This window comes from Asterias amurensis, chromosome 19 (assembly GCF_032118995.1).
Source record: "Asterias amurensis chromosome 19, ASM3211899v1".
NCBI classification, from domain to species: domain Eukaryota; kingdom Metazoa; phylum Echinodermata; class Asteroidea; order Forcipulatida; family Asteriidae; genus Asterias; species Asterias amurensis.
Window position 1 is genome coordinate 12,638,685 of NC_092666.1, and position 121,896 is coordinate 12,760,580.

General features: G+C 39.9%; 4 protein-coding genes across 4 annotated transcripts; all 4 read left to right on the forward strand.

Annotated features, from left to right (window-relative positions):
- Positions 1-11,509: 11,509 nt before the first annotated feature.
- LOC139951280 (multiple epidermal growth factor-like domains protein 8) lies at positions 11,510-66,604 on the forward strand. Its single transcript, XM_071950084.1, is given in 46 exon segments — positions 11,510-11,669; positions 12,487-12,679; positions 13,431-13,594; positions 15,033-15,254; positions 15,712-15,892; positions 16,780-16,874; positions 17,762-17,984; positions 19,004-19,193; positions 21,049-21,191; positions 22,461-22,604; positions 22,750-22,957; positions 23,562-23,640; positions 24,698-24,878; positions 25,863-26,032; positions 27,028-27,246; positions 27,976-28,179; positions 29,575-29,826; positions 30,748-30,857; positions 31,896-32,027; positions 32,894-32,998; positions 33,534-33,785; positions 35,055-35,212; positions 36,425-36,638; positions 37,214-37,433; positions 38,247-38,379; positions 38,855-39,078; positions 39,593-39,849; positions 40,204-40,387; positions 40,672-40,846; positions 41,683-41,852; positions 42,655-42,793; positions 43,970-44,228; positions 48,441-48,567; positions 50,004-50,208; positions 51,219-51,439; positions 52,067-52,214; positions 52,217-52,324; positions 52,859-53,033; positions 54,442-54,634; positions 55,528-55,692; positions 56,069-56,196; positions 57,275-57,401; positions 57,599-57,707; positions 58,811-59,109; positions 60,437-60,997; positions 61,317-66,604. Coding segments are annotated over 45 exon segments (8,379 nt in total). The 5' UTR covers positions 11,510-11,669; positions 12,487-12,498; the 3' UTR covers positions 61,542-66,604.
- A 1,031-nt stretch (positions 66,605-67,635) lies between these two features.
- Positions 67,636-76,242, forward strand: LOC139951315 (uncharacterized). Its single transcript, XM_071950141.1, has 5 exons — positions 67,636-67,724; positions 68,968-69,138; positions 71,091-71,237; positions 71,435-71,635; positions 72,340-76,242. The coding sequence occupies exons 2-5, from the start codon at positions 69,021-69,023 to the stop codon at positions 74,445-74,447; spliced, it is 2,574 nt and encodes an 857-aa protein (XP_071806242.1). The 5' UTR covers positions 67,636-67,724; positions 68,968-69,020; the 3' UTR covers positions 74,448-76,242.
- Positions 76,243-77,127: 885 nt separating this feature from the next.
- Positions 77,128-97,012, forward strand: LOC139951314 (ubiquitin conjugation factor E4 A-like). The gene is made up of 18 exons (XM_071950140.1): positions 77,128-77,260; positions 78,074-78,348; positions 80,101-80,222; positions 81,146-81,313; positions 81,792-81,936; positions 82,732-82,934; positions 84,160-84,342; positions 85,183-85,300; positions 85,980-86,201; positions 87,200-87,463; positions 87,932-88,343; positions 89,515-89,707; positions 90,220-90,333; positions 90,859-91,033; positions 91,572-91,648; positions 92,709-92,960; positions 93,841-93,998; positions 94,501-97,012. The coding sequence occupies exons 2-18, from the start codon at positions 78,120-78,122 to the stop codon at positions 94,610-94,612; spliced, it is 3,147 nt and encodes a 1,048-aa protein (XP_071806241.1). The 5' UTR covers positions 77,128-77,260; positions 78,074-78,119; the 3' UTR covers positions 94,613-97,012.
- An 845-nt stretch (positions 97,013-97,857) lies between these two features.
- Positions 97,858-118,250, forward strand: LOC139951347 (ABC transporter G family member 20-like). The gene is made up of 20 exons (XM_071950197.1): positions 97,858-97,974; positions 99,424-99,590; positions 100,847-101,006; positions 102,113-102,267; positions 102,898-103,005; positions 103,710-103,803; positions 104,259-104,333; positions 105,268-105,342; positions 105,845-106,071; positions 107,698-107,863; positions 109,784-109,887; positions 110,580-110,653; positions 111,471-111,520; positions 112,799-112,852; positions 113,541-113,611; positions 114,603-114,691; positions 115,596-115,699; positions 117,128-117,287; positions 117,705-117,809; positions 118,117-118,250. Exons 2-20 carry the CDS (start codon positions 99,487-99,489, stop codon positions 118,221-118,223), a joined length of 2,082 nt encoding a protein of 693 aa, XP_071806298.1. The 5' UTR covers positions 97,858-97,974; positions 99,424-99,486; the 3' UTR covers positions 118,224-118,250.
- The last annotated feature ends 3,646 nt before the right edge of the window (positions 118,251-121,896 follow it).

A 121,896-nucleotide genomic window follows, 5' to 3' on the forward strand; every position in this document is an offset into this window, starting at 1 on the left:
CCATTGTCGTCATTCGTACCTGATAATAGTAACTCTTTGCAGCTTTTATAGGTACCTGGTGAGTTTGTTAGTCCATTTGCCGCTTCAGCCTCTGCTTCTCGTATTTTCATGTGGCATTTTTTAAAGGAGTAGCCAACCCCAAAACCAGATAACCACTGAATCCCCCAGTAGTAGGCCACATTTGGGTTTGAAGAATATCGGCCGTTGAGATGAGAATCCAAGCAGTTATTAAACCACCAGGCACCTTCCCATTTGCTTGCACAGTTTTTATTATAGTATGCGTCATTGTCACGGTCGCTAGTTGTGAACGAATACCCATTATGGTTTGCCATCAATGAGTCGCTTGCTGTACTAAGAGTATCATACAAGCTGACAGTGATTCTGTACTCGTCGCCAGATATAGCAAACCTCTTGTAAAGGGCCCACCGAGAGTAACCATTCCAATCAGTCAACTCAATACGTAGGTGCCACTCACCATTCCCAGTTATTTTACGCAGAATGTCATTGCCCAGCCAGAACTCACCATTGAGATCGCCAAACCCTGCTTGGTATTCAGCCCAGTTACGGTAAAAGTCAACAGAGCCATCTTGTCTTCTCTGGAACACGATCCAGCCTCCACCGTCGGTCTCCATGTCACAGTAGACCGGGACGCCCTCTAGCAGACCATCTGGGTAGATTGTGTATTGTCCATTGTCAGTACCTGATAATAGTAACTCTTTGCAGCTCTTGGAGGTAGCAGTTGACGTGACTTCTGCTGAAGTGTCAGTTACCATTGATGTCGTCTGTGCTTGAGTGTTAGTAGTAGCAGATGATGTGACTTGTTTTGTCATTTCTGCTGAAGAGTCAGATGCCATTGGTGTCGTCGGTGCTTGAGTGTTAGTAGCAGCAGAGGATGTGACATCGGTGTCAGGGGACATTGGTGTCGTCAGTACTTGAGTATCAGTAGCAGCAGATGATGTGACGTGTAATGTCGTTTCTGCCGAAGTGTCAGGGGACTTTGGTGTCGTCGTCGTTGTTGCGTGAGTATCATCAGCAGAAGAGGGTGTAACATTGGTGTCAGGGGACATTGATGTCGTCAGTGCTTGATTGTCAATAGCAGCAGATGATGGTACATCGGTGCCAAGGGAAATTGGTTTCGTCAGTACTTGTGTGCCAATAGCTGCATATGATGTGACTTGTAATGCCGATTCTGCCGAAGGTGTCGTCGGTGCTTGAGTGTCATCAGCAGCAGAGGATGTGACGTTGATGTCTTGTGACACTGGTGTCGTCGGTGCTTCAGTATCAATAGCGGCAGAGGAAGTGCCAGGGGACATTGTTGTCGACGGTGCTTGAGTGTAGCTATCTGCAATCATGGGTGTTGTAACCATTGCTGAAGCTGTTTCGTCGATTGATGTAGTTTCAGTTTTTATAAGAAACTTAGTGTCCACATTCTCGTCATAATAGACACTTCCCAGGAGATGGACCAAGTCAGGGTTGTTGGATCTGGTTGCATTATTCAACACACAAAGATGTGTACTGGGGTGGTAGTTGAATGACTGACATTGGGGGCTGATGGCGCAGTCTCGACCACACAGCACAGGAGAAGAAACAGTCTTCCAGTGGAAACCATGGCTCTTCAAGATCTGATTGTTTGCTGAGTAGTAGTGTGGGATTAGTTTTCGGTCATTACATCCAGTAAGACAACCGTGTACACAAACTGCTAAGAAGATAACTGCAAACGCGTCTCTCATGGTGAAATGGTTCATGTTGATCAAGCATAAAAAAGAATGATGATGTTCAGTGGCCTACAGAAACCAACTGTAAAAGACCGTTTAGTATTGATTGAAAACTTGTTGTAGTCGTGTAGTCGTGTGGTGTTTGCATCAACGTTAACGATAACTATACAAACACATATCCCTCTCATGTTGTGAAATAGTTCATGTTGACCAAAGCACAATATAATGGTGAGGTTCAGTCTAAATAAACTACCGTTCAGTATGGTGTTAGAATCAATCAGATAACCACTCTGTAATCATGTGTGGTGAATGCATCCAAGCTACACACAGAGTATTATTTTGGTTTTATATTTACACCAATATAGTGCGTCACACTCAAGTAGTTAAGATTCTCGTGCGCAGCTTCCACCCACAATGTGATTGATCAAACTTGTTGGAAAATTCATTGGCACTATTCCCTCCGTCTTCACGAAGCTTGGGCGAGTGTAGCACAACAGCATACAGATTTACACGCAGCTTTGTACATGTTGTGATGTAGCTGTCTGGATTTTTGTGTACAAAATAGCAAACGCAAGCCTTGGTAGTTTATACCTGAAGCGCCCAATATAGAGAGACTTCATCGAACCTTGCTGCTGATGAAGTAGCACTTGATATAACACATTCCATTGGCCAGTGAAATCATACAACAACACGTCATGAATATTCAACGATAGAGTCACAGCAAGGATATGCATCAATACTCCATTGGCCAGGGGAATCACAGGTCGACACGTCATGCAGATTATTCAACGAATTTTTTTAATAAGAAACACGGTTAAAGCGAGGAGGTGCATCAATACTTCTTCTCCCAATCCATACCAGGGAAATTATACGTCGATGAATATTTAGCGATCAATTCAGAAACACACTTAATTAAAGCCATTGGACACTTTCGGTACAGAATGTTTTTTTAAAGGTTCACAGATTTACAAATAACTTACAGGGTTTACAGAAGGTAATGCTGAAAGGAAACACTTCTCTTGAAATATTATTCCATGAAATGCTTTACTCAATTCTCGATAGCGAGAATTACGGATTTATTTTAAGCACATGTCATGACACGGCGAAACGTGCGGATACAAGGGTGGGGTTTTCCCGTTATTTTCTCCCGACTCCGATGACAGATTGAGCCTAAATTTTCACAGGTTTGTTATTTGATATATAAGTTGTGATACACGAAGTGTGGGCCTTGGACATTACTGTTTACCGAAAGTGTCCAATGGCTTTAATAAAAGGTGGTGCACCAATTATGCTACTTCTCCTATTGCCAGGGAAGTCATACGTCGTCACGTCATGAATATTAAGCGATCATTTACAAACGAATTTAGCAAATATGTTTTAAATAAAATGTTAATTAATTTCTGTTGTACATCCATAATGATTAAAACAATCAAGCGGTTCCAAAAACTAAAGGTATACTTTGCATTACAATTTTGACAAAAAACACCGGCACCCACTATATTATTCATACAGTTTTGTTTCTCAAGGATAACAATGGCGTCCAAAGTTCTGACTTGTATAAAGGTAACTACCTATTTTGAAAGCCATTGTCATGTTATTTTATATACGTAATACTTTAATGGTAAATCAATGCGAATTTAGAACAAAAAATACAATAAAAAAGCGTCGATATAGTAAACCATCGTTGGTTTCGGGTAATTAAATGCCTTCAACAGCGTAAGTGTCATCAAGATTGCTCTGATTTAACGCTAAGTGGCAACCTGGGCCCAATTTCATGAAGCTGATTAGCAGAAAATATGTATTTGCTAAGCGAAAAATGAGTGGGGTACCAGTCAAAAAACAATGTTATCTTATTGGATTGCGGGCTGGTAACCTAATTTTATAAGTAAATTTTCCTGTGCTTAGCAAGTTTCTGTGCTTCATGAAACTGGGTCCTGGGCCCAATGTCATAGCGCTGCTTAAAATCAAATTGATATTAACCACGCTATGCCCTTGATGTTTGACTCGATCAATAGTGTGTGTTGGGTTTTTTCTTTTCCTTTTTTGTGTCGTGTGCGGTATTAAAAAATGTTACAAACCAGTAAACGAATGGGATTACAAATTAAACGGCATTCAACATGAATAATAATACTTTTTGGACTGAGAATGCTGCTGCACGGATGTGGCTTTAAATTTAAGTGTTGGCCATTTGATTTTTAATCACAAGTTACTTTTAAATGTAGTTACAAATAAAACAAAATTAAAAATAATAATATGAGAACTACACAGACAATTTTGTGTTTTTGAAGAACAAAAGTCAAAAAAAAAAGGGGGGAACAAAAACGATGCGGTCTCAAGAAAGGTTGAGGGTGGGGACGATCAACTGGTATTTTTTATTTATTTTTTATTTTATTTTAATTTAAGTAAAGCTTAAAGTCAACTTTCAGCCATTGAATTGGGTTATCGACGAAGCCTATTGTGCCTATTCCATTACTTAAGTTGATGCGAGCGGTGCTCCCCTTTTCATCATGGAATATTTCCTTCCCCCATTCTTGTTTATCACTATGTAATCGACCACGCATTAGACACTGAATTAACGGCTCGATCCAAGCCTACACGCATGGATGTGGCTCAGTACCATTCATCTTTATTATCGCCCATTTTTGGCATTGAATTAACGGCTTGCAATTGATTTCTGAAGAGTCTGTAATGAGTTCACAACCATGGATGGAGGTATATATATGGCTCACGTAGGAAGAACAATGATCGATTAATCGACCAACGCTTTATAATATTCCAAGGGAATTAGGTACCTTTTGTAAAATACTCATTGAAATTCGGCACCCTATGACAATTAAAAACGTTACTATACAGCACAGCTTTCGGTAAAGCGTTGAATCATAATGGTAATCTTCACTTTGAAGTAATGGTTATGGGCAAATATTTTTATATAACAAAAATAAATAATGATAGCCTAATCAGTGTTTTATCACCCCAAATTTAAATCTGAAAATCGTTATCGACAGTAACGTCTCTCGGATTGTGTATTCCAATACCCCTGTTATTTTCGATCCATGCGAAATTTTCGATCCATGCGGTATCTGCCGCCACAAAACACAATGCCAATATTGAAGAAGGGGCAGAGGTGCTTTATTTTGAAGGGGTCATATCTCTGATATAATCAAAGGCAGTGCACACTATGTGTAATTACTCAATTAATTGTTAGCCTAAAATATTTGTTAACGATGAATGGAGAGCTGTTGATAGAGTTTAGAGTTTAAAACATTGTAAGAAACGGCTCCCTCTGAAATAACGATGAGTTTTTGAGAAAGAAGTTATTTTCTTCTCAGATTGTTATGTTTTGCACATACTATTGGAATTCACCAAGTGAGAATACCGGGCCCAATTCAATAGAGCTGCTAAGCCACAAAGTAATGTGCTTAGCATGATATTTCTTCCTTGATAAAAACAGGATTACCAACCGAAATTTCAGTTTTTTGCCTATTGCTTGTTGATGGTATTCAACCAATGTTTGCTTATCCTGAAAATCACGCAAAAATTTGTTTGGTAATCCTGTTTTTGACAAGAAAGAAATTTCATGCTTAGCAAATGTTTGTGCTTAGCAGCTCTATGAAATTGGGCTCTGATCTTTGACAATTATTACAGAAGGTGTCCAGTGCCTTTGAAGCTGGCATAGTTTTGTATTGATTCTCATTTACGTACAAGGCCTAACCACTCGCTTTATTGCAGATGGATAACGTGTGAACACTGGAGATGGATAATGTCACATACTCTGTTATTTTGTAATGCGCCATCATCTTTTAAAGACACTGGACACTGTTGGTAATTGTCAAAGACCAGTCTTCTCACTTGGTGTATCTCAACATATGCATAAAATAACAAACCTGTGAAAATGTGAGCTCATTCGGTCGTCGAAGTTGTGAGAAATGAATGAAAAAATAAAAAACCTTGTCGCACCATAGTCACAGGAAGTTGTATGCTTTCAGATGCTTGATTTCAAAACCTCAAAATAATTCTGAATTGAATCGAAATAAAATTTGTGGAAAATTACTTCTTTCTCGAAAAATTTATACGTCACTTCAGAGGGAGCTGTTTCTCACAATGTTTTATACTATCAACCTCTCCCCATTACTCGTAATCAAGAAAGGTATCATGATAATAATTATTTTAAACAATTACCAATAGTGTCCACTGCCTTAAGGGTTTTGATACCTTGTATTATGAAGGTTTTTATTGACCATGGCATGAATCCCTAATCCCTACTCGCTGTGAATGTTAGATGTAGAATATAATTTACCTCTTAAAATTATCAGCTTTATAAGTCAGTCAAGTGTTTGAGAAGAAAAAACGTGAAAATCACAGAGCAATGTTGTGAAATCGACTCCAGAATTATTATTATTGCAATTATATAGATAGTAGGGCAAATAACTGCAAAGCACAGTAACCATCAGACTGTGTTGAAAATTATTTTATTTGACATTCTCCATTTTTTTTTTCTTTTTTTTTTTTTTGCTTTAAAATCAAATTGATATTAACCACGCTATGCCCTTGATGTTTGGCTCTATCAATAGTGTGTGTGTGTGTGTGGTTTTTTTCCCCTTTTTTTGTGTCGTGTGATGCAGTATTAAAAAATGAAAAGAACAAAAACTTGTGGAAAATTACTTCTATCTCGAAAACTACGTCACTTCAGAGGGAGCCGTTTCTCACAATGTTTTATACTATCAACCTCTCCCCACTACTCGTAATCAAGAAAGGTTTCATGATAATAATTAGTCTGAATGATTTCCAATAGTGTCCATTGCCTTTAATGGGTTTTGATACCTTGTATTATGAAGTTTTTGGCCATGACATGAATCCCAACTCGCTGTGAATGTTAGATGTAGAATATAATTTACCTGAGAAGTTTCAGCTTTATAAGTCAGTCAAGTGTTTGAGAAGAAAAAAAAGTGAAAATCACAGAGCAATGTTGTGAAATCGACTTCAGAGTTATTATTAATTGCAATTATATAGATAGGAGGGCATTATTTTGTCTAAAAAATAATAGCAAAGCTAGTTTACAACTTTGCTCCCATTATAACACCCCACAGTTACCATCAGACCGTGTTGAAATTTTATTTGACACCCTCCATTTTCATTTGCTATAAAACCACGCTATGCCCTTGAAGTTTAGCTTGATCAATAGGTATAGTGTGTGTTGGTTTTTTTTCTTCTTTTCGTGTCGTGTGCGGTACTAAAAAATGTTACAAACCAGTAAACGAATGGGATTACAAATTAAAATGTCTTCAACAAGAATAACAATACTTTGTGGACTGAGAATGCTGGTGCACGGATGTGGCTTTAAATTTAAAGTCACCCGGAAATATAATTTTGTTTTCTTTCAAACATAAGAGTACATTATGCTTACGAACAATAAAACAATTTTTTTTTAAAGTAATTGTTTGTCACGATTTATATGTTTAAAAAAATATATATAGTTGTTTTGTGACGTCAATCGAGGCAGACTTTGCCTGCAACGCGTATAGCAAACACACGTGCAAAGTACGTGTACGTCCAAGTCGTGAGTTGGTACATTTCAAAAAGTGTTTTTTCTGCATTCAGCAGCAATACACCTGGTCGGCATTGTACTTTGAAATTGTGTTTACTCTACGCATTACAGGCAAAGTCTGCCTCGATTGAAGTCACGAACAACGCCCTCTCGGGTCGGGGTCTACTTTTAAATTTGTAAATAACATAACTGATTTTTTTAAACCTTAGTTAACTGTTTATTCGTATTCCACTCATCAAAACACTTTTTATATTAGTGACAAAAGCCACTTCCAGGTGACTTTAAGTGTTGGTCATTTGATTTTTAAGTTACTTTTAAATGTAGTTAAAAAAAATAACAATAATAATAATAATAATAATAATAATAATAATAATAATAATAATAATAATAATAATAATAATAATAATAATAATAATAATAATAATAATAATAATAATAATAATAATAATAATAATAATAATAATAATAATAATAATAATAATAATAATAATAATAATAATAATAATAATAATAATAATAATAATAATAATAATAATAATAATAATAATAATAATAATAATAATAATAATAATAATAATAATAATAATAATAATAATAATAATAATAATAATAATAATAATAATAATAATAATAATAATAATAATAATAATAATAATAATAATAATAATAATAATAATAATAATATCAGAACTACACAGACAATTTTGTGTTTTTGAAGAACAAAATTAAAAAACAAGAATACTGTGTTGACAACACAAATGGTTCGCTGAGATAGGAGTTGCTAAACCAAGTCCTTTTTAGTTATGGTTTTAGCCAAAATGAGCTTAATATTTGAGGGGTCCAAAAACAATAGGCGTCTAGGGGATTCCATTACCAATCCACAAACCAAGTTTGGAGTTGATACGCCAAGTCCTTCTTGAGATATCGCTCGGACAACATTTTTTTGTTTTAGCCAAAATGAGCTTAATATTTGAGGGGTCCAAAAACAATAGGCTTCTAGGGGATCCCATGACCAATCCACAAACCAAGTTTGGAGTCGATACGCCAAGTCCTTCTTGAGATATCGCTTGGACAAGGATGATGTCCACACACACACACACACATGTCAATGGGAAACTACACAACCATACGTAAGTCAATGGGGAAACTATACAACCATACACAAGTCAATGGGAAACTACACAACCACACACATGTCAATGGGAAACTACACAACCATACACCAGTCAATGGGAAACTACACAACCATACACAAGTCAATGGGACAATTCACAACCATACACAAGTCAATGGGAATTGACACAACCATACACCAGTCAATGGGAAACTATACAACCATACACAAGTCAATTGGAAACTACACAACCATACACGAGTCAATGGGAAACTACACAACCATACACAAGTCAATGGGAAACTACACAACCATACACCAGTCAATGGGAAACTACACAACCACACACCAGTCAATGGGAAACTACACAACCATACACAAGTCAATGGGAAACTACACAGCCATACACAAGTCAATGGGAAACTACACAACCATACACAAGTCAATGGGAAACTACACAACCATACACAAGTCACTGGGAAACTACCACAACCATACACAAGTGAATGGGAAACTACACAACCATACACAAGTGAATGGGAAACTACACAACCATACACGTGTCAATGGGAAACTACACAACCATACACAAGTCAATGGGAAACTACACAACCATACACAAGTCAATGGGAAACTACACAACCATACACACAAGTGAATGGGAAACTGCACAACCATACACAAGTGAATGGGAAACTGCACAACCACACACCAGTCAATGGGAAACTAGACAACCATACACAAGTCAATGGGAAACTACACAACCACACACCAGTCAATGGGAAACTACACAACCATACACAAGTCAATGGGAAACTACACAACAATACACAAGTCAATGGGAAACTGCACAACCATACACAAGTCAATGGGAAACTGCACAACCATACACAAGTCAATGGGAAACTACACAACCATACACAAGTCAATGGGAAACTACACAACCATACACAAGTCACTGGGAAACTACACAACCATACACAAGTCAATGGGAAACTACACAACCACACACAAGTCAATGGGAAACTACACAACCATACACACAAGTGAATGGGAAACTGCACAACCATACACAAGTGAATGGGAAACTGCACAACCACACACCAGTCAATGGGAAACTACACAACCATACACAAGTCAATGGGAATTGACACAACCATACACCAGTCAATAGGAATCTACACAACCATACACCAGTCAATGGGAAACTACACAACCATACACAAGTCAATTGAAAACTAACTACACAACCATACACAAGTCAATGGGAAACTACACAACCATACGTAAGTCAATGGGAAACTACACAACCATACACAAGTCAATGGGAAACAACACAACCATACACACGCACGCACACCCACACGGAAGGACAGGGCCAACACTAGCCCCTTCGTCTGGCTTCGCCGGCGGGGCATAAAAAAAGGGGGAACAAAAAAGATGCGGTCTCAATAAAGGATGAGGGTGGGGACGATCAACTGGTATTTTTATTTACTTTTTTATTTCATTTTATTTTAGTCAACTTGCAGCCATTGAACTGGGTTTACGACAAAGCCTATATGTCTGTTCCATTACTTAAATTGATGCGAGCGGTGCTCCCCCTTTCATATATATTGAATTTCAAATATTGAATTAACGGCTCGATCCAAGCCTACACGCATGAATTTGGCTCAGTCATCTTTATAACCGCCCATTTTTGGCATTGAATAAACGGCTTGCAATTGATTTCTAAAGAGTCTATAATGAGTTCACAACCATGGATGGAGGTATATGTATGGCTCACGGGAATACCAATGGTCGATTCGACCAACGCTTTATAATAATTCCAAGGGAATTTTGTATCTTTTGTAAATACTCCTTGAAATTTGACCCCCAATGAAAACCTTATTACACAGCCGCTTTCGGTAAAGCGTTGAATCATAATGGTATTTTCACTTTGAAGTAGCGGTTATGGGGGGGGGGAGGGGAAAAATTGATATAAATATCAGTGTTTTATTACCCGAAATTTAAATCTGGAAATCGATTCCGACAGTAACGTCTCTCGGATTGTGTATTCCAATACCCCTGTTATTTTCGATCCATGTGAAATTTTCGATCCATGCGGTATCTGCAGGCACAAAACACCATGCCAATATTGAAGAAGGGGCAGAGGTGCTTTATTTTGAAGGGGTCATATCTCTGATATAATCAAAGGCAGTGCACACTATGTGTAAATACTTAATTAATTGTTAGCCTAAAATATTTGTTATCGATGAATGGAGAGCTGTTGATGATAGAGTTTAAAATATTGTGAGAAACGGCACTGTGAGAAACGGCTCCCTCTGAAATAACGATAGTTTTCGAGAAAGAAGTTATTTTCAACGAATTTGACTTCGAAACCTCACAGATATTGACTTTGATTATTATCTCGAACTTCGACGACCAATTGATTTCAAATTTCTACAGTTTTTAAAAAATGTGTATGTTGAGATACACAAGTGATATGACTGGTCTTTGACAATTACCGATAGTGTCCAGTGTCTTTAAAGCAATCGCACAACATCGGTAAACAGTATTGTCCAAAGGCCAACACTTCGTGTATCACAAAGTGAACCAACACGAAGCTGTTGTTCAGTGTTGTTGTTTTGCTGAGATTATGTGCTTCATTGCTGATTAAGTAATCTATAACTGAATAAAGGTTTCGAAAAAGATGTGTAGCTCTTGATATGTTCACACTTCCGCTTGACCCGCAAGCAAAGGTCAACATGGCCTCACAGCTACAATACAACACAATACAAAACAATACAATGGGATTAACAGGTGTTTTTTTTTTAAATGTGTATGTTGAGATACACCACGTGATGGTCTTTGAAAGCAATCGCACAACATCGGTAAATAGTACTGTCCAAAGGCCAACACTTAAAAAAGTAAAGCATTTCACGGAATGATATTTCAAAGGTTTTCACCATTACCTTCTGTAATCCAAGTTATTTGCAAATCTGTGAACTTTTAATTTTTGTTCTCTTCAGAAAGTGTCTGCCCAAAAGCTATTCTGTTTTCCCAATAATAACAATGAGGGCGCCCTTGCATATTTTATGCAAATCTTTTAGGTCAACAAAAAAATCCCCATTTGCTGCTTCGCGATGAATAGGGGAACCTAAAGTAAAGGCTGGCGACGGACAAAAAGGGCAAGGGAATCGCAATTATCCCCTTATTTCTGGCTCATAATGGGAGAAATAATGGATTTTTGTGAAAGGAAAACAACTCTTTAACTAGAAGTAGTGAGTTTTGTGGAGTAATTGTTTATATTTTAGAGGTAAGTAGACGATATTTTGAGACGGTTTGTTGGGACGATTTCGATCTACAGTTACACAGCTGAGTCCGTGTGTTTGACTGTGATGTGTGAACGAACTTTGCAATTCAAAATGGCGACGTATACGGTATTATAAATATCAAATTAAAAACAAAATGAATTCCTTTTATTATCAAAATCGGTTAACGGTTCGATAATTAAAGTTAATCCTAAATGTATGGTTTACATAATTGATAAGTTTTTTCCCTCTGTGCGACCGTGAAAGTGTGATGATATTGACTAATTTCATTTTAATTTTAACAACGTACAATTACAAACATGATCAGCGATTTTGATCGATCGATGTCGGTCACTTCGTACCCAAGCCACTTCGTACCCAAGCCACTTCGTACCCAGGTCACTTCGTACCCAAATTGTTGTACCCAAGTCACTTCGTACCCAAGTCGTTTTGTACCCGAGTAACTTCGTATCTGATAGATAGAAGTGGCAGGCCTTCAATATTTTCTTTCATGACGACACTGATTATATTTCGCGGTAATTAAGAACGACTTGCAGGAAGATCAGAATAAATATTTCTCACTAACCTTTGATTTTGTAAAAAAAAACGTCCAGATGTTATTATTGCTGAATTAATGATCTTCACTTTGACGCGATTTTCTTGTGAAATAATTTTTCATTACAATTTAGTACAATAATTGAGTTTGATTTTGAGACCTTAGAATAACCAAAGTTTCAGTGTCTTTAAGGGCAAACCATGTAAAGGGACCGTACTTTTACTGACGTTCAAATCGCTCTTATTATTTATTTGTTTTGATTACAGTTTGTACATATAATGATGGGCAAAGTGAAACTCATGCCGGTGCTACTGCTGATCCTGTGTCATTTCTGGCATGAGGTGTCAGCAGCCGGATGCTCGGGTCTACGCAGGGTAATTCTGGACAGTCTTGAAGGAACAGTCACTGATGGAGAAGGATTTTACGAGGAAAATGCCCATTGTGAATGGCTTATACGAGGTGAGGAGAGCGTAGTTGAGATAATCAAAAGTTCCTTGATCCTCCTAATGGTTTGTTGACCGCAGGGTTATGAGACAGTGTTTGCTATAAGATGGGAAATTCCAGCGTATTTCACTATTTAGCTGGGAATTTTTGCTTACAAAAGTGCAAAATGCTTTCTCCACATTATTACTAGGCGTTATTCACTTACACAGCTACATGTAGCGCAGAGATTCTGTGCTTGCCCTACTAATCGTACGAGAAGCATAGAATTCGGCAGGAAGCAGAGCCATGAAGTTTGGCCCAGATCTGCCTAATTTGTATTACTTGTAAAAATCGAAAAACTAATTTTATGGAGACCTACATGTACATGCGTTTGATCTCCATTGTGTAGTGAATCAATTGAGAGCACTTTAAAAAACAGCATCTAAAATAATTTTCAAGAAAAAAAAACACAAAAAATCACCACCAGGGGGGACCAAGTTGTTCAAAGTCCTTGTACAGTTGTAGGAAATCGGTTTCTCTATGGTGTAGTTTGACTGGAAGCAAATGTTGCTTCGGCTGGTAACCCGGTTTCTGCTTGAGTTAAGGTTTCTTTTTCATGTCTTTGCTAAGCAGTTATTTCTGCTCACACGGTCTATTAAAAATAAGGTGAAATTTTTTTTGGAGGACTGTGTGAGTTTTCGGATTGAAACTGACAGATAAAATCGCAAATGATCTTTCAATAATTACTAATTCTGTACTTCGTGTTGATTCTTGATCTGACCTTTAGCCCCTGACCCCAACATGACAATCACTTTGACCTTCTCGGAGTTTGAGACGGAGTGTACATATGACTTCCTGACGATCTACGATGGAGATTCCTTTACCGGGACGGTGCTCGCAACTTTCAGCGGCAACTTACTACCGGCACCCATTGTAGCAAAAAGTGGAAACGTGAGTATTGATTCGTCCTAAACTTAAGTTCCCAGTCTGAGTTATATGTTCAAATTGTTTGTGGATTGCATTTTGTCGATGGTGTTTTAAGTAGTTGAGATTGATACGTACATTGTTCCTTAACCGGCACAGTGCTAGCAACATTCACAGCAACTTACTACCGGCACCCATTGTAGCAAAAAGTGGAAACATAAGTTTGGTTCGTCTTAAATTATGCAGTTCCCAGGCCTGTAGTCTGGTTTGAAAACGTGAGAACGGCCCTGGTCATTTGTGTAAATGTTGGACTCGCTTTTAACATACATGTAATTGAGGGGTCACACATATATGTTAAAGGCAGTGGACACTATTGGTAATTACTCAAAATAATTATTAGCATAAAACCTTTCTTGGTGACAAGTAATGGGGAGAGGTTGATGGTATAAAACATTGTGAGAAACAGCTCCCTCTGAAGTGCCATAGTTTTGGAGAGAGAAGTAATTTCCCACGAATTTGATTTCGAGACCTCAAGTTTAGAACTTGAGGTCTCGAAATCAACTATCTAAACGCACACAATGTAGTGTGAGAGGGGTGTTTTTTCTTTCATTATTATCTCGCAACTTTGATGACCGATTTAGCTCAAATTTTCACAGGTTTGTTATTTTATGCATGTTGAGATACATCAACTGTGAAGGCTAGTCTTTGACAATTACCAATAGTGTCCACTGCCTTTAAGCTTATGCTGCGTTTACAGATATATTTGTATCATGTAACCACCGTGAACCATTTCCCAGGAAAAAATTATTCATTCAATGTAAATGTTTCGAGTATAAAGAGATAGTTGATCTGAGCTGCAAAAAATAAATGCAAATTTTTAGATGTTTCCTCTAGAGACAATAACATTGAATTCAATTGAGGAAGTGGTTTTGGAAGGATAGCATCTATCATGACCCGTCAGCTTAGGTTCATGGTGGAATAACCCACTAATCAAGGATTGAAAACCAAAACAGGAAACATGTTTTTAAAAACAAACAAGTGAGGTTTTTTAACGTGGTTTTCGAACTGGGAAGTTGAAGTCACATTGGCTAAGGAACGATAAATTGAGTTCCATTACCATGATAAACACCTCTCTTAATGTTTATGCATGACGTCACAATTCTAACCCAAAACAAGGCCATAGGCGCAGCCACTGCAAGTGGTGGTGGACGTGCGTCTATGGCCTCATTTTGGTGAGAATTGTGACGCCATGCATGAATATTAAGAGAGGTGTGTAGGCGGCAAGTCCTAACAATGTACAAAGCTTGAGGTACATGTATGCTAGAACTGAAATAGACTATTGGAGAATTGTTTTCCTGATGAATAAATAATGAAAGCAATCGTTGTATGTGTATACATTTAAAATTAAAGAGAAAATAAGGTGAAAATTACTCTCATACATTCATCATTCTACTCTTTTTTCCAGATGTTAATACACTTGTACAGCGACACCAACTACCCTCTGAATGGTACAACAGCCACATATAAAATACAGAACTGTTCCAATGACTGCTCAGGGCATGGTGTGTGTCAGAACTACCGCTGTGTGTGTGATAATGCTTACGTAGGGGAGTCTTGCGAAAGGGAGTCGTGTCCTTTGGTGTGTGGCTACGCTCAGGATAGGGGTGACTGTGATTTCATGACGATGGTGAGTAAAGATTATCATCAACATCAACAAGAAATACTTGAAGATACTTTTGTTTGTGTTACCCTTCTACACTTAGCTCTACAAAAAAAGATACACCGACTTGAATTCAAGAAAATTGTTAAATCTTACTTGGTAACAGGCCATGGGAAGCTGTTGATAGTACATTGTGAGAAACGGCTACCTCTGACGTAATATAGTTTTTGAGAAAGAGGTAATTTCTCACTTAAATATTAAAATACTTCAGCTGAACCCTTTTTTAGGCATCTTGAAAGCACACAAGTTTGAGAAACAAGGGTGTTTTTTCGTTAATTATTCTTTTGCATTCTAAATCAAAATGTTCACAGATTTATTATTTTGTGCATATATGTTGGGATACACCAAGTGAGAATACTGGTCTTTGACAATTACCAAGCGTGTTCAGTGCCTTTAACAATTGAATGAATTTGTTTCATTCCAGGTGCAGAAATGCAGTTGTCGTAAAGGTTTCGTCGGGGAGGGGTGCAGCCTGTCCACTACTAACAACACAAACTGGGGCGATACGTTGCTCGTTTCTTCTGGGATTGGCACCGTCTTTGAGGGGAGGACGGGACACACCGCGGAGTATCACGACACCACCGACAGTCTCTGGGTCTTTGGAGGTTAGTAGATTGCTAGGAGGGGAATTTTCAGACTTTATCTGAGCTCAGAAATGTTTGTCATGTCTGCAAAAGTTGTTATTTTTTTTAAATATATAAAGGTTTACCTTTGTACATGTTTGCCGCACTTTCTTGGCATTTAAAAGTTGAATATGCTAATTTGGTAGGTGGTCTCGCTTGAGTGTGTTCTTTTTTTTGTGACAGGTTTTTTGAATTTTTTTTAGCTAATGTTTTATAGATGATATCACATGTTTACAAAAGAGCCTGGACTTCCTGCAGGCAGGATTTGTACACAGCCTAATGGAAGGAACCATAAAATCTTATATTTTATGGAGATTGCACTGTCTAATTCTTATCAACTTTTGATATAATGAAAGGGGGCACATCTCAAAACTTGTCCAGCTTTTACTTTCATAATTCTTTGATTTGTGTGGAAATTATGACACAAAATGTCAACTTTCCCATAGGACCTGTGTAGTATTGTGCCTGCCATAATACTGAAAGAATGTACAAGGTCACACTTATTGTAAACAAAGTTCACATGGTCTATATAATTTGCTATTATAGATTACTTGCTATTACATATATAGGCTGTCTATCGCTAAGCAGTAAGGCTTAAAGAGCAAACAAACAAAACAACTGGTGCAGGCTCAACTCGGTGGATCAAAAGAAGGTAGCTCATCAAACAGAATGATTTCCGGCACAGGCTCGCTCATGAGAGATGAGATCAATTCTGGCAGTGATTTGTACTTGTAAACACTTTGTTTTATTCTGTGGTTTATTCATTTACAAACATTTTGCTGTTGTTTTTTCTTTGGTTTTGTACACAAGTCTATACCGTACTTTTAACTGGTTAGTTCATAAATATTTGTTTGACCTCTGACCCTCAGGTTACGACCTCAACGGCGTACTGGGTGACCTTGTGAGGTTTAACTTCACCTCCAACCAATGGGAACAAGTGGCGCCTGCTTCTGCTATGCAGCCGGTAAGTCTTGAGGGGATTAAAGGATAAAACCATCTTAGTATTTCTTGATGATTTATATCATTTAAATTTGAATGTTGACTTAGTTATCACTATACTCAGTGTATTTTGCCTTGTGTTTGGTTTTGGACGTTGCACATAATATGCCTTTACGGAATCAGTGTATTATGTAACACCAATACTACTTTGTGATAGGTTTTGCAGAGTCTTTACCTAAGGGTAACAACAAGAAAGACTCTGCTCGGATCGAAAACACTCTGCTTGGATCGAAACATCAAGCCAGTAAAATGTTAGAGGTGTTAAATCTGCATCGGGGATACAGAATATTAATTTTGGTTTTTACCCATACACCGATGTGTGTTAGCACTGTATACTCAGTACTTTCCCAAGTCCTGTGAAAAAGCATACTTACTCGGGTGGGATTCAAACTCATGACCCTTGCAATTCTAGAGCAGTGTCTTACCAACTAGACTACCGAGGTTGCCCGGTAGCTAGAGGCAGTTTGAATCCTATGTTTTGGCAGCGGGTACCGCAACGATATAAGAGATGTTAAATTTGCATCGGGGATAAAGAATATTAATTTTGGTTTTTACCCATACACCGATGTGTGTTAGGACTGTATACTCAGTACTTTCCCAAGTCCTGTGAAAAAGCATACTTACTCGGGTGGGATTCAAACCCACGACCCTTGCAATTCTAGAGCAGTGTCTTACCAACTAGACTACCGAGGTTGCCCGGTAGCTAGAGGCAGTTAGAATGTCGATGTAAAATATGATGTAATAGGCAAATCAAAATAGACTAATCACTATGGCTGTCCTTGGATTTCGTGCATTGATGAAGTAATAATTCAAAATTGTTGTACCACAAATATTTTGACTATCCGACTCTAGACTGGTCGCTACGCCCACTCCATGGTTCTCTACGATGACGAGTTGGTTATCTTCGGGGGCATTCTAGCGAACGGCTCCCTCACCAACGAGCTCTGGTCATTCGACCTCCTCACCTTGATGTGGCACCTTCTGCCCGCAGGGAGTGATGCTCAGTCCACTCCGCCGGGGCTAGCGGATCACTCGGGGACCATCGTCAACTTCTCTCATCTGTTTGTTTTTGGTGGTAAGTTGTTGTAATTATATATTTTTTTTTACGATCTGAAGAGTAAGTTTGGTACCATTTAGAAGCAAGAATCTGCAAAAGTTTTGTTTTGTTGGTGAAGAGAATGATTGAATATTCTTAAAATGATTTTTGTTTTGAGAAAGGGGGGGGGAACATACGGAAATTGAAAATTAAGACGGCAGGATCAAAGAACTTACATAAAAACAGATGACAGTTTTAAAACATTGATAATGTTGAAATACTCCTGATTGAAGGTTACTCTGATGTGCAAATCAGTCTTGCAAAGCAAAGTGTGATGTCCCAATTTAAATCACACTCAACCATTAATTCTTTGTCCTTATGAAGAGACGAAAATAATGAATGATGAAGCTCCTTGAACTGTATTACCGAGTGACAGATATGAGTGTTATATAAGACGACACTAGAGAGGTTTCGCAAGCGTACGTACACAGATACAGATACTACATGTAATACGTTGACACTTTGTGTGTTCACGTGGCGCGTATCCGCGGCTATGGTATTTTGCATTCACGTTAGCAACGGATACGGGAGCTCATACACGTCGTGGAAAAACGGATACTATTTTGCAGACTTTTAGTTGTATTTGTCCCAGATCAAAAACATTTACCAAGGAATTGCTTTCACTGATATCATGCTTGATACAGATAGACATTGTTAGTCGTTTGCAAGCAAGACGATCAGAAAATGCAGTGTATAAAACACGGGGTCTCTATCGGTCACATTTGTCCAAAAAATACACTCATGATAAATATGCAAGCGCACGCAAGTGAAACATACTTTTAGTTTGCGAAACAAATTCCAACACGCGGCTGACGTGAACGGATATGGCTATCGTATCGGTGTCTGCTTCGCACGCTTGCGAAACCTCTCTACTATTAGTTACAAGATACAAGTTTAAAGTTTACCCCTGTTTGGCGGCCAATAATTTACCTTCGGGAACTATGAGTGCCATTTTCAACACATTTTCTTTAAAACTTATTATCTCTTGAATCTTGCAGGGCGGAGTCAGGGGTCCAACTTTGAAGATATCATCTACAAGTATGACCTTATCTTGAGGTCAGGTTGGGAGGTCATCAGCCCCCTTGGAGGTCGTGAAGCTGATGTTAGGGTCAGGGGTCACAGCACGGTGTTCCATCTGGATTCCAAATCGCTCATCGTATTTGGAGGTTTCCGACCAACTTCCTCAAGGTAGACAAATTTGTTGACGTCCGTAAAAAATTCTTATATCTGAATCTTTTAATTATCTGTTTATAGTAGTGTGTGTTTATTTCTCACTCCCATGCACAATGTTGATCGCAATACAAGCCTGTGTGTGGATTTGTTTTTTAAGTCCCTACCTGATGGCGTGGGGGTCCCCCCCCCCCCCCAACAACTTAAACTGAGCATTTCTTTTTTAAAGGATTGGGGTACTTTTTCAAAATGTCCATAGATTTTCATTAAACTTACAGGGTTTGAAGATAATGATAGTGGAAAGCTTCCTTTCAAATATTACTAACTGAGGTTGTGTAGTTTTTGAGAAATGAGTAAAACAAGTCACAAAATAATTTTCGTCTCAAAAAGACAAAAATTATTTTAGTATGTAAAATTCCATTAACCAGTTATGATATTATACCAAAACCATTGCATAACTGGTTAATTTGTTTTTACATGCTGAAACTGAGACGAAAATTATTTGTTATACTCATTTCTCAAAAAAACTACCTCAGTAAGTAAAATTTCAAGGGAAGCTTTCTACTATCATAATCTTCAAACTGTGTAAGTTTAATGTAAATCTGTGGACATTGTGTTTTTTGTTAGGAAAAATTACATAGACCCTTTAAATACATAGTAGATGGAAATTTGCATCAGGGATAAAAACATGTGTGTTATCACTGTATACTTTCCTGAGCTTGGTGAAAAAATCACAGGTATACTAATACAGTCGACTCCTGTTAATACGAGGTCCGCCGGACTAGCCCATTTTCCTTGTAATATCCGATCGCGGTAATATCAATGCACTATGCATGACAATGGCCGCACATGTACACAGATAAGGCTGCTGCAATGCAGTGGATAACTGTGTACATTGTGTGTGCATGTGCCACACAAACAATCACAAAATTGGGCAAATAAAACTGTTTTAATTGAGTTAGTTTAGTTTTAAAGTCAATTTGTAAAATCAATTTACATTTTACATGATTTAAAAAGTGTCTGAGATTTTAACTTGCTGTTCTTGTTTGGCGAAGTTTCGGAGCAAAACTTCGGTCGCAGCGCAGTCAACAGAGAGAATCTTGATTTTCATTGGTTACCACCGGTGTAATGCTAGATGTTTCCTTGCTAACGCGGAATACCAGGGAAACTTTGCTGTTGCATTAAATATTGATCGCGCAAATATTTTAGCTTTTAAGTTGCCGTGGGAGTTTTTCCTGCTGGAAATGCACATCAAGCACTTGTAAAACTCAATGGATCAGTATCTTTTCTGAAGATTTCTCATGAATTGTTGAATGCTGACTTGTTGGAATCTGCTTCGTTGTTTGAACCATGCAAGCCTCCTAATCCCACCATTGTCCGGAATTTGGAATTAACAACCTGCTCGCCTGACTCATAGTGCCACTTAGCACCTCTATTGATCGTCTTACAAGCCATAAATAAAGATTTTCAGGCTGTTTAAGGTATTTCCTTTGTTGTTGTTTTTATTATTCTCGTTACAAAAGGGTTGAAAACAATGTTTTGCTCGTAACGGGCCGACAAAATTACCTCGTTGTAACCGTGTTCTCGCTACTGCTGTGCTCGTATAAGCCGTATTTAAATGCATTGAAACACGCACGGGGCAGTTCGGGACCGGCAAAAAACCTCGTATTAACCGGAACCTCGTATTATGCGAGCTCGTAATAACGGGAGTCGACTGTACTCTGGTGGGTTTCGAACCCTTGACCGATGCAGTTCTAGAGCAGTGTCTTGCCAACTAAACATTTTTATCTTTTTTCTTATTAATCCTGTTATTTGCGCGAGTTGTGCTGTTAAACGTGTAATGAGTAAATAAATAAAATTCTTGTTTTTTTAGGTTCAGCGATCGCTCTGCAGACATTTATGCATTCCATGTTGAGAAGCGTTACTGGATGAAGTGGGCAGTGGAGGCGACTGGCGCCCCCATGGGACGCACCTTCCATAGCGCAAGCATCATCGGTAACTACATGGTGGTGTTCGGTAAGTCACTTTTGGGATTGCTCCTGTCTCTTTAAATTCAGGTTCAAGTTCAGGCTTCTATCTTTACCATTTGTACCTGTACAATGTAAGGGAAAAAACTAATTATAGAACTTAAACTCTAAACTTGAGGTCTTGGAAAATTACTTCTTTCTCGAAATTTACGGCACTTCAGAGGGAGCCGTTTCTCACAATGTTTTATACCATCAATCTCTCCCCATTACTTGTTACCAAGTGAGGTTTTATGCTGATTATTATTTTGAGTACCAATAGTGTCCAATCAATCAATCAATCAAACGTAATTTGTAAAGCGCCTAAATCAAAAGTTTGCTCAAAGGCGCTGAGGCACAGAAGAAATAAGTCATTGATGGTAGGCCTCCTGAAACAAGTGGGCTTTCAGAAGTGCCTTGAATGTGTTGAGTGATGTTGTGTCCCTGATGTGATTGGGAAGTTTATTCCAGAGTTTGGGTCCATACACCGAGAAGGCTCTATCGGCAAAAGTGATGTGACTTGTTCTTGGAACTACAAAGTATGGTGAACAGTAGCTGTTTGACCGAAGGAGTCTCCGTTCAGCACCAACTTGCAGAATGTCTATGATGTAATGAGGGGCTTGTTGATGTAAGGCCTTGAACATGAAAACGATGACCTTGAAGTCGATCCTTTGTTGGATTGGGAGCCAGTGAAGTGTGATCAGTTCCGGGGTGATAGAGTCGAACTTGCGTTTCTTTGTGATGAGTCTGGCAGCTGTTCGTTGCACGCTACATGTATTTAGCCTCCTTTTGAGTTTTTGGCTGATTCCAATCAGAAGACTGTTGCCTTTAAAGACACTGGACACTATTGGTAATTGTCAAAGACCAGTCTTCACACTTGCTGTATCTCAACACATGCATAAAATAACAAACCTGTGAAAATTTGCGAGATAATAATGAAAGAAAAAAACACCCTTGTCACATGAAGTTGTGTGCGTTCAGACATGTCAGACATGTCAGATGCTCGATTTCAAGACCTGAAGTTCTAAATCTGAGGTCTCGAAATCAAATTCGTGGAAAATTACTTCTTTCTTGAAAACTGCTCCACTTCAGAGGGAGCCATTTCTCACAATGTTTTATACTACCAACCTCTCCCCATTACTCGTTACCAAGTACGGTTTTATGCTAATAAATATTTTGAGTAATTACCAATAGTGTCCACTGCCTTTATGGTGTGTTGTTATTATTTACAAACATGTACCTCTATTGGTTAGTTGAGTTATGTGTCCTTTGCTTTCCACAGGTGGTAATGTTCATGAACATTATATCAGACCAGAAGAGCACTACCCATCCACGCATGAACGCTGTTACGACGACAAGATTGAACTTTTCCATCTCGGATGTCACAAATGGGTGAACTTTGACACAATAGCAAGCAGCTTCCAATGTAAGTTTCTTACCACCATAGCACTGACAGTATAACAAGCAATAATAAAAAATGTAATATTTATAATTTTGTGGCAACATTGACATGTCCTTTGAATTAAGAGTAAAGTTCAAGTCTCACTGATGTTTCTTATCTTACTTTGTAGCTTCTACAGACTCGCCACATGTACACACTACCAGTAGAGGGCGCTTTGGTCACGCCGCGGCAGTCCGGGACGGCAGCACGCTCTTGATTGTCGGAGGGTACAGTGGGGTAGTCTTGAGTGACCTCATAGCAGTCAAGATGCCCGGCACTGTGGCGGTTAACTCCAAAGTGGGCGGCTCGGTCCTTGACAACTGCTTGTTGCATTCTAGGTAAGTAGAAGGCGGGGAAGAGAGACGACAAGACACGGCTCAAGGCTGTGATTTGTTTTTTTCCTTCAGATTTGAGGTTTGCTTTTATCGATATCCTTTTGCGTTCAGATTTCCGTATAAAGTTTGTGTATACCTTTTGTGGATCAAGTGTTGGACATAACATGATCCCTACCTGCTGTGAATTAACATAGAAGTATATAGTTTACCTGTGGAATTTCTGCTTCTTTAAATGTCAAGGTTTTGAGAAAAAAGGTGAAAATCACAGAGCAATGTTCTCAGGAGGTCGCGTAAATCCGTTGTACATAATAATATAATTATCAAAGTCTTATATAGCGTAGGTATCTACCAAACAAGGTAATGAAGGCGCTGAGTATATACAAACTTTCTGAAAGATAGGTCATTGCAGTAATGGATTCTGAGACCCAAATAAGTAGTACTTCTATGGGTTTACAAGGTGCTAAACTAATTTTCATCTTACAAAAAGTACAGAACCTCAGCAAGTAATACTTGCACAAGTTTGTGAGCTTTTAGATGCCTTTATGGGACTTCTAGGTCTCCTCTTCAGTGACAAAACTGTTTATGTTCTGCCTTTCTGTTTGTGTAGTGAATCCACCTGCGTGAGTGATCCCAACTGTGGTTGGTGTGCAGATGACGATGCATGCCTGGGCTACTCAAGACAGAGCGTAAGTTTGCTTGGTTTTAAAGTTAAGAAACCCCTGACCCTACCACACCTTGCGTCGATTTGGGTCACAAAGAGTTAGGACTCGTCTTATCTCGAGTTAGAACGAGTAACTCGTCTTAACCAGTTAACTTAGGATTAATCTTAAGGTCGGCATGCGACAGTGCAGGGTTGGGACTCGTCCTAAGTCCTAAGATTAGTGTTAAGTTAGGAAGAGTTTTGTGAAATTGACGGCTTATACTTAGTGACATTATGAGTAATGCAGCCATGCATGCCATTCCACCATGCTAGGAGTGTTCACAGAGTTGCTCGTCATGGTAAAGAGATGGTCATGCTGGATAACTTCCCTTTAAATATTTTTGCTTGGAGTACATTAGTTTTTAAGAAATTAATTAGTAAAATAGTAAGTTGTGATCACTCGAGACCGGAACTTGATACTCATGTCCTTAATTAAGCAAGGCACACTGCTCTTTCCTTTGGATGGGAGGAAGCAGTTGGTCCAGTTTGCTGTGTACATGTGCATAGCACTTAAAAAAAACAGTTACACTTTGGATATATATTAACAATACATTTTCAAGTTGGTGGCATGCTTGGCTTGTGCATAAAGCACTCGCCTCTCACCAAGGTGACCCTGGTTGGGTACCCAGGCAGGGCCAAATGTGAGTTGAGTTGTGCTTGGTTCACTGCTGTGCCACGAGGGTTTTCCAGAACATCGGGTTTTCCTCCCTCGCAAAAAAAATCAAACACTTTCGATCTTGGCTGTGCTCCGTGGTCATAATAGGTTGATGTGGCTGGCAGCCAAAGGCGCCCTTGAATGCCAGCATGTGGAACATGTTGTAGCCGCGTACTTCGCAATCCAGCTCTCAGCTGCGAGTAAGGATGATTAGCCCCCCAAATTATTATAATTTAAGTTAAAACAAGTCAACAGATACAGCATCACTGAATGGGATAACACCCCCAACATTTATTATCTCCTACTACTATTAAATATAGATTCATAAATGTTATATTATTTTTCAAAAAATTAAAATATCTCTCTTTCTTTTGCTTCCCTGTAAAAGTCTTGCTCGAATGCCGATACTTTTGTCCTCGGAGACTGCCCAAGCATCTGCAGCAGCCTGGTTTCCTGCGAGTCCTGCATCATCTGGGGTCAAGGGGTCTCCGTCAATGACCCCTCGTGGTCAAGGGTCAATGAGCAGTGTGGCTGGTGCGTTCAGGAGAGACAGTGTTACCAACTTGGAGGTATGGAATAAATATAAAACTCAAACTTGATTTGAATTGACTGTTTGTAATTTGCATCGACAATAAAGAATCTTTTTTTTTTTTCCCATACACTGCTGTATGTTAATTAAGCCCCATCACAACGAGCTCATTCTTACTATGTTCTGAAAAAAAAAAATTGCCAAACGGACTTAAAGTGTGTAAAAACAGCTTTTTACAAACTTTATGGACCTGCTCGGATGGGTTTGATCCTGAATGGTGCTCCAGAACTTTGAGCCTGCTTAAAAACTTGCGCGGCCCTCCTGTCCTGCATTTAAACAGCAACATACTTTAAACGAGAAGAATAAACTTTGACTGGATTTTGACTGATTGCAAATTGCAAATGTTGCCAACTTTGCAGTCCAAGCATTATACTTAACTTCAAAGATATCTTCCCAGATTGTTTTTTCCACACTTCAACTTTTCACACTGTGCACTTACAGGTTAAGTACTGTGTTGTAACCAATACAAATGCATTAAGAAGAGGGTTACTTTAATCAGACAAAGTCTGAAAATTTGGCCGAATCAATCAGCCAAATTGCTGCTTGAAGGGAAGGTACACGTTTGGTAATTACTCAAAAAAAATATTAACTTAAAAAAATGACTTGTTAATGAGCATTGGAGAGCTGTTGATAGTGTAAAACAGTGTGAGAAACGACTCCCTCTGAAGTAGCATATATTTTGACAGAGAGGTAATTTCTCACTAAAATAATAAAAGACTTCTAGCCAGAAGTCTTTTATTTTTATCTGAAAGCACACAAATTCGTCCAACAAGGGTGTTTTTTCTCTCATCAGTTTCTAGCAACTTTGATGACCAATTTAGCTCAAATTTTATGCTTGTGTTAGGATATGACAAGAGAGAAGACTGGTCTTTGACAATTTCCAAACGTGTATCTTCCCTTTAAGTTAAACTAATTAGGTTTTTCAATTCCTGATTGTCCTTTATACTTCATCTTGATTTTCTAGAACCAGGTGGATTCTGTGGGGACCAGTCATCCTACACCGGTTACCCTGGATGGTGGGGAGTTAACGGTACATACCTGACGGAGTTCTCAGAGTGTAGAATACAGGATCATCCTCCAGGCGTCACATGGATTAAGTATAGACACCCTCAGAACATCTCACAGCCTGACGAGGTGAGACAGTGTTTTTATCATCTTAATTGTCCACCAGAAAGCTTAGAATCCTTTTTAGAATTGGGGCTAAATTTTATAGCTCTGCCTACCGCTAAATAGACCAATCCACTGAGCTCCGCCCCATTGCATAGTGACTAATCACAATGCAACGAAGGTCCGCAGATAAGGTCCGACATGCGTGTGCGCACACGGCAGAGTTGCGCAGAAAAGCATTTGGGAGCCCCACGTGTTCTTGCTCACAAGAGCATCGTGGGGGAGCCTACTGGATTGGTCTATTAAGCGCTTACGATCACCATTCTTCGCATGCTGTGTAGGGCAACATTCCGTGCCCACAGCGCCCTGTAAAGTGTTCAGAAGCGATCTAATAGCCATCTTGCACCAGTGTATCTGACATGGGTGGCTGCGAATCGCACCGCAATATTAGTCTTGTTTATGAAAGAGGGGTCTTGTACGGACTTAAGTTCATGCGGTAAAACTCAAATGGGGAAAGCCTCGCAATCCGGTAGGGATCGAAAGCATGTTCTATCTGGCAAGGTCTGTAGCAGGATTCGAACCGGGGTCCACAGGAGTGAACAGCAGAAGTGAACAGCAGGGAAGAAACCCTAGTGAACCTAAAACATTATATTGATAACATAAATGTCCTGCTGAAAGGCAGTGGACAGTAGTTGGTGGAGTTGTTGATAGTATAAAACATTGTGAGAACAGTAATGTAATTTTCTAGAAAGAAGTAATTTTCCATGAATTTGATTTCAATATTTGACCTTAATATCTAATTCTGAATTCTTAAATCAAACATCTGAAAGCACACAACTTTGAAGACGAGGGTATTTTTTCTTTTATTATTATCTCGCAACTTCGACGACCAATTTAGCTCAACTTTTCACAGATTTGTTATGTTGTGTTGATATACATCAAGTGAGAAGAATGGTCTTTGACAATTACCAATTGTGTACAGTGTCTTTAATGCGTTTGTATTTGGTAACTACTCACTCCAGGTGACTATCAAAGAAAAAGCCGACAACACTTTCACATTCTACTACGCTGCTACCAGAGAGGAGAAATCCAATGGTGGAGAGTTTATCGCAGAGTACAAGGGGTTCTTGCGTCCCAACGGTGTGGCGCCCCCAACGGGCGCCGATCTACAGGTGTGGATGGTCAGCTCTTATTCCATTTCAACGCTTTACCTCAACAAGGATGACAGCCAAGACAGTGCGGTGAGATTAATCTAAGATTAGAAGATGCTTATACTTAAAGGGAAGGTACACATTTGGTAATTACTCAAAACAAATATTAACTTAAAAACTGACTTGGTAACGAGCATTGGAGAGCTGATGATAAAACATTGTGGGAAACGACTCCCTCTGAAGACTGTCTTTTATTTCTATCTGAAAGCACACAAATTCGTTCAACAAGGGTGTTTTTTCTTTCATCATTTTCTCGCAACTTCGATGACCGATTGAGCCCAAATTTTCACAGGCTTGTTATTTTATGCTTATGATATGGTACACCAAGTGAGAAGACTGGTCTTTGACAATAACCAAACGTGTTCAGTGCCTTTAAGGCGGGGATACCCTTTGGTAATCACTTGCAATATTTGTGATAATTGATACTTACATGTATTTTGGTAACAAGCACTGACAATATGGACAATTTGTCTTGCGATGAATTTTTGTGCAATGCTGTGTGAAATTCAGCCCAGAACATTCAGCGCTCTTGTGTTTTCTTATTGAAAAGAACAAGACACTGCTCTGGAATTGCAAAGGTCGTTTGTTCGAAACCCACCCAAGTAATATGCCTGTCATATTTTCACTGAGCTGGGGGAAGTACTGAGTATAAAGTGCTAACGCACATCAGTGTATAGGGGTACCAAAATTAATATTAGTTATCCCAATGCAAATGTCTATCTAGTAAACAAACACACGTTATTTGTTTGAATCAACCAGGAGAAAGTTGCATATTATTCGTTGGCCAGTGAGAGGCAGACGGAAGCGGAACGAGATGACGGTTCTCCGATCATCCCGGATGCTTCTCCTACCGCCTCCTACTACTTCCTCCAAGAACAGAAGCAGGTCATCAGTAATAACTTGGTTCGCTCGGTCATGAACCTCAACTGGAATGGCAATCTCCAAGAAGGTATCAACTCACAGGTAAAGATGGTCAAGACATTTTTTTGTTATGCATTTAAGTCACCAGACACACAAGGCCTAAAGGCCTCTTCAAGGTGTGGGCTTTAGTTAATTTTGTTCAGAGGTCGTTGCCACCTACTCCTAGGGCTGAAACAGGGTTACCCCTTTACAGTCAATATGGATGTAGGCTTGGGTAGCACAAAGCACTACCTCCCCAACTTTACGTAGCAAGTATCACGACTGTGATTCAAACCCATACTCTGCTGATCATCACCAGAGCTTAAATCCGGGGCTCTTAACCACTCGGCCATGACACGCCACACGCTGTTAATTTGTTAATTTGTTAATTCTCAGCTTTCTAGCACTTAATCCACAGGTGTCTCAATATGCCTCAGGGCCATGTCAAGATGGATCCAGGATGGGTAGTCTGAAAGAAAAATCTTGAAATAATTTGCACTTGGATGGAGCAATGGAGAGCTGTTGATATTATAAAATATTGTTAGAAACAGCTCCCTCTGAAGTATCAAATTTTTTGAGAAAGAGTTAATTGCTCACTCAAATATTTAAAGACTTGAGGCCTGAAGCCATTTATTATGCATCTGAGTGCACACAAGTTTGTGCAACAAGGGTGTTTTTTCTGTCATCATTTTCTGCAACTTTGTTGACCAATAGAGTCCAAATTTTCAAAGATTTTTTATTTAATGCATATGTTGTACCCGACTTGTGCCTTTGAGGACAGAAGTTCCACAACCGGGACTCAATCACACACTTTGCAGATCATAATAATAAAATAATATTGAGTTTTGATATAGTGCTTTTTCACTCCCTACGGGTGTGAAAAGCGCTTCAAGATATTACCCCTGGTCACTGGGCCTTAATTCACTCCTTAAACCATCTCAGCTCCCTGCGGAGTATACAGCCGTGTGCAACAAATGCGCTACTCGGCTAAATCAATCACAAGAACCATCTCTGCCCTCACAGGTACCCATTTATCCCTGGGTGGAGATCATGGCGTGTCATGGTCGAGCGGTTAAGAGCACCGGATCCAAGCACTGGTGTTTTATCAGCAGAGTGTGGGTTCGAATCCTGGTCGTGAAACTTGCTACATAACATTGGAGAGGTAGTGCTTTCTGCTCTACCGGCTAGGCTTTGAATTGATGATACCCAAGTACATACCATATGGACTGTAAGGGGGTATTCCTGTTTCAGCCCTAGGAGTAGGTGGCAACGGCCTCTGGAAAAAACAATTGTAGCCCACACCTTGAAGTGGCCTTCAGGCCTTGTGTGTCTGGCATTAAAATATAAATAAATAAAAATCACCAGAGCTTGAGTCCGGTGCCCTAGTAATGTAGGGTTCAAAAGATGTAGTCATTGCATTGAAAATAAAATGGTATTTTTTTAAAAATTTTTTTCCAGCCATTCACCAAAGAGTTCCTGCAGCCCTTTTTCTCATCATCCTGCACCGAGTATTCAACGTGCTCAGGCTGCCTGACGGATAATTCCTGCGGCTGGTGCCCGACCAGTCAGACCTGTGAGCTTAGGGACGGACCGATGGTATCCGTGGATCGTTGCGGCACGGCGGTAGGGATTACCACACATCATCTAATCCTTCAGTGGGATCAGTGCTTGGATTGCGGGCTTTATGTGGACTGCCTGACCTGTATTGAGGTAAGTTGTGAGTCTTGGGGGGGGGGGGTGGGTCATTCAGACACGGTAATAAAGTCGGTTTAAAGGCAGTATAACTCATTCAGGTTTAACTTTGTGTGTCTGAATGCTCTTGAAACTTAACCGAATCGAGTTGAACTCGAATGAGTTAAAACGGTTGGCGAGGGTGGTTTAACGCTAAACCTTTTCGGGTTTATCTTCTAGCCCTGTGCGTGGACAGAATAAAAAGAAGACCCTATCTGGTTTAACTCTCAACAGAGGACCCATTGACCTCCGTAATCATTACATAAACACGTTGACCAATGAACAGGACAATAAACCGGATGTTAGAGTAACAGGGTCGCGTTTGTTTTGATCTCTTAAAACCAAAGATAAACCATATTGGGTTTAACTCAGTGCTGTCTGAAAGCAAGGGGAACAATTTTTTACGACCACCTCAAAAGTAAAACTGGTTCGGGTCTAACTTAGTACGCTGTTTAATAAGGGTTGGTCTGTTGGTAAAAACCCGAGCGACTATTTAATTTGAGTGTTTTTCCCCGTGTTGTTGTCGACTCACGTCGATGACTTAGACTCGAGTCATACTTGAGTCTCCAATTGTACTGACTTGCTACTTGACAAGACTTGGGGGGGAAAATTACTACATGTATGCAGCTTTTTATGCTATTGTTTTGTTTGTTTTCTTATTTAAGATGGCCTTGAGGTTTCATCGGGCTCTACCTACGACATTTTATATAGGCTACTGCTTCACTATTTAAAAAAAAATGTTTTTATACATAAATAATTTCCCCCCTAGAACCAATTATTTTGATGTGTGAATTTTGCAATTGTGTAATACTTTCTTCTTTTTAAATCTTGTATTCTCTGCATGTTTTCCTGTTATTCGACCTTTGGATAACTGTTGTGTTTATTGGAATTCTATTCCAGAATCCATTGTGCGAGTGGCTGTTATCAGGAGATGATGCAATCTGCACCAGACGAGGGCGCTTTGCGAATAGCGTCGTCAATGCAAGTCAGTGCACCCTAAAATGCCACGAGTGAGTAAAGCCTCCTACTTGGTTGGGCTTCTGTTACTGTTAAGAATAGATGCACTATGCTTTACTTTAAATATGATATCAGTATACAGTCAACCCTCCTACAGTTTGCCCATTCAATATCGTCCACGTAAATTTGAATAACAGATAAGCTTAGCCAGTCAGCATTATGAAATCATATTGTTAAAGGGAAGGTACACGGTTGGGAATTACTCAAAATAAATATTAGCGTACAACTGACTTGGTAACAAGCATTGGAGAGCTGTTGATAGTATAAAACATTGTGAGAAATGGCTCCCTCTAAAGTAATACAGATTTTGAAATAGAGGTAGTTTCTCACTTAAATAATAAAAGACTTCTAGCTAGAAGTCTTTAATTCCTATCTGAAAGCACACAAATTCGTCCAACAAGGGTGTTTTTTCTTTCATCATGTTCTCCCAACTCCGACGACCAATTGAGCTCCAATTTTTACAGGTTTGTTAAATGCATATGTTGAGATACACCAAGTGAAAACACAGGTCTTTGACATTTACCAATAGTGTACCTTCCCTTTAATGCATAGATCTACACAGTTCGTGTTCAACCCACCTACAGTTTAGCCATTCAATATCATCAAACCTTAAATATGATATCAGTATACAATCAACCCTCCTACAGTGTGACCATTCAATATCATCCACCGTAATTTTGGAGAATAGACTAACTTAGCCAGTCTGCATTATGATATCACATTGTTAATGCATACATGTAGATCTACACAGTACATATTCAACTCACCTACAGTTTAACCATTCAATATCATCCAACTTGATTTAAAATGTCAGATGAACTAAGCCAGCCAGCATTATGATATTGCATTTTTAATGAATTGTACAAAGTCTCAACCCTCCTACTGTCTGACCATTCAACATCATCCAACATTATTGTGAACAACAGTGAACTGAAGCCGGCCTGCAATATGGTATCATGTGGTGAATGCACCTATAATTTTTTTTAAAACACCCCTGTACTTATCAATGGTTTATTCCACTTTGTGCACAGGTACACTAATTGTGAGGACTGTTCCAAACGCACAAAGGAGTGTGCCTGGTGTGAGGTGACCAAGACTTGTTTCTCCTTTGGTACCTTCATCACATCGTTCACGTACGGCCAATGTCCGAACTGGTTTGACTTGTAAGTAAATATATCTTGCCTCACCCCTGATTATGGTCCAAATCTCCCTTTGTTTGACTTGGTGCACTATTAAAAAATGACCCACCCCGAGTCTCATTGTTGGCAGCTCTGATAAAATGCAATGGTTTTGCTTTGGGGTAGAGAATAATTTTGGTGGGGTTTTACCAAAGATTTTTTATATTTTTCTAAATTTTGGAAACCTGAAACACTACATTTGTATTCAGCCAGAATTCTCTAAAAGAGAGCATTCAAGTTTCTCACTGAAATAGTCATGCATGAAATGTTTGCATGTATCATCATCATTCGGCATAGACTTGCGTCCGTGGCCGCCTCTTCCTCAGGTTGTAATGGTGGCACACTCCTGGAGTTGCCGCCATCACCTGGTGTCTTTCAATCGCTGCTCGTCTCAGTTCTTCGACGCTTCTTTCACTCCACTGTGTGACGTTGTCTATCCAGCGCAGCTTAGGGCGGCCTCTGCCTCGAATTGTTCCTGTAGGCAGACCATCTATAGCTGCGCTGGGTAGGCCTCCCTGTCTCATCACATGAGCGCACCATTTCGCCTTCCGCTCTAAGACCTCGTCACTCGTGAGACACCACCGTCCACCAATCAGTTCAGCCAGCCTTTCATTTTTGCATGCATGGTGTCCAATTTCAAAACGGGAAGCCCTTTAAGCCCGATTCATTCTGAATGCGAATGCGAACACGTTAGATGTCACAAGTTCGCAAAAAATAATTCGCAAAAGACATCCAAACTCGCTTTGTATTTGCATTCGCAGGGAGTATGAGCCGGGCTTAATACTACAGTATCCATTTATATTGAGTGTTAATCATGCTGTTTATTCCATGTTTTGTCTGTCTTTTTTTAGAAATAAGGAGTGTCCATCGTGCTCTGCCTTCACAGACTGTCAGAGCTGCCTGGCTAACTTCAGATGTGGCTGGTGTGGTAACCGTGACAACCCCACCCTGGGAAAGTAAGTATCACAAACCATCCCCACCCTTAGGGGGATATTGTCACTGTTTATATTTCTTTTCCTGTAGGTTTCAGAAAAATAAAAGTGTAGATGTGTTGATAAAACTTTCCTGATTTTGTCAGTATGACCGTAGTGGACTGTGTTGAGACATCTAACTTTACTATTGGTGTTTGAGTTGGCGTCTTTCCTCACCTTCAACCTCTAGAACCCTGGTTTGATTCACGCCGGGGCACTAAGTGGACTATGGTTTTCAGTCCCTACCTGACTGCATGGGTTTTCCCTGGAATAATTCTCTGGGGTTTTCCCTCCCACATCTAAAACTGAAACTTCCGTCCTTGTCTTCTCTTCATTGGGGTTCTTGGCTAGTGCAGTGATTAAGTTCACTTTATAAGAGTCCTTGGCTGCGCAACCAAAATCTTGAAAAATAAATATTGGCGGTTATGATCATTGTTAGCTCTTTGTGAAATCAGGCCGGTCTCTTTTTGCCTGTGTTGTAGTTTTTTTTTGTAATTGCGTCATTTCTCTCATTCACCAGTTGTCAAGAGGGGAACTTTGGAGGTCCCATCTCGAACCAGTCGTGCAATGCCTTTGTGGCCGACCAGTACAGCAACATCACTGTTGCGGATCCAGCTGATTGGTCGTATGAGTTCTGCCCGGACGTTCAAGAATGCCTGCTGGGATTAGACAACTGTCACCCCAACGCAACGTGTAACAACACGCAGACCGGGTTTGAGTGCACGTGCAACCGGGGCTTCAAAGGCGATGGGCGAGACGAGTGTGTTAAAACGTGAGTAAATTCATGCGGAAAGGCCAGTCCCGAAGGAGTGGTTTAAAGGCAGTGGACATTATTGGTAATTACTCAAAATAATTATTGGCATAAAACCTTACTTGGTAACGAGTAATGGGAGCTGTTGATAGTATAAAACACTGTGGGAAACGACTCCCTTTTGAAGTGACGTGGTTTTTGAGAAAGATGTAATTTTCCACGAATTTCGAGACTTCAGGATTAGAACTTGAGGTCTCGAAATTAAGCATCTGAAAGCACACAACTTTGTGTTACAAGTGTGTTTTTTCTGTCATTATATCTCGCAACTTTGGTAACCAATTGAGCTCAAATTTTTACAGGTTTGTTATTTTGTGCATATGTTGAGATAAACCAAGTGAGAAGACTGGTCTTTGACAATTACCAATAGTGTCCAGTCTTTTAACCTGATTATAAAAGGAGCAAGAGGAAGGGATCACATCAGTTAACAAGTATGTGTTGGCTTAAGAAAGTGGACTTGGTGTTTATTCTCTCACTCCTCACATAAAAAAGAGCAGCAAAGAGAACCCTTGGTTGGAGTTGCATATCCCTATGCTGGGTGCCTTAACCAATTAGAAGGCGGTGACCATGGTACTTGGATCACAGCCAGCCAATCAGCTACTGGATGCCACATCGACAGTTGCCACATGTCCACTATTTCTGCAGAATGGGAACTTGTATTTTTTTGTTGGGTGGTATTTTCTTACTCTCTATGTAATCTCTGGGAGGGGCACTACAATACTAATTAAAAGGGTCTATGTACTTGTTGTAGGACAAAAAACACAATGTCCACAGATTTACATTAAACTTACACAGTTTGAAGATAATGATAATAGAAAGCTTCCCTGAAAATATTACTTGCTGAGGTGCGGTAGTTTTTGAGAAATGAGTAAAACAATGTCATGAAAATAATTTTTGTCTCAGTGATCATGAGACGAAAATTATTTTAGCATCTAAAAATATATTTTCATGACATTGTTTTACTCATTTCTCAAAAACTACAGCACCTCAGCAACTAATATTTTAAGGTACTCTTTCTACTATCATCATCTTCAAACGGTGTAAGTTTGATGCAAATTTGTGGACCTTGTGTTTTGTGTTACAAAAAGTACCGAAATCCTTTAAAAGAAATGCAACGCTTATTATGGTATAGAACATTTTGTAAATTACCATTACCCCTGGGAACGAGGTTGGCCCAGTGAAACCTTTTTAATCTAGCGCCCAACCTTCCTTTTCCCTTCCCATGCATATTAGCTGCTTCCATGAGTGCATCAATGGCCAGTGCAGTGAGGCGCCAGACTACATGTGTGTTTGTGACACTGGCTGGACTGGGGACAACTGTAGCATCAACTGTGGATGTAATAATCACAGTAATTGCTCTACGGGGATCGGGATCTGTGACTCCTGTGAACGTAAGTAATAACTGAAGAACCCAAATATGCTTAGCGCGGACAAATCTTGCTAAGCAGAAATAGATTATTGCTCAAAAACAAAGATATTTGCCAAACAGTTTTCAGAATTGGAAAGAGGACTCTTGAGGGTGCTGTTGTGACCTACTTTTGGGGGGTGTCATTTGTATAAAGAAAAAACTACAAAGAATTAATAGGATCAATTTATTACTTTAATAATTGGTGCATGAAAGATACAAGTATAAATAAATAATAATAATAAATAACAATATTGAAGTCTTATAGACGATGTGACCTATGTTTACATTCAAACCGCCCTCTGTTGAAAAAACACTGTTTACGTCATGTTTCGCCGGGCAAAAAGACATGTAGTCATAGTAAGATTGCATACACTTTCTAGCTGGCTGCCAAAACATGAAGGTTTTGCCCGGCGGTATACGCGCAAATCATGGTATGGTTTTCGTGTGACGTCAGAGGTCACGTTGTCTATACAGTGCACGCATCTACCAACAAGTAGTGCGAGGCAACTCAGTCAGATAAAGTTTGGATGCTAGGTATTTTAACATAATGTTCAATTAAGGAAATAATATCGAAGTCTTATATAGCGCACGTATCTACCAAACCTGGGGTGGATTTCACAAAGGTAGTCCTAACTTGGGACTAGTCCTAGGCAATGCTAAGAGATAGGACCAGTCCTAAGTTAGGACCAGTAACTCATCCTAACTTAGGACTGGTCCTATCTCTTAGCATTGCCTAGGACTAGTCCTAAGTTAGGACTACCTTTGTGAAATCCACCCCAGGTACTTAAGGCTGTACTTATATACAAACTTTCAGAAAGATTGGTTATTGCAGTGATGAATTCTGAGACCAAATTACAATGTATGTAGCACCTTATTAGGTGCTTGGGCGCATACAGCAGCCACAGCCAGGACCACCGGGGCGAACCCCTTCTCTTTTCGATAAGTGCACTGGGTTCTTTTAAATGCGTTACACAACACATGGGATTAATGGCTTTACGTCCCACCCGAAATAAATAAATAAATAGTAAACTTGCACGTGCAACCATGTATAATTTTTTTTTTTTTTTTGGGGGGGGGGGGAGTGTTGGCGCTGAAAAGAGTCGGTGTGGCCTACACCTGCCGAACATGAACGAGTGCATGAAAGGTTAATAACAAACTATCATGACTCATTTTAATGATTGATTGAACTTTGCAGACCCGACCATGGGGCAGTTCTGTGAGCTGTGTAAACCAGGGAGCTACGGTAACGCCACCGACCCCGACTTAGGCTGCCTCGAGTGCCAGTGTAACGGTCACGGTGACGTCACGCTCGGTAGCTGTGACAACGTGACCAGTGTTTGTTACTGCACGGAGAACACCAAGGGGGATCACTGTGAGGAATGTGTCGAGGGATTCTACCATGACCCAAGGTAAAATTGCCACAATCCATTAGGACACAAAACGCTATGTCCACAGATTTACATTTAACTTGCACTGTTTGAAGATGATGCAACCCTTAAAATATTACTTGCTGTAGTTTTTGAGAAATTAGCAAAACTATGAAACCAAAAAAAAAATGTTCTCAGTGAGGCGGAAATTATTGTATCATGTACAGTGCATTGTCGTGAGGACACTGGTCTTTGTTTTTGACAATACATCGATCCATTAGGCTCCGCCCACCGCGCACGTGTAAGCAAGAACACGTGAGCCTCTCTGCCGTGCGCGCCAAGCGTACGCGCACGCATGTCGACTTTAATTTGTTGGTAGTTTGGTTTTGCAATGGGTTGTGATGGTCAATATGCAGAGGTGAAGCTTAATGGATGTTTGGTCATTGTTGAAGACTTCTTACTTGGTATTTTGGGGCATGATCCAATTAAGTCCACTGTTAGGAAAAGGAATTACATGGATATAACAGGTGTGAGTTGCTTGATGAAAGGATGTTTTTGTTTGCCTCTTTCTTTAATGGAGCTTTATAGTGAATGACTGTTCTTTTTCTCCATATCAGATTCCCCCAGCACTGCTCCCGCGAGTGTGATGGCCGCATGCTGCTGACCAACGTCGATTCGGCTGCCCTGGGCTCCAGCCAGGGGGATGGTGTCATGCATCTGTCTCAGACCTACTGCCTGTGGGTGTTGACCGTCGGCGACAACTTGACCCACACGGCCGCGATGACCAACCCACCGAGTATCAGCTTCACTGTAGAGGGAATTGGGGGAGTCTGTGGGGTAAGTTAAAGCAATCACACAACATCAGTAAACAGTATTGTCCAAAGGCCCACACTTTGTGTATCACAATTTATTCATGAAATAACAAACCTGTGTAAATTTAGGCTCAATCGGTCATTGGAGCCGGGAGAAAATAACGGCAAACCCACCCTTGATTCTGCCTGTTTCTGCCTGTTTTGTCCTGTCATGACAGGTGTTTAAAATAAATCCGTTATTCTCGATATCGAGAATTGATAAATGTATTAATGTTTTCTCAAAAAGTAAAGCATTTTATGGAATAATATTTCAAGGGAAGTCTTTCACCATTACCTTCTGTAAACCCTGTCCAACGGCATTAAGGGTCAAACTTGGTGGGAAAATTCAAAAGGGTAACACAGCTTGTAGCTCCAAACTTTTACTGGACCAGAGTTTGCAAGACCAGCATCTAAATGAGAAAAAAAGGCTGCCGTGAAGGTACATGAATGCTACTTTCAGAAGCTAGGTCAAAAAACCACTTACACAGAACAAAATCCTTCACAACTGCTGGCCGAAACTTTGAAATAGTTTGCCATCTCGCATCAGAACACTGGACATGCTGGGCACTGTTTTTTCATTTAAAACAACTTAAAAACTCGCCTGTTTCCAGTTGCCCTGTAAATGTATTGGTTTTTTCATTGCCTGTTGTTGCTGAGCGCCATGATCTAGATGGAATCTAGTTATTATTAGTGCTTGAGACACCCTTGTGTGTGATGAAGTGTAAAAGAACTGTGTACTATTGTTGTTATTATTTACTTTATGTGCCTTGATGCACTTCTTGCGTTTTGATTTTTGTAGCGAGACCATGTGTACGTCTATGATGGCATCCCAGAGCATTTGTCGATGTCTAATCCGGCGAGTGTAGGGATTGAACTAGGAGCCTTCTGCGGAGAGGCATTACTGGATCGAGTCTCGGCAGTCGCTTACTCGGGTAAACCTTTCCTTTAAGAATTAACACTTTCCCAGGACCCATTTTCGTACAGCTGACAAAAAGAAGCTAAGCACAACAAAATTATGCTTACCAGAATATGGTTATCAGCGTTCGCGTACTCAGGTAAACTTTGTCTTCAAAGAAAATATTATTTATTGGGAACACTTTCAAGGACCAAATTTCGAACAGCTGCTTGAAAGCCCAAAAAGAAGCTAAGCACAATAAACTCATGCTTACCAGAACATGTTTACCAGCCACAATACCATGTCGCATGGACAGTCTGTCACTGGTATATTTGCTTAGCAGAAATATGTTGAGCAATATTTTCCGCTTAAGCAGCTCTATGAAGTTGGGCCCAACTGTCCATTATTATTATTATATGTTGCTGAACAGGTTTAGTTTTGGTAGACTTTGGGAGCCAGTTCCAGGCATACATGTAGCATAAAATTATGCTCTCATTTATTTGTGTCTACAGGTACGATGACAGTCATCTTTCAAACTTACTTTCCCGATATGAGCGATTCCCCCGGATTCGCAGCCAGCTATTACATCCACCGGTGCCCCGGTGACTGTGAGGGTAACAAGGAGTGCGTTGTTGGGAAGTGCCGCTGTAGTGCTGGGTACCGGGGAGAGCAGTGCGACATTGAGATGTGCCCGTCCAACTGCAGCGCGGATAAAGGACAAGGGACGTGTGATCAGGTACTAGACAGGAAAATACTTATTATCAGTTGGACTTGGTGGGAGTGTAATCGGGCCCATTTTCACGGCTCTGCTTACTGTAAGCAAAGAATCAGCACTTGTGGAAGCAGGGAATTCTGCGCTTACGTCAATCGTATTGCATGGGTTAGCAAGGAATTTTGGCTAGTGCGCTTGCTTACTCCACGTTACTAGGCATTCTACGCTTACACTTGCAGATCCTCTAGCAGATCCCCTCTGAAGTAAAACTGTTTTTTGAGAAAGATGTAATTTCTCAAATATTTGAATCTGAGAAAGACTTGAAGCGTTTCTCAGGCATCTGAAAGCACACACATTTATGTTAACACAAGAATGTTAAAATTTTCTTTCGTTGGTTTCTTGCAACTGCGATGACCAATTGGGTCCAAATTTTCACAGACTGTTATGCATATGTTGGGATACATTAAGTGAGAACCTTACCTAACGTCTGCAGTGCCTTATAATGAATCAAATTTATCATTTTCTTTGTCTCTTGCAGGATATGGGAGTCTGCGTTTGCTCTCCTCCCTACGGCGGCGACGCCTGCCAGTATTCCATCCTCCCCCTCTCATCCCTGGGCCAAGGGGTGTGGTCCCCTTTAGCCGACAAGGCACGGCTTGATCCCGATGCCAGCTCCACCATCGGGGCCGTACCGTGTGGCCGCATGGGTCACACCTTGATTCCGGGCGTCGACGACAGACTATGGCTGTTTGGGGGATACTCTCACAGCCAAGGGGACCTGAATGATGTCTGGAGGTAAGCCATTTAGGCCATTAGATCAAAGGCCAGGAACAAAGCCAAGCTGAATTAATATTATATATTCTTATTATTTTTTCAAAAGGGCAAGGCAATTTTCATTTTGCAAAGGGCACTTCCATTGAAAAATCTTAAAGTCCATGGGGAAACTTTTTGTAGGGCACCGAGGCCAAGACCAGGGGCAACGGAGGCCGTGGCCTGCATGTTATTCCAGCCCTGAACCTCTGTCCAAGCAGAATGCCCTGGGAAAGACTTCGGAAGCAAAATGGCAGTACACAACCGACCAAATTATCTTATGGAGCAAATCGGTCATGTCAAAGACTTTTTAACATATTTGTTTTGATTAATGTTTAGCTTCAACCTTGACACCAAACAATGGACGAGACATTTCTCCGGCAGCGTTGCGCATCCAGCACCGAGGCGCTTTCACGCAGCCACGTTCTACGCCACCTCCATGGCGATCTCTGGAGGGATGAACGACACCACGGTCATGCAGGATGTCTGGTTCTTCAATACCATCAGCGAAAATTGGTCTCAGGTAATTTCAAACTTTTTACAAGATTCCTACAGCTTTTCATGTAAGTTCAAAAAAGGCTGATTTGCGTCAAATTCTGATCGTCACATGTGTTGCTTGAAGTTTGCTTGAAGATAAATTGGTCATCACACGCGCGCCTGTGGAATATGAAATAATATACCGCATCTTTTTGCCATATCCAACGCGGCCTTCAGATGAGTTTGGAAGATTCGTGAATTGAAACCCGAGGTTCTCGTGTTGGAAAATTGTTCTCACTTTTTCCCATGCTTTTCTTGACACTTCTTCAGATTCCGTCCGACTTTCCGCCGTTGGCGAGCCACTCCCTGACTCTAGTGCCGGACCAGCAGCTCGTTGTGATTGGTGGTTACTCACCATCCAGCGGCCTGCAGAAGGACGTACTGGAGTTCAGCATTGGGGAGGGCAAATGGTTACCAATTACGGTAACTGGTACCCCGCCTACAGGTAAGACTCATCTGAGTACATCTCATCTATGTTAATTTGGTTTTGACCCTTATGTACATCGATGTCTGTTCGCACTGTATACTCAGTACTTTCTCGAGTTCCGTGAAACAAATAACAGGCATATTACTCGGTGGGATTCAAACCCACGACCCTTGCAATTCTAGAGCATTGTCTTACCTACTAGACCTCCGAGGTGCCAAGTAGCTGGACGCAGTTCGAAATCCTATGTTTAAGCAGCGGGTACCGTGGCGATTTCAACAGATGTTGAATTTGCATCAGGTTCATAAAGAATACGTGAATGTATGTGGTGTGATTCAACCCTTGCTTACAAGCTAGAGCTTGCGTTTCTATTTTAGTTTTACGGGTCACTGGTGTAGTGCCCACATGTGTTTATATTTAGTCAGTCAGTGAAAAGGCTCCAAAAAATTTTTTAAAAAATTTCCTTTGTGTTTACCTGGGCCCAATTTCATGGCTCTGCTTACCGGAATTCTGTGCTTACGGCAAGCCCTATTTCATGGGTAAGCGGCGTATATTGGCGTCTGCGCGCGCGTACTCCACGTTACTATGCATTCTAGGCTTACATGGCTAGCGCAGAAATTTCGGCGTTTGCAAGTAAGCGGGGAATCGTGATCGTAAGCGCAGATTTCGGCGGTAAGCAGAGCCATGAAACTGGGCCCAGGTCTGTTTGGTCACAGTACTGTCTGGCATCCTGCCTCCAGCGCCCTGTACGTGTATGGTTCTCTTTTTTGCTCGGCCCAGACACGCCATTAAAGTCACCCGTAGAAATCGCCACATGTGACAAGAAATAACAGATTTTTTTTCTTTGTATTTATAAGGTCTGTTTGGTCACAGTACCGTCTGGCATCAAGCATCCAGTGCCCTGTACGTGTATGGCGGATATCGGTTCCATCTGGACGGAATCTTCGTCTCCGATAAGCTCTACTCGCTGACTTACAAAGGGAGCGGCAACCACTGGAGTATCCTCCCAGCGGAGCCAAGCCAACAGGTACGAAGAGTACCAGCCAGGCTTCGGATTGATGATACCCAAGCCTACATCCATATGAGCTTTAAAGGGGGTAACCCTGTTTCAGCCCTAGGAGTAGGTGGCAACGGCCTCTGAGTGAAATAATTGTAGTGCACACCTTGAAGTGGCCTTCAGGCCTTGTGTGTCGGACGACTTGCATAAAAAAAAAATTTAAAAAAAAATAAAAAAAAATAAAAGCAAGACCAGAGTTGTTGGTAACCCCTGAAAGGGTATACACTGAATTTTTATAGCAAGCCTAGAGTTCTTGGTGAACCCTAGCAGTATCGGTGCTGGTCTGTGTAAACATTTTTTTTAACAGTGGGTTCACTTTATCAGAAGATTTGTCTTGTAACTTTAAGGCAGTGGACACTATTGGTAATTACTCAAAATAATTATTAGCATAAAAACTTATACTTGGTAACAAGCAATGGAGAGTTGTTGGTAGTATAAAGCATTGCGAGAAACGGCTCCCTCTGAAGTAACATAGTTTTTGAGGAAGAAGTAATCTTTCACGAATTTGATTTCAAGACCTCAGAATTTGATTTTTGAGGTCCCGAAATCAAGCATCTGAAAGCACACTACTTCGTGTGACAAGGGAGTTTTTTCTTCCACTATCTGACTAATATCTCGCAACTTCGACGATCAATTGAGTTCAAATTTTCACAGGCTTGTTTTTTTATGCATATTTTGAGATACTCAAAGTGAGAACACTGGTCTTTGACAATTACCAATAGTGTCCAGTGTCTTTAAAATCATTCATGGTTTCTTTTCCCTTTTTATTCAGCAACTGCCACACATGTTCCAAGCAGCTGCCTCTCTGAATGATTACATGGTAGTAATGGGAGGTGGGACACCCTCACATAATGCCTCGGACACCTTGCTAGCGTACCAGTATAACTGCAACCAGTGGGTTGACCTTAGAGGTAAGTTTAGTTTAGTTTAGTTTTATTAGACTTTCCACTGGCATAAAAATATAAATATACAAGACGATACATGAAGAAACAATGAATCAAAACAGGTTTAAACAGGTTTAAACAGGTTTAAACAGGTTTTATTATTTTATCATTTCACAACAAACCGTATCAATGCACTTTACATCGGTCCCCTGGTCATTGGGCCATTAACATCCCTTTAATTTTTCTCAGCTCCCTGTAGGGAGTATACAGCCTTGTGCTGCCGTGGCGCTCCGAATGCTTTTTCATTCTTAATATCAACCTCTACCCTCGCAGGTACCCATTTATACCCCTGGGTGAAGAGAAGCAATTATAGTAAAGTATCTTGCTCAAGGACACAAGTGTCGCAACCGGGATTCAAACCCTCCTACTCTTTGACCAATTAATATCATTTACTGTGGTTGACATTTGAAGCTTTGCATGGTGTGAATAATATGAATTACAATTCTTACCCACTGAGGTATTGGATGACCAATAAACTATTCCAGCCTGCAATATGATACCATGTGATGATTGCATTTGTACAGTACACAGTCGACCCTCTTACTGTTTGACCAATCATTATCATCCTATGTAGTGTTGAATGATAAACTAATGCTAGGCTGCAATATGATATTATGTGTTTGCATTTGCACAGTCCACAGTCAACCCTCCTACTGCCTGAGCAACCAATATCTTCAACTAAGGTGTTGAATTATAATTGAACCATTCCAGCCTCCAATAGAACTGCATGTGGTTACTGCATTCCGCACAGTACACTGTCAACCCTCTTGCTTTCTGACCAACAAATATCATCCTTTGTTAACCTGTAAAGTATAATTTCAGAGATATGTTTTTGCTCTGTGAGAGGGACGTACCAGGCCTGATACTTAACGAAGGCATAGAAGAGTTTGCGGTAACACCATGTAATAACAATCTCTAAATGAGTTGGGGTGGTTCTGAAAAGAAGGCCGAAGGCAATTGCCTCCATGCCCCCTGGTCTTGACCTTTGTGCCCTTGAAATGCTACAGTAGAAATTTACTACAGGAGAAAATGACTTGGTGCTCTTTCCCTTTTAAAAATAAAGCATACAGTCCTGTCGTACATGTATGATTTTTAATTGTCAGGTTTCGATAGGTTTAATTATTTTTTTTAATTTGTTTGTAGGTTTTGTTGTCGGTACACCCCCACCTCCTGCGTCTTCTCTGGCCGCTGTCGTCTCGGAGGAGACGATTTACGTCTTTGGTGGTTACGACGGGACGACCCTTGGTTCCCTCCACAAGCTGTCTCTGCCTTCTGACCTCTGCGCTTTGCAGACCACGGTGGATGGGTGCCAGGCAATGTACGGGTGCGCATCCTGCGCAGTGACAAACAGCACTCAGGAGTTGCTCTTCTGTATATCTAATCTGGTCGTTGACGAATCGAGGTAAAGTGCAAGACTGGTTACGATTTGTGACTGGTATCCTGCTCCCTTTTGCTTATCAGAAAATTGTTAAGAAATACTAATAATATTCTTTACCACCTGATAAATATACATGTACACAGACAAGGATTTGTTGTTGCGAAGAGTTAATTTATTCCGTACTCTGAATTCCGTGGTAAAACGCCAATTCATAATAATATAAGGGATTTCCCTTTATTTAATTCCATCCAGTGATATCCACTCATAAAGAAGTATACCAGTTCCCATTATAAATATACTTTGCGGCCAATTCGCAAAGGGTCACAATTCCTCACTTTGCGAACGGTAAATTTCCAATCCGCAAAGGTTCCCACTTCTCGGCGATTTGCCAAAGAAGGTACCAGACCATTTACAATTATTATAATTATAAATGCACTCATTGACTGGAGAAAACTCTGGGTTAATGAGGTTCCCACTTCCAGCGAGTTGCCAAGAAGGTACCAAATTAATCTACTTCTTTATACACAATCACATCATTTTATTACCACCATATTTATCCATATCAATTCACATAAATTAATTTACCACTTCCTCACAGGCTACAATGCCTATTAGCTTCTTGTTTATAGGAACAACCTAAACTTACCACCAAAGCAAATTTTGATATAAAATTTGCCCAAACACCCCCCCCCCTTTTTTTTTCTTTTTATTTTTTTACAAAACTTTCTCCGAGTGTGTAGTGGAGAACCTCAACCCGTCTGATAAATTTTGATGGAACCAAATGAATCATGTCTTGCCAGTATGCACCTTCCGGGAAGGGTTAATGAGATGGGGGTGTTTTAAAACATGTGCGTTTTGCATCTCCCGAAGTATCTTCTTTGCATACATATTTAAATCCCAAGTGCAGCATTTGTCTGCCCTCCTTTAACTTTACCTTGATATTTCGCCCTTAACAAAATGTCTGACCAAATTAACCGTGTGTTGGGTAGGATATTCCTAATTACCTTTAGGCTCTCTTTACCCTATGTCTACTCTGTCCCGAATTTTCCTTCAAGATATCTTTGGTCCCTAGATATAACACTATTGTCGTCGGACCTCGCCTTTTGCCAGGTATCTCCTGAGCCTAGTCCCAGGCGTGCCCCAGACATGCCTTTCCATGTCACTGTACCACCACTGTGCCGCTGCTGTGGCGAATGATACTGTCCCGGTACTCACGTTCTTGCTTCGGATTGATGAACATCTTTAGGCTCCCTGTTAGCCTATGTCTTATCTGTCCCGAATTTTCCTTCAAGATATCTTTGGTCCCTAGATATAACACTATTGTCGTCGGGACCTCGTCTTTTGCCAGGTATCTCCTGAGCCTAGTACCAGCCGTCCAGGCGTGCCCCGGACACGCCTTTCCATGTCACTGTACCACCACTGTGCCGCTGCTGTGGCGAATGATACTGTCCTGGTACTCACGTTTTTGCTTGGGATTGATGAACATCTTTAGGCTCCCTGTTAGCCTATGTCTTATCTGTCCCGAATTTTCCTTCAAGATATCTTTGGTCCCTAGATATAACACTATTGTCGTCGGGACCTCGCCTTTTGCCAGGAATCTCCTGAGCCTAGTCCTAGCCGTCCAGGCGTGCCCCAGACACGCCTTTCCATGTCACTGTACCACCACTGTGCCGCTGCTGTGGCGAATGATACTGTCCCCGATAAACATCTGTATAACAACAAATTCAAAGAAAAACAGCCTGGGTAATCTGTTCTGACCAATATTTTATCTCGCAAAGTCTTGTATGTAGTTGAAAATGTTGTACACAATTTGTTAACAACCAACTCAACATTCACCAATCTTGTAAATGATTATTTATCTTAAACAGCAATATGCTAATTAAAGAAGCGGTTGCTCTACACTGCTTATTTATGACCTTACTACTAGCTAACCCCTTTTAGACAATTGAAAACATTAAGTCTGGCCTAATGTAGAATTCAAGTGCTCCAGACTTCCATCTCCCCATACTTTTGATTTGTTCCTCCCGAACCCCAAACATATCCTGCAACTATGAACTGAAAAAGGATGTGGGTTTACCTGATGGCCTTAATCCCTGCTTTAAGATGTGATTAACTTGTCTGGCTGACATAGGGTCCCCCCTCAATGTACAAACAGTGAAGTATTGGCATTCCTGTCAATAGAAATGATTGAACTTTACCCACTTGATCCGTTTTTAAATATCTTAGAACTTCTTGCAAATTCCCTTCCTGATTAAAGGAAATATCACCAATACGCAACGCCCGGGAATTTGCGAGCGTGAGTTGTAAACTCACTCACCCTCAGAATAACCGAAAAAAGCTGCCAGAAAAATTATGATTGTCCGCCCTTTCTTGTCCTTGTGTACCTGTACTCATGCTTTGAGAATGTTGGCCCGTTATACCCCGAGTTACGTGTAAAGGCCGTGAAATATCCTGACTATTAATCTGTGGGATGTTCGCAATTATTGGCCCTATACACACTAGATGTTTGAAACCTTTCCGTATTCACGGTACTCGTGTTACCTTCTAGCGTTACTGTTGGGGCTGTACTTGCCCCAACATTAGGTCTGAAAATGTAGCGACTCACCCGATTGGCCCGGCTAGTAAGCCATCGGCTTCACCACTCTCTGTAGCTGCCCATCTTCGCCCTCCTCATCAGGTTTCACTTGGATTTCTTCAATGCGGTTCCCACTTCCAGCGAGTTGCCAAGAAGGTACCGAATTTTGCGAAACTGTACAATCTATCTTAACTCCTCGGTGGCAGAATATTCAATGACGGTTCCCAGAAAGACAAGCACCCTTTCCCCGAAATGCATTGCTTTGGTTGGTTGAAAAGAACAATGGAACCACGTCTGAATGCGCCCTGACAATCCCAATCGCTTATAGCCCCGACTGTGCAACCTGACTATAATTATGCATATTTCCCGGTGTTAAATCGGTTTACTGCGTTACGCATTAAACCCTATTATCCCCGGTGCAAATTTAACTTCTATTGAACTTTTCAACCCCCCTCTTTTTTCGGTAAGGCACCTTGTCAAAACTTTCCCGGACAACTTGTGGAAGGGTTTTCCCGAAACCATTTGGGAACAACTGCTGACTCCCAGTAGATAGCAAAATCTAAGTGTGCGCGGTTTTACCAATATTAAACAAATGGCCCATAGAACTTTCCTAAAAACTGTTCATGGAGTTTTTACAGAATGCACAATTATTTGTTGAGGGATAACAAACTAGCTCCGGGAAAACTTTTCCGCAAGTTATCCGGGAAACGTTTAGATAAAGTGCCTAAGTGCACTGGGTTCTTTTACATGCGTTTGCATACCAGCGGCTTTACGTCCCATCCAAAGGACGAAGCAATTGTTAAGAGTCTTGCTTAAGGACACAAGTGTCACGGCTGGGGATTCAAACCGACACTCTGCTGATCTGAAACACCAGAGTTTGAATTCAGTGCTCTTAACCGCTCGACCACGACACTTCTTGCTTAAGCAGCTCTATGAAATAGGACCCAGAGCTTGAGTTTGGTGCTCTTATCTGCTCGGCCACGACACTTCTTGCTTAAGCAGCTCTATGAAATAGGACCCTGAGCTTGAGTTTGGTGCTCTTAATTGCTCGGCACCGACATGGTCGCAAACATGATGTAATGGATTTGAGGCCAATACTTGGAGCTTCAGATAGTTTGTTACCACTAGACAGTCTGGCGGGTTGCCCAGGGGCATGGGACATAGTTGGCTTCATGGCATAGAGTTATATATAAGAACTAGAGGGCGCACTGGCCTATATACGCGCCCCGGCATGCGCGCAGATGGCCATTTTCTAAGTTGACAAAACAGCCATCTCACAGCGTGTATTTGTGCGGCCATTTTGTAAGTTGAACAAACAGCATCGCAAGCAGCATCACCAGTGCGCCCTCTAGTTCTTATATATAACTCTATGCTTCATGGTCAGATGGTACAATTTAATGCCCGTTGGTACAATTTAACTGCCCATTGGTCTTTGCAGACGGCTTGTTTTTCCAGGCAGTCCCTTTCTGATGGATACGATGCTCCACATGGCAAAATACACTTTTGTTTGTGCAGTCTTCCCGTTAACTTGTTTTCTTGTTCTGAGGAAAATCAGTTTCTTTAAAATTTCCGCCACCTTCCCCAGCATACCACCTTGTCTATACTTGTAATAACTGTCATGAAGTTGTCTTGAGTTTAAACTTTATTCTCTCCCACCACAGTTGTGCCGGTGTCTTCACACAAGGCACAGTCTGCAACGTTGAGAAAGTAGAGAGTAGGGAATGCAGAGAAGCGAGTTCTTGCGGGGAGTGTGTGTTGATTCATCCAGCCCATTCAAGTGCAATACAGGTACGTAGAGATCTCAATCAACAAGGCCTCAATTGTGCAAAGCTTGTAAGCAGGGCCCAATTTCATAAAGTTTGTAAGCACAAAAATCTTCCTTATCACAAAAAAACTTTTACTTCGCAAAAACAGGTTACCAGCCAGAATACTATATAATTACCATTGCTGCAACAGGCCCTGTTTAAGCAGGCCCAATTTCATAAAGTTTGTAAGCACATAAAACTTGCTTAGCACAAACAACTTTTACTTAGCAAAAACAGGTTACCAGCCAGAATACTATACAATTACCATTGCTGCAACAGGCCCTTTTTAAGCAGGGCCCAATTTCATAAATCCTGTAAGCAAGAAAAACTTGCTTAGCACAAAAAAACTTTTTTTTTACTGAACATAGGTTACCAGTCAGAATACCGTACAGTTACCATTGCTGCAACTGGTACCCCCGTTCATTTCTCGCTTTTTAGCCAAGAAAATTGCTAAGCAAATTTGTCTGCTTAACAGCTTTAAGAAATTGGCTCCAGGACTCGATCCCACACTCTGCTGATCAGAAACAACCAGAGCTTGTGTGCAGTGTGTCTATCCGCTCGGTTATAATAATAATAATACAAAGTTCTTATAAAGCGCACATACCCTAGACACTAGATCAAGGCGCTGAACAAAAAGAGAATTAGTAGGATTTAAAACTTTGCATGGTGGAAATACGATATAGAAAGGTTTGTGGTAACACCATGTAATGACTATCTCTAATGAGTTGGGGTGGTTCTGAAAAGAACTGTTGGTTTCAACTCGACGTTTCAATCAGTATGCTCTGATCGTCTTCTTAAAAAAAAGATATTGACAAAATTGGGAGACCACCAACATAGGGCTAGATAGCTCAGTTGGTAGAGCGCCGGCACGTTAAACCGGAGGTCGTTGGTTCAAATACCGGTCTAGTCAAATTTTCTTTGTTCAATCCTAAATCATTTAAAAATGTACCCAGTCAGTTTCCCTTGTGGTTTATTATTTGATATATATATATATCCTAATGGCCTTGTCACAGATGTTTACAGTAAACCCACCGACACCCACCAGTACCTTCTCTCCAATAGCTGTCACCCTAGTCACTGTAAGAAGGCAATTGCTTACAGTCAGGCCTTACGTATCAGGCGTATCTGTTCCACAGATACCCTGTACAAGAGGCGCTCATCAGAGCTAAGGAAACGGTATATCACCAAATATATATATATATATAAAAAATAACAAAACAAAATTAATGAGCTCTGAACAGTTCGGTCTTCAACAGTTTTTTAAATGTCATGATTGAGTCAGACTGGCGGATTTCTAGAAGGAGTTTGTTCCATAGATTGGGGCCGCAATAACCAAAGGCACCCTGACCCAACCACTTTCTTAAAGATGGTGGGAGTTATGTACCTGAATTTATTGTCACTTTTCTCTCGGTGTGACAGACCTGCAAGTGGTGTTCCCAGTGCCCAGTAGGTGCCTGTATCCCAATGGATCTGAGCTGTGTGTTGGAGAATGACTGCAAGGCTGGTACCCAGAGGGACATTACCGACTCCTCTACGTGTCTTGAGCTTGACTGTGAAGCTAGCGACTGTAATAAATGCGTCGGCACGGGACTCTGTATATGGTCAAGGCAGTTCCAACGAGCAGGTAGGTGTTCAGACTTTCTTTTTTTGAGATAGGGTTTTAGATTGGTTTTTGCAACCACAATTTTAGGCAAATTTTACAAAGAATTATCGGGAAAAGTCATCTGTGAAAATTTTAGTAGGATGCAGTGTCTACATTAGAAAAAGCAAGTAATGAACAATGAAAAAGGAGACAATTTGTTTGAGGGAAGAGGCTAGTTTGACCACAAGGAGGGTGGACAAATCAACATGATAAAAGACAAATTACAAATTTGGAAGAGGGAGAAATGGTAATCAATTATTCATAAATAGCTCAGACAGTTTCGCTATTCCTATTGGTGGAGAGCACGTCACGTGGGTGTGTATAAACCTTTGTTAATGACCGGTAAAAAGTGTTAATTCATGGCGTGACACGCAACCTTGTACCTGTTCTTATGAGACTTCATTCCTATTGGTCCAGAGCACCGGCTGAAATAGTTGTGCCACATCACGCGATACGTGCGACGCGCACAACATTCCCTTATAAGGAGTTGTTTACCCGAGGGCGGCGGAGGGCTTTACCATTTCATAGCTGGAGGGGTGTTGTGTTGAAAGAAATCATTTAATAATTATAATTTTTGCACTTTTTTTACTTTTTGACCAAAAAGTGATGAAGTTTTTGACCGAAAAGGTATTTATGAATGAGAATCAAAGTGTGTTGAATCGGTTTTCAACTAGTGGTTTAAACCCGCCGAGGCCTGGTTCTTTACAATTTACCTCGACTTCGCCTCGGTAAAATTTTCAAGAACGCCTCGTTGGGATTAAACCACTAGTTGAAAACCGATTCAACACACTTTGATTCCCTAAGTAAAAACGGGAACCTCTGTGGAACAAAGGGAAGTCAAAGACAAAAAGTTATTAGTCATTTCCTTCTTGGATGTTTAAACCATGGTGTTGAATAGTCTGAAGGCGCCTTATCCACAGGTTCTCTCAATGCCATGTAAAAGCGTGTCAGATGATTGATAGCAACAATTTATTTTTTCTCTCAACTCTCAGGTGAAATAAGGTATCTCGTGAACGAGTTTCCCATATACACCTGGAACTGTTTCAGCTCCCAGCTGCCAGATTTAGCTCCGTCTACTATCGTCATCCAAGCGTCTCCGCCCAACGCCTGCCCGGTGCCCTGTCACAACCACACTACCTGTGAGTCATGCCTGACTTCGGACGGGGCTGCAGGAGGATCCAAAGAGTGTAGGTGGAGCGACCGACTCGGCCAGGTAAAATGACGCAAATGTTTTTTCCTAAAGTCTAAAGGGTTTGGGTACTTTTGGGGGACGAAAATTGATACATTTTTCCATAACCAGGTTAAGTAAGTAAAATGATTTTATGCAATCAAAAGCTGTTGTATTTCTACCCAAGTAATTTTTATTGCCTTTAATGAGTTTAAAGCCATTATACACTTTCGGCACAGAAAAAAAAAAAAAAGTTCACAGATTTACAAATAACTTATAGGGTTTACAGAAGGTAATGGTGAAAGACTTCTCTTGAAATATTATTCCATGAAATGCTTTACTTTTCGAGGAAACATTAAAACAATTATCAATTCTCGTTTCGCCGTGTCATGACATGTGTTTAAAATAAATCCCTAATTCTCGATATCGAGAATTGATAGTGTTTTAATGTTTTCTCAAAAAGTAAAGCATTTCATGGAATAATATTTCAAGAGAAGTCTTTCACCATTACCTTCTGTAAACCCTGAAAGTATTTGTAAATCTGTTCACTTTTAATTTGTTTTCTGTTCCGAAAGTGTCCAATGGCTTTAATTAGAAATCAGAGATCTGTCCTGGATTAATTTTTTTTAAGACTGCTAACTTTAATTACTTCCTCTTTCCCATTTCCTGCAGTGTATCTCCCCAACCTATCAGCCTTTAGCCTGCGCCACTGGGTCATGCGGTCCCCTCTCCCACACCAGTAGTAACAGCTGCCCCACCCCATGCTACCTCAATACCCAGTGTACCCATTGCCTTGAGAAGCCGGGCTGTGGGTGGTGCGCTTTGGAGAGGGTAATGGAACGGGCGTGTGCATGGAAGGAGGGCTATATGAGCCAACGGGGGGTGTGTGTACCGCCCAGAACATCAGCGTGCACAACGTCCCTCTGGAAGGTAATTATAATGTTTTAGGCGGATTAAAATGTTTTGGGTTTAATTTGGGCGGGGGAGGGTGGGGATATTTTGAATTTGTTTATTCCAATTTTCTACTCTTTTTGTTCTCTCCTGTTGTTTGGACTAAGTCTTAAATTCAGGCGTGATACATAATTTTTCCTATTTTAGTCTGATTTCTGATTTTTTTTGCCCTTGGGAAAAATTAAGAAAAACTGTGATTAAATATTCTGAAGAAAAAAACCCCACACTATATGAACAAGTAGGTCAGCTCTAAAAAAGAAATTGCCTTCTTTTTTCAAAAGATCAAATATCGTGTCTGCAAATAGGGAAACCGCCAACATCAGGACTAGATAGCTGAGCTGGTAGAGTGCGGCACATCAATCTGGAAGTTGCATGTGGTCTTTCATTGCTCAACCACCGAAGTTCATGTTGTGTTTGGAGCGCTATGTCTGGGCGTTTCGAGATGATGAAATGAATGGTTTCGAAAGGTTTTAAATGTTTCAAATCCTGTTGTCATTTTCCCCCTGTCCACAGAGTCCGTTACGGCAGCCATTATGGCATCAAGGAAGCCACCAGTGTGGTCGTTCATTGCTTGCCCACCAGAGAATGAATGCTTGAATGGTCACCATGACTGCCGCGAGAATGAGGATTGCAACGACACACTGACATCATTCGAGTGCAACTGTAAACCCGGCTACTTTCAAGAAGAGTAAGCAAGAGATAATCATTGGTTAAAGGCGGAGTCACACTGCAGCGATACAGAAACGCTAACGATCACGACGCAAAGAGAACACATTCTATTGGTTGAATTGCTCCACGATAAATACGCACACGCTGATTCAACAATAGAATGCGTTCTCTTTGCCTCGTGATCGTTATTGTTTTCGTTATCGCTGCAGTGTGACTCGGCCTTAACTCAACCTTAACATTAAATCTGGTGCTTAAAGGAGCTTGCACCGTCTGATTTTTTTCGACTTTTGATATGAAGAAAAGGGGCACATTTTAAAACTTGCCTACTATCTTTTTATTGTATTAACTGACAAATTGTATATTTAAGTACGCCATTCAGTTTTTTTTTACTACCAGTATCTTTTTTTTTAAAGCCATTGGACCCTTTCGGTTCAGAAAAAAAAAATAACTTACAGGGTTTATAGAAGGCAACGGTGAAAGACTTCTCTTGAAATATTATTCCATGAAATGCTTTACTTTTTGAGAAACAGCAAAACAATATAAATTCTCGTTAACGAGAATTACGGATTTATTTTAAACACATGTCATGACACGGCGAAACGCGCGAAAACAAGGGTGGGTTTTTCCGTTGTTTTCTCCCGACTCCGATGACCGATTGAGCCTAAATTTTCACAGGTTTCCTATTTGATGTAGAAGTTGTGGTACACAAAGTGTGGGCCTTGGACAACACTGTTTACCGAAAGGGTCCAATGGCTTTAAATATAGTTGAATAGATAAACCATTAATAGCATCCTTACAGACTGTGAAGTGGGTTACCCTGTTTCAGGCAACCCCAGGATCAACGTGTCCCTACGTTCGATAGTCCAAATCAGTTATGTGTAGCCCTCACCTTGAAGTGGCTGTCTGGCCCTGTGAGTTACGCCTGGTTCATACTTCCTGCAAACGTGAAGCGAATTTTGACATCACGTTGCTGTTTTCGCAGCGAATGTTTGGCAGAAGTTTAGCACAAATCACCTGTTGCAAATTGTTCGTTGGGAATTAGTAATATCGTAACATTAAAATTCGCTTTGCATTCGGCGGAGTGGCGAACCCCTCCTCTTTTCGAAAAGTGCACTGGGTTCTTTAACATGAGGACCAACATGGGACCAACGCGTTAACGTCCCATCCGAAGGACAAAGCATTGGTTAAGTGTCTTGCTTAAGGACACAAGTGTCACGGCTTGGGATTCGAACCCACACTCTGCTGATCCTCTGCTGATCAGAAACACGACAGATTGAATTCGGTGCTCGTAACCGCTCATCCACAAAACTTCCACAATAAAGTTGTGGAAGTTACATGGTTTATAAAAAAAAATTAGGATCTAATGATCTACCTAAAACACCACTACTCTCTTTGATCCTTACCCCCTCCCCCCCCCCCCATCACAGTGAGGAGGCCAAGTGTCTGCCAGTCTGCATCCCTCCTTGCGTCAGGGGATCCTGTATCAAACCAGATCTATGTCAGTGTGACTTCGGCTATGTCGACAAGGACTGTAGTGTGGAGTGTGAATGCAATGGCCATAGCACGTGCGCCGGAGTGGACAGCAAGTCAGACTGCCTCAAGTGCATGAATAATACACAGGTAAGAAAGATGACAAAGAGTTTAGATTAACTGCACATCAAGCATACTTGCTTATTAAAGATACTGGACACTACTGGTAAGTGTCAAAGACTGGCCTTCACAGTTGGTGTATCTCAACATATATGCATAAAATAACAAACCTGTGAACATTTGAGCTTAATCGTTCATCGAAGTTGCGAGATAATAATGAAAGAAAAAAACACCCTTGTCAGCACGAAGTTGTGTGCTTTCAGATGCTTGATTTCAAATCAAATTCGTGGAAAATTTATTCTTTCTCGAAAACTATATTACTTCAGAGGGAGTCTTATTTCACAATGTTTTATACTACTAACCTCTACCCATTATTCTGAACCAAAAAAGGTTATTATTTTGAGTAATTACCAATAGTGTCCACTGCCTCGTAAGTATGATATACATGTATCACAATACAAACCACGATGGTAAATACTGACAAATTGTCTTGGGATGAACTTTATTGCTTTGTGAAATCGGCCCCAGGCTTTGAGCGGATTCTCATTTCTGACTAGCCCTAGAGTAAGGTTTTAACCAGAAATTGGTCAACGAGCGCCTAAATTTGCTGAAAATTCGGAAACTGGGTGTCCAAATTGTTGACCTACAATAGGGTGTCCAAAAGACAGGGAGACAGGGGAGTACCCTCTGCCCTGGATCGGGCATGGATTATTTCACAGCGAGCTGACTTCAGTCTGGTGCCCAAAACTACTCGGGCAAGACACAATGTGTAGGGTGTCATGACCGAGTGTTTATAGCATTGAATTCAAGTTCTGGTGGTTTGGTCATCGGAGTGTGGGTTCAGGTCCAAGTCTTGACACTTGCAAATTTAACATCTATCAAATGCGTTTTCTAAAAACTATTTCCTCTTCTTTATTGCCTAGGGTCCAAACTGCGAGAAGTGTCTCCCGTTCTTCATTGGGGATCCCGCCGACGGCGGAACGTGCATGCCGTGTTCAACATATTGCCATGGCAACAGTGAAATTTGCATCACAGAGGAGAATTACAACCTGTCCAGGGATGCCGGTCTGTCGCTAGACCTGGACAATGTGAGTACCAGACTAAAATTGTGTTTGAGTACCAGACTAAAACTATGTCTGTACACATCAAAAATACTTCTAACTTCATGTTGTGTGGATCTTCTGCAGAAAAATTAATTCAGTTCTTCACATGTGATTTTGATTAAAATTACATTTACACACTCAAAAAAAGTTGAACACTTGAAATTACTTCTTAAAAACTCTATGTTGTGCTATTCTTATGCAGACAAAATATTTCAGTTTACATGAGTTTTTGTTTGGAGTTACCTTCGCATACTAAAAAATAGCTTAGCAATTGAAAATTCCCTTTTAAAAACTCCTTGTTGTGGTCGCTCTTACGCAGACAAATTTTTTACGTTTAGTTTTGTTTGTTCTTATATCTTAGCTGGAAAGCTTCTTCCCTATTGGTGCAGTCCAAGACGCCATTTGTGTAAACTGCCGGAACTTCAGCGCGGGTAACATGTGCGAGACGTGCATTGACGGTTACTTCAAAAATGAAGACGTCTGTCAACCGTAAGTTCAGTTTTTCATGTAGAGAGGATAGACGATGACTACACGGCCATTCACTAAACATTTTTAATATTGTCACAGGTGCGATGCGAACCCCCCCATTATTTTTGTATTACGTAGTCATTTGCTTTAATTTGCATGGCTAGAGCTCACTGCAGGCTGCTTCCCGTTCAAGATCATTCTGGTTTGGGCCAAAGACCGATACTGACGTCTTTTGTGTGTCTTCACCCAACAGATTCACCGTTTACACAGATTGTAATAAAACTAAGGGCTACTAAAGCTGAGTCAAATTGAATGCCGTTTCTGCCCATACTCATTCAGTGCGTCACAATGACAACATTATTCTAACATAGAGATACTTTTAAAGCCAGTGGACACGATTGGTAATTGTCAAAGACCAGTCTTCTCACTTGGTGTATCTCAACATATGCATAAAATAACAAACCTGTGAAAATTTGAGCTCAATTGGTCATCGAAGTTGCGAGATATGAATGAAATAAAAAACACCCTTGTCACACGACGTTTTGTGTTTTCAGATGCTTGATTTCGAGACCTCAAATTCTAAACTTGAGGTCTCGAAATCAAATTCTTGGAAAATTACTTCTTTCTCGAAAACTACGTCACTTCAGAGGGAGCCGTTTCTCACAATGTTTTATACTATCAACCTCTCCCCATTACTCGTGACCAAGTGAGGTTTTATGCTGATAATTATGTTGAGTAATTACCAATAATGTCCACTGCCTTTGATAATTGTGATAAATGTTGATAATTGTGAACGCCACCCCTTATAAAACTTTGCATGGTGTGAGTATAATTAGGTGAGGTTTTGCAGTTACACCATGTGTAAATCTTAAAAAGAACCAGATGGTTAGCAACTCGATGTTTTGGGGTAAAAACTTTGAATTCAACTCACAGGTTCACTGTGACTCTAATGACCCTAGTGAAACACTCTTTGGTCTCTGAAATATAAAAATACATAAAGTTGGCCTCAGTGAAGTTTGAGTTTTGAGAGAGGCTCCTTGTCCTTTAATATTTTGGCACTGTGACCCCATTTAAACATGTCGCTGGCCTCGCTTTGCAGGTGTCAATGTAACGGTCATTGGGACAGATGTGACAAAGTGACCGGTGAGGACTGCCAGTGCAAGAACAACACGGACACACCCTCGTGCCCAACGGAGCAATACCCTAAACCTTGCTGGCAGCACCAGGTATGTAGGCAAAAAATAAACCTGGATTTGAAACTTTGCATGGTAGAAGTATTACATGGTGAGGTTTGCTGAAACACCATGTGAAAATCTATTTTTTGGAGAAGTGATGGTTCTCAAAGGAGCCGGTGGTTGGTGAAGTCAACGTCTCACCCAATATGAAACTTTTGATGATTTTTTTTTTTTCCATCATTCAACAGTGTTCCGCCTGCGAAGAGCTCTTCATCGGTACTCCGACAGACGGTCACCAGTGCTATCGTCAGATGCATGTTGATCAGGATACGTGCTTTGACCCGGAGACTCAAACCAGTAAGTTTAGCCTGAAGATTTGGTTGCTAAGGCTTCGGCTACGGCTAGATCGCTGTGCCATTGTGTGTTGATGTATCAGACATCCTTAGCAACACTCCTAGCAACAGTCATAGCCGTAGCCGGAGGTTAGAGACTCGGACCAATAAGTTTAGCCTGAAGATTTGGTTGCTAAGGCTTCGGCTATGGCTAGATCGCTGTGCCATTGTGTGTTGATGTATCAGACATCCTTAGCAACACTCTTAGCAACAGTCATAGCCGTAGCCGGACGTTAGAGACTCAGACCAGTAAGTTTAGCCTGAAGATTTGGTGGCTACGGCTTGGGCTACGGCTAGATCGCTGTGCCATTGTGTGTTGATGTATAAGGCATCCTTAGCAACACTCTTAGCAACAGTCATAGCCATAGCAGTAGGTTAGAGACTCAGACCAACAAGTTTAGCCTGAAGATTTGGCGGCTAAGGCTTCGCTACGGCTAGATCGCTGTGCCATTGTGTGTTGATGTATAAGGCTTCCTTAGCAACACTCTTAGCAACAGTCATAGCCTTAGCCGTAGGTTATTTCGAGTGCAAACCGCTCTTAGTGGGAAAGCTCCATTAAACAAAGAGGCAAACAAAAACATCCTTTCATCATGTGCGATGTGCTAACACACATCGGTGTAAGGGTAAAAACAAAAATTAATATTCTCTATCCCCGATGCAAATTTAACCTCTTACATGTATATCGTTGTGGTACCCGCTGCCAAAACATAGGATTCAAACTGCCTCTAGCTGCCGGGCAACCTCGGTTGTCTAGTTGGTAAGCGCTGCTCTAGATTTGTAAAGGTCGTAGGTTCGAATCCCACCCGAGTAGCATGCCTGTGATATTTTTTTCACAGAACTCGGGGAAAGTACTGAGTATACAGTGCTAACACATTGGTGTGGGGGTAAAAACCAAAATTAATATTCTCTACCTCGATGCAAATTTACAAACATCTCCCCTATCCTTTTAACAAGCAACTCACACATGTTATATCCATGTATATCTTTTTCCTTTGTACACTTTCATTTGTTTATTTTGATTGCAGAAATCAGAATCAGTTTCATAAATTTTACTTATTTTTTTTTTAGATTGTCCATTAGACTCCAGCCCCCTCTACAACGGCAGAGCGTCCTTCTTCGTCGTTCAGCCCAAGTTCACCAACCTAGACATCCGGCTGACCATCGACATCACGTCTGGCGCCCTCGACGTCTACATCACGTACAGCTCAGAGTTCTTCAAGATTATGACGAACCAGACGTCAGGTCGTCACATGGTGGAGCTGGATGGGGCGGACCTGTTTGAGGAGGCGTACCGGTCCAAGAGGGGCTCAGACGGCACCCTGCGGAGACATCAGCGGCATACTGAACTCACTCCATCAAGCGGACAGGTATGTTTAGGGTGGTGTAGTTGTATCTTGCCTTAGTACATGTAATAGTAGAGAGGTTTCGCAAGCATACGGATACAGATACGAATACTGATACGTTGACACTGTGTGTTCATGTGACGCGTATCCGCAACTAACGTATTTTGCCAGCAAAACGATGAGAAAATGCAGTGTAAAACATGGGGTCTCTACGGGTCATGTTTGTCACAGAAACACTCATGATGAATGCGAGCGCATTCAAGTGAAACATACCTTTAGTTTGCGAAACAAAATCCAACACCCGGAGGACGTGAATGGATACTGTTATCATATCCGTACCTGTATCTGTATCCGCACGCTTGCGTAACCTCTGTAATAATAATAATAAAGACTTAAGACTTGCAATGCGCACATATCCGCCCTGTTGGGTGTTCAAGACACAATAAAACCAAAAAACAAAATGAAAGAAAACAGACACAACAAAATTAAACCTTGAAAACTTGTGACATAAGATAAGTTTTGAGAAGAGATTTGAATGTTGTGGTACAAAGACATGATCTAAGATTAAGTGGAGAGTTTCAGATGTGTGGCGCAGCTGAAGACAAAAACCTGTCACCTCAGGAGTGTTGAGACTTGGGTTCATTGAGGATGAGCATGGAACTGGATATTATAAGTTATCACACAAGCGCGAGTGGAATACGAAAAAATATAGCGCGTCTGCGTCCCATATGCAACGAGGCCGAAGCGCGCGTGTGATAACAAATCTATCTTCCAGTCTCACTTGCAACGCGCAAAATTCAAAATTTCAGAGCGTTATTTCACACGCACAAAGTTTAGAATGTAATTTTTGCACTGTCCGTATACAGAGCGTGACAAAATGACATTTCACAGTACGCACTGTGTAATAAAAACAGAGGAAGTAGGATATAAAACAGAGGTCGTAGCAGATATGTTTTTATCCCCCTAGTAGTTTGAGCTTCTGATTGGTGGATTAGCGCGTATTGGAAGATAAAGTACATTGCTACATGTATTGCATGGAGCGGTCACGCGGCAGTCTCGTAAAATTAAGATTTATGATATGTCGTGCTCCAAACCAATCAAAAGGCTGAATCTTTTTAAGGCGTGTTTTTAAGAGGAATATAAGTTAGTGGCAGGGAAACGTTTGTCCCTTGACCCAACAACTTCTATGTTTCAAAAGATATTATATGATGAATAATGTTATGAATAGGATAACTTTCGATCCAAGCCGGACCTTCTTCAGACATGTCAGAGGAAGAATAATCATTGATGAATAATATTCATATGTTATAATCCTAAACCTCCTCTCTCCCAATCCGACCCCCATCTCTAGACTGCCTCCGTCGAGCCGCCCATCTACAACCAGCTCTTGGAGTACACCGCTGGCACACCCATCAACACCTTTGTCAAGATCTCCGAGACTTACTTTGTGACAATCATCCGCAACCTCCAGAACCGCCTCGTGGTCACCCTCCCTGAAGAGACGCACAGCCTCAAGTCGCGCAAGTTCTACATCGTGCTGTTGAGCCGAGAGAGCGATGGTGGTGCCAAGGCGAACGCCACAAACGGAATCATGTACTTCCGCCAGGACCAGCCGCACATCGACCTCTTTGTCTTCTTCTCCGTCTTCCTGTCTTGCTTCTTTCTCTTCCTGGCGATTCTCGTCGTCGGCTGGAAGGTTAAGGTCGGCCTCGAGGCTAGGAACGATCGGCAACGGCGAGCCCTGGAGCTGGAGCACCGGGCGAGCCGACCGATCGGACAGGTGCTGCTGTTCATCGACAGGGCGCCTCTAGCTCCGTATGCGCCCCCTCCGTCGTCCCGGAGACATAGCCGACTGAAGAAAGGCTGGGTCGACCCACATCAAGCTTCTCGTCCTACGTCAGCTGGTAACAAAGTAAGTTTTTTTCTTTGACCAGATTTGCTCAGGCACAGTATTCTTCCTACTTTAGTCTGATTTCACAAATTCTGGTTTTCTACCCTTCAGTGAAAAATCAGTGGAAAGTTTTAATTGATTAGTTTGTTCAGGGTTTTGGCATTTTGAACTTGTCTGAGCTTGGAATACCAGAATGTACTTTTATCAGTGAGAATTCAGGTTCAAACTAATAAATCTATTCTTGCAATGTTGTACCCTATAACGTAATTATTCCTTTGCGCTTAGAATGTGCCTGACATTTGAGACGTTCCTTTAACCTATTCTCTCCTTTTATCTGCAGGAGCGCTTCCGTACCGGTTCAATCGCCACGGAGCCCACAGAGGACGACATGGCAGCTGTCTGCACGACAATCATCTCCCTCCCCGGTGGCGCAGTCGCCCCTGTCCAGGCCTGCCTGGGCTCTGCCCTCGTCCTCCTGAAGGCGTCCAATCGCCTCGTGGACCATCCACCCCAGCAACGCACCATACGCTTCTCAAACGGTAGTAAAGCAGGTATGTGCCGGTAACTGAGGGGGGCTACCGGAATTCTCCGTCTTAGTTGAACTTTTTTGACATAAATGTCTATATTATTATATATATAACAGAGATATTTTTTATAAGGTTAATTTTTGAGTTTGTGTATACAAGAGTTGTGTGTACATTTTCGTTATTGGTTGTTGTTCTTCCTTTGGAGTACATGGAGCGGAGAAAGTTAAAAGCATGATGGGCATTGTATTCCAGTTTGTATTCTAAAGAAACTTGTATGGATTCGGTTCTTCTCTTAAAGGAACATTACAGAATTGGTAAGAAAAAACTTCTCAAAGATCACAGATTTACTGAAAACTTACACAGTCTAACGATTATGATAGTAGAAAACATCCCTTGGAATTTTTCTGTCTGAAATGTCATATTTGTTGAGAAATAAATAAAACTAAATTTCCTGTTTGGAGCCTATCGTTCGGTGAGTGTAATAAAAAAACAGGAAAATTAAACGATGTCATGACTGTGTACGGTAATCGGTTTTTCACTATTTTCTCATGACCCAGATGGCCGTTCGATCTCAAACTTCAGGTTTGTCAGTTTATGCAAATGGTGGAATCATTAAAGGCAGTGGACGCTATTGGTAATTACTCAAAATAACTATTATCATAAAACCATACTTGATTACGAGTAATGGGGAGTGGTTGGTAGTATAAAACATTCTGAGAAACGGCTCCCTCTGGAGTATAAGCTTACGAGAAAGAAGTAATTTTCCACGAATTTGATTTCGAGACCTCAGATTTAGAATTTGAGGTCTCGATATCAAGCATCTTAAAGCACACAACTTTGTGTGACAAGGGTGTTTTTTTCTTTCATTATTATCTCGCAATTTCAACGACCGATTGAGCTCAAATTTTCACAGGTTTGTTATTTGATGCATATGTTGAGATACACCAACTGTGAAGCCTAGTCTTTGACAATTACCAATGGTGTCCAGTGTCTTTAAAGTGCTTACACTGCCAGCAACTGTTTTGTTAGCAAAACCAATTCTGTACTGTTCCTTTAGATGGGTCAATGATTTGTCATCTTCGAGTTTAAAAAACTTGATGTTCACAAAGTGAAATGTGAGAGGTTTTTGGTTAATTTTTTTTTATAGGTAAGGTCATATTAAGTGTTATTTTTTTCTTATTCCAAATTTGTTCGCAATGTACAAAAAAAATCATGTTTAATTTTGAATCTTGTTTACATCTCATGACTTCTTTTTTCTAGCCTTTGAAAAAGACTCTGCTAGGGTTAAAACCATCAGACTATTAATTTTGTTTACAACTTTTTTTCCCAAGGTATTTCAAATGTCAATACTTGAATCTTTTTGCTTGAGTTTTGAAATGTACGGAAGGGTTTGTAGGAGAGGTGTCCAGATTGAGGTCATACTGTGGGGGGGGGGGGGCCAAGAGATTGAAAGGGTTCTTAAAGGCAGTGGACACCATTGGCAATTACTCAAAATAATTGTTAGCATAAAAACTTACTTGGTAACAAGCAACGGAGAGCTGTCGATAGTATTAAACATTGTGAGTAACGGTTCCCTCTGAAAGGCAGTGAACACTATTGGTAATTACTCAAAATAATTATTAGCATAAAAAACCTTACTTGGTAACGAGTAATGGGGAGAGGTTGACAGTATAAAACATTGTGAAACGACTCCCACCGAAGTGACATAGTTTTCGAGAAAGAAGTAATTTTCCTCGAATTTGATTTTGAGTTTAGAATTTGACGTCTCGAAATCAAGCATCTGAAAGCACACAACTTCGTGTGATGACAAGGGTGTTTTTTCTTTCATTATTATCTCGCAACTTTGATAACCAAGCGAGCTCAAATTTTTACAGGTTTGTTATTTTATGCATATGGTGAGATACACCAAGTGAGAAGACTGGTCTTAGACAATTACCAATTGTGTTCCAATGTCTTGAAGTAACATAGTTTTTGACAAAGAAGTCATTTCTCACTCTAATTTTAAAAAACTTCAGGCCTAAAGCCTTTGTCCAGTGCCATTACACTTGCATGCCAAAAGAATCTGACCCCGTAAGAAGTGACTATTGAAACGATAATGTTTTTGTTTTATCCTTATAGAACGTTAATAGATTCAATGTTCAATTTGTTTCATACACCAAACAAAATTTCCCAAAGTGAATTTTTTTCTGAACAGAGCCTCCTTTTTCCTAATGTTTAGTTGGACTTTTTTTAGGTAAAAAGTACAGATGCACTTTTTTTATGTACCATAGTCTAATTGTTCATATCTAAATAATGCCATTCCTAAACTTCTAATTATGTATATTAGTAACAAAGTTTTAAAAAATGAAGGGAAAAAAAAAAAAATTACAATTAAGAGTCAGCTGCAAACTTGACTTGTTTTTTTTCTTATGACATGGCTGCCTGCTAAGAATAGCAGTTGTTGTTTACCTCCTAAAAAAGAAGAAGAAAATCAAAGGGCATTATTTTGTTGACAAGGCTGAGCTGAGTAATCTACACTATTTACCATCAGTTTATGTTTTTTGTGTATTATGCTAATTAGTTTAATTATACTCAACCGTGTAGTAATTGATACGTCCAGTGTTTTTTCTTTTCATGTAAGCTCCAGCTTGGTCCAAGTTTTAAGTTGAAGGCAAAACACATCTAACAAGTAATTTCTGTTTAAGTCTTTCATTTTTTGTTGAGGTAAAAATTCTACTTTGTGTTGGAGTTGATCCTAACTAGACTACATGGTTCAGGATGATCGTTCAATTGTTTGTTTTAGTGTTTTGTGTTGTAGTTGATTAGGCATAATTATGTCATTAAACTGGGTAGTTATAACCTGTTTGGTTTTAGCAATTAAACTGGGTAAATAACCAGACAAACAGTTCTATAATAGAAAATTAAGCTTCTTTTTTAACGGCAGTGGGCGCTATTGGTAATTACTCAAAACATTTCTTAATATTAAACCTTACTTGGTAAAGCGTAACGGAGAGCTGTCGATAGTATAAAACATTGTGAGAATCGGCTCCCTCTGAAGTGAAGTAGCTTTCCACGAATTTGATTCCAAGACCTCAGATTTAGAATTTGAGGTCTCCAAATCAAGCATCTGAACGTACACAACTACGTGTGACAAGGGTGTTTTTTCATTTATTATTATCCCGCAACTTCGACGTCCGATTGAGCTCAAATTTTCACAGGTTTGTTATTTTGTGCATATGTTGAGATACATCAAGTGAGAAGACTGGTCTTTGACAATTACCAAAAGTGTCAAATGTCTTTAAAGTGGAGTGGTAAAACCATGTTTCCCTCAACTACAGTGTACATTACCAATGCTCCAATATTTCTGAAACAAGACATAATTTCCACACTAATTTTGGTTTTACCCTTACACTGACGTGTGTTAGCAGTGTATAATCGGTATACTCAAAGCTCTATGAATAAAATCACAGACATAACTCGGGTGGGATTCAACCGATCTTTGCAAGGTTTTGGGTCAAACCCAAATGAAGATTCTTATCCCTAATGCAGTTTCCATCTATGAAACATAAATTCTTTACTTGTTCCTCACATTATATTGTTTATTTTTTAGTATCTTTACAGCTATCAGTATTATCTAACTAAACTATCCTAGTACTGCCTGATTGTGCCGGGAAAGGTCTAGCTTAGCAGCTATTAGTAATTGTTTTATTAAATTTTTAGTATTTTATTTATGTAGCTAGATTAAATTATTCTGCTCGCTCTCTTTTTAAAAAATCTGTTTTCTTTATATTCCTTTTTGGGGTCAAATGGGTATCTTTATTAAACATGATTTGAGCCAAAGTGTTTGCACCATTTACATATTTCATGGGAAAAGGTCTATTACCTGTTCTATTGCCTTATTGGAGGGGGGGGGGGGGTGAAAGGGTTCCTAAACTTGTGTTAGTCCTCCGTGTGCTTTCTTACTATCTGCTGAATATTGCACTGAAAGTTTCTCACAGGGTGTCACCCCTATGTTTATTACAGGAAAAGAAAACGTTCATTATAATTAGAGTTTGTAATGAAAGTGAAAGTTCTTCTTTTTTTTCTAACTTTTAATAGGATAATTGTTTTTGTCAGACTACATTTGTTTGGTAATAAAATCTCACTGTAGCATTTTTTTTTTTAAGTGAATCTTTTTTGGAATTATGTTATACCATGGAGGTACAAAGTGTACCTTGTAGTTGGTATTTGAACGGTGTCAATAGTTTATGTAGTTGTGTAAACATTGTGTGTGTTTGTTTGTTTGTTTGTCGGGGTGTTTGTTTGGGTTTTGGGGTGTTTGTTTTTGTATTGTCTGTTTTGGTTTCGTTTTGTTTGTGTCTGTTTGTATTTTGTTGCGTACCTATTACCACATTTGCTCTGATATTCAATACCAGAGATTTATATGTGAGATACTTTACCTACAGTTGTAATTGGAGAATTACTTTCCAAGGATTTTGGTTTAAAATATAAAACCAATATTATGGCTATAAAAGTTGTGCTGCAATTAGTGGCACACCTTTTGCTTACATGTGTAGTGCGGTTTGCCCAAATCTGGGCAATTACTACAACTTCTGTTGGGTTTATTTTATGGGGATTTAGCTACAGTACGGGTGAACCCAAATTGGGCAACTTCTGCAGCAAGAATGCAATTAACTAGTTACACTCCTTTCGACACATGCCTATGTTTCGCAACCCTTGTTCAGACAACCGTAGTGTATGTTCTTAACCCTTACTTAACCTTTACCCTAGCAACCACAGGACTTTTTACAAAACATAGGTGAAAACTGTTATGTTAGATCTGCTGAATTTTGTAGTTTTACCTTCTATGTATAGTGTTATGTATGCTTAAGTTACTTAGCATTTCGAAGTGTCGCTAAACAGAATTCAGTTTACTATCCATACTGCTGTTGTAATTAATATTAGTTGTTTATACTCAAATGTATTATTTTATCTAAGCAAAGAATCTTGTGGAATCTATTCTAGTTAGTTTTGTTTTTATAATAAAGTCCCTCTTGTAATGATTTCAGTTCCTTATTTTAATTTGATTGTATAATATAATGTACATTTTTCCATCAACTGTGTGAATATTTTCACTGTGCATGTCGACTATAGATTTGCAATAAAATAACAATAACAAAGAATTGCTGAATGTTGTGTCTTCACTTTTTGCTGTCTTTTTTACCATAGACACTATCCTGGGACCAAGTTCATAGAGCTGCTTCAACCACATAAATTAATGCTTAAACCATTGCTGCTAAGCAACAAAACGCAGAATACCAGTCACACAACGTATATGTTATGTGGCCCTTTGGCTGGTAATCTTAGTCTAGTAAAGCATCTGTTGTAGTTTAGCTAATTTTTATGCTTATCAGGTCTATGAAATAAGCCCAGTTCGGCAAGTGTGGTGCGATTCCACTGAATTCATGGAAATTCATGCCCAGTACTGATTGTTTTTCTCAAAAACTTCTTTGATGATTGATAGAAGAAATACTTCTACTTGTTTTTTTTTGTGTGTTTGTGTGTATTACTCCATGATATTTTTGTTGTTGCTGTACCTAGTTTGATAATTGTGGAATTACTTTTTCAATTACTTTTTCAATGACTAATATTAGAAAATGAAATGATCATCAAATTGATCGCTATGTAGAAACTGATTTATCAATTCAGAGGCGTACCCTAATTTGATACAAATTCTGAACTGTGTTTTTGTTTCACTGCAACTATGCGAATGCGATACGAAAGTTGACGTCACACATTCGCAACGAATAATTCGCAGCAGTTCAACTTTGCTCAACTCACTTGCGAATATCGGTGCGAAAGGAGGGTTGTGACGTCAAATTCACGTCAAATTTGCTTCGCATGAAGTATGAACCGGGCTTAAGTCGACGAGGTAAAAAGAAAACCACGCAATTTCGAGGCATATTTGTGTGGATCATTGTTTTCTACTTTTACGCTTTTCAAAGACAAACTCGACCGATCCAAGGCAACGTGTTCCTTTAAAAGCGGAGCCATAAGCAAATCCCCCACCCCCCCGCCCACGCCTCCGCCCCCGCCCCCTGCAAGCTGCTGATTTCTTGCGGACTATCTAAAATTAGGCAATAGAGGGCGCTATTCACAGCCCAAAAGCCAGCCAGACAGTCAACAAAATGCTTCCCGTCTGTTTGTCTAGACAAAAAGAAGACACAAGAATCTCCAATAATTCACCAAATGGAGCGACCAAGGTAGGTTTACAAACAATGCAGGGGAAATGCAGGAATGGCTTTTGTGTGCTCAGCTTATAAGGGAAATATGTAGTCGTTTCCTTGGTTGAATATGGGCGAAATTACGACAGAATCTTCGGTCCGTCCGTTTGTCTTTTTTTCACTATGCTGTGTATGTGGGACTGAGTGTGTGACCGACTCCGTGTGACCGACTAGGTCGCCCTGCCGTCCATCAGTCTGTTGATGAGTGAGCATTACTAAAAGTAAAACATACATTGTAGGGCCTAGTACCGTACGTAGACTACTAGTAGTATTAACAACTTTAATGTATGAACATGTGGAAAGATTTCCATATCGTGCCACCACTTTTTCATTCATTTCACCCCAAAAGAATGTCTCATTATTTATGGATGACGCAATATCATCATCTTCCTACCATGTTCCTACACTGTGCAGAAACCTCCTCTGGAGTATACTCGCACATTCAGACATTGGTTGCAAACTAGCAGGTGCAGACAAAAACTCAAGACATATGACAAAGTGGTGGCTGAATTATCATAATCATTATGATACGGAAATTTTATCAGGGGGGGGGGTGTCCAAAGACAAGGTGTGAAAGCAATGTCAACTCTCAGTCACCTGTGTTCGAGTAGAACTTGTATTCAATTGGGCCATTTGCAGCAACTGAGAACTGTCAAAGAACTGAGACAAGCAGCGATTGAAAGACACTAGGTGATGGCGGCAACTCCAGGAGCCCGGGAGTGCGCCACCATTACAACCTGAGGACGAGGCGGCCACGGACGCAAGTCTATGCCGAATGATGATGATTTGCAGCAGTGGTGCAGTGTTAGTGTAAAAATCGACCAATGTTATGTACTAGTTGTAGCTGCAATAACCCTCCTGCTCCCGTCGGCAGGAGGGTTATGTTATCGCAACTAGTTATGTACCCGCGCTCAGAAAACTAGACACTATACCAACAAGTACCACTCACTATTTTTGCAGCTCAATTTATGTAGAGATTAGAAATTTTAATAATTGGAAAATGATTACTGTTTCTGTGGTATGTTATTTATTATAGTTTTATATTCCATGACTTATTTGCAGTTTCCAATTTTTCTGGGGAAAAAACCTGGCACAGCTATCATTAAAAATGTTATCATTTTAATGGGGCCTTTCTTATCAAAACAAAGGCGAGTAATAACAATTAAAAAAAAAAAATTTTTTAATTGTCTTTAAATGCATTTTTCATCTTGTTTTTTGGCAGGTAACGGAAATAATGGGAAGTTATAATCCACAAAAATAGTTCTGCTAGTCACCATGGCAACCGACAACAACTCTGAGAGCTTCACAGCTGAACAGTTGTCTGTAATCGCTGATTACGAGAAGACTGGGCCTGAGAATGTTCAAGAGCATTACGACATGCTGTTAGATCCAGGTTTGTTTCTTGCATTCTTTATTCAATTTAAAGGAACACGTTGCCTTGGATCGGTCGAGTTGGTCTTTGAAAAGCGTTTGTAACCAATTGTTATAAAATGCATATGATTACAAAGATATTTTAAAAGTAGAATATAATGATCCACACAAGTATCACTCGAACGTGCGGGGTTTTCCTCTTACCTCATCGACAAACACAATCGACCATTTATGAGACTCCCATAAATGGCCGACCGTGTTAGTTCACAAAGTTAAGGGAAAACACCGCAATTTCGAGGCAAATATGTGTGGATCATTGTATTCTACTTTTAAAACATCTTTCTAACCATATGCATTTTATGACAAATGATTACAAAACGCTTTTTATAGACCAACTCATCCGATCCAAGGCAACGTGTTCCTTTATTTCAATTCACTTTATTTCCAAATCCAAACAAATAAACAAAACAATTGGGAGTGAATAAGAAGTACGTTTTACAAGCAAATGGAATAATGATAATACATGAAGTAATACTATAATACAACATTTACAAGCATTAAACAAAATATAAAATACGGAAAACAAAATGGCTAGTAATTATTTTACTCTTCTTTTTTTTATATTGTTTTTACTTAGTTGTCCCATAACATATACCCCTACATGTTTACGCTTCATTTATTTATTTATTATTGTTAGTTTTTGATGTGATTATGTCTGTTAACTTTTTAATAATATTGTGTTAATTAACAATGTACATGTATGCCTAAACCAGTTATTTTTACTGCAGATTTGGTTCACCCTGGGTAAATTATTGAAATAAATAAATAGCTTTAGAAAGAAAGCGCACTGGACTCAAGTTTTGGCGTTTCTGACACTTGTGACCTTCAAAGCAAGGTGGTTTTTGGAACCATCTGAATGTTCTCATCAGATATAGGCCTAAATGTAGTTAAAAAAACTAATTGTAAAAAATTCATTTCAAGAGATTTTTAAATTTTTTTTTATGCAAGTCGCCTGACACACAAGGCCTGAAGGCCACTCTAAGGTGCGGGCTACAATTATTTTTTCCAGAGGCCATTGCCACCTACTCCTAAGGCTGAAACAGGTTTACCCCCCTTTACAGTCCATACGAATGTAGGCTTGGGTATCATCAGTTCGAAGCCTGGCCGGTAGAGCAGAAAGCACTGCCTCCCCAATTTTATGTAGCAAGTGTCACGACTGGGATCCGAACCCACACACTGCTGATCAAACACCAGTGCTTGAATGCGGTGCTCTTAACCGCTCGGCCATGACACTGCCAATTGAGGTGATCTCCAATTGAGATATGACAAAAAATCCGCAGCAATTATGTCCATGACGGAAGAATAATCTCTGAAACACAATCTAAGAAATGTAGCTGACGGCAACATTTGCCAGATTCACATTCTGGGGTGTGACGGATTCTTCATAGCCACATTACTTTGGAGTGAAATGTTTCTCAAAATGCTTTATACTGTTGAAAGCTGCTGTTTCTAACCAATAAGTTTGTATTGCCATTAATTTTAAAGCCATTGGACACGCTCTGAACAGAAGAAAAATTAAGAGTTCACAGATGTACAAATAACTTACAGGGTTTACAGCAGGTAACAGTGAAATTCCTTTGAAATACTATTCCATGAAATGCTTCACTTTTTGAATAATGGATTTATTTTAAACACATGTCATGAGACGGCAAAACGTGCGGAAACAAGGTTGGGTTTTCCCTTTATGCTCTCCCGACTCCGATGACCAATTGAGCCTAAATTTTCACAGGTTTGTTCTTTTATATGTTGTTATACATGAAGTGTGGGCCTTTCGACAATACTGTTTACCGGTGTTGTGCGATTGCTATAAGAGTGATAAATCAAACGTCTACCTTCCCGTTTAACTTATTAGAAAATGTTCAGTGTCTTACTCATGTGATAAAAAAGTTTTGTTTTGAAATCGTTTTCTTATAGATATTGCCATCCCTCAGTTGCTGTCTTCAACGGTGTCTGGGATCGCACTCCAGAAGCACCGACGTAAGAGCAGTCGTCCTGTCCAGTACCGACCAGGAGAAAGTCTGAGCACTGCAAAAGCCCCTCAGAGAACAGAACTCAACAATGGTAAAAAATATGACTTTTAGAACTTTTCGGAATCGTAATTCCATCAATTAACCTGTTAAAAACCACAGAGTTCTCTTAGACCCCTGGGGGTCGGAACAAAACTCATTTTCCAGGCATCTTTCCATTTACACTGTTCGTCCTATGTTTAGGGAGAATGCTGATCGGCCTTTTTTTATTATATGCTTTTTCTTCAACAGACTCGTCATTGTTTGAATCTGTCCTCCCTGATAATTCAAGTGCACCAAACCTCAATGGCATGTCAGCTGAGTATCAGATAGAGGAGGGTCAGCCATCAGATGGGGTCATGGAATCCATCCAAGCAGCCTTAGACCTCCGTGGGATTGAAGACATCAATCAACGGATCACTAGTCAGCTGCAGAAGGCAACCGAAGTCGCAGGTTTGTTCTGAAATTCTTTTATCGCCGGCCCGGGCAGGTGAATAATAAAAATTAATAAGCTGAAAGGTGTTTGAAGCTTTGCATGGTGTGGAGAACAAGAGTTATAAATATAAATATGAATAGTAACTTGCGGGTACAACCATGAATAAATCTCTTTTGAACAGTATACTCTGCTTGTCTTCAGGAAAATGGAGACGAGCAGGAGACGAGCAGAGTAAACTTTTCGAGACCAAACCGGCTCTTTTCAGAGCCACCACTCCTTCAAAAGAGATTTTACTTGTGGTTGTACCGCAAGTTTACTGTTCAGATTTATATTTATAGTTACGCTTAGTAATAAGCTGGCATTTATAGAGCACCTTTTTCCAGTGAGATGTGTTGGTTCTGTGATCAAAGAATCAAAAAAAAAGATGGCCCAAAACAAAAATCATTGTCGCCGAAACAAGTGGGTCTTCAGCAGTTTTTTTAAATAGTAATAATAATAAACAGCATTTATAAGGCGCATTATGAAACAAAGAGGTTGCAAAGCACTAGGATGTGTCCAACACAGATCAATTAATATATAAGATGGCCCAAAATAAACGACGAAACAAATGGGTCTTCAGCAGAGTTGTTTTTTTGCAGCTGTTAGGAAAAACTTAGACCATTTAAGAGCGTAAAGTGAAACGGTGAACATAATATCTTGATGTTTTTTGTTTACTTCACAGACGGTGACCACCAACCGTGCCCTTTCTGCTCCTACGTCTTCAGCAGTGTTGTTTTCCTTGTCAGGCATCTGAAGTACCGACATGGAATCAATCTTGAGATGCAGGTCAGCGTGCCTCAGGATCCTTCCAGCGTGCCCCTAGATCCTTCCTTAGATCAGACCAACTCAGCTCAGTCTCTCGGATCATCAGACTCTCCGGACGCTGGAGTGGTGGGTTCAAAATCACCCATAGCCAAAGAACAGAATGTTCATGATGCCAAACAGACAGTTGACCCAGACCAAGTAGACGAACTTCCAGAAGAATATTCAGATAAAATATCGCTTGTTGATAAGGAAGAGCTCAAAAAAGGCCAGAAACCCTCAACCGAAATGACGAATCAGGATCAGTTTGCAGGGCCTGGAGGTTTGTTAAATCAAGTAACAGAGCAGCCTGTGAAACCGATTCTCGTCTGCAACCAGTGCACAAGGGCCTTCTTAACAGAAGATGACCTAGAGAAGCATCAACAGATTCACAACATCGAGAAAAGCTTCCAATGCCAACACTGCGAAAAGCTCTTCCAAAATTCAAGCAGCTTGAAGAAACACACCAAGCTACACACAGACGGGAAAGTCTACACCTGCGAGGTTTGTGACAAGTCCTTCGCAGCTACTGCTTACTTAAAAACCCACATGAGGCTCCACACCAAACAGAAGCCATTCGTCTGCAAACACTGCGGGAAAGCATTCGCCGCAAGCGGGACACTGATAAGCCATGAGAGAATCCACATCAATGATAAACCGTACGGCTGCGAGTTTTGCGGGAAGCGCTTTCGCCAGGGTAGCCATCTCAACAGACATAAGATCATCCACACAAACATGAAGCCACATATATGCAGGAAGTGCGATCGGGCATTCGCAGATGTCGCCAATCTCCGTCGGCATGAGCGTATCCACAACCAGGACAACCCGAATGTTTGCGGAGAATGTGGGAAAACCTTCATTAACCTGAGTAGCTTGAAGAAACACGAGCGACTCCACACCAACGAGAAGCCCTACATCTGCAGACATTGCAGTAAACCCTTCGCCTCTAGCGGGAATCTCATCAGCCATGAACGTACTCACACCAACGAGCGACCTTACATCTGCAAGGAGTGCGGGAAGGCCTTCACTCAGAGCAGCCACCTGAAAGCTCATCTAGGAACCCACTCGACAGACACTCTCTACGTCTGCAAGCACTGCGGTAGAGGCTTCACCCAGCGAAGCACCCTCTGCGTTCATGAAAGAATCCACCTGAACAAGAAGCCTTACATCTGTAAGTTCTGCACCCGTGCCTTCACTCAGAGCAGCACCTTGAAGGCACACATCAGGACACACACCAAAGAGAGAGCTCACGTTTGTAAAGTCTGTGGCAAGGCCTTCTCAGCCAGAGGAAACCTTAAGAGTCATGAACTTATCCACACGAATGAGAAGCCATTCAAGTGCAAGGCTTGCCCGAAAGCTTTCAAGCAGGGGAGCACCTTAAGAGCCCATGAACGGACCCACACAAAGGAAAGACCATACGTCTGTCGAGAGTGCGGGAAGGCTTTTGCAGACGGTAGCAACCTGAAGGCTCATTTGATACGAATTCACAACAGAGACGCTTCCCTAAGTCTTTCAATGCTATACGGTGCTGAGAACCTGGATTCTTTGATAGCGGAGTCTGGAAATGAAACTCTACCTCCCGATGAAGAAGGGTCACCTGTCACTGAGAATCTTGTTACCCAGGAGCAATGCTTAGAGTCACCTGTTGGAATCACGATAAAGAAAACAAAGAAGGGGTTAGCATCAGCTTTAAGAACTAACGTACAAATTCCTCAAAGGAATCATGAGAGCCATGAAACGACTAAACAAAATCTCTCCTTGCCAATCGATAAAACGCAAACTATTCTTAGTCTTGAGAAAGCATTAATAGGAAACTCAGATAATAGTATGAAAGCATTAGCAGAGAGAGAACACCACCACTTATCGTTTAACCAAAGAAACCATGATCAGGAGCAACTTCATTCCGTTAGTAGTATTTCAGATCTTTCAGAGCAACAAGACAAACCAAAGGAGTTTGCTAAGCAGAATTTGAGCTCATCAGCTTTATGAAATTGTACCCAGGTTTAAAGGCACTGGACACTATTGGTAATCACTGAAAATAACTGTTAGCATATAAACTTACTTATAACGAGCAATGGAGAGCTGTTGCCAAAACATCATGAGAAACGGCTCCCTCTGAAGTAATGTAGTTTTTGAGACAGAAGTTGTTTCTAACTAAAATATTTGAATTGAGTTTGAGACCTTAGCTGAGGTCTCGAATTCAAGCATCTGAAAGCACACAACTTGTGCGACCAGGGTGTTTTTTCTTCCATTATTCTCTCGCAAGGTGTCAAGTGGCTTTAAAGGGGTAATTTATTTTGGTATTTGCTCCATGATCAATTATAAAGTGAGGGTAAACCTTTGATAGCTACTTCAAAGACCAATTACCATATAACATTTTAACAAATCCGTTTTAAGGGGATGTGGTTTTAGAGGGGGGGAATTTCACAAACGATTTAATCTGAGAACATTTTCTGTATGAAGAGTTTCTCAGATTGGGTACTCCAAATTTGGATTACTTTTCCTACGTGGTCGTAACCGTTCCAGATTTTCGTCAACATCGCCAAAACGCTACTACCACTGATATAAATAACCAACTCTTTATCCGTCCATTTTCTTGTTTGCAATTTTGAGAATGATTTGTGTGAGAAACGCTTCAAAAAGTGTAAACAAAATTTGAAATTTCTTGAACACAGGCACTTCTACTAAGTAACTTGATTATCCGTCCATTTTTATGTTTGTTTGCTAATTAGAATTCCAAAAGGCTCAATTGTTTTTGAAGGGAAACGGAAGAAAACTGGATACTTTAACCCCCAATGTAGACCTTGAGTTTTGTTAGTTGTTTTGATGTTGTCAGGTTGTTGTTGTTGTTTTTTTTGGTGTTCTTGCAGTTGTTTTATTTATTTTGTCTGTATGTGTTTTTTAACAATAATTATCTACCGAGCTAGCATCGTAAGATTAAACCCACCTACATGTATCTTACCATAATTTCTTTTAAAGATTATATCCCTATTTTTGACAGATTTGACCAGAAAATTTAGATAAACATATTTTTAAAATGTACTTATACTTCAGACAAAATTATTTTGCACGGTTGTCACGTTCAAATCTGGAATCTTTTTAGTGCTCATGCTGTATTTTTATCAAAGTTTCTCCCTCGCAAATTAATTTTAAAACACATAAATTTCAGCCGCAATTTAAGATCGGTTGAGTTACCCCAATCATAAGTTTTTTATTTTGTTGGCCTTTTGTGTTTGATCTATTTTGATGGTTTGGTTTGTTTTCGCAGCAGAGGCATGCAACTTTTCAGCAAGGCCAATGAATTACTAGTTTTAGTTTCTCTTTTCATTGAAAAAAGAGGTTCAAAGTCTTGGTGGGCCTTGAACTTTCCTCTTTTTCTTTGATTAAATACAGTTACATGCCTGCAGTTTGGTACGTTTTGAAATAATGTCAGAAAATTAGGCCCTGTGATTGTGGCAAGTGAATTTCTGATAATGGTTACTACAAACAAGAGATGTGACAAAGACTTTTTAAATTTGAATATATTGATGATGCTAATTTTTGCAAAGACGATCAAAATGTTCACCTTGTCCCGCTGCATATTAGTTTTATGAACATGGAAAAAATAAATTAGAATTGGCTATTATTTATTATTATTTGAAACTCCAAATAATTTATTATTAATTTTAATTTATGATGTGGAGAAAGTGCTAAGATTAATTCCCTAAGATTGTACTTATATGAAATAAGTGTTACATATTTTCTTAGAAATGAATAAGTATCGGAAAGCAGTGAATAAAATAATCATGGATGTTGAATACCTTGGTTAACAAGATAACGAAGAAAGAAGTTGCGTTTACTGGTCAGTTACTCCAGGGCTTGTTAAAGGCAGTGGACACGATTGGTAATTACTCAAAATAATTATTAGCATAAAACCTTTCTTGGTGAAGAGTAATGGGGAGAAGTTGATGGTATAAAACATTTTGAGAAACGGCTCCCTCTGAAGTGCCATAGTTTTCGAGAAAGAAGTAATTTTCCACGAATTTGATTTCGAGGCCTCGGATGTAGAACTTGAGGTCTCGAAATCAACCATCTAAACGCACACAACTTCGTGTGACATGGGTGTTTTTTTCTTTCATTATTATCTCGCAAGTTCAATGACCGATTGAGCTCAAATTTTCACAGGTTTGTTATTTTGTTGAGATACACCAACTGTGAAGGCTGGTCTTTGACAATTACCAATAGTGTCCACTGCCTATTCATTTGATTTATTTCAATTTTTATGTTATTAAACCAATCAATCAGTTATAAATAAATAGTTTATAAAGCGCGTAAATCAAAGGTTTGCTCTATGAGGCACAGAAGAAACAATAAGTCATTGGTGGTAGATCTTCTGGAGATTGCGTAAGGGGGTGGGGCGCAAAGGGGGGCGCTAAGGGTGTTAGCTTAACAAAGAGCTAGTTACTTAATCTCCAGAAAGCTTTTGCGTCATATGTGGTGAAGTTCTTCTAAACATACCCCCTACTTTGACATTTTGATCATCCAGCGTTCGCAAAAACAAGACAAGCCTAGACGACCACGCCCATCACTGTTATCTTTTTGGCACGGCCCGTATTTTTTTTTTTGTACAGAGAGTGACCAAACTGTTGAGGGCGCCCTTAATCATACGTGTGTTTTATTTTGTGCATGAATGACCATCCCATTCTGTAGTTTTTCGATAGTATGTCACACTGTGATTAAGAACTGTTTCGGAGTTCTAAGGAGTATGATGAATTCCGCTACAAGTGGACAAATTAAATAATCATCTTATTCTAACAAGAAAGGTTCGTACATTATGATTGTTATAGTTGTATTCAATAAGTTATTTAATTAGGTTTGGCTTGATTGAGCAGAGAGACAAATAATAATTATTAAAAAGGGAAGGTACACGTTTACGTTTGGAAATTACTCAAAACCAAATATCAACTTAAAAACTGACTTGGTAACGAGCATTGGAGAGCTGTTGATAGTATAAAACATTGTGCCACAATTTGTGGGAAACGACTCCCTCTGTAGTAACGTAGTTTTTGAGAAAGAGGTAATTTCTCCCTAAAATAATAAAAGACTTCTAAGTTCTAGCTAGAAAAAAGAAGTCTTGTATTCCTATCTGAAAGCACACAAATTCGTTCCAACAAGGATGTTTTTTCTTTCATCATTTTCTCGCAACTTCGATGACCAATTGAGCCCAAATTTTCACAGGTTTGTTATTTTATGCTTATGATGAGATACACCAAGTGAGAACACTGGTCTTTGACAATTACCAAACAGTAACTCAGGGGCATCAGTCAGATGGATGATTGATGGTGAGCATGTGTGTGAGTGAGAAACTAAAAACTTGGTTGGTTCGTCAGTCAGTAACTTATCAGTGTTTATCATAAAAATCTCCTTGCAGTATATTCTTCTTGCTCCTGATCCCAAGTCCTAAGTAATTCTAACCTGGGTCTTATTCCTAAAATATAGCCAAGGCCCAAGCTGGCGGATGATGTCGTACTTGATTTGCACGATTGGGATCAATCCATCAATCATCAGGGAAACTTGTTTCTTTCTTAACTTTCTCAATCATTGATTTCTGCTTCTTTGCACCTTTGCACCCGCAGGAGTCAAACATCACATTGCTGCTAAATTAACTTCATCTTATCAAGAATGGACTCCGCTTTCAACCCCTTTGCACTCCTGCAGTCAACGCCAACAGAAGAGCCAGAGGTCATCACAGGTCAAAGTGCAGAGGTTTTGCCAGATATAAGTGACCAATGTCTGAAGGTCAAAGGTGATGGGGCAGGGGCTAGTGATGAGGTCGCAACCTCTGAGGTTCAACAGGTTCAAGATATTGATCGTATGATTCAGACAGTCTTCTTGGTGACGGTAGATCATGGTAAGCTCAGTCCGAGATCCAATGGTAAAAGCTATAATGGCTGAGCGGTCTAGGCTCTCTATGGTTCTCTGCATTTTAAACACTATATCTATATATATATCTATATATTGTATTGTTTACTTCCTAGATGGTTTAAAGGCAGTGGACACTATTGGTAATTACTCAAAATAATTATTGGCATAACCTTTCTTGAATACGAGTAATGGGGAGAGGTTGATGGTATAAAACATTGTGAGAAACCGCTCCCTCTGAAGAGCCATAGTTTTCGAGAAAGAAGTAATTTTCCACGAATTTGATTTCAAGACCTCAGATTTAGAACTTGAGGTCTCTAAATCAACCATCTAAACGCACACAACTTCGTGTGACAAGGGTGATTTCTTCTTTCATTATTATCTCGCAACTTTGATGACCGATTGAGCTCAAATTTTCACAGATTTGGTATTTTATGCATATGATGAGATACACCAACTGTGAAGGCTAGTCTTTGACAATTACCAATAGTGTCCACTGCCTTTAATGGTTTAATACTTTTATCGTTCATTTTCATGCGCCTTTGAACAAGTTTGCCTGGAATTGGCGCAGTAGGCTGGTAGGCCTATAAATACATTTTTATTATTCATATTAGGCCAAGTTCACGCAAGGACTATCGTTGACCACAGTTTGACTAACATTGTCCGAAGTCTGTCTAGTCGACGTAGAGTTGAACTACGCTAGTGGACTATTTGGAACCAACCTAAAGGGCATGGTCGCATCGCTAGTTACCAACAGCCGTTTTTATAGCACAGCGCAGAGTGGACCAATAACAAAATGATAACGTGCATCTTGAGTCCAAAGCCGTGTTGATGACTTCGACTACATTCGTTCGCACTACACTTTCTGTACACATGCCCTACGTACATTACATCACTAAACAACCCCTCGTTAACCATAGATCCTTGCCCGAACTAGTTTATCCTACCCAAGCTCTGGTGTTGTGCCCTCTTGAGCAAGACACTTGACCTTAATTGCTTTGTACAAAGTTGGGAAGTTAGTGTAATCTGCTTTACCATCCAGGTTGCTAGTGGATGATTCCTGCCTTCATCGTATGACTGCGTAACTCTGTTTCAGTCCTAGGAGTTGATGGCAATGTGCCTCTAGTGACAGTTGATTTGGGTCAACAGTCAAACCAGTTAAGTGTAGCACTCGCCTTTAAGTGGCAATCTCTCTATTAAAAAAAATCTTCCAAGTGTCGTGGCTGAGCGGTTAAGAGCACCGAATTCAAACTCTGGTGTTTCTGATCAGCAGAGTGTGGGTTCGAATCCCCAGCCGTGACACTGTGTCCTTGAGCAAGACACTTAACCATTGCTTCGTCCTTCGGATGGGGCGTAAAGTTGTTGGTCCCATGTGTTGTGTAACGCATGTAAAAGAACCCAGTGCACTTATCGAAAAGAGAAGGGGTTCGCCCCGGTGTTCCTGGTTGTGGCTGCTTAATGCGCCGTAGCACCTTGTAAACCCTTATAAGGTGCTAAATAATTGGGTCTCAGAATTCATCACTGCAACAACCTATCTTTCTGAAAGTTTGTATATACTCAGCGCCTTGAGTACCTTGTTTGGTAGATACGTGCGCTATATATGACTTCAATATTATTATTATTATTATTTCAAGAGTTTGCTTGATAGATGGATTTGGTAATTAAAATCCCAAACCATCCGAATGTATTTTAAAGTATAAGGGTCAGTGAAATTTGTTTCATATATTTTTCTTTCTGTCAGAGGGAGAAACGAACGAACGTGGGATGCCCCCACGCTGTGTTTATCTTATTGAAACGGCAGATAAGCTTAAAGAAGACAGTGGAGGTACTTGGAGCTGGCTAGGATGGGACGTCATTGATCAGGTATAGTTGTGGAATTCAATAAATTTCTAAATAACTGATTTCATCTTATCTTAAAGGGTGTGCATAACATTAGTTGCACACACAACTTACATGGTATAAAGACTGGGAAATCATTAATTGGAGCAGACATGTTGAGCTTGAATTTTAAGGGTCAGTTGAGACGCATTAATGGACAGTTTCTAACCCTTTAGAGTCCATTAATTTCTATATTTGTTGAGTTTTTGGACACATTGGTTTTCTGTAAAACTGTCTAACAAATGACAAACAAAGTATGACCATAATTTGGTTTTGTTTCAAAATACACTATGGAAAACATTTGAAAATGTCAATTCAAGACACTCATCTCTCCTTTGATCTTTTTGTTTGAGTGGAAACAGATCAGGGGTTGATTTCACAAAGAGTAGGAGATTTTAAAAACTTTAGGCTAAAGTCCTAACTCGTCCCATCTCAAGTGAAGACTAGTCTTAATTTTTGGTGAAACCAACCGCAGATCTTGCCATTATGGTATTTCAAGCGTTAAAGCCATTATACACTTTTGGAACAGAAGAAAAAATAAAAGTTCACAGATTTACAAATAACTTACAGGGTTTACAGAAGGTAATGGTGAAAGACTTCTTTTGAAATATTATTCCATGAAATGCTTTACTTTTTGAGAAAACTTTAAAACAATTATCAATTCTCGATAGCAAGAATTACGGATTTATTTTAAACACATGTCATGACACGGCGAAACGTGCGGAAACAAGGGTGGGTTTTCCCGTTATTTTCTCCCGACTGCGATGACCGATTGAGCCTAATTTTTCACAGGGTTGTTATTTTATATATAAGTTGTGATACACGAAGTGTGGGCCTTTGGACAATACCGTTTACCGAAAGTGTCCAATGGCTTTAATCATGATTCCTCATTGATCTTTTCTTTGTAGGCAATATTTGAGAGGCTTCTTCTTGAAGACCCAGCGTTCCACGTCATCACCATGAACTCGTCGTCTGTGACTTGCTCTCAGGAGCAGAAGGAGGCGGGGGAGAAGGACGTGATGCGGTACCTACAGAGATGCCATTGGAGTAGCGTCCAACAATCCAAGACAAAGAAGGTATCTTCAGAGATGAGAAACTGCAGACGTTTATCTGATTATCTGAATTCAGACATATTGTGTGTGCCTGGTGAACCAAAAATCCACCTTTATTTACTTTCCTAACATAAAGAAATCCTGCTCTTTGATCTAATTCTCTATTGCTGAGGACACAGTTCCTAAAAGCTCTGTGAAATCTATACCCCAGAGGTAATCAAGAGGTGGAAATGCTATCATTTCAACCTCCCAAGAAATTTGGATCTTAGTTTTAGATTGTTTGTCACTCCTGGTAGAGAGAGCTTGTTAAGTCTTTCAGTGCCCGTTTTCTTCTTTTTTGAGCCTAAAATGCCTTTTTTAGAATTTTCAAATTTCTGTATTAGAAAAAGTTAATAAGTCTTCCTCCCCAAACAAAATGTATCTTGGTGATTTGTGTTGCCCACAACACAATGGTCTCACAATGTGTACCTTCGATTGTTTAACCTTTAACCTTTGACCTCAGGGTAATCTACATGAATATGCAGAGAGGTGTAGACTGGTAGCTGTCTCCAATGCAGTGACTTGCCTCTTGACCCCGGAGCTTTTCCCTGGGCAAGACGTACATGCCCAAACATTAGACCTCCTCCTGCAGAACTTCTCCAAAGGCGGTAAGTTACCATATAATTTCTATAGTTACACGAATTTCCCTTTTTAAAACAAAAATGTCTAAAGTCTACTCACCGGTTTCACTGTGACTCATTTCAGCCATCATCATTAAAGTAATTGTTCACCCAGTAAGTAAACATTCACCCTCTTGCTGGTGTCAATTAATGGAATTGCTAAAGAGCAGAGAGAAAGTCCTACTGTTTCTTATTCAATTTAATTCAATTCAATATACGTTTATTTCCACAAAACATTTCCACAATATTATAGTAATACATACAGGTATATATAAATGATAGAAGAAAAGAAAATAAGCTGGCGGAAAACGCGTGGAGGCAAGACCCAAAATAAGCCAGGTAGCTTGTAGCGGCTTGCCTTTACGTAACAAAATAGATAAACTACAGGTAAATGCTTAGGACAAAACACAGACGATATCGATATCTTATTCGATATATTTGGCAGATTTTTAAGATTCAAAGTTGATTTCATGTTTCCAAATACTTCACACTATAAACAAGAACCTGTGAAAGTTTGTCAATATTTGTGTCAGTAAACTGACAGGCAGTGACAAACCTAAACCACAAGTTAAAGCTTCATGAACTTTTTATCAGATCAGTAGATCTTGTTGAAAGCTTCTCAATTCCTAAACCAGTGAGTACTGACCCAAGTTTGTAATAGGCAAACTCGTGTATTGCTTGTAATGGGTGATTCACTTAATGTCAAAACCAAAACCTTCCATCAGACCTAGCATCATCTTTTGCAATGTCATTTCATATTCTTGTTTCTATACTTATTTCTAGAGATGGACAAGGTTGTGGCCTTCCTCCTGGAGATTGCCGATGCTATACTACTCGATGAAGACTTTCAAATCTCTGACGCCTTCTGTCCCCTTCTTGAGCTCCTCTACAAAGAGATGAAAAATTCGCCCTCATTGTCGAACTCTAGAAATGCTGCATACTGTGCTGTGATAGAGATGTTCACCAGACGGCCGTGTTTAGCACAGGTATGCTGAGGGAGACAGAATATCGTACAGGGAGACATTTTATACTAAGTAGTCGTAGGAGAGACAGTGTTGTAGCTAGACCAATTTTACAGTGGCGGGCTCTATTTCAATTTAGTCCACCAAGGGTGAGCGGCTCATTAAAATTATCCATGTTTAGATATGGGGCCATCATTGCTGAAGTGCAGTCTGGGGGAAATCTGTGCTGGGCAGCACAGTACATTTTGCTCAGAGTGTTGAGCGTTGAAATTTGCTAGTTCTGGGGAGGCCTGCCGTCACCGCCCACTGTGGCTACAACTCTGGAGCAGCCCTTTTCATATTACTCTATTCCCCTGGGGGCACTCCAGGGGAAAAACAGACGTCCCTTTTACACTTAGCTTTTCCCCTGATCAACCCCGGCAAATAGGCATACCCCTGTGAAGCGTTTAGGCTGGAGCTGGGATTGAAATCTAAACAACTAACCGAGCCTACACGCTACACTGAGCTAAGCCCAGCTTATCATCATCCTGTTCCTGCCAGGGATATAACAGACGTCCCTTTCACACTTAGCTTTTCCCCTGATCAACCCAGGCAAATAGGCATACCCCTGTGAAGTGTGTAGGTTGGAGCTGGGATTGAAATCTAAACAACTAACCGAGCCTACATGCTACACTGAGCTAAGCCCAGCTTATCATCATCCTGTTCCTGCCTTTGTGAACCATCAAGCCAAGCCCAACTACGAGTTAATCTCCATTGCAATACATAAGCAGTATCTAGCAACAGAGTCCAGCATTCTCCAGCAGTTATGGGCCCAATTTCATTAAGCTGTTTACCCATAAGCAAATTATTGTGCTTACTGTGGCAGAAAAATGTATGTTTGAAGTGTAAACGTATTTCACCATGATTTCTCAAGTAAGCAGAAAATTTCTAGGCGCGATTGCACGTTCACCATGGATTTGCATTGTTACGTCACTTGTGTGCCAGCATTTACCCTTGCTTACGGTAAACAGCTTTTGAAAAATGAAATTCTGCTAAGGGACGCTCCGTAAGAACAAAACAGCTGCTTACATGCTTTATGAAATTTGGCCCAGAGCATACAGATCGAAATGTTGATTTGTCAACCACCGGTTTTTTTCAGAACCAACACTCCTGAAAAGAGATTTACCCATGGTGCTACAGCAAACTTTACCGATTATACTCCCACCATGCAAAGATTCAAATCCTGTTTGATATTTTATTTGAATTTTAGATTCTAGTGGAGCATCTGATGCCAAAGGACCCGAAAAAAGCCAAGAGTTACGAGGACTCCGTCATAGGGATACTGCTGTCACTCTCATGCGTTCCAAAACATCAACAGCCGTCGGAGTTCTTTGTCAACCCCTCTCGGTCATCCCAGAGAGACCACAACGCTACCCAGCAATTCCTATGGCAGGTAAGAATGTGGAAGGTCATTGGTTGGAATCCCACTTGAGGTATTTTTTTATTTGTTTTTCTCCAGATGGTTTTATTGTTATTACAATTGTTTCTTGTTTTGAAATCAAGTATGCCTCATAAAGTGAAATTAAAGGAACACGTTGCATTTGATCGGACGAGTTGGTCTATAAAACGCGTCTGGAACCGTTTGTTATGAAATGCATATGGTTAGAAAGATGTTTTAAAAGTAGAATATAATGATCCACACAAGTATCACTCAAAATTGCATGGTTTTCCTTTTACATCGCCAACTATCACGATCGGCGTGTTAGTGGATGAGGTTAAAGTAAACCATGCACTTTCGAGGCATGTTTGTGTGGATCATTGTATTCTACTTTTACAACATCTTTCTTACCATACGCATTTTATAACAAACGGTTTCAGAACACTTTTCAAAGACCAACTCGACCGATCCAAGGCAGCGTGTTCCTTTACACTGTAACTTGCAAGCCTGACGAAACCAATTAACAAGAGTGTTTACTATGTGAACCACGACACCAGGAAAGACATACATACATACATACAACTAAATATTTGTAAAGCGCTTTTACATCAAGATCAAAGTGCTAAAAAAAAGCAAAACCAATGTGTATAATGATAATAATAAGGAGACTAGTACTGCGCACATATCCACCGTGCTGGGTGTTCAAGGCGCAGTAAAAAAAACCCCCAAAAAAACCCAGACATAACAAAATTACTCCTTGAAAACCTGTGACATAAGATAAGTTTTGAGAAGAGATTTGAATTTTTTGGTCAAGGACACAAATAATTCAGGCTTGCATTTTTCTTGTTTCCTCAGCCAATAGCCATATTGAATGAGAGTGTCTACAATATCTTCAAAGGGATCTTCAAGTCATCGACGGAAAATAAAAACAAACTTCTTGCGTGGCTTGGGAACTGTCTACATTGTAATTCAGGTAAGGATTTACCTTTGTGACTATTTGTCAGGTGTGGAATTTCATCTTTGAGAAGGCAAGGCCATCTTCAGTTGCAAAGGGCGTGAATTCCAGATTCTACTGAAATATTTTAAAGGAACATGTTGCCTTGGATCGGTCGAGTTGGTCTTTGAAAAGTGTTTGTAACCATTTGTTATAAAATGCATGGTTGGAAAGATGTTTTAAAGTAAAATACAACGGTCAACACAAATTTGCCTCGAATTTGAATGGTTTTCCTTTTACTGTGCGAACAACACGGTCGGCCATTTATGGGAGTCAAACATTTTACTCCCATAAATGGCTGACCGTGTTTGTCGACGAGGTAAAAGAAACACCGAGCAATTTTGAGTGATACTTGTGTGGATCATTGTATTGTACTTTTAAAATATCTTTCTAATCGTACACATTTTATAACAAACGGCTACAAATGCTTTTCAAAGACCAACTCGTCAGATCCAAGGCAACGTGCTCCTTTAAGATCTATAAAGTAACTTCCTAGCGTCCTCCTGAAGATGATGAGAGCATAGTGAGTTGTCAACCAACGTTTTTTTTAGAACCACCACTACATTTTTTACTGCAAACCTCACCTAAGAAAGCATCTTCTTGAAATTGGCTCTGCCGGGTCTCTAAGATTCATATTTTTATAAACTATTCATCACAGGTCGAGGTAAACTCTGGTCTCGTGAGATGCCCAACTTCGGCCAGACCTACGCCGGTGACGCATTCTTCATGAACCTGAGTGCGGTCATGGTGCGATTCTGCGCACCGTTCACCTCGCCTGAGTCCAGCAAAATACTGGATGTAGATCTGAGCTACAGTCGTCTTGAGCTGAGCGAGGGCGCTGATGACGAGGAAATGAAGACGAAAGGAGTTCATCTACGAGGTGGGATTTTAAAAGTAGATTATAATGATTCACATAAGTAGCTCTCGAAATAGACCGATCCATTAAGCTCCGCCCCATTGCGTATTGACCAATCACAACCTATTGCGCAACCAAAAGTCTGACAAATAAAGTGCAACATGTATGAGCGTATGCTTGGCGCTGCAAAGTTGTGTAGAATGGCATTGGAGAGGCTCACCTGTTCTTGCTCAAATGTGCGCCGTGGCAGGGCCTAATTGATCGGTCTATTGTCTGGATTTTCTGTAATTTCAGAACACGGTCAGCTATTATGTAGAACAAAATTGTTGATTCCACAAAATGGCGAACTGTTTGTTCAACTGGTTGTACTTCAAAAGGCAAGTTTTAGTTTTGTAATCACTACTCACCAAATGCAAAACACTGGGTTTTTTTAACTCTGGAAAAGGACAACCAACCCTACACGCTACACGCATCAATGTACTAGAAGTAAGTCACAGTATTGAAAGGCAAACATTCACCATCAAACAAGATTAAAGGCAGTGGACACTATTGTAATTGTCAAAGACTAGCCTTCACAGTTGGTGTATCTCAACATATGCATAAAATAACAAACCTGTGAAAACTTGAGCTCAATCGGTCATCGGACTTGCGAGATAATAATGAAAGAAAATACACCCTTGTAACACGGAGTTGTGTGCGTTTAGATGGTTGATTTCGAGACCTCAAGTTCTAAATCTGAGGTCTTGAAATCAAATTCGTGGAAAATTACTTCAGAGGGAGCCGTTTCTCACAATGTTTTATACTATCAACCTCTCCCCAGTACTTGTTACCAATTAAGGTTTTATTCTAATAACTATTTTGAGTAATTACCGATAGTGTCCACTGCCTTTAAGGCAAAAAATAACTCAATTCTTATAGTAATAATATTATCGATTTAAAACTTTCATAAATAATGGAAATAAGTGTCACTTTTGATTTTTGAATTTGAAGGTAACTGGCAAAATACTATTTTTTATATGCAGGTCTTCCTGCGGAAACCTGCCTAATCCAGCTCGAGGATGACGCCCCAGGCCTCCCAACCAACCCGCCATACAAATTCACCACTGAGGTCTTCTTCATCACTCAGCGCTGTCTCAACATGGGCTTCCATAGCGTCTTAGAGAAGTTTAACCGTCTCAATAAGGAGCTCCATCGTGTCCAGGAAGCGTATCAGGAGATGACTAGACTTGGGACGGCCGGAGCACGGAACCCGGCCATCGAAAGGATGAGGGAGCAAATGGATATTGGTGAGGGTTTTTTTTTTATTTGGATATATATTCTCAACTCTTCTATTAGTGCCAAACGAGAAGAGAGAAGACTTTGAAGTAATTTTATTTTATGATGTGGGAAGAAAACACTTGAGTTGGATAATTTTTTATTTAGACTTGACTGTTGGAAACATGGTCACAGTGTCACCGTGGTCCACTGATTAGACTACAGTCATGGCAGTACTTGCAAAAACAAGGTTGTGGGTTCAAATCCTATCAAGCTAACCACTTGTGACTATAACAAGTAGTGTTGTTTAGTTACAATTTCTTGATTTGTGCAATTCATCATCATAGACATTTTGCCAATATTTGTATGAGAGTGCCCTGAAATATTTGTCCAATCAATTTAGAACGTTTCTACCGTTTCAACTTTTCAACATATTCTCCTGATTATTAGGTACCTTAGCAAGAGTAGGAGGGTTAACATTAAACATTTTTCTCCCCCAGCCATGTCGCTCTTCCTCTCCCTACGAGCGTCTCTCCTCGAACCAAAACTCATCCAACACAGCTGGGATCTTCACATCGCCACAGCCCGCCTTCTCATCCAGCTGGCAACCACCGATGACCGAACTACTCTCCGCACCCCAACCTACCCCCTCCCTGACTCCACCCCTCCAGCCCTCGCCCACATCCCAGAATTCCTGGCGGAGAACCTGATCAACTTTATGCAGTTCCTGCGGAGGTTCTCCGAGAAGAAGTTCCAGGAAGGGGCGGAGTCTCTAGGTCACCTCATGACCTTTATCGTGACCTTTATGGGGAGCAAAGGTCGGATGAATAACCCTCATCTACGAGCCAAACTGGCCGAGGTGTTGGAAGGGTTGATGCCGCCGAAGGAGCAGAGAAACACTGCTGTGACAATGTAAGCTTCTTTTTCACTTATTTAAATGCATAGTATTTAAAGACACTGGACACTATTGGTAATTGTCAAAGACTAGTCTTCTCACTTGGTGTATCTCAACATATGCATAAAGTAACAAACCTGTGAAAATTTGAGCTCAATTGGTCGTCGAAGTTGCGAGATAATAATGAAATAAAAAAAAAAAAACCTTGTCACACGAAGTTGTATGCTTGCTTTTTTATGCTTGATTTCGAGACCTCAAATTCTAAATCTGAGGTATTGAAATCAAATTTGTGGAAAATTACTTCTTTCTCAAAAACTACATTACTTCAGAGGGAGCCATTTCTCACAATGTTTTATACTGTCAAACTTTCCCCGTTACTCGTTACCAGGAAAGGTTTTATGCCAATAGTTATTTTGAGTAATTACCAATAGTGTCCACTGCCTTTAAAGACAATCTTCTTTTTTTACCATTGATTGTTTTAATCTTCTAAAAATGTAGATGTATACAATTTCATTTGAAGAGATGTGGTTGAAAATCTGGACAAATATGTCCACGCAGGAAGAATAATTCCTAATAGGAATCGTATTCTGAGAATCATTTCTCAGATTAAAATTTTGGGGCATAAAACATAACATTTAATTTGAGGTAAAATGTTTCTCTTTAACACTATCAAAAGTTACGGTAGGCTTCTAACATTTTTGTTTATTGCCATCACAAAATTCAATTTGACATTGGAGCCCCTATTCATCATCTCTTAATGGCACTGGACACTATTAGCAATTGTCAAAGACCAGTCTTCTCACTTGGTGTATCTCAAACAAACAAAAAACTAAGAAAATTTGAGCTCGATATTGGTCGTCGAAGTTGCGAGATAATAATGAAAGAAAAGACACCCTTGTCACACGAAGTTGTGTGCTTTCTGATGCTTGATTTTGAGAGCTCCAAATCTAATTCTGAGGTCTCAAAATCGAATTTGTGTAAAGTTACTTCTTTTTTGAAAACTACATTACTTCAGAGGAAGGCGTTTCTCACAATGTTTTATACTATCAACAGCTCCCATTGCTTGTTACGAAGTTAGGTTTTATGCTAATATTTTTTTTGAGTAATTACCAATAGTGTCCACTGCCTTTAACCTTCTCATGAATCTAAACGTAATTTTCATCAGCCATCTTGTTTTCCTCCTCCAAGGTTCAACAGGGAGAAGATCTTCCTGGAGCATCCTCTTCTTCCCCTCGTCTCTAGGTCTGTCCTCAGCATCTACATCGATATTGAGTTCTCCGGAGATGCTCACGCCTTCGATCAAAAGTTCAACTACAGACGTCCCATGTACCACATTCTGAAGTATCTGTGGAGTTTAGAACCACACAAGCAGAGCATGAAGGTTAGAACTTGGAAATGGTTAAAAGGGATTTAGTTAATTACTTATTTTGTGAAATTTGGTTGTGAGGCCAAAATTTCTCAGAAAAAGTGAACTTAATCACTGTACTAGCCAAAGCTCCGTAATTTATTTGGCCGGTGAAAATAAATTTTATTGAAAACACATTTCTGGCCGGGGGCCAGAATTTTTTGTACTTTAGGTTTTATAAAAAAATTGCTGTTATTTTTTTTAAATTGATTTTTGGTCTGAGCGGGGGGAAGGGGCGGTGACCCCCTTTTCTTCGCAGCAATTTTTTTTTTCAGGCTCTGAAGGAAAAGAGTCACTGGCATCCCTGAGTGTGGAAGTGCGCCGCAGTAACCTTTAGGCCAAAAAACTCCTTGGGCCTCCCCAGGGCTGTATTAGATCAGTGATTAGAGTGAAAAAAGTTCGTAAATTTTTGATTTGTTTATGTCCTGGATTAAGTTTGTTAAGGCCCTTGACTAACTTTTTGATTTTTTGTCTCCTTTCTATACCAGGCCATAGCTGAAGAATCTTTGCAGTCGATGGAAGCGGCCAATGCTCCTCTCTTTCTTCGTTTCATCAATCTCCTAATAAATGACGCCATCTTCATGCTGGACGAAGCCATGGATGTAAGTTTCTCAATTATTCTCCAACCTTTATTTTTAAAAATCAGAGTTTGGGGGTGCCAGTCAAAAGCCATGCAACTGTTAACTGTCATGTCATGTAACATTCTTGGGGTTGAATTTGTTTATTTTTACTTATGAAACTGTGAAGACAAATTTACCTGATATATCTATAAAAAAATTATCTCTAAAAAGTTGGTTGTACTCCACTCGTGTGAACATTATTTCAGACATTTGCAATGTTCTTGCAAGCAGAAATTTCTTTGCTAAGCAAAAATTGAGTGTAAACTTAATGTAATTTGGGCTGGTAACCTGTTTCTGTGAAGCAACACTTTTCTGTGCTGAACAAGTTGTTGGTGCTTACAGGCTTTATGAAATTAGACCTATATCTTTCCCACAATCTTAGAAGTGGCTGAGACCGGAGTTGTGTTCCACTTGTGTGAACATTATTACAGACATTTGCAATGTTCGTGCAAGTGAAGCAAAACACCTTGACAACATAACATTTATTTATCTTTCCCACAATTCCAGAACCTGAAGCAAATCAAAGAGATGCAGCACAAGAAGGACAGCGGCGAGTGGCGCAGCCTCAGACCGCAAGACCTGCAGCAGCAAGAGAGTTCGCTACGTACGCACGGCGCCATCGCAAGGTTCTTCAACGTCATGTCCAAAGAGTCCATGAATATACTCAGTTTTATCACCAGTGGTGAGTTTGAGATCCATGTTCTAATTATCAAACTCTACGCAAAAATGACAAGTGGAATTGCGTTCAACCCTATCACTGTTTCTTACAGTTACTTATAGGCACTGGGGTGGATTTCACAAAGGTAGTCCTAATTTAGGACTAGTCCTAGGCAATGCTAAGAGATAGGACCAGTCCTAAGTTAGGACCAGTAACTCATCCTATCTTAGGACTGGTCCTATCTCTTAGCATTGCCTAGGACTAGTCCTAAGTTAGAACTACCTTTGTGAAATCCACCCCAGACACCTTTGGTAATTGTCAACGATCAGTATTCTCACTTGGTGTATCTCAACATAAGCATAAAATAAAAATCTGTGAATTTTTTTTTCTCAATTGGCCATCGAAGTTGCAAGACAATAATAAAAGAAAAGAAACGTGTTGAATAAATTTGTGTGCTTTCAGCTGCCTAAAAAAGGCTTCAGGCCTGAAGTCTTTTTATATTTTTGTAAAAAAATTACCTCCTTCTGAATAATAAATAATATTTTTACTTTTCGTTCTCCAGAGATAAAGACGATCTTTGTTCATCCAGTGATGATAGATAGGATAGCTGCAATGTTCAACGACTTCCTACTGAAGCTGGTATGTTCAAGCTTTTTCATTTGTTCCCCTCTTTGTGATTGAAAAAAAATATATTGTTTTATTTTCTCAACCCCAACCCTCAAAAACAAAAGAAAAAAGAAACAAACAAACAAATAGGTAAAACTAATAATGATTGCAATATTAATAGAATGAACCTTATGCATTGATTGACATCATCATGTTGCCAGCTTGAGAGGTAAAACTAAGATCAAACTCTGGTGTTTCTGATCAGCCGAGTGTGGGTTTAATCCCCAGTCGTGACAGTTGTGTCCTTAAGCAAGACACTTGACCATTGCTTCGTCCTTTGGAAGGGACGTAAAGCTGTTGGTCCCATGGTTGTGTAACGCATTTAAAAGAACCCAGTGCACTTATCGAAAAAGAGAAGGGGTTCACCCCAGTGTTCCTAGCTGTGGCTGCTGTATGCGCCGTACCACCTTGTAAACCCTTACAAGGTGCTAAATAGTTGGGTGTCAGAATTCATCACTGCAATAACTTATCTCTCTAAAAGTTTGTATACATTCAGCGCCTTGAGTACCTTGTTTGGTAGATACGTGCGCTAAATAAGACTGATATTATTATTATTATTATTACCTCTAACCGAGGGCGCTCTACTCTAATGATGGGGGGACAGTCAATTAGTACCAACATTCACAAAATAGAGACATATGGAGACATCCTGCTGAGGCCTTCATCCTACAGTGGATTGACAATGGCTGAAAAGTCAAAGTCACAATCAATTATAGTTACAGAAAACATTGGTTTGGGACTTTTAGGCAAGAGAAGCTGAATATCCTAAGCTGATCCTACCCTTAGTCCTCCTGAAATGAGCCTCTCCCATGTTTGGGTTCCCCCTAAAGAGGATCAGAGTATACTCATCCAAGCTTTGAGTTGTCAACCACTGGTTCTTTTCAGAACCAACACTACTCAAAAGCAACTAACACTACTCAAAAGAGGTTTACACATGGTGCTACCACAAACCTCACCTAACTATACTCCCACCATCCAAAGGTTCAATCTTTTTAATTTGAAGTTACCTATACTCGTCTCTTGTCATTTCTAGGTCGGCCCGAAGATGGGCGCCCTTAAAGTCAAAGATTTTGACGAGTTTGACTTCAAGCCGGGAAGCCTCGTCCAGCATATCTGTCAGATCTACATCAACCTCGGCGACATCGACGATTTCTGTTCTGCGGTGTCACGCGACGGAAGGTCGTACTCCCCTGCGCTTTTTACTCGTGCTGACCGCGTCCTTAAGAAACTCTTCGCTCCGCCAGAGATGATTTCTGAGATGACGTTTTTTGCTGATAAAGTCAGAGTAAGTCTTTTTTTATAATTTATTGAACATTAAGGGAACATTACATAATTGGTATTTACTAACAAAACAGTTGCTGGCAGTGTAAGCACTTCATGTAATTCAGCATATACATAAACTGACAAACCTGTGAAAGTTTTATATCGATCGGCCATCTGGGTCACAAGAGAATAGTGAAAAAAACGATTATAAATTTGGCATTGCATCAATGCCAAAATAAAAATGAATAAAACGCTCACTGAGCGATAAACTCCAAACGCGAAGTTAGATTATTTATTTTCTCATCAAATATGACATTGCAGACAGAAATATTTATAGGGATGTTTTCAACCATCATCATCATTAGACATGTTAGACCGTGTAAGTTTTATGTAAATCTGTGATCTTCACGATTTTTGTTTCATACCAATTATGTAACGTTCCTGTAAAATCTACAAATTTATTTGTTACCTTAAAAAAGCAGCTCCCATTTAGAAAAATCCACAATTGGACAGCGCACTCTATTTGGGATTTTTGGAAGTTATGATATGACGTTGGATTTGAAACTTTGCATGGTGCGAGTATGTTTAGGCGAGGTTTGAGGTAGCAACATGTGTGGATCTCTTGTGAGTAGTGTACATGTAGGTTTTGAAAAGAACCGGTGGTTTAAAACCAACACCACTCTAAAGAGTTTTACAACTGGTGCTTCCAAATACCTCACCTAATTTTATAATGACCTTTGACTGCTTGTGACTGACAAGAAGTTTGATTTTTTTTGTATGGCCTACAGATAAAGGTATATTTTACTCAATTTGTTTCAAGATAGGCACATTTCATTTGTTCTGTTCTTTGGACCGGTATATATTTGTCTTGTTAACATAATTTTAACTTTCTGGTTGCCTAGGCGATGGCGGAGAAGCACGAAGAGGAGGAAGAAATCTTTGCCGATGCTCCAGATGAGTTCATTGACCCCTTGACCTATACCCTAATGAGTGACCCTGTGACCTTACCGTCATCGGGTCAGATCATGGATCGTTCTGTCATAGCGAGGCATCTACTAAGGTAAGAGTGTACAAACAATGTAGTTCAGTGTTGTAGTTAGACGTATTTGAGTGGTGGGCTCTAAATCTAATTTAGTCCACCAAAAGCAAGGGGTTCAATAAAACTATTCATGTTTAGATATGGGGCCATCATTGCTGAAGTGCAGTCTGGGGGAAATCTGTGCTGGGCAGCCACTGTATTTTGCTCACAGTGCTGGGTGAAATTTTGTTGTTCTGTGCAGGCCTACCTGGCACTGCCCACCGTGGCTACAACACGTGAAGCCCTGAAATGGGCCCGGGGGGGGGGGGGGGGATCCTACTACATTGATATGAATCTGTCTTTACGAATTCCCCCGAATTTTGGAAATCTACTCCGCGGCAGTAGACACCAGCAAGTTCTCAAAACAGCACAATCTACCCAGCAAGTAGATATGAAAATGGTGTTACTGCAAACCAAATTTTGATACATGCTCATTATGCAATGCCTGAATCCCAGATAATTTATTATTATTTTTTTTTTTCAGCGATCACACTGATCCTTTCAATCGAGCACCCCTGACTATGGATGAAGTCAAATCCAACGATGAACTACGAGAAAAGATAATAGCCTGGAAGAGGGAGAACTCCAAGAAATAGAGATCCGTTTCCAAATACAGTCGACTCTCAATATAAACAGCCGTCGATTTCACCAAACTCTTCGTAACTTATGATTAATCTTAGGACTTAGGACGGGTTCAGTTCCGTATCAAAATACGCAGGACGTATTGAACTCATCCTAAGTTAGGACGGGTTACTCGTCCTAACTCGAGATAGGATTAATCCTAGCGTTTTGTGAAACCGGCTGCAGGTCACTTGGACTGGTAAAATAACCTCTTTAAAACAGGAATGTTGTTATAAGAGGACAGCAAAACAAAGAAACACCAAATCAGGAATGAGATTCAGGACTTCAGAATGTACTCTTTATAAGTGGAACCTCTTCTTAACAGTGCTCTTTATAGCAAGAGCCGACTGTGTGCGGAGGGAAAAAAAAGGATTACAGAACAACTCAAGATACTGAGTTATATTGACTCAGTTTTTATCATGAAGTGTAAAATCAGCGTTATTTATTTATAAACAAGTTTTTTAGCTCCTGTCTTGTTTTTCTCAGATTTAGGATTTTCTTTTAACCCAATGGTCTTAATGTTAGTTTGGCTAGTTTAAACTTCATGAAATTTGTGTTGAACAAACATAGCATTATTCTGAAGTGTCCATGTAGCTTTAAAGACACTGGACACTAATGGTAATTGTCAAAGACCAGTCTTCTCACTTGGTGTATCTCAACACATGCATAAAATAACGAACCTGTAAAATTTTGAGCTTGATTGGTCGTCGGAGTTGCGAGATAATGTTGAAAGAAAAAACACCCTTGTCACACTAAAGTTGTGTGCTTTCAGATGCTTGATTTCGAGACCTCAAATTCTAAATCTGAGGTCTCGAAATCTAATTCGTGGAAAATTACTTCTTTCTCGAAAACTACTTCACTTCAGAGGGAGCCGTTTCTCACACGGTTTTATACTATCAACAGCTCTTACATTACCAAATAAGGTTTTATGCTAATAATTAATTTGAGTAATTACCAATAGTGTCCACTGCCTTTAGTAATGTGCCGGCGCTTTACCAAAATAGAGCTAGCTAGCTCTTGCTCTTTGGTTTCGCTTTTGCATTTGGTTTAAAGTATGAACCAGGCTTTTTTTATAGTTATACTTACGTGTACATACACATAAAAAGCACTGTATATTCAGTCAGCAAAAATCCACATGCTGCAATGATTGCAATGAACCCCGCACTTGCGAGTAGTTTTAACCAGTCTTACTCCTTTTTTCTGACACCTCTGTTTTCCAACCTTCATAATATTTGCATAATCCTTACCCTTACCTAAACCTAAGGCCTAGAGTGCAGATCATGCGGTATTAGGGTGCATTGGGTTGTTTGAACATAGGGGTGCCAGAACATAGAGCTACAAACAGGTGAGTTTTTTTTTCAGTTCATTTCAGTTTACTTTATGTTCCACAAAATCATGACAATACATAGATATAAAATAACAGATGAGATGGTGTCATTTTAAAAGCAACAGTTTTACACCATAGCAGATAATACTAAACCATCGTGGACGTGGAAGGGGGTCTCTAGAAAGCAAAGCTTGTCAAGAAGAGGCCCCCCCTACATGCCCTCTGACATTTATAGCAAAGATAAGAAACTGAAACTTTTACATACAAAACTCACAAACATAAAACGAGAAATGCCTGAGTCATAAGAACAGAGAAATCCATTACATAATGTAATAATGAATTGATGTATAATTGCATAATTCAATTCAATTCAAAATTAATGCTAGAAATATTGATGTTAAAATGATTTTGGTATGAATTTACTATTCATGCACAAACAAAATTGTGATGAACGTATTACTTAGTTTTTAGTTTTGTCTTTTTTTAATTCATGCACAGGCCTTATTTTCTACTGTGCCACACCAATTTGTCAGTTCCCTGTGTGCAATAATACTAATTAAAACCAATTCTCATTCATACAAAATAAAGGCTCCTGACTATTTTGGCGTGGGGTTGTATTGACCTGGGCCCAATTTCATAGCGCTGCTTAACGGTAACCAAATTTGCGTGCTTACTGTAGCAGAAAAATTTGCTTAAGCCTTAGCGTATTTCACAGGTTAGCATTAAAATTGGGCGGCCATATTGCGTGTTTACAGTGGATTTGCATTGTGACGTCATTTATTTTCGTGCGGTAAGCACCGGAAGGTTAGCATGCCTTTTCATGTGCTTACGGTTAGCAGCGCTATGAAATACTGCACAGTAAGCACAAAAATCGGCCGCTAAGCAGCGCTATGAAATTGGGGACCTGTGCTGCAAGAAAGGTGTTTGGGTGAAAATATTATAGTTTTGTGCTTTAATTATTATAAATCATTATCAATTAACAAAAGTAAATGTATTTTATATGTAAATTTTCTCATACCCAAAGCTGTAAATGATTATGACAATAAAAAATGGGTAAAAAAACATTAGTTACCGGTACACTTTGTGTTTATACATTTGTTTTTGCGTGATGTGTGGGGTTTGGGTGTGTGGGGGGGGGGGGGGGGCGGCGTTAATAGGGTCAACTAAAGTCTTTTTATTATAGCCCCAAAAAGGATCTAGACTCAACAGGGCCCACCCAATGTCATAATGGCTTTTAGCAGAGAATTGTGCCTAGCAAGTTTTGCTGTTAAATAGCCAAAATCAGCTTGGAATCAGAGAAAACAACAATTCATACATTGTATTTTGGCTGGTAGCCTGTTTTTGCCGAGCAACATTTTTCTGTTCTTAAAGCGATTTTGTTGTTGTGCCAAACAGCTTTATGAAATTGGGCCCTTTCAAGTTAGTTTGTTCCTTTTCCTTTGATCGAGTTTAAAGGATATTTTAATAAGTCCTATGCTCTACATTTTGGCCTGTAATTTTCATAAATATTAATTTGGGAAACACCTCCCCCAAAACAATCCAAAATGTTGAACCAAATAATAGTACAGTTGCTACAGGCCTAATGCTTTAGCACAAAAAAGAAGATGAAGTCTGTTGTTCCCCGGCAGAAATGGGCCACCATGCACGTTGCTTGTGACTCGATGCCTTGGTTTAAAACAAAAATGAAAGCCTAATTTTTATTAGGAAAATTATTTCCCATAAAATATTGTCTACAGTGAAGAGCGCCCTCTTGGGGTTTCAAAAACTTCAGACTTGGGTTAGGCTGGTACCGCAAACAACGCGCATTCGTGTGCGGCTTTAGGCATTGAAAAGCTCACATTGTATGTATTTGTTATTGGTCTGAAACCCTGTTCAGAACATCAAAGGGGAGTGTATCGGTGGTATCAGCTGACTGATAAAACAGGTTCATTTGTTTTTGTCGATCATCTTGTCAAACTTTAACTCTAAACAGTCCATCTCTTATTATGAAGGTATGAAGTCCTTGTTGAGGTAAGATACGGCTTTCTAAATGTTATATTAAAGCATTTTTTTTGCATCTGATCATCGTGAGGAGGCTGCTCTAAGCCTCTAGTTTAATAAAGGAGAGAAGGATGCATTTTGTTTGGTTTGGCATGTTTTTATTTATTTTATTTATGTTATTGTTTTATTTATTTATTACGTTATCATCATGATCATGCTGTAATTTATCCAAGTCACTTCGTACCGAAGCCACTTCGGGCACAACTATAGAATGCAGGTACACTTCGAAGCTTCGACTGTGCCTCCGCGGAGACGAAGTTACTTAAAACGTACGTGACCGCGACTCCGCCTCCGCGGAGGCACAGATAGAGCTCCGAGTGTACCTGGGAAAAGTTTCCGTATGGCGCCACCACTTTTTCATTCGAAATAAAATAATATAGTATCTAATTTACCTGATTGATATATCCCTTTTTGTAAAAATGAGTAAAAAGGTGGTGGCGCCATACGGAAAGTTATCCTGTACCTGTATTCTATAGTTACTCCCCACTTCGTACCTAAGTCACTTCGTACCCAAGTCGCGTATGAATTGGGTATGTCACATGATGATCATGACATAGGCCCTATTAAAACTGAAAAACAAACGATTGTCAACTCAAGGCCAACGAGGAAGTCAAGAAATTAAAACAATTCTTGATTCGTGGAAAGTTCTACATAGTCTCATAGCTTTACTAGTCTTTTGTGGACTGCAGCCACTAGTGTAGTAATGCACTAGCTGTCACTGAGTGTCACTGATGTCCAGTGTCAAGTGTCAGTGCATAATTTATAATTGCAAATTGTGTAACAGTATAAATATTATTATATTTTTGCACAAGTTTGCAGTCTGCATTGCAGTCTGCATTGTATTTTGCTGACTGAACCAATGGAGATGGAGATGGAGATGTAGCCTATTTGTGATTGCGATTATCGTAACCCTTGATCCTCCCGCTGGTAGGAGGATTGAGGGTTATGATAAATTATTAGGATCATCATACAATTTTACAAGTACCAGAGATGCATAAAATTGTGTTTTAATCTTTGTGCAAAAAGTAAATTCTTAAAGCCATTGGACACTTTCGGAACAGAAAAAAAAAAGTTCACAGGTTTACAAATAACTTGCAGGGTTTACTCTTACAGAAGGTAATGGTGACAGGCTTCTCTTGAAATATTATTCCATAAAATGCTTTACTTTTTGAGAAAACATTAAAACAATATCAATTCTCGAATTACGGATTTATTTGAAACACATGTCATGACATGGCAAAACGTGCGGAAACAAGGGTGGGTTTTCCCGTTATTTTCTCCTGACTCCGATGATCGATTGAGCCTAAATTTTCACAGGTTTGTTACATCATATATAAGTTGTGATACACACCAAGTGAGGGCCTTGGACAATACTGTTTACCGAAAGTGTCCAATGGCTTTTCAATTTTTTATTTTTAGATTGTGAACATTGTCCAGCTTGTTCCGTGTTGAAGGATCAAACCGCAAGGGGCTGAGTGAACCATGAATGCTATTGAATGTAACAATGTCTGTAAACACTATGGTCGGGGAACTAAACGTCTCGATGTGTTGCAGAATCTCAACATGACGGTCCCCCGGGGAACCATGTAAGTCAAACAAAGAGGTCTTAAAGGAACATGTTGCCTTGGATCGGTCAAGTTGGTCTTTGGAAAGCGTTTTAAACCGTTTGTTATAAAATGCATAGTGATCAGAAGGATACTTTAAAAGTGGAATACAATGATCCACACAAGTATCAATCGAAATTGCGTGGTTTTCCTTTTACCTCGTCAACTACTGCGGTCGGCCATTTATTGGAGTCAAATTTTTGACTCCCATAAATGGCCGACCGTGTTATTTCGCAAAGTAATAGGAAAACCACGCAATTTCGAGGCAAATTTGTGTGGATCATTGTATTCTACTTTTAAAACATCTTTCTAACCATGCATTATATAACAAACGGTTACAAATGCTTTTCAAAGACCAACTTGACCGATCCAAGGCAACGTGTTCCTTTAAATTTTATCCATTGTTGTGTCCGAGCAAAAACATGCAAATGTTTAAATGTCAAACGCCACATACACAAAACAAGTATGTGCTTAGATGCAACAGTTTGGCTTGTCAGAGCAGTTTGTGGGAGATAGGCTACAATGCTTAAATTGCAAAATATTAGGCCTACAGAAATAATTTCATGTTTTTTTTTAAATTCATGAGATATATGCTTTGAGGCTTTGTGGCCCAATTTCATATGGTTTCTTAAAGCAGAAAATATTGCTTAAAATAACACTTTCCTGCTGAGCAGAATTGAGTAGGATACCAGTCACAAATTGTATCTGTGACATGGTAGTATGGATGGTAACCTTATTCTGGTAAGCGTACCTGTTGTGCTTAGCTGTATGAAATTGGACCCATTCTGTCGTCTGTAGGGCTCTAATGTTAAATCTGTGATGTTACGAGTCACACAACACATCATCTACACCACAGTCCCATTCATTTTGTATGTTTAGTTTTGTAGAGTGTCTTGGCCGAGTGGTTAAGAGCAACGAATTAAAGTTCTGGTGCTAAGTCACCGGAGTGTTGGTTGGAATCCCGGTCGTGACACTTGTGTCCTTCAGCATGTTGAGCAAGATACTTTACTATGATTGCTTCTCTTCACCCAGGGGTATAAATGGGTACCTGCTAGGTAAAGGTTGATATTGTGAATGAAAAGCTTTCGGAGCGCCACGGCAGCTCGGGGCTGTATACTCCCTAATGGGAGCTGAGAAAGATTAAAGGGATGTTTATTGGCCCAATGAATGGTTTATTGTGAAATGCGCTATATAATAATTTGTTATTATTATTATTATTATTATTGACTACAATAAAGCTATGGACTTCTCGGACCAAGTGGCTGTGGCAAGACTACCCTCCTGCGATGCATTCTGGGTCGCCTCAAGACAGACCGTGGTACCGTCCTGACGCTGGGGAAACCCCCTGGGACCAAGGGGCTAGGAATACCAGGAAGCATGGTTGGGTACATGCCTCAGGTATGTCTTAAAGATAATAAAACTCTCTTATTGTCTGATGACCATTGACTATCATTCAAACAGGCCTTGTGCTTACACTTTCAGTAGAGTAGCCCATTCTTGCCCCCAGTAAGTTTTAAGTAGTTCAGGGTCCAATATCAAAGTCTATCCTTCTAGCAATCACAACCAGGGCCCAATTGCATGGCTCTGCTTACCGCTGAATTCCTCGCTTACGTGCAAGCGCCGAATTTATGCGCTAGCCTTGTAAGCGTAGAATACCAAGTATCGTGAAGTACGTACGCGCAGAAGCCCAAATTCGCCTCTAACCCGTGAAATACGCTTCCGTAAGCACAGAATTCCCTGCTTCCGTAAGCGCCGATTCTGTGCTTACGTTAGCAGAGCCATGAAATTGGACCCAGATTAAAGCAATCGCACACCATCGGTAAACAGTATTGTCCAAAGGCCCACACTTCGTGTATCTCAACTTATATATAAAATAACAAACCTGTGAAAATTTAGGCTCAATCGGTCATCGGAGTCGGGAGAATATAGCGGGAAAACCCACCCTTGTTTCCGCACGTTTCGCTGTGTCATGATATGTGTTTTATGAAAAACCGTTATTCTCGATGTCGAGAATTGATAATTGTTTTAATGTTTTCTCAAAAAGTAAAGCATTTCATGGAATAATATTTCAAGGGAAGTCTTTCACCATTACCCTCTGTAAACCCTGTAAGTTATTTGTAAATCTGTGAACTTTTTATTTTTGTTCTGTTCCGAAAGTGTTCAACGGCTTTAATGAATAAATAAAGTGACATTCACACACACAAACACAAAACACATTTTTCAGTGATGAGTAATTTCAGACTTTTTAACAGTCTGTTAGGATTTCCACGTGAAAAATAAGTCAGGCTCTTTGATACTTCTCTAGCAACAAGGATACTGTTCACAAAAACTTTTTGGAATCTATAACTCTGGGGGTTATCAAAAGGTGGAAAGGGCACATTTCAAAATACCTCCTGATATCTGGAACCCAGTGTAACACAAAAGATAGACTGATGATCAGTTTACAGTGATCAATCAACAGTAACACACATTCTAATCTGACCTTTGACCTATGACCCTTTCAGGAGACAGCCCTATTTGATGACTTCACTATAAGCGAGACCCTTAACTACTTTGGGACCATTCACCAGATGGCCAAGGCCGATCTCAAGAAGAGGAAGGTATTCCTTATAGAACTGCTTAACCTCCCTGGCTTGGGGTCAAGGGTTGGCAATCTCAGGTAAAGATGCTTGCATACAATAAATTTGATTTTTGTTTTTCCTTCACAAATATCCCCTTTTTAGTCTGTCTAATTAACGCTCTTCCCATCAATGAATTTGTCTTTTGTTTTCCTACCTCTTGTGGTCAAACCAACCCCTTTCCCATACCCCATTTGTCTTCCTCATTGTTCATTCTTTTCTTTTTCTGTGTGTTATCTGCCCCTCACTCTCTTTTTATTTTTTGACTCGACTGTTGTTACACCAGTTTTTGTGTGTTGTGTTAGTTTAGCCTTTGAGAAAGACTCCGCTAGGATCGAAATGTCAGGACTTTTTTTTGGCATTTGTACCATAGGTCCTCTTGGTTGGTATTAAAGCAGTTAGCCAACAGCTAATTTCGTTTTCTCAGATAATAAAAGGAGAAAACCTTTTGGCTTTGAGAAAGGGTCGAAGCGCCAGGCTACTAACTATTCTTTTTGCATTTATACCATATTATAACCTTTTGGTTACTAAGAAGTTTGCAACAGCTTTTTTTTTCTTTTCGCAATAAACAATTAAATACGACTCTGAACATGCTGAAAGACTCTGATTAATGGAGAAATCCAAGTTTGTTTTTATCTGTAAGTCTTTTGTGTTTTCCCTTTCTCTCATAGCGGAGGACAGAAGCGCAGGGTTTCCTTTGCTGCTGCCCTGGTTCAGAGCCCTCCTCTACTCATCCTGGATGAACCAACCGTCGGAGTGGATCCACTACTGAGAATCAAGTAAGATGCTCTAGGGTTCGAATCATGATTCTTGGAAAGTGTTCTGTTTACCATTAGGGAATGCTCCAATAACGGAAGGGGCTAAAAGACTCAAAATTGAGTAAGATGGTCTAGGGTTCGAATCCTGATTCTCTGAAAGTGTTCTACTGTTTTTTGTTTATTCGATTGATGAAACATGTTAAAGGGAATCACTCTTAAAAACTAATGGAAATAAAAAATTACTTGGTTAGTAGTACAGTATCTTTGGATAGTATATAGACTTGTGGACAAGTCGTTAATGGTCTGCCGCGGTGAGATACTCGAGTTGTGGCAGTGCTCTCGTGAGATCACTGCTCTCGCGCGAACTGCTGGTTGTCGACCAGAGTCGTGAGAGCAGTTGTCTTGCGGGGCCAGCAGTCTCGCGAGAATACCGCAGGAATCGCGGGGAGATTGGGAACGCTATCACCGCGACAGAAATTGAACGACTTGTTCACAAGTCTAGATAGTATAAAGCATTTTGAGAATCATTTCACTTTGAAGTAATTTTGATTCAGGTGTTGTGGATGGGACATGACTAATACTTTGCTTATCATGCAAAGTTGCTAAGCAAAATTCTACTAAACAACCTCTACGGAATTGGACCAAGCAAGTATTGTATGTTTTCTTTGTGGAGAAAATTGTGTTTATGTAACATTTTAACCTTGGTTTTGTGTTTTTCCCACAAGGATTTGGGACCATTTAATCCAATTTGCACAAAAGTCACAGACTACGATTATCCTGACCACCCATTACATAGAAGAAGCTCGTCAAGCTAACATCGTAAGTGGATAAACACTCTCTTTTAAATGTTTTCCTAAATTGGGAGGGAATCGTAATTTCTCCAGAAGACGATCAGAGCATACTGATCGAAACGTCGAGTTGAAACCAACGGTTCTTTTCAGAACCACCCCAACTCATCAGAGATAGTCATTACATGGTGTTACTGCAAACCTTTCTATATCGTATTTCCACCATGCAAAGTTTCAAATCCTACAAATCTTAATTTATCAAAAAATTTAAATGAGTAAAGCATGCTTAGGAAGGACTAACAACCCTGCCATTTAGGCCTCGATTTTTACACTGGACCCCAGGCCCTAGGCCAATGATTTTGTTGGTCACCGCGAGTGCAAAAAGCCCTTCTTGGTGTTGGTTCAAGGGCCTGCTTAAGGGCCTTGGAAAATTGAAGTTGTTGTGTCATGTGGTGTTTCCAAATTTCTTCTTTCTCAAATCTGCAGGTTGGTTTGATGAGGAATGGTCAGCTGTTGTCGGAGTCACACCCACTAGAGCTGATCAATCGTCACCAATTACCGGTAAGATGACATTGAATACTTTTCTGATCCTATTAACCCCTTACACGCGCACCACACGCGGCGACTGTGCCACGCTCACCATTTTGGTGGCCAATAGGTTTACGTGTAAACGCCGCATCGCCTAAAATTTGCCCTTCACTGAATAACGTACAGTGACATTGACCACTGAAATGGCGCATCCAAGATTATTCTGATGATGACGTCAGGTGAATTGGGGCAATAAGTTATTCCAACTTTAAAGATCCTCCTTACAACCTTCCGCAGGATTTACAAAGCGCTGGGTGTAATATATCAAAATACTGACCGCTTCAAATGTTATGGTTTAAACTGCAACTTCTGGTTATTGTGTTATCCTTCTGCTTCCCCTTGGGGAAAATAGACTGTTCCGGGATCACCAAGGAAGGCATGGTTTTAACCACATACATAATAATAATAATAATGGAGTCTTATATTAGCGCCGGTATCCGCCACAAAAAGGTGCTCATGGCGCTCGCTCATGATACAAAATAAAAAGTTCAAAAGAAAGGAACAGAAAAAGTTTGTAGAGAGTCGCTAGTCAATGTTTAACTGCAAAGAGGTGGGTTTTGAGGACAGTTTTGAAAGAAGATGTTGTATTTGCAGTCCTGATGTGGTAGGGAAGACTATGCCACACCTTCCCCGCAGTAACCAAGAAAGAACATGCTCCCCATGTGTTAGTTGCTGAGACGTTGATCAGCTGATCTTAGGTTACTGCGGAAAGGTGCATACTGAGTGATGAGATCTGAGATGTAGGATGTAGAAACAGCCAACATCTGTTGTATAACAGCCCATACAAGGCAGTATCTTTGTACGGGGTGTTATAACATTGCTTATCACGTTTTTGTTCTTGGTGTAAGTGTAAAACCAAAATCAGGCAGGGACTAAAAAAAAACATTTTGTGTTTTCGTTATTTCAGACACTTGAGGACGTTTTCCTAAAGCTTTGTATGCAAGATACTTCAAATAGCGGAGAGGCACAGGAACATGTGAATGTAGGTGAAGTACTGTGATAGGAAATACTTACAGGATATGTAGTTTGTTTAACAAGTATATTGCAATCTTATCCTCGTTGTCTAGTCTGACATTATTAGACAAATTCTTCTTTGAACCATAGTGTTCATATTGATAGCAGTGGAGTTTGTCGCCTCAACGCTGCCTGTAATTTTTTTTTGCTGTTTGACAAAGTGCAAAGAGTTTCTCAACCATGGGCGTTTCTCAAACCTCAGCTTGGTCTCTGGCTCTGGCTTGAGGCTCTGTTTGTTTATATTCAAACCATCACTTGCAAAATACAAGCTGATAGGCCTGAAAGCCGAACCGTGTTGTTAAGTGCGGCTAATTCATATATTGTCAAAAGGAACTATGGCACGACAGAGACAAGTGAAAGGAAAAGTGAAACCCAACCTCCGTCTGTAGTGTGCTGAGCCCAGGCCAGAGACGGAGCCCAAGACGAGGTTTAAGAAAGGCCCCTTGCAGAAATTTCATTTGTTTTTCCAGCCGACTGAGGTAATCCCCCACATCAGTAACTCCTCATCCGAGAACATCAATCAAGGAGTAGACGGGAAAGAAGTCTACACGTCAGACAGAGAGTTGTTGCTTGACGACGACTCACAGGTGCAGATGAGTCGACCTTTGTCTAGCTGCTGCAAGAATGACTTTTTCAGCCTGTCTCGGCTCTGGGCCCTAATGGTCAAGAACGTCATACGCATCATGAGGAATCCTGGGTAATTATACGCTTTGGTAAACCCAACCCCAGTACCAGTCCTCCCCTTATTCAGTAGTGTAACATGCGGAGGCAGGGTGACAGTAGCCTGAACATCTGACATCACACTTCCAGGCTCGTGAACAAGGCTGGAGACCGGCCTCCATCCGGCCTGTATTATGCACCTTTGACCTACATTCATTTCACAAAGAGATAAGCAGTCAAATTCTGATAGGAGTACTGTTTGGGCATCTATGGGTGCGTTCGTTTAGCTTCCCTGGGTCGACCCCGATGTGGCGTATTTTATTTTTTCACAGGACGAACGTGGGCACACAATTACCCCACATTCGTCCTCGAACCAGAAAAAAAACCCCAGAAACATCATCACGTGAGCCTTCCCGTGGTGACGTCGGTGCACCTCGGGGCAGCCCCAAGTGACCCAATCCATAAGCGGGGCTCTTGGGGCGGCCCCGAGGTGCACCGACGTCACCACGGGAAGGCTCACGTGGTGACGTATATGGGTTTTTTTTCTGGTTCGAAGACGAACGTGGGGTAATTGTGTGCCCACGTTCGTCCTGGAAGAAAATAAAATACACCCCATCGGGGTCGACCCAGGGAAGCTAAACGTACGCACCCTATGGAAAGCTCATGTCACTGTGCACGTTTATCCAATGATATCATTGTATTCAACGGTATCACTGGATCTGAATAGCAGGTACCTGTCTTTATCTTTTCGAATAAAGACAGGTACCCAGTCTAGGATGACAGGAGCTCTGTACTTTTGCCCACCCCGTCTTAACCTACCCCACCAAATGAGATCAAAAGCCTACACGAGCTTGGTTGGTGTCTGTTCACTGTAAATGGATCTCACCTTCGGCTCGATAGCTAGCCACTAACCAGCGCCCAATTTCATAGAGCTGCGTAAGCACAAAAAAACAGCTAAGCACAACAAATTTTGTACTAACATTATCTGTCAAAACAGCATGCCACTTGTACACTCTGTGACTGGTAGCCTGCTTACAAAAATTTTGCTGAGCAGAACTATTTTAAGCACTAGTTTCATAGTATTTTTTTAATTTTAATATAGGGCTAGATAGCTCAGTTGGTAGAGCGCCGGCACAATAATCTACCCTAGTCAATTCTTTGTTCAATCCCCCAAATCATTTACAAATTTACCCACTCAGTTTCCCTTGTGGTTTATATTGATATCTGAAACAACAAGTTGCATCCCCTTAAAGTGATCCCATGGCTGCCGCTTCCCAGGTTGTATCATAATTTGGGTGTGATCCCTGGCTACACGGCAGTAAACGGTTGTATGGCTTCTGATTGGCACCCCGAACAAACATTGACAAAATAGGGACACCAATATAGGGCTAGATAGCTCAGTTGGTAGAGCGCCGGCACATTAATCCATAGGTCGTTGGTTCGAATCCCGCTCTAGTCAATTCTTTGTTCAACCGCAAAAATATTTTTTACTGCTAAACTATTTTCAGAAAACCAGTTACATTTTGTTGTGCTAAGCAACTTTTTATGCTTAAGTAGCTGTATGAAACGGGCCCTGGTAGTTACCAGGCAGTGAAGACCAAGTCATCACACTGTAAATCCCAAATAATTAATTGATTCTAAACGAAAGTTATTTTTCGTGCAGTGTGGTTTTCTTCTCCATCATCATCCCCATTCTTCAGACGTCTCTCTTCTGTCTCGCTATCGGCAATGATCCGAGGGATCTCCCCGTTGCCGTGGTGAATAACGAAGTCCCACCACAGCTCAGTCTGTTATATTTGCAGAACGTCAACAACTACTCTGTCCATCAGGTAAAGACAACCTTGTTCTCATTTTGTGGGGGTTTTTGTTCCCAGATAATAATAATTATGAGAAGAATTAACTGTTTTTAGCAGTGGACACCATTGGTAATTACTCCAAAAAATTGTTAGCATAAAAACTTACTTGGTAACGAGTAATGTGGAGCTGTTGATAGTTCAAAACATTTTGAGAAAAGGCTCCCTCTGAAGTAACGTAGTTTTCGTGAAAGAAGTAATTTTCCACTAATTTGATTTTGAGACCTTAGAATTTTTTTTTGAGGTCCCAAAATCAAGCACCTGAAAGCACACAACTTTGTGTGACAAGGGTGTTTTTTCTTCCATTATCTTGCAACTTGGACGACCAATTGAGTTTAAATTTTTACAGGTTTGTTATTTTGTGCATGTTGAGATACACCAAGTGAGAAGACTGGTCTTTGACGATGATTACCAAAGGTGTCCAGTGTCTTTAAGTCCCTAATGCGCTGTCAGTAATTCCTGCAAGGTTTATGTGGTACATACATGTAAATATGAGACTTGGGGTTATAAAAAATAAAATTGTAGGATTGCCCTATCCCAACCGATCGTAAAAGTAGCAAAATCTCTGTCGCGGTTTTTTATTTATTTTTTGTTTTCGTTTTTTTTTTCCCCTTATATTACTTTCGAATTTTGATTTCAAGAATATTTTATGCTTACAAAATGGTAGATTTGACACAAATATTTGTTTTCGGTCGACTACTTTCAGTCCACAATAATTATCCAGTGCAACAGTCGTGGTTTCAACGTTCACAAAAGCATAGTACAAATGTAGTTCGATTTCCCTCACACGCACAGATAGGGCGAGCCTGTGTCACATATCAAACCACACGCCCGTTTATTCGACATCATGATTTCACAAGGAACCAGTCTAACAATCCATTGAACAACAGAGGGCGCTGTTGCCAGTAATGCCCATAAATCGCTCGTTTATTGAACGGATGAAAAACATGGTGAATGAAATTACTCTTGGAAATTGATTGTTTTTGAAGGAATTTGCCAAAATAAAGACGCAAAAAGAGCGCTTGAAGCGAGATGTATAAGATGATTAATACCTTGCTTGTTTGACAACTAGATCTTTCAACAAATGTTTATGCAGTTTTGGGCATTCTTTGACATCTGAAAAAAAAAAAAAAAAAAATCGCGACCGACTGACCCAAGCAAAAAATCAAATGAAAGGGCAATCCATCATATTTTTTTGGGGGGCCTTATTCCTGTACATAGCACCATGTTATGGTCTTACAAGGTGCTGTCACAATATGCAGCCAGTCAAGCCATGAACACCGGGGCAAACCCCTTCTCTTAACTAGTGCACCATGTGCACTGGGTTATTTTACCTGCATTCACAACACACAGGCCCAACAGCTTTACGTCCCATCCGAAGGGTGAAGCAATAATGGTAAAATGCTGAAGGACACAAGTGTCATGACCAGATACAAAAATTCTCTATGAAAAATTTCCACAAGAAAGTCTAGGGCAAGTTCCTTAGCAGAATGGGAGAGCTCCACTTCAGAAAAAAGTTGTACATCTTTTGATCTTTACCAACTAACACCTGTTATCTCCATGTAATTCCTTGTCCAAACAGTGGATCCTACTCTTGTAATTGGATGAGTCAGCAGCCCTACTGGTTTGTGCATGATTTAAGTTAAAGTCCACTGTTTGGTAGAGGAGTTACAGTGGATCCTACTCTTGTAATTGGATGAGTCAGCAGCCCTGCTTGTTTGTGCATGTTCCAATTAAGTCCACTGTTTGGTAGAGGAATTACATGGAGATAACAGGTGTGAGTTGCCAGACGAAAAAGGTTGTATTGTTCTTGCCTCTTTCTTTAATGTAATGACAAACGGTTAAATTAAATTTCAGTAAAATTTTCTTGTTTTTACCCCCTTTGCCGCCTACAAGGTACCAGTTGCAAACTTCAGTACGGCGATGGATGGAGCAAAGAACGGGGACTACTGGGGCATTATAGAATTTGGAGCAAACTTCACTAAAGATCTCATAACAAGGTGCCAGTCTATCCTGCTATCAACTTGCACTTTACCCATGGGTAGAAATCCTCCTGGGGCCGGTTTCACAAAGCAACCAAATTCATCGCAAGACAAATTGTCAGTAATACCATAGTGATTTGTATTGTGACATCACACTTTACATGTACTTGGCAACTGCGATCGATTTGCAGGTAGAGATCAATCTTAGCTCTTAGTGAAATCGGCCCCTGATCAGGGCACACTTTCATGGCTCGGCTCATCGCTAAAATCTGCATTTGCGATCACCATTCTCCACTTACTGTGCAAGTGCCAAATTTCTGCACTAGATGTGTAAGGGACTAATGCCTAGGCCCGCAATAGACCAATCCATTAAGCTCCGCCCCATTGTGTATTGACCAATCACAACGCAACGAAGGTCCGACAAATAAGGTCCGACATGCATGCGCGTATGCTTGGCGCGCGCGGCAGAGTTGTGCAGAAAGGCATTGGAGAGCCCCACGTGTTCTTACTCACACGTGCATCGTGGGCAGAGCCTACTGGATCGGCCTATTGCTGAGGTGCCTGTGCTTTTGTTGTGGTGCCCTTTGCAAAGTTCATAAACAAATTTAAAAGTGCCCATTATCAGAGGAGATTGCTGTGCCCCTTCAAGAATGAAATTCAAGGCCTACATGGGAAATAAAAAATGCTCAAATTTCTTGATTATTTTAAAGATTCGAAGATCCGACGAAGGCCACAGCTCAAATCATCGATGGAGGTTCGGTCCATGTCTCTCTGGACATGACAAGTAAGTCAATGTTAACTTTACCCTTAACCCAAACTTCTCACAATTGACTCCTGTGGGCCAATTTTCATAAACATGTAGTATGGAAAGTAGCAGCCTCGCTACCATGGGCAGCGCACCATGTGGATATCTCTTGTCACTAAACCCCTGGGAGGGATGTCCTGAAAAACAAAGCTGATTGGCCCACAAGGGTAACTGATTTGTGTGCACGCTTATTAAAGGAACGTTACAGAATTGGTATAAAACAAAAATCGTGAAGATCCAGATTTACATAAAACTTACACGGTCTAGTGATGATGATAGTAGAAAATTTCACATGAAATTTTATTGTCTGAAATGTCTTATTTGTTGAGATATAAATAGTGTTTTGAGTTTATCGCTCAGTTAGTGTTTTATTCATTTTTCTTTTTGCATCGATGTCATGCAAAAATGTAAATCTGTTTTTCACTATTTTCTCGGGACCCAGATGGCCGATCAATCTCAAACTTCTACAGGTTTGTCAGCTTATATATCTGGTGGATCACATAAAGTGCTTACACTGCCAGCAACTGTTTTGTCAGCAATACCAATTCTGTAATGTTCCTTTAAAAACTTAAGAGCTCTCGTGTGGTCCTTGTAGGATGCTTATAGTATGCACATGTCAAAATGCATACAGTTAGACATATCACAAGATCAAAGAAGAATGAAAGGGACCCAGTAGCTCTATGACTTGATGCTTCTTCTTTGTTGTGCTACAATACAGGCACATAGAGTGGATTGGCCACAGGCCCAAATAAATTTTGCATTTTTGATTATTAGCTTGTATTTATTTGTTCTGCAGATTCCCAGATTGCCATAGCACTGCAGCAGGACATGCTGCTTGCATTTGAGGTAAGGCATTAGTTCGTTTAAAATTGGATTTACTTTTTAAAGAGAGTGGTTTGAACATGTGAATTTAAAGTCACCTGGAAATAGAAATTTTTTTCTTTCAAACATAAGAGAATATGCTTACGAACAATAAAAAAATTTTTTTTTTAGTAATTGTTTGTCACGATTTATATGTTTAAAAAACATATAAAGTTGTTTGGGGGGCTGACTCCGCCTACCCCTTTTGTGACGTCAATCGAGGCAGACTTTGCCTGCAATGCATATAGTAAACACACGTGCAAAGTACATGTACGTCCAAGTCGTGAGTTGGTACATTTCAAAAAGTGTTTTTCTGCGTTCAGCAGCAATACACCTGGTCGGCATTGCCGGAAAAAAACGTACAAACTCACGATTTGGTCCATACATGTACTTTGCAATTGTGTTTACTCTACGCATTACAGGCAAAGTCTGCCTCGATTGACGTCACGAACAGCGCCCTCTCGGGTCGGGGTCTACTCTTAAATTTGTAAATAACATAAGAACTGATTTTTTAAAACCTTAGTTAACTGTTTATTCACATTCCACTCATCAAAACACAAATATTAGTGACAAAAGCTTTATTTTGAAAAAATACCACTTCCAGGTGACTTAAGTTTTCTAACAAAAAAATGGAATATTGTTACTCAGGCATCCTTTCACTAAAAAATGAAGAAGTCTTGAGTTTAACTCACAATTTTTTTTTGCATATATGCAAAAGTGTCCGGCGCGGACAGTATTGCATGGCGGACACAATTGCATTGGACATGGGCTCAAATATCGGTCATGACACTTGTGCCCTTAAAGGCAGTGGACACTATTGGTAATTACTCAAAATAACTATCAGAATAAAACCTCACTTGATAACAAGTAATGGGGAGAGGTTGATGGTATAAAACATTGTGAGAAATGGCTCCCTCTGAAGTGACGTAGTTTTTGAGAAAGAAGTAATTTTCCACAAATTTGATTTTGAGACCTCAAGTTTAGAATTTGAGGTCTCGAAATCAAGCATCTGAAAGCACACAACTTCGTGTGACAAGGGTGTTTTTTCTTTCATAGTTATCTCGCAACTCTGACGACCTATCGAACTCAAATTTTCACAGGTTTGTTATTTTATGCATATGTTGAGATACACCAAGTGAGAAGACTGGTCTTTGACAATTACCAAAAGTGTCCAGTGTCTTTAAACTTGTTTTCACACTCAGCTGTTTTCATAATCAGGCTTTCAACAAAATCTTCTCCATTTTTACTCCTTTTATTTTTCAGAAACTGACTGCAGAGTTTTTACCTAATCCAGCAGTGGCTCAAATACCAGTTATTGTAAGTATTTTGATTACCTCAAACTGTACAAAAAAAAAACAATATTTAACCCTTAACCCTTTGGTGCACAGATAAAACAAAAAGATAAAAAAAGGACATGTTCAACCGTGTTTTTCTCAAAATGTTTCATTAGCACCCCCTATTGAACATTACATCAAACGAAAGCTCAACAATCGCTCTAAACAACCGAATGGAAGCGGTATATATGGGAGGGTTGTAGTTTTTAAGTTATGACCATTTATAAAAACCAATTTGACGTGTTTTTGTTGGTCGCTACGTTTATGTTGGTTTACTCAGCAGGATCCACAAGTTGGCACGTAAAGCTCAGGGTGATTGGTGCTCAAGCAGTAGGAATACAAGTGTCTCCACGCTAACAAAAAGGGCCGGAAGACAAAAAAGTGTTATACGAGTATAATATATATAACTGAATGGTGGCAATTCAACTGTGCAGGACTTCAGACAGAGCATGCAGAGTGGTGCAAGTAAAAACAGCGACCGCCTTGTGCACCAAAGGGTTTTAAGAGACCCTCAAACAGCAAAATGCCCACAGCAGCCACAAATGGCTTGCAGCCACACTCAGCCCATCCACAAATACCTTGTACCAAATCACCCATACAGACACAAACACATTGTACCCTTTGTTGTGATTCTATATTTGTCAATTTTTTCTATTTTTGTCTATCTGTAGTTTGAGAAACCCATCTACGGCAGCTCAATGACAAAATTTATAGACTTCTTGGCACCTGGCATTATAGTAACGTAAGTCACAAAGAAAATAGGTTTAAAATATAGTGACAGTAGAAAAGAACTACGTGGTTCTTTTGTCCAAAGACTTGACAAGACTTGATCAAATTGATTACAAGTCACAAGGACTGAATATTATCCATTATGTTAAAATCACATCTCTAGCCACCGGGAAAGCTCTAGAATGGCAAAGGTTGTGAGCTCAATTCCCCTCTAAGTAGTATTCCTGTGGATTTTCCATAGGACTCCAGAAAGAACCCAGTGCTTAACACATGATGGTGTTGGGTGAACATGTCACACAGGTTTTTCCTTTATTTTGGAGGGAAATTAAAGGCTCTCTAAATGCTCAAAATGTTTCAGGTGATGCAGAGAGCACTTTTGTGGAAGACCACCCACCCCCCCCCCTCTTTATCTCAGAGTATAACTTTTTATGTACAACATTTATGTGTATGTTGTTAAAAGTTGTACACAGCCTCCGACCTCACCCCAATTTCAGTGTATTCTTTCTTTGTCTTTAAAGACGCTTGACATCTTTGGTAATTGTCAAAGACCAGTCTTCTCACTTGGTGTATCTCAACATATGTATAAAATTACAAACCTGTGAATATTTTAGCTCAATTTGTCGTTGAAGTTGCGAGAGAATAATGGAAAAAAAACGCTCTTGTTGCACAAGTTGTGTGCTTTCAGATGCTTGATTTTGAGACCTCAAAATCTAACTCTGAGGTCTCGAAATCAAATTCAGATATTTTAGTGAGAAATTACTTCTTTCTCAAAAACAACATTACTTCAGAGGGAGCTGTTTCTCACAATGTTTTATACTATCAACAGCTCTTCATTACTCGTTACCAAGTAAGGTATTGTGCTAATAATTATTTTGAGTAATTACCAATAGTGTCCAGTGCCTTTTAAACATTTTGAAACAACTTTATAGCCTCTTAAGTAGACAGATTGTTCGTGGACATTGGCCATCCAATTATTTTGAATATTATTTTTTGCTGCTTTTCAGAATTGTGTTTTTCTTGGCCATGGGAATTACAGCATTGTCTTTGGTGATTGAAAGAAAAGAAGGTTTACTAGACAGGAGTTGGGTGGCAGGTAAGTGCTTGGTATATCTAAAATTGTTTTGCGTAAAGATTTTGAAGAGGGGCTCTAAGGTCAATATAAGTTTTCTGATGAAGTGTTGCCAAAATCTTTTTTTCCAAACTGTTTCGCCTGACATTTCAACCCTAGCATAGTCTTTCTCAAAGACAATCTGACAACACAACTCACATAAACATGTTTTCTGGTGTAACAGAAGCAGTCAATTGGAAAAAACATGAACAGAGAGAGAGGCAGAGAAACCACAGAAAAAGAAAGGAATAAGCATTGCAGGAAACACTTAGGGGGGGCGGTTAAGGCCGAGTCACACTGCAGCGGTAACCGAAACGATAACGATCACGAGGCAAAAAGAACGCATTCTATTGGTGGAATGAGCCTACGCGTATTCTGCATGGAGCAACTCAACCAATAGAATGCGTTTTCTTTGCGTCGTGTTCGTTTTCGTTATCGCTGCAGTGTGACTCAGCCTTAAGAGGGTAGATGTATAAGGCCGAGTAAAAAACAAAACATGTTTCACGTCCGGTTTTTTCAAAAAAAGGAGGAAGAGGGGCTTTTTATTTATTATTTTTTATTTCAAGATGGCCGCCATTCTTTGTTAAAATGTCAAATATCCATTGTTTTTTTCTACTGCTGAAATACACAAAACATAAATGAAACAATTTAGTCGAGGCATTCAGACAAGACATTCAGATTGTTTTTGCTGAGATCATTTAAAATAACCCTACTAAAAAAAAAAAAAAAAAAAAATGTGCATAACAAAATAAAATAAAAAAATAAATAAAAAAAAGAGGCGGCCTGTAAAAAGGAAGCGGGTGGGGACATGTTTCTTTTTTTACTTGGCCTAAGATATATTCACAAGCAGAATGGTAGTTTATATTTTAAATAATTTGTTCTCCACCAGGTGTGAGTGCAACTGAAGTGATGCTATCTCATGTATTAGTCCAGGGTACGCTCACAATCCTACAGAGTGTCATCGTTCTTGTTTTTGTACTTGGAGTTTTCAGTGTAAGTTTGTTTTTTTAGCAACGTTGATAACTCAGTGATTCACATGCATGACTTTGGCAGTTTTTAGGTCAGAAAAGGATGTCCTTAAACTGTCATGTTCATGCCTGATGTCCAATGGGTCATAAAAAGGCTTAAAAGTACGGCCATTTTTTTTTTTTTGGTCAAGGTGTTGCTGATTTATTGAGAAGGGTGTCATGGCCGAGTGGTTTAAAGCATTAAGTTGAGATCCTGGTGGTTTAGTCATCGGAGTGTGGGTTCCATCCTGGTCATGAAACTTGTGTCCTTGGGCAAGATACTTATCTGTTTTTTTGTCACACAGGGGTGTAATGGGTACACAGACATGCCAACTAGTATGTTTTTTCCCGTATTTCGTATAGGGTTTTGCAAAAGTTGGCCTTCGTGCCCTTAAAACTACGTTTACTCGTGTGTTGAAAAAAAATACAGGTTTTTGATGCAAAATACAGGTTTTGGGGTTTTAGAATACAGTTTTGTGATCCCAGAGGTTGGCGTGTCTGGGTACATGCGAGGGAAGAGGTTGATACTGTGTTTGAAAAAAGAAACCATGGCAGCCCATGGCTTAAAGGTAAGGTACATGTTTGGTAATTACTCAAAACAAATATTAGCTTAAAATCTGACTTGGTAACGAGCATTGGAAAGCTGTTGATAGTATAAAACATTGTGAGAAACGATTCCCTTTGAGTTTTTGAGAAAGAGGTAATTTCTCAGTAAAATAACAAAAGACTTCTAGCTAGAAGTCTTTTATTTCTATCTGAAAGCACACAAATTCATTCAATAAGGGTGATTTTTCTTTCATCTTTTTCTTGCAACTTCGATGACCAATACACCGATCCATTAAGCCAGGCCCAATCATCATTGACCAATCACAACTACGAAATCTGATCACCATTTGAACCGTTTGGTGATCTTTGCACTAACGGTGATTGGGCTTCGCGGCTGTGATTGGTCAACTGGTAAGGAGGCGGGGCGTAATGGATCGGTCTATTGAGCCCAAACTTCCACAGGTTTGTTACTTTATGCTTATGGGGGATACACCAAGTTAGAAAACTGGTGTTTGACAATTTACCAAACGTGTACAGTGCCTTTCACACTCCACAGGGAGCTGAGAAAGATTACAGGAATAATTATTGACCCAATGACCAGGGCACTCATGTGATCACAATGAGATGTTACTGTGAAAAGCACTACTAGGCCTGGAATTTCACGGAGGCCACGGCCTCCATTGCCCTCGTCTTGGCCTTGGTGCCCTTTCAAAAATTCCCATAGACTTTAAGATTTTCCAATGGAAGTGCCCTTTTCAAAATGAAAATGGCTCTGCCCTCTAAAAGATGAAATTCCAGGCCTGCACTACATAAGAACTTTTTCTTCTTCTTCTGCTTATTATTATTTTGATTTGCTGTTCTTTTACAGATTCCAAACGAGGGTAGTCTGTTCCTTGTTGCCTTGATGTGTTTCCTTCAGGGACTTTGCGGCCAAGCATTCGGCCTCTTTGCTTCATCAGTCTGTAGCACGGAGGTGACTGTCATGCAACTAACTCAGGGATTCTTCTATCCAACGCTACTCTTAAGCGGTAAGTTTAAGCTCCATCAAGAATTTAAAAAGTAAGCCACCAAAACTCGTAAACTATTCATCTTTTTTTAGTGAGTGTGAGTGTGTTGGTATTGTCATAATTGGGTCATTAAACTAATGGATGGTTAATCTTCCCAGACATTCAGCAGCACTACTGGTTTGTTCTTGTTTGAAATAAAAGATTTGAGTCCATTGTTTGGAAAAGTAATTACATAGGGATAACAGGTGTGAGTTGGTGAAGAAAAAAAGGATGTATTATTCTAGTCTCATCAATGGATCTTTCCTGCAATGCAAATTTCAGAACTGTGGCCTCCAAGCTACCACCAGAAACATTCCCAATTTAGAAAAGATTTTTTACTGAGTAAGTTTAGATTTTTGATGATTGGTTTTATTTTTCAATTTGTTTTGACATAACCAGGTATCATTTGGCCGATTCAATCGATGCCTGACGTACTCTATTACATCAGTATTTGTCTGCCACAAACCTTCGCCAATGAGGGCTTAAGAGGCGTCCTGAGTAAAGGTGAGACATCTTGATCCTTCCTAATGCCCCCCCCCCCCGCCCCCCCCCTCCCCGCCCCCAACTTGAACAATCTGCATTTTCTTTTCAAGTATCTTACATGTCATGGCTTAGCGGTCTAGTTCACTGTTCCCAAGCTCTGGTGTTAATCAGCAGGAGTGTGGGCTCAAATATCGGTCATGACACTTGTACCCTTAAAGCTATTGGACACTTTCGGTAAACAGTATTGTCCAAGGCCTAACGACTATAACTTTACCCCTCCTCCTCCATCTGTCGAAAAAATTTTCCCCCTTTTTATCTTGCTGTACAGGATGGGGTCTGGAGCACTTTGAGGTGTGGATTGGCTACGTCATCACACTCTCCTGGACGGTGCTGTTCCTGTTCATGTCAGCAGGGTTTTTACGTCTCAGCAAATAGAAGATTGACGGTACTCTCATCATTAACTTTTTTACCTTCGCTTGCCCAGGCCCTAGGGCACTGTCGACAGCTTTTTTGTGTTAAATGAGATATTGCCTGCGCCAGCCACTTCAAGGTGAGGGCTTCACTTGACTGCCACCAGGGGCGTGTTGCCAGCTACTCCTAGGGCTGAAACAGGGCTACATGATGTAGATCAGCATGGGTATCATCCACTGGGAGCCTTGATGATACAGCAGAATGCACAACATTCCTAATACAACGTTTTACCAAGCAACCACGGAATTCTACAGTTGTAGACAGTAGAATCACATGCTTCATTGGTTGCTGTAATCTCGGTTTTTGGTGGTTTGCAGTACCATCGGCGGCATGCTGTGCCTGCTGGATGCTTAGCTGTTGCGTGACTCCACAGTTCCAGTGCAGCTTTCCCCGCGGGCAGTTTGACCAACCTCAGTGTTCTCCCTCAATGGTCTGTCTCACCGATTTGCCCTTCTAGATTTCAAGGTATGTCCATTGTTTTGTTTTTTGTAACTAACATGTTATGCTGATTTAAAGGCACTGGACACCTTTGGTAATTTTCAAAGACTAGAAATCTCACTTGATGTATCTCAACATATGCAAACATGTACAACAACAAATTTGTGATTTTTTGCTCAATTGGTCATTGAAATTGCATGAAAACCCTTGTTGCACAATTTATCAGTGTTTGTGTGCTTTCAGATGCCTAATAAAAGGCTTCAGCTGAAGTTTTTCACCATTTGAGTGAGAAATGATACCACTTTCTCAAATGCTAAGTTACTTTAGACAGCTTTCCATTGGTCATTACCAAGCAAGTTTTTATGCTAACAGTTATTTTAAATTACCAATAGTGTCCAGTGACTCTAGACATCTTTTAATGCTGATGGTGCCACAATGACGGAAAGATGTATTTACCTCCTACGTCATATTTTATGGTTGTGTTTTTATCATTTAATGAAGTTACATTCCTGTTTAAAAGCAGCTGGTAGTAGTTCGATATGGACTACATAATTAAAAGCAGTATTATAAAGTTTCAAATGTCTAAACCTCATAAAATGGTAAATGTCTAAAATTGTGTTTGTATTTTTGATTAATTTATTTGTTTTATCTGCATGGTTGTAATTTTGTTGTGTCCCAGGGCTGTGTGTCTGCAATATCTAAATCTGTTGTTAAAGGCAGTGGACACTATTTGGTAATTGTCAAAGACTAGCCTTCACAGTTGGTGTATCTCAACATATGCATAAAATAACAAACCTGTAAAAATTTGAGCTCAATCGGTCATCAAACTTGCGAGAAAATAATGAAAGAAAAACACCCGTGTCACACAAAGTTGTGTGCGTTTAGATGGTTGATTTCGAGACCTCAAATTCTAAATCTGAGGTCTCAAAATGGAATTCGTGGAAAATTATTTCTTTCTTGAAAACTATTGCACTTCGGAGGGAGCTGTTTCCCACAATGTTTTATACCATCAACCTCTCCCCATTACTCATTACCAAGAAAGGTTTCATGCTAATAATTATTTTGCGTTATTACCAATAGTGTCCACTGCCTTTAATTATACTTGGGAATAATGTTGTTCATCAGAATTTATCAGCGCTACTAAACGTATAGGCCTAATGAACAGTATTTGAATTGTTTTATGAAAAATATGACGCACTACTTTAGAACTTGTACATCTTCAAGAGAGCTTATGAATATTCTATTCTGATTAGCCGATCCATGGCAACTACATGTACATGTATAGTGTGCTTAACCTTTTATTACCTGAACTCTGCGCTTGCGATCACCGTTTTTGCTAAAGAAGGCAACAGCTCTTTAAAGACCCTAGACACTATTGGTAGTTGTCATAAACCAGTCTTCTCACTTGGTGTATCTCAACACATGCATAAAAAACAAACCTGTAAAAATTTGAGCTCAATTGGTCGTCGAAGTTGCAAGATAATAATGAAAGAAAAAAACACCCGTGTAAAGTTCTATAAACCTGAGGTCTCAAAATCAAATTCGTGGAAAATTACTTCTTTCTCGAAAACTGTGTCACTTCAGAGGGAGCCGTTTCTCACAATGTTTTATACTACCAACCTCTCCCCATTACTCGTCACCAAGTATTGTAAGGTTTTATGCTAATAATTATTTTGAGTAATTACCAATAGTGTCCACTGCCTTTAACTAAATGTGCTTTCTTATGTGATTAGTATGCGAAGAGGAATGATTGTATTAGTGGACTAAATACAAAACGAGATGACAAGTTAAGAGACAACAATGATCGCAATTGCTGTTAAATTGTAATGTAATTCTTTATGTCAAATGTTAACATTAAATGGTTTAATATGTTCTACTCCAGCGCATATATTTACATTTAAAAGCATGTAAACTTAAAATACTGTAAAATTGAAGCACAGCTCTATATTTGAGCTTTGGTTCAACTATACATCATTATGCAATATTTCTGTCAAGATTACGTTAAGTTTGAAATTTACTTACATAGAATGTATATTGCTTTAATTTTTAAATCATCTTGAATAAATGGGTAAAATTTTTAACTGTATAAGATCATGCTATGATACATTTAAAAAGACAAAAAATAACTTGAGAGGAAAATCAGAAAAATTTCTTTTAGAGAAATAAACTGCACTTATCTGGCGAGTATTCATCAATTAAGTAATACGAACATGCTATGGTAAATGTGCATTTAAATGCAATGTAAGACAAGAACTATTTATCAGAAGTATATATTAAGAGCTTTTCCTTTTTTTTAAAGGAATAACTTTTTCTAGACTGCTGTCAAAATCATATTATAAAGAAATTAGTATGTTCTTTGTTTTTTGTATTAGGTAATTAAAGAAATCATTGACTACTAAAATCACCCTAAGTGATGATTTACACATGGTTGTACCTGCAAGTTTACTATTTATTTATAAATTTCTTTTTAAGAAGGGGTGAGTCGAGCATTTTTATCAAATTTGGGCAAAAAACTGAAAAAACCACAAGGGGTAAGTCAAGCGTTTTGATCGAATTTGGGCCCAAAACTGAGAAATCCACAATGGGTAAGTCCACCATTTTTATCAAAGTTGGGCAAAAAATCGAAAAAACTCACAAGGGGTAAGTCCAGCATTTTTATTGAATTTGAGCCAAAAATTGAAAAACTCACAAGGGGTAAGTCCAGCATTTTTATCGATTTGGGCCAAAAATTTGAAAACTCACAAGGGGTAGGTCCAGCATTTTTATTGAATTTGAGCCAAAAATTGAAAAACTCACAAGGGGTAAGTCCAGCATTTTTATTGAATTTGAGCCAAAAATTGAAAAACTCACAAGGGGTAAGTCCAGCATTTTTATCGATTTGGGCCAAAAAATGAAAAACTCACAAGGGGTAAGTCCAGCATTTTTATTGAATTTGAGCCAAAAATTGAAAAACTCACAAGGGGTAAGTCCAGCATTTTTATTGAATTTGAGCCAAAAAATGAAAAACTCACAAGGGGTAAGTCCAGCATTTTTATTGAATTTGAGCCAAAATTGAAAAAATCACAAGGGGTAAGTCCAGCATTTTTATCAAAGTTGGGCCAAAATAGAAAAACTCACAAGGGGTAAGTCCAGCATTTTTATCGATTTGGGCCAAAAATTGAAAAACTCACAAGGGGTAAGTCCAGCATTTTTATTGAAT

Bases quoted from the DNA above. Each gene is read 5' to 3' on its own strand.
- LOC139951315 (XM_071950141.1), top strand. From the start codon at position 69,021: ATGGCAACCGACAACAACTCTGAGAGCTTCACAGCTGAACAGTTGTCT. The intron at 69,139-71,090 runs GTTTGTTTCTTG...GTTTTCTTATAG, and splicing joins CGACATGCTGTTAGATCCAG to ATATTGCCATCCCTCAGTTG. The intron at 71,636-72,339 runs GTTTGTTCTGAA...TTTACTTCACAG, and splicing joins GAAGGCAACCGAAGTCGCAG to ACGGTGACCACCAACCGTGC.
- LOC139951314 (XM_071950140.1), top strand. From the start codon at position 78,120: ATGGACTCCGCTTTCAACCCCTTTGCACTCCTGCAGTCAACGCCAACA. The intron at 86,202-87,199 runs GTGGGATTTTAA...TTTTATATGCAG, and splicing joins GAAAGGAGTTCATCTACGAG to GTCTTCCTGCGGAAACCTGC. The intron at 91,034-91,571 runs GTGAGTTTGAGA...TTCGTTCTCCAG, and splicing joins ACTCAGTTTTATCACCAGTG to AGATAAAGACGATCTTTGTT.
- LOC139951347 (XM_071950197.1), top strand. From the start codon at position 99,487: ATGAATGCTATTGAATGTAACAATGTCTGTAAACACTATGGTCGGGGA. The intron at 99,591-100,846 runs GTAAGTCAAACA...ACTACAATAAAG, and splicing joins ACGGTCCCCCGGGGAACCAT to CTATGGACTTCTCGGACCAA. The intron at 106,072-107,697 runs GTAATTATACGC...TTTTTCGTGCAG, and splicing joins CGCATCATGAGGAATCCTGG to TGTGGTTTTCTTCTCCATCA.